A 144,179-nucleotide genomic window follows, 5' to 3' on the forward strand; every position below is an offset into this window, starting at 1 on the left:
TTCAGGTAGGCCTCAGTCATCAGTAGGCTGTGTGTTTGATGTTTCTGCTCACACCGACATGTTCAGGTAGGCCTCAGTCATCAGTAGGCTGTGTGTTTGATGTTTCTGCTCACACCGAGATGTTCAGGTAGGCCTCAGTCATCAGTAGGTTGTGTGTTTGATGTTTCTGCTCACACCTAGATGTTCAGGTAGGCGTAGGCCTCAGTCATCAGTAGGCTGTGTGTTTGATGTTTCTGCTCACACCGAGATGTTCAGGTAGGCCTCAGTCATTCATCAGTCACTGTGTTTATAAGTAAAAGGATCACCAATCTTCCCCTTTAAATGCTGACAATGTTTCTGTATCAGCTGTTTGAGAAGCTGTACTGCTGCTCAACGCAACAAGCAGTTACTCTGGTTTAATTGGGTTACACCTTGTTTACCCTAAATGATGCAGTTACTCTGGTTTAATTAGGTTACACCTTGTTTACCCCAAATGACACGCAGTTACTCTGGTTCAGAGCCATAGAAGAGTCGTGACATCTCCATTCACTCCAATGGACCAGTTTTTTACTCTCAAGAGTTCCAGGAAGTAAGGTCCTGGATTAAGCAGCACTGTCGAGTTGCAGCAAAATGGACAGTTTGTGTCGTACTTTGATTTTTGATTTTGATTTTTTAGAATCAAATTGTACGTTATCAGCTTTATTTTAGCATTCAAAAGTAGCGCGAGACCCCTTCCTGGCTGTTCATTGGCTAATGAGTCACGCATTTTGGTCCTCCGCTGACGCCACAATCTCTAAAATTGCTCTGCTGTGGTTTAATTTTTTTTTATTTACCCTAAATGAAATGTGGACACATAAATATTCCAATAAGGAGCATTCCTGGTTGTTGGCTGTTTCATAGACTAAATATTGTAAGTGGACCTTAATTAATTTCCTTTTGCAGGCGTTTGCTAATTCAATAGTTGACACAGAATAAACTGGGTCCAAAAACTGTTATCTCTCTCTCTCTCCCTCTGCCCCATCTCTCTCTCCCTCCCTCTGACCCCGTCTGTCTCTCCTTCTCTCCCTCTGCCCCGTCTCTCTCCATCTCCGTCTCTCTCTCCCTCCCCGTGCCCCTGTCTCTCTCTCCCTCTGCCGCTGTCTCTCTCTCCCTCTGCCCCTGTCTCTCTCTCCCTCTCTCTCTGCCCCATCTCTCCCTCTGCCCCTGTCTCTCTCTCTCTCTCTCCCATCTCTCTCTCTCCCTCTGCCCCTGTCTCTCTCTCCCTCTGCCCCTGTCTCTCTCTCCCTCTGCCCCCTGTCTCTCTCTCTCTCCCTCTGCCCCCTGTCTCTCTCCCTCTTTCTCTCCCTCTCTCTCTGCCCCGTCTCTCTCTCCTCCCTCTGCCCCTGTCTCTCTCTTCCTCTGCCTCTGTCTCTCTCTCCCTCTGCCCCCTGTCTCTCTCTCTCTCCCTCTGCCCCCTGTCTCTCTCCCTCTCTCTCTGCCCCGTCTCTCTCCCTCCCTCTGCCCCTGTCTCTCTCTCCCTCTGCCCCCTGTCTCTCCCTCCCTCTGCCCCCTGTCTCTCTCTCTCCCTCGATCTCTCTCCGCCCCCTCTCTCCGCCCCCTCTCTCTCCATCCCTCTGCCCCCTGTCTCTCTCTCTCCCTCTCTCTCTGCCCTGTCTCTCTCTCCCTCTGCCCCTGTCTCTCTCTCCCTCTGCCCCCTGTCTCTCCCTCCCTCTGCCCCCTGTCTCTCTCCCTCGCTCTCTGCCCTGTCTCTCTCTCTCTCTCCCTCTGCCCCTGTCTCTCTCTCCCTCTGCCCCCTGTCTCTCTCTCCCTCTGCCCCCTGTCTCTCTCTCTCTCCCTCTGCCCCCTGTCTCTCTCCGCCCCGTCTCTCTCTCTCCCTCCCTCTGCCCCTGTCTCTCTCTCCCTCTGCCCCCTGTCTCTCCCTCCCTCTGCCCCCTGTCTCTCTCTCTCCCTCGATCTCTCTCCGCCCCCTCTCTCTCCGCCCCCTCTCTCTCCATCCCTCTGCCCCCTGTCTCTCTCTCTCCCTCTCTCTCTCTGCCCTGTCTCTCTCTCTCTCTCCCTCTGCCCCTGTCTCTCTCTCCCTCTGCCCCCTGTCTCTCCCTCCCTCTGCCCCCTGTCTCTCTCTCTCTCTCTCTGCCCCGTCTCTCTCCCTCCCTTTGCCCCTGTCTCTCTCCCTCGATCTCTCTCTCCGCCCCCTGTCTCTCTCTCTCCACCCCCTCGCTCTCCATCCCTCTGCCCCCTGTCTCTCTCTCTCCCTCTCTCTCTCTCTGCCCCCTCTCTCTCTCCCTCCCTCTGCCCCCTGTCTCTCTCTCTCCCTCTCTCTCTCTCTGCCCCCTCTCTCTCTCCCTCCCTCTATAGGTCAGATTGTGGGATGTCGGGCAGACCAGTGGCAGTGTGACGATGGGAGCTGCGTCCCTGATGCCTGGAGATGTGATGGAGATGGAGACTGTCTGGATGGATCTGATGAGATGGACTGTCCCGGTGGGTTTCCCTGCTTTCCTGCTTCACAAAACATGCCGCACACTTAGTATTAATCAATGACGAAACCTTTTTCTATGCTGTCATCTTATTCTGCTTGCTGGGCCCCCTATGGTTAACAAGTGGTATATCGTTGGTATATTTGTTTTCGTTGAGTTTATTTTACAGCATTAGCATGTTGGTGCTTTTCTAGTGTTGTGCCAGCGCAATGAAAAAAACAATTCTTGATAGGATGCTTAAAAAGTCTCAATGACATGAGGAAGATTCTCACTAGGTGAGGACAGAAACAACCAGACTTAAATCAGATTGTATTCATCCAAACTAAACTGCCTCAGATGTGAACCATACACAAGAAATCTGATTCAACAGGATTTGTAAAAAATTATGTTTTCACATGTGAATAGAGAGGCAAAGTGAACGTCACTTCCTGCTTCAACACTGTACCAGAGATTTCCTTACGCAATTTATTTTCCCATAGATTTCGTAAATGCCTATAAAAATAGTTTTGGTCAAACCAAACGGGTCAGCTAAATTTACAATCGGGAGAGACCATAGAACATTTCACTCGCACCAAAAAACAAACACTGAAAAAATATTTTCTTTAAACCCGCATTTTCTTTAACATTTTCGTCCTAGTGGAATATGATGCGGTCTCTCCAGTTTCTAAATATATCTGAACCGTTTGGTTTGAACAAGTAAAACTATTTTTATAAGCATTTTACAAACTGTCTATGGGAAAATAAATGGCGGATGAAGAATCTGTGGTACAGTGCTGAAGCAGGAAGTGACGTTCACTTTGGCTCTCTATAGTCTCTGCATGTGAAAACGAGTCCACCTGTGAAGTGAAGTATAGCACATGGAGGCCTAATAATAAAAAGAAACCTGCATGTGTGATTCTTAATTTGACAACTGAAGTAACAGCGGATAGTAAACATGTAGAGCCACCCTAGGGTCAGTCTCATCATTGTCAATGCAGCCCCCTAGTGGCACAAATCCAAAGTTGCAGTGTGACAAACAAACGAATGGATGGACACTGATAACATAAATAACATGTCCTTTGACTATGTGCATTTTCTCATTTGACTAGTTTTTTTGTACTGTAAGAGGCTTTGTTTTTTGACAGATTGAATTTTTTGTTTGCAGACTTTCTTTTTACTTATCACCATTTTCTACTTTCTTTGTCTCTTTGTTTCTCTCTTGGTTCCCTCCAGCTCCCCGCGTCTCTCACGACTGCCCCCCCGGCCAGTTTCCCTGTGTGGACTCTGTCGGCTGTGTGAACGAGTCGGCCCGCTGTGACGGCCAGCGCCAGTGTCCCACCGGGTCGGACGAGGAGAACTGCGCCGCCGCCTCCTCCTCGGGCTGTCTGGACTCCGACTGGACCTGCCTGAACCGCCTCTGTATCCCCAGGGGGCTGCGCTGCGACGGACACGACCACTGCCTGGACGGCTCGGACGAGCAAGACTGTGGTGAGACGCCAAAGAGGCAGGGCAGGTCGAACCCGGGCGGCAGGTGAAGTGAAGCCTATGTGGAAGCGATAAATTCTGTAGTTCCTCGAATGGCCACTTAAGACTGGCTCCAAAAGTGAGTCGTTCCCCCTTTCACCCCCATGTTATAAATGCCCGTCTTTACAGCAGGATTCAACATGTTTACAGCCTCTTTCACAAGGTTTACGTCTATATAGCTGATTTCACCTTTCATGACAACTGTACAGGGGGTGAATATTGATATAACTCAACAGAACAGGCTAGGCTAACAGTGAACAGAATGTGAGTTTCGTGATCAGTATGTTTTTTACCAGGCTAGGCTAACAGTGAACAGAATGTGAGTTTCGTGATCAGTATGTTTTTTACCAGGCTAGGCTAACAGAGTGAACAGGATGTGAGGTCATGTGATCAGTATGTTTTTTACCAGGCTAGACTAACAGAGTGAACACAATGTGAGGTCATGTGATCAGTATGTTTTTTTACCAGGCTAGGCTAACCGAGTGAACAGAATGAGGTCATGTGATCAGTATGGTTTTTACCAGGCTAGACTAACAGAGTGAACAGAATGAGGTCATGTGATCAGTATGGTTTTTACCAGGCTAGGCTAACAGAGTGAACAGAATGAGGTCATGTGATCAGTATGGTTTTTACCAGGCTAGACTAACAGAGTGAACAGAATGAGGTCATGTGATCAGTATGGTTTTTACCAGGCTAGGCTAACAGAGTGAACAGAATGTGAGGTCATGTGATCAGTATGGTTTTTACCAGGCTAGACTAACAGAGTGAACAGAATGAGGTCATGTGATCAGTATGGTTTTTACCAGGCTAGACTAACAGAGTGAACAGAATGTGAGGTCATGTGATCAGTATGGTTTTTACCAGGCTAGACTAACAGAGTGAACAGGATGTGAGGTCATGTGATCAGTATGGTTTTTACCAGGCTAGGCTAACAGAGTGAACAGAATGAGGTCATGTGATCAGTATGTTTTTTACCAGGCTAGGCTAACAGAGTGAACAGAATGAGGTCATGTGATCAGTATGGTTTTTACCAGGCTAGGCTAACAGAGTGAACACAATGTGAGGTCATGTGATCAGTATGGTTTTTTTACCAGGCTAGACTAACAGAGTGAACACAATGTGAGGTCATGTGATCAGTATGGTTTTTTCCAGGCTAGACTAACAGAGTGAACAGAATGTGAGGTCATGTGATCAGTATGGTTTTTACCAGGCTAGACTAACAGAGTGAACAGAATGAGGTCATGTGATCAGTATGGTTTTTACCAGGCTAGGCTAACAGAGTGAACAGAATGAGGTCATGTGATCAGTATGGTTTTTACCAGGCTAGACTAACAGAGTGAACAGAATGTGAGGTCATGTGATCAGTATGGTTTTTACCAGGCTAGACTAACAGAGTGAACAGAATGAGGTCATGTGATCAGTATGGTTTTTACCAGGCTAGACTAACAGAGTGAACAGAATGAGGTCATGTGATCAGTATGGTTTTTACCAGGCTAGACTAACAGAGTGAACAGAATGTGAGGTCATGTGATCAGTATGGTTTTTACCAGGCTAGACTAACAGAGTGAACAGAATGAGGTCATGTGATCAGTATGGTTTTTACCAGGCTAGACTAACAGAGTGAACAGAATGAGGTCATGTGATCAGTATGGTTTTTACCAGGCTAGACTAACAGAGTGAACAGAATGTGAGGTCATGTGATCAGTATGGTTTTTACCAGGCTAGGCTAACAGAGTGAACAGAATGAGGTCATGTGATCAGTATGGTTTTTTACCAGGCTAGACTAACAGAGTCAACAGAATGAGGTCATGTGATCAGTATGGTTTTTACCAGGCTAGACTAACAGAGTGAACAGAATGAGGTCATGTGATCAGTATGGTTTTTACCAGGCTAGACTAACAGAGTGAACAGAATGTGAGGTCATGTGATCAGTATGGTTTTTACCAGGCTAGACTAACAGAGTGAACAGAATGAGGTCATGTGATCAGTATGGTTTTTACCAGGCTAGACTAACAGAGTGAACAGAATGAGGTCATGTGATCACTATGGTTTTTACCAGGCTAGACTAACAGAGTGAACAGAATGAGGTCATGTGATCAGTATGGTTTTTACCAGGCTAGACTAACAGAGTGAACAGAATGTGAGGTCATGTGATCAGTATGGTTTTTACCAGGCTAGACTAACAGAGTGAACAGAATGAGGTCATGTGATCAGTATGGTTTTTACCAGGCTAGACTAACGGAGTGAACAGAATGAGGTCATGTGATCAGTATGGTTTTTACCAGGCTAGACTAACAGAGTGAACAGAATGAGGTCATGTGATCAGTATGGTTTTTACCAGGCTAGGCTAACAGAGTGAACAGAATGTGAGGGCATGTGATCAGTATGGTTTTTACCAGGCTAGACTAACAGAGTCAACAGAATGAGGTCATGTGATCAGTATGGTTTTTACCAGGCTAGGCTAACAGAGTGAACAGAATGAGGTCATGTGATCAGTATGTTTTTTACCAGGCTAGGCTAACAGAGTGAACATAATGAGGTCATGTGATCAGTATGTTTTTTACCAGGCTAGGCTAACAGAGTGAACAGGATGTGAGGTCATGTGATCAGTATGGTTTTTACCAGGCTAGACTAACAGAGTGAACAGGATGTGAGGTCATGTGATCAGTATGGTTTTTACCAGGCTAGACTAACAGAGTGAACAGAATGAGGTCATGTGATCAGTATGGTTTTTACCAGGCTAGACTAACAGAGTGAACAGAATGTGAGGGCATGTGATCAGTATGGTTTTTACCAGGCTAGGCTAACAGAGTGAACAGAATGAGGTCATGTGATCAGTATGGTTTTTACCAGGCTAGACTAACTGAGTGAACAGAATGAGGTCATGTGATCAGTATGGTTTTTACCAGGCTAGACTAACAGAGTGAACAGAATGAGGTCATGTGATCAGTATGGTTTTTACCAGGCTAGACTAACAGAGTGAACAGAATGAGGTCATGTGATCAGTATGGTTTTTACCAGGCTAGGCTAACAGAGTGAACAGAATGAGGTCATGTGATCAGTATGGTTTTTACCAGGCTAGACTAACAGAGTGAACAGAATGAGGTCATGTGATCAGTATGGTTTTTACCAGGCTAGACTAACAGAGTGAACAGGATGTGAGGTCATGTGATCAGTATGGTTTTTACCAGGCTAGACTAACAGAGTGAACAGAATGAGGTCATGTGATCAGTATGGTTTTTACCAGGCTAGGCTAACAGAGTGAACAGAATCAGGTCATGTGATCAGTATGGTTTTTACCAGGCTAGACTAACAGAGTGAACAGAATGAGGTCATGTGATCAGTATGGTTTTTACCAGGCTAGGCTAACAGAGTGAACAGGATGTGAGGTCATGTGATCAGTATGGTTTTTACCAGGCTAGACTAACAGAGTGAACAGGATGTGAGGTCATGTGATCAGTATCGTTTTTACCAGGCTAGACTAACAGAGTGAACAGAATGAGGTCATGTGATCAGTATGGTTTTTACCAGGCTAGACTAACAGAGTGAACAGAATGAGGTCATGTGATCAGTATGTTTTTTACCAGGCTAGACTAACAGAGTGAACAGAATGTGAGGTCATGTGATCAGTATGGTTTTTACCAGGCTAGACTAACAGAGTGAACAGAATGAGGTCATGTGATCAGTATGGTTTTTTCCAGGCTAGACTAACGGAGTGAACAGGATGTGAGGTCATGTGATCAGTATGGTTTTTACCAGGCTAGACTAACAGAGTGAACAGAATGAGGTCATGTGATCAGTATGGTTTTTACCAGGCTAGACTAACAGAGTGAACAGAATGAGGTCATGTGATCAGTATGGTTTTTACCAGGCTAGACTAACAGAGTGAACAGAATGAGGTCATGTGATCAGTATGGTTTTTACCAGGCTAGACTAACAGAGTGAACAGAATGTGAGGTCATGTGATCAGTATGGTTTTTACCAGGCTAGGCTAACAGAGTGAACAGAATGAGGTCATGTGATCAGTATGGTTTTTACCAGGCTAGGCTAACAGAGTGAACAGGATGTGAGGTCATGTGATCAGTATGGTTTTTACCAGGCTAGGCTAACAGAGTGAACAGGATGTGAGGTCATGTGATCAGTATGGTTTTTTACCAGGCTAGGCTAAGGGCCTGTGTCCACCTAGCATCTTTTTCCGACGTTAAACGCTGGGAGTGCGCTGGGGAATGCTGATCCCAGCGCACAATATACAAGGAAGCAGTCTGCAAGTAACGTTAGTTCAGCTTGATAGCTGACAGCTAGCAAGCTAACAACACAGGTAGGCTACGCTATTAAAAGCAGTAAGCACAACACTCACCAGAAATATTAAGTGTCTAGCCGATCTGCTCCCACAATTGAGCCGTTCTGTCTCTGTTGCGATAGTTTTTCCATATGATTAGTTACCAGAAAAGGAGCAGCCGACACCAGCGTCTTTCTGAAAAGTTAAAATATTTTCAGCTGGAAGCGCTGGGAGCGCTGGGAGTCGGGCGCACAAAAACGCAGAAAAAAGACGCTGGGTGCTGTGCACTTTCTCTAGACGTCCGTGTGCGCTCGCATACGCTCTCCCTCCATTGGAAACAATTGAAAATAGACGCCGGAGCTGATGAAAAGACGCTAGGTGGACACAGGCCCTATCAGAGTGAACAGGATGTGAGGTCATGTGATCAGTATGTTTTTTTTTACCAGGCTAGACTAACGGTGCGAACAGAGAGAATGTGTGACTACATGCCTCCTGTTGCCCTTGGCTACGCTGTGTGTGTGTGTGTGTGTGTGTGTGTGGGTATAATAAACCTACTACTGATGCCACAGTGGCTCAGTGGTTCACGCTGTTGCCTCACAGCAAGCAGGTCCGGGGTTCGGACCCCGGTCCGTCCAAGGTCCTTCCTGTGTGGAGTTTGCATGTTCTCTCTGTGTTCGTGCGGGTTTCCTCCCACCGTCAAAGACATGATGTTAGCGTTAATACTCCTCTGTGTGTGTGAGACATGATGTTAGGGTTAATACTCCTCTGTGTGTGTGTGTGTGTGAGAGTGAGGCATTGGCAATTCTAACTGGAATTCCCAGGGACAGCAGTTGAAAATGAGCCATCTGGCTAACACTGGTGCATTTACAGTAATGTTCTTTAATGTGCATTGTTCCTTAAATAAGCAAATAAATAAAACTAAATTGAGTAATCAGTTATTTGTTATTATCTTGATAACAAATGGGATGACACATGGTAGGCAATAGGAGGCTCTAGGCAATAGGAGAAGTGATATCTGGGGAGTCTGAAATGTCCCTTGAGACAAAATTCGTGGATTGAGTGGAGACTAAGTCGAATCAAAGTTGTCAAATACTGACTCTGGACTTTTGCTAAAGTATGGTATGTTAGCTTTTCCATAGTCTCTGTCACGCTCTGTTCATTGGCTCCGACCATGTCAATCAGAGCGGCTTCTGCTCCCATGTGTGTCGCTGTAATGCTCCCGCCGAACGCTAACTAGCTAGCGTAGAAAGCTAACGGCAGAAACCTACAGGCTAACTCGTTGCTACGCGCTAGGGCTGGGTCGGTTTGAAAATTTTAAAACCGGTTCGATATTGCCGTCTAAACCGGATCGAACCGGTATACCGATTTTTTTTGTAATTATATATATTTTTTTTTTTTTTTTTTTCCCAAGCAGGGCTCCCGAGCGTGGCCCATAACTGTCTGTAGTGCAACTTCAGTCCACCTGATAGCGATAATACACCTCTAAGCTGGTATTGTCAACCAGCAATGATACTGAATAAAAAGAAGCAGGACACCTGTGTAACAAACACCCTGTATTTATTTCTCATAACTATTCAGCTCAACTTTTCTTCTAAACATCAAAATAATAAATGAAATAAGACTTCTGCCTATAGTGCAACTTGAGAAAAAGGCTAATAAAAACACAAGCAGTGCAATCAGAATGGATTGGCTTACAGCTGAGCTGCCTTATAAACTTCAAAACTCACAAATTCACACAATATAGGGCCTAGGCATGGGTCGGTTTGAACATTTTGAAACCGGTTCGATATTCCCCCAAAAAATTTATCAAAGCGGCTGCAGTTGGTGGCGATAATGCACCTCTAAGCTGGTATGCTGCCAACCAGCACGAACACTGAATACAAATAAGCAGAACCTTTTAACTGTAACAACACACTGTTTTTATTTCTCATAACTATTCAGCTTAACTTTTCTTCAAACATCAACATAATAAACAAAATAAGACTTTTGCCTACTAGTGCAACTTGAGAAGAGGCTAATACGAACAATAGTGCAATCAGAATGGACTGGCAAAAAAAAAAAAAAAAAATATTTTTAGGTTTTTTCGGTTTGCACGTGATCAAACCGGTTTGGGCTCGTATACCGAACCGAACCGGTAAAACCGGAAATCGACCCATGCCTACTACGCGCTGAAAATGGCAAGTTTTGAAGAAAATTTGGATTGTGCAATAAAGAAGGCCTGCTCGGCACAAGTTCCACCCCGAAACTATTTTCCAAGGGCACTAACGCTAAGCACCGGCCAAGACGAGGATGATTGGCTAACCCAAACAGAGCATTCTTTTCGCAATCCCACAATGGAAACCTGCGACGCCAGACTCTCTGACGGAAAGGAAGAGAGGCTGGCTAGCGAGACTAGCTTTTCCATGACACGCGTAAGGTAAGCGAGATGAAAGGAGTGGTCAAAGGGTGACGTACTGATCGTGTCCTCTGCAGGTCGGTGTGACGAGGCCGGCGTGCGCTGTCCTGAAGGGGCGTGTCTGTCTGCTGAGGAGAGGTGTGACGGCAAGCTGCACTGCTCGGACGGCAGCGACGAGCCCGTCACCTGCGGTAGGCAGCGCTCAGGAGACACGGCTTCCCAGATGACGATGTGATGGAGAATGTTGAACAGGGTTCCCCCACGGGTCCTTGAAATCCTTAAAGGGACACTCCGCCGATTTTCAACCAGCTTTGTATCATTAGAACATCAGTAGTACATCAGAAAACTGTAAACGGGTTTGAAGTCGTTCATTTAAGTTGACAGTTATTGAGAGTTGATTTGAGTAAAGTTGTGGACCAGTGATGTCATTTGTGCATGAATGACATTACTGGTCCACGACTTTACTCAAATCAACTCTCAATAACTGTCAACTTAAATTAATTACTTCAAACCTGTTTACAGTTTTCTGATGTACTACTGATGGTCTAATGATACAAAGCTGGTTGAAAATCGGCGGAGTGTCCCTTTAAGTTTGTGAATAAAAAAAAAAAAAATCCTTGAAAGTTTTTGAAAATGTACATGGGTCATTGAAATTGCTTCAATTTATATATTTTGTGCAAGAATACAAATTGAAGTTGTTTCGGTCCTCGTTAGAAAAATGATCAGTGTTGTAACGGTAATTAAGCTTGGCCCATGTCTCAAACTATGCCGTGTCGGATCCTTGGGTTTGAGGGAATTACGCCCGAAAAGTCCTCGGTGTGAAAAGTATAGCGCTTGTCTCAAAATGTTAACAAATGATCAAACAGACAGTGATGTTGTTAAAGTGCCACAAGTAAATGGAATCTTTGACAGACACAAGTTTCAAAATTAGCATGTGGTTTTAATCTCAAAACATTGGTCTTGAACATTTTATACAACATGAAGCGTATTGTATGCCGATTTCAGTAATAAGGTTGCTTTGTCTGCTTGCTGTGGCGCCCCCTGCAGGTCGCCGCTGCTCCAAGGCGAACGGCGGCTGCAGCCACGTGTGTGTGGACGAGCCCTGGGGCGCTCTGTGCGCCTGTCCCGCCGGATACAAGCTTTCTCCCAACGGCGCCATCTGTGAAGGTGTGTGGCAAAAACAAACTTAAAGTCCCTGGAAACCAGATTTTTTTTTTTATTATTTAGCATTTTGAGTTCATCACAGGAACCTATGTTAATAGACCCTTCTCACGGGGGCCATTTTGTGTCGAAAAGGCAGGGTAAACACAGGTGCAAGCAAAACACTAATGAGGGTTTCCAAATTCCAATCATGGAAGTTGGAAACCCTCATTAGTGTTGTGCTTGCACCTGTGTTTACCCTGCCTTTTCGACACAAAATGGCCCCCGTGAGAAGGGTCTATACAGCAGGCAAACTGTGCATTTTGCTTCAGACATTTGGGTGAACATCATGCCTTGCTTGTGAGCAATAAAACGGATGGATACATCTCAACTCTCCAGTCTCTGACCATTACAGTATTACAGACATTTCTACCACAGCTTGCAGAGCTAAACTCCAATCTCTCCTCTCCTCATCTCTATTCTATTTTCCTCTCCTCTCCTCATTTCCTCTCCTCTCATCATCTTTCTCCTCATCTCTCTTCTCCTCTCCTCATCTCTCCTCATCTCCTCTCCTCTCCTCATCTCTCCTCTCCCCATCTCTCTTCTCCTCATCTCTCCTCATCTCCTCTCCTCTCCTCATCTCTCCTCTCCTCATCTCTCTTCTCATCTCTCCTCTCCTCAATTCTCCTCATCTCCTCTCCTCATCTCTCTTCTCCTCATCTCTCCTCTCCTCATCTCTCCTCTCCTCATCTCCTCTCCTCTCCTCATCTTTCTCCTCTCATCTCCTCTCCTCCTCTCCTCTCCTCCCCCTCAGATGTGGATGAGTGTGCCCTGCAGTTTGCACCCTGTCCACACCACTGCACAAACACGGTCGGATCCTTCTATTGTCACTGCAGAGACGGCTTCACGCTGCTGGGAAGCACCACGTGTGTCGCTAGTACAGGTGACCAGCAAAACAAGTCTGTTTTATACATCCCTTTACACCAGGACAGGAAGGGGTGTGTGGCAAGTGTGACAAAGTTGGTGGAATGTTTCAGCGAATCGTCTTATCTGAATGCATAACTCTGTGCCCAGGTAAAAGTACCAAATTGCTGATGCTGCAGAAAGGCTCTATTGGACTGTTGAATGTGAAGTCTCAGCAGTTTGAGGTGATCCAGAGGCCTGGCTCTGACCCAGTGGCCTTGACCTTTGACCTTGCCCGAGGCTGGTACTACTGGGCCGACAGCCAGGGCAACATCTACCAGACTGATGGACGGGACGGCAGGACGCTCTATGCCGGTGGGTTGACAGAGAAACTTGACAAACAATTGTCTTGATCTTTTTGATACATTGTTGCCTGGCAAGTATTAATTTGTTAGTAAAAATGTGTCTATATACGTAGCTCTTTTACATAGCAGAAACGTGGCAGAAGAGAGAAACCGTAAACTCAAGTTAGAACAGACATTTTGCTTTTAAAAATTGACATCGAAACAAATAGAGGTTAGCCTATAAAAATGCTGAAAATACATGGAAAATGTGTCCAAAAGGAAATATTTTACACAATGGAATGGGCATACAAATCTGATTGCAATGAATTCTGCCTGAAATGGCATGAAATTGATTTGACTTGATTTGCGAGAGCACATTCAAAAGTGTAAACTACTGGAATATCAGAGCTTGGATTTTCTTATATCACTGGAATATCGGTCAAGGAGAGGCAGTTTTATTTGATCAGAGTTTGATTGGTCAGAATTTGTATTTATGCCTCATGAGGTCAGAAGATACTCTTGTTTCCGAGTCACTTAGGCCATGTTCACATTACAGGCAAATCCGATTTGCTGATAGTCATTAATGATCATCTTGATTGGTTTCCCAAATCTGATTTGGGACTGTGTCCGCACTGCCACAAATCTGATTCTCAAGTCGGATCTGTGTGTCCAGACCTAAACAGCCTATCTGCATGGGTTGCTATGGTAACGACGTGGGCGTCAGTAAATACGTAGTTGGTGACGTGGTTTTCCTGCGCTGAAGCATTTGATGACGAGTTGCGAGTGACGTTCAAATCAGATTTGGTTGATCTGCACGTTCGCACTGAAGTCACATCAGTCAAAAGCACATTTGAAGCAGATTGGAAACTACCTCCATATGTGGTTTGGGACAAGTGACACAAATCAGACTGAGCGTCCAGACTCATAAAACCAATCTGGATTAAGTCATTAATAGATCACTAAAGTTCACAAATAAGATTTGGCCTCCTACTCTGAACATGGCGACTACAGATATTATTGCATCTCTCTGCTTATTGTCTACATATTTTGGTATAAAGCAACATAGACCGCCTAAAGTTCACATTTGGGGATTTTTTGGGGGGGGGGCAGCTACAAATGTGCAAAGTTGCCTTGTGCTTTAATGTTCCATCTAAACAAGCTTGAATAGTTTGGAACATCGTGCTGATACCTGGCTCCAAATATGATGTCAATACGTAAACTAAGATTTGCATAAACTAAGATTTGCATGAGCTACTTCAAACTGTAAGGTTGGGAGGAAGTGCATTATCTAACCCCTTCCCTAATTTTCAACCAACAGGAGAGCCTGGGATCGGGGGCCTGGCTTGTGATTGGCTGAATGGGTACCTGTACTGGACCAACCAGAAGACGGCGGCGATCTATATGGGGGCGGCTGACGGGAGAGGATATACGTCTCTGCTGAGCAAGAACATCCAACCGTCTGAGCTGGTGCTTCTGCCACTGGAGAGGTACGGCGACTTTAGAGGCTGTCGCACAAAACATCCAATACAAAGCAATCTCATGTAAAGCAGTCTTGAGTGGGTTATATTAGTTATATTTATATTTTATTAGTTATATATATTAGTTATATTATTCTGCTTCAAGGATAATGTCTTTTTTCCTGTCCTTACAATGTCCTGGATTTTTGCCTGCTATTATCAAGCCGTTATGTGACATTCCAACCTCTAGAATAGACGCCATTCGCTTTATCCAAAATATATCAAAACCACATTTCTGAAACTTAAATCCATGGAGGTATGTGCCTCTACAGAAATTGCTAGCTGTCAAGGGAGCGAGGCGATCTGGAAAATGGATTCAAAATGGGTCATGACTAGAATTATCATTTTTTTAAATGGTGTAAAAAATAAATGAGTACATTCTATGGGACGTACTACACAATTTTGTTGTATGCACATACTACCTATTGCAGCAGCCATGTAGCAAAGGAAGGCCCATCCTAACTCTATAGTCTATGGCCTCCTCTCTCCCAGCTTGATGTTCTGGATCAACGTGGGCCCAGGGGACAGGGTGACTCTGGAGAAGTCCTGGATGGACGGCTCGGAAAGAAGCTCTCTTCTGGTCCTCACAGCTCAGTCTCCACATGGCCTCACTATGGATGTGGCTGCCAGGCGGCTGTACTGGGTCAGCCACTTCAAGAAGGTGGGACGATCAGGAGAAATATACTGTGTCGAGCATATCAAACACCTTGGAGTATAACAGTTAAATGCATTTGGAAAAGAAGGAAAGTGGATAGTGGTTCCTCTTTGTAGGTATAGATGTTGGATTATATTATAGCTGTTGGTAAGGTTTGGTCATGTTTACATAATCAAAATGGATAGTACAGATATTTACGCCCACCACCACTAACTCCTTGCCCTTACCTTCTACCACGCTATTTCAGTGTCAAACTATCAGCTGTTTCTAGCCGTGTCTCCTTCAAGTAACTATCAGCGGTTTCTAGCCGTGTCTCCTTCAAGTAACTATCAGCTGTTTCTAGCCATGTCTCCTTCAAGTAACTATCAGCTGTTTCTAGCCGTGTCTCCTTCAAGTAACTATCAGCTGTTTCTAGCTGTGTCTCCTTCAAGTAACTATCAGCTGTTTCTAGCCGTGTCTCCTTCAAGTAACTATCAGCTGTTTCTAGCCGTGCCTCCTTCAAGTAACTATCAGCTGTTTCTAGCCGTGTCTCCTTCAAGTAACTATCAGCTGTTTCTAGCCATGTTTCCTTCAAGTAACTATCAGCTCTTTCTAGCGGTCTCCTTCAAGTAACTATCAGCTGTTTCTAGTGGTCTCCTTCAAGTAACTATCAGCTGTTTCTAGCCGTGTCTCCTTCAAGTAACTATCAGCTGTTTCTAGCCGTGTCTCCTTCAAGTAACTATCAGCTGTTTCTAGCTGTGTCTCCAAGTAACTATCAGCGGTTTCTAGCCGTGTCTCCTTCAAGTAACTATCAGCGGTTTCTAGCCGTGTCTCCTTCAAGTAACTATCAGCTGTTTCTAGCCGTGTCTCCTTCAAGTAACTATCAGCTGTTTCTAGCCGTGTCTCCTTCAAGTAACTATCAGCTGTTTCTAGCCGTGTCTCCTTCAAGTAACTATCAGCTGTTTCTAGCCGTGTCTCCTTCAAGTAACTATCAGCTGTTTCTAGCCGTGTCTCCTTCAAGTAACTATCAGCTGTTTCTAGCCATGTCTCCTTCAAGTAACTATCAGCTGTTTCTAGCCGTGTCTCCTTCAAGTAACTATCAGCTGTTTCTAGCCGTGTCTCCTTCAAGTAACTATCAGCTGTTTCTAGCCGTGTCTCCTTCAAGTAACTATCAGCTGTTTCTAGCCGTGTCTCCTTCAAGTAACTATCAGCTGTTTCTAGCCGTGTCTCCTTCAAGTAACTATCAGCTGTTTCTAGCCATGTCTCCTTCAAGTAACTGTCAGCTGTTTCTAGCCGTGTCTCCTTCAAGTAACTATCGGCTGTTTCTTGCCGTGTCTCCTTCAAGTAACTATCAGCTGTTTCTAGCCGTGTCTCCTTCAAGTAACTATCAGCTGTTTCTAGCCATGTCTCCTTCAAGTAACTATCAGCTGTTTCTAGCCGTGTCTCCTTCAAGTAACTATCAGCTGTTTCTAGCCATGTCTCCTTCAAGTAACTATCAGCTGTTTCTAGCCATGTCTCCTTCAAGTAACTATCAGCTGTTTCTAGCCATGTCTCCTTCAAGTAACTATCAGCTGTTTCTAGCCATGTCTCCTTCAAGTAACTATCAGCTGTTTCTAGCCATGTCTCCTTCAAGTAACTATCAGCTGTTTCTAGCCGTGTCTCCTTCAAGTAACTATCAGCTGTTTCTAGCCGTGTCTCCTTCAAGTAACTATCAGCTGTTTCTAGCCATGTCTCCTTCAAGTAACTATCAGCTGTTTCTAGCCGTGTCTCCTTCAAGTAACTATCAGCTGTTTCTAGCCATGTCTCCTTCAAGTAACTATCAGCTGTTTCTAGCCGTGTCTCCTTCAAGTAACTATCAGCTGTTTCTAGCCGTGTCTCCTTCAAGTAACTATCAGCTGTTTCTAGCCGTGTCTCCTTCAAGTAACTATCAGCTGTTTCTAGCCGTGTCTCCTTCAAGTAACTATCAGCTGTTTCTAGCCGTGTCTCCTTCAAGTAACTATCAGCTGTTTCTAGCCGTGTCGCCTTCAAGTAACTATCAGCTGTTTCTAGCCGTGTCTCCTTCAAGTAACTATCACTGTTTCTAGCCGTGTCTCCTTCAAGTAACTATCAGCTGTTTCTAGCCGTGTCTCCTTCAAGTAACTATCAGCTGTTTCTAGCCGTCAAGTCAAGTCAAGTCAAGTCAAATTTTATTTATATAGCACCTTTCATACACAAAGGCAATTCAAGGTGCTTTACAAAAAAATAATCGAAAAAACAAGCAGCAAAGCAATGCACATATAAAAAACACATAAAAAACACAGCCAACAGTTTTAGTTAAAATATATACTCAAATTAACAAACATGAAACATTATTTCTGTTTTAAATAAGTTACAAGGCACTCTTCAGTATTATTATTACATGTACAGTCCATTTGTTGGAAATGTACAGGAATTTTTTTTTTTAAATTACAGGCCGAGAGAGGCAGTAGTTTAGTAGCAGTTAAAAGCAAGAGTAAACATAAAGGTCTTTAGCTTGGATTTAAAAATAGGCAGAGTAGGGGCAGATCTAATGTGTTCAGGGAGTTTGTTCCAGTTATGAGAGGCATAGTGGGAGAACGCGGCTTCACCATGTTTTGATTTGGTCCTTGGGACAATTAGTAGACCAGTGCCTGAAGATCTCAGGGATCTGGATGGTTCATAGTGTAGAAGCATTTCAGAGATGTAGTGTGGGCCTGACCCGTTGAGAGATTTGTAAACTATTAGCAGAATTTTAAAGTCTATTCTAAGATTTACTGGCAGCCAATGCAGGGATTTGAGAACTGGTGTAATGTGTTCAGCTTTCTTGGTTCTTGTTAGAACTCTAGCAGCCGCATTCTGAATGAGCTGAAGTTGTTTAACAGCTTTTTTGGGAAGACCATTGAAAAGACTGTTGCAGTAGTCTAGCCTGCTAGAAATGAAAGCATGAATTAGTTTTTCAAGATCTTGTTTGGACATATAGCCTCTAATCCTTGCTATATTTTTTAGATGATAGAAGGCAGATTTTCTTATAAGCTTGATGTGGGAGTTGAAATTTAGATCGGAGTCAATAATAATGCCAAGATTTTTTACCTGGGGGGGGCGCTCGTGAGCAGCAACATGTAGACACGTATGTGACTTGAGCTCTGCATGAAAAAGGACAATTTCGTTAAATTCCAGCCTCTAAACCAACTTCTCGACTGCCTAAATAACATCCTAGCCTATCGCGGCATAACGCAATCCATTTCTGGCTGTTTTATTAAACAACAACCAACGCAGGTGTCGATGGGAAGAAGGACGCGGCAGCAAGCTAACCTAGCCTCTGAACAAAAAGCGCCTGCAGGAAGCATGTCGGAGGAAGCCGTCGCTACCATAATGGAGGCTATCAAAGCCTCAGAACAACGGGTTACGACCAAAATAGAAAGCTCTGTTTCTGATCTATCGACGGACCTGCATGCGAAAATTGAGAGCCTCTCAGATGAGCTGCGAAAAGAAATAACCAAGGTCCGCTCTGAAGCGCAAGTGGCTCTGGTTAGCACAAACAAGGAAATCAAGCTACAAGCTACGTCGATACGGCACCTGGAGGAGGGTGCTAACCACTACTCTGACCGGATTATGGAGCTAGAAACCCAGGTGAAGTCGCTAACCTCCCAAACTGAGCAACTAGCAACCAAAGCAGACGATCTGGAGTCCAGGCAACGCAGAGACAACTGCCGGATAATCGGGGTGGAAGAATGCTTTGGAGATACTCGTATGGAGGTGCCGGTGGCTAAGCTACTTCAAGATGCGTTGGGCCTCGACTACGCTCCCACGCTGGACCGGGCCCACAGAAGCTTAATGCCCAAACCGAAAGAGGGGGACCCCCCGAGACCGGTCGTGGTTAAATTTCATTATTTCCAGGAGAAGATAGACGTTCTGAGGAAGGCATCAAACAAGCGCCCCATTCATCACAACAACAAACAGATCTTCATCTACCCGGATTTCACGATCGCAGTGAGGAAACGCCGAGCAGCCTTCAAGGAGGCACGGGAGTTGCTAAGCAGATGCCCAAACACCAGGTTCGGCCTCCTTTTTCCTGCTACACTGAAGATTACAGCCTCGAATGGAGACCAGAGATCATTCGACAATCCGGTGGAGGCAAGGGAATACATAGTAAGGCATTTACAAACGAGGGACCAAGGCTAACGCTAATGTTATTGCTAAGCAAAGGGCAGCACGCAGACCGACCCTAATTTCATTAGCCTACTAAAAACATAAGTCTAAGATTGTCATTGGCCACCACTATTCAATAAGGTGTTAAAATATATGGGACAGAGGTGTAACGTTAAACGGTCCGTGTCGCGGTTGTGTTTCTTGTTTTTGTTTTGTTCTATCTCCGTTGGCAACGGACATTACTGCCACAGTGGTCTACAAAGAGTTTACACTGACAAGAGGAGGCGATGCTTTCACTGACAAGAGGAGGCAGGCCGCCATCTTGGCCTGACGGAGCCTCCCTCTGATTGGCCTTTACCGGTTTGTCCCACTCAAGATAGCGGATGTCAAATAGCAATTGACTGTGCCTCAGATACTTTGGGACATGGCAACACGGACTTTTATTTTATTTTATTTCTCCCAATGCCATCACCAGTCCCGACTGCCAATAGTGGTAGGTGCAGAAGAGGAAGGAAAAAGAGAAGGAAGGAAAAACAAAAAACAAAGGAAAAATAATTAAAAAAAAAAAAAAAAAAAAAAAAAAAACCTTGTTGTGCCTTCTAAACTGATTCATAGGCCAGACTGTTTACTCTAAATGCCGTTCTTATTTTATTTTATTTTATTTTATGCGTTGTCCCCTGTTTGAATCGCTATCACAGCCTGAATGGTTATAGACGGCAATAATCACCAAATGAGTACATGTGGCAGTGGTCAAAACTCATTATATCAGGGAAGTTAAAATATGTTAGAGGATTATTTTCCTTCTACTGTTCGATTCATGCATAGCTCTTACAGGGTTTAGTCAGATACCAGGTGTTTCGTTTGATGGAAAGCTCATCTGGCGTTAGAGCAACTCTCAATTTGGGGCAGATAGCCTCTAGGGAAGGGAACCAAGAGCATTTGTTTTTCATTTTGTCTATTTGTGATGTATGTTTAAAAGATCCGAATATTTTGTCTATAGTAAGCAATGGCTGATTCATTCCCTTGCTGTTTTTGGTTAGGATGACGCCGCAAAGACAGATACCCAGAGCTACGGGCTCTGTAAGTTTTATCTCCTGGAATATTAGAGGTATGGGCAGTGCGGTTAAACGCAATAAAATATTCTGTCATTTAAAATCATTTAACCCAGACGTCATGTTCTTACAGGAGACACACTTAAAGACTAATCACCACACTAGGCTTAGAAACAACTGGATTGGACAGGTCTATCACTCTAATTTTAACCATAATTCCAGGGGTGTAGCAATCCTTTTCAAAAAGGGTGTCCAGTTTGATCTAACTAAATCGATTCAAGACCCTAATGGCCGTTACATTATACTAGTTGGCATAATATACAATACTCCTGTCATACTCATAAATATATATGGCCCAAATTGGGACGACCCGCAATTCTTCACTAAACTAATAACTTCTATTCCTGATGTTGATACTCACCAACTTATTGCTGCTGGAGACCTAAACTGTGTATTGAATGCACAACTAGACAGATCCAACCCCAAGCCAGGCAGTCAACTATCCAAGGCGGGAACAGTTGTCAACACGTTCATGCAGTCTTATGGTCTTACAGATCCGTGGAGGAGACTCAACTCCGCTACAAAACAATTTTCGTTTTTTTCACCAGTCCACAAAAGCTATTCTAGAATAGACTATTTCTTAATAAATGACAGTCTCTTTCCATCAGTCACCAATTCACAATACCATGGTATTGTTATTTCAGACCACGCCCCAGTGCAGCTGGACATACATTTTCCTGACAATGTACACTCTCGACGATCGTGGAGGCTTGACCCCTCGCTACTGCTGTGCGCCGAGTTCAAAGAATTTGTGGACAAGCAAATAGGGTTCTTTCTCGATACAAATGACAGCCCAGACATATCACGATGCACGTTGTGGGAGACATTGAAAGCCTACATCAGAGGACAAATAATTTCATACACAGCCTACAAAAATAAACAACGTAATAAGCGCCTGTTAGAAATTGAACAATCTATACTGGATCTAGATAAAAGATATGCGTCTTCCCCCTTATCAGAACTTCACAAAGAGCGTCTTCTTTTACAAGTAGAATTCAATACCCTTTCCACTCATCAGGCAGTGAAGAATATACTCAGAACGAAACACAGGTTCTACGAACATGGAGACAAAGCAGGCAGAATACTCACACACCAACTCAGACAAACATCCACCAACTCCCAAATTACAGAGATAAATACTGGTCCAGAGACAACCACATGCAACCCCCAACTTATTAACAATCAATTTAAGAAATACTATTCAAACTTATACCGCTCCGACGTAGGAACAAATAATGGTGCAATGCAATCATTCTTGGATGAACTAGATACTCCCACTCTTGACTCAGAAGTCCAGACATCTCTTGATGAGCCGCTTACCATCTGTGAGATACAAGCTGCGATTCAGTCCATGCAGACCGGAAAGGCCCCAGGACCTGATGGGTTCCCGGCTGAGTATTACAAGGCCTTCTCCCCCAAGCTCGTACCGATCCTCAAAGCCATGTATGATGAAACACTAGAAAAGGGTAATTTACCGCCAACCCTCACACAAGCGACCATATCAGTTTTGTTAAAGAAGGATAAAAACCCGCTTGACTGCTCATCTTACAGACCCATCAGTCTTCTATGTTGTGACTATAAGATATTGACCAAATCCCTTTCAAACCGTCTAAACGAGGTGATGCCTACAATTATACATCAAGACCAGACAGGCTTCATACCAGGACGACAGTCGTTCTTTAATGTGAGGCGGCTACTCAATATAATACACTCAGCCCACTCAGCACAGCTACCTGAGGTGGTCTTATCACTAGACGCCGAAAAGGCATTCGATAGGATAGAGTGGGAGTATCTACATGCAGTTTTAAAGAAATTTGGATTCGGGGAAACATTTTGTAAATGGATCAGTATTTTGTATGACAGCCCCAGCTCGTCTGTTAAGACAAATGGTGTAATTTCAGATTATTTCCCACTATGCAAAGGGACTCGTCAAGGTTGCGGTCTTTCGCCATTTCTATTCGATTTAGCCATAGAACCACTTGCTATTGCGATTAGAGAGGAGGAGAGAATTAGGGGCATCACAAGGGGGGGAGTAACTCACAAGGTTTCGTTATACGCGGATGACCTGCTCCTCTATGTAGCCGATCCAATACAGTCCATCCTGCACCTTTTACATCTAGTGCAGGAGTTTGGGAATTTCTCTGGTTACAAATTAAATTTAACTAAAAGCCTCCTTTTTCCTGTGAACAGTATCAGCAAAACACTAAAATATGACCAATTCCCCTTTAAAGTGGAACCTCAATCCTTTCAATACTTAGGGGTACAAATAACTGGCTCCTTTAAATCACTCACAGTGGCAAACTTTAATAAACTGTTAGACCGAACGAAGGCAGATCTAGAGCGGTGGTCAAGCCTCCCGATCTCATTAGCCGGACGTGTCAACACCATCAAAATGACAGTATTACCAAAATTCCTATATTTATTTCAAGTACTCCCTGTTTGGCTCCCTAAACAGTTTTTTATTAAGCTGGGAAGATGTATTAATACCTTTGTGTGGAACAAGTCAACCCCTCGAATGAAAAAGATCTATATGGAGAGACCTAAACCCGAAGGAGGGCTGGGCCTCCCAAATTTTTTAAATTATTATTGGGCAGCGAATATCTCTAAGTTACCTTTTTGGGTTTTGGCATTCATGGGTGAAAACGGGCCCTCCTGGGCACCAATGGAACTTGCCTCACATTCATCAATCTCACCGATGTCATTGTTATCTGCTCCACTATCAGCATGCACTAAGACTAACATTTTTTCCAACCCAGTAGTGTCGAATTCTATTAAAATCTGGATACAATTTCGCAGACATTTTAATCTTAACCAGATAAGTGGACTTTCTCCTGTGTCCCTGAACCATCTCTTTCTGCCCTCACAGATTGATTCAAGTTTTGCTGGTTGGCACAGACATGGGTTAGTTTTCTTTGAAGATCTATTCGACAGTGAATCGTTCTTGTCGTTTGAATATCTATGTAAAGATCACGATATACCAAAATCACACTTTTTCAGGTATCTCCAAGCTCGCAGCTTTGCGTCCAAACATTTCTCCAACTACCCTAAACCTCCAAGTAAGGATGTCACTCACCGATTGTTGAACTTGAATCCGTATGTGAGGGGCCTAATTTCCAGGGCGTATAACGTCATTCAGAATATAGATCCACCAACAACGACTAAACTAAGGCAGGCTTGGGAACATGACCTAGAAATGAAAATCTCGGAGGATGTCTGGGAAGACTGCATATCAACTATTCATACTTCTTCTATTTGTATTAGACATGGGTTAATTCAATTCAAGGTTTTCCACAGAATACACTATTCCAATGACAGACTTGCTAAAATATACCCATCTGTTAGTCCCACTTGTCCTAGATGCAGTAACCCAGTCTCCTTAGGTCACATGTTCTGGTCCTGTCCCTCGCTAATTAAGTTTTGGTCTGATGTGTTTGAATGCCTTTCTGTTCTATGCAATGCGTCTCTTGAACCCAACTCACTGACCGCCATTTTTGGTGTTATTCCATTGGAAACTTTTGTTACAAATTCAAAAAAGAAAGCGGTGGCATTCAGCAGCCTCATAGCACGCAGATTGATTCTAACAAATTGGAAATCCGACAAACACCCCCCTTTTAAGAGATGGATTCAGGAGGTGCTATCCTTGCTTCAACTTGAGGAAATACGACATACACTGAAGGGGTCGTATGGAAAATTTCTCAGAGTGTGGTCTCCTTTTATTGTGCATGTAAAAGAATTACTCTGACCTGTCACCTGAACATCTAGCCTATTGCTACCACAACCTATATCTGACACTGGATCTTTTTTGTTTTTGTTTTGTTTTGTTTGTTTTATATTTGTTTTTGCTTTGTTTCTGTTGGTATGTGCTCTTGGTCTAAGGGGAGGTAGGGAGGGGAAAGGGGTGGGTAATATGTGGGTCTATGTTTGTAAGAGTCTATGTGATTGTGGTTGTTTGTCTGAATAATTGCAAAACTGTAAATAAAGTTATAAAAAAAAAAAAAAAGATTTTTTACCTGGTCCTTTGGCTTCAGAGATAGGGATTCGAGGTGAGCAGTAACTTTGAGCCTATCTTCTTTTTTGCCGAAGACAATTATCTCTGTTTTGTCTTTATTAAGTTGGAGAAAATTCTGGCACATCCAATCATTAATTTGCGCAAGGCACTGACACAGTGACTCTATGGGGGCATAGTCATCCGATGAGAGGGCTATGTAGAGTTGGGTGTCATCTGCATAGCTATGATAAGCTATTTTGTTTTTTTGCATAATTAGGCCCAGAGAGAGCATATAAAGGTTAAACAGGACAGGACCTAAAATTGATCCTTGGGGTACCCCACATGTCATTTTGGTTTGGTCAGATGTGTAGTTGCCAATGGAGACAAAGTAGTTCCTGTCTTGCAGATAAGATCTGAACCACTCTAGGACCGTGCCGGAAAGCCCGACCCAGTTTTCCAGTCTGTCCAATAGAATTTCGTGGTCAACCGTATCAAAGGCAGCGCTGAGGTCTAGTAACACTAAGATTGAGATTTTACCTGAATCAGTGTTCATTCGGATGTCATTTATAACTCTGATAAGCGCAGTTTCGGTGCTATGATGGGGTCGGAAGCCTGATTGGAAAGGATCTAGGAGGTCATTGGAGGATAGAAAGGTATTGAGTTGTTGGTAGACAGTTTTTTCGAGTATTTTGCTAATAAAGGGAAGATTTGATATTGGTCTGTAATTGCTGATTATAGAGGGGTCGAGGCTACGCTTCTTTAGCAAGGGCTTAACAACTGCAGTTTTTAGAGATTTTGGGAAAATGCCTGTAAGAAGAGAGGTATTAATTATCTTCAGTATGTCGGTCGCCAGGCAACTGTAGACATTTTTTAGAAAGCTTGTTGGCAGGGTGTCTAGGCAACACGATGAGGATTTAAGGCCTCGTATCGTTTCTTCTAGTTTCTTGTGGTCAATGACATTGAACTGAGTCATGTTAATTAAGCACCTATTCTGTGGGTGCGGCGGAGCCACATTTGTTCTTGATGTGGAAATAGTTAGTCTGATATTTATAATTTTATCCCTAAAGAAGGTCGCAAATTCAGCCGTGTCTCCTTCAAGTAACTATCAGCTGTTTCTAGCCGTGTCTCCTTCAAGTAACTATCAGCTGTTTCTAGCCGTGTCTCCTTCAAGTAACTATCAGCTGTTTCTAGCCGTGTCTCCTTCAAGTAACTATCAGCTGTTTCTAGCCGCGTCTCCTTCAAGTAACTATCAGCGGTTTCTAGCCGTGTCTCCTTCAAGTAACTATCAGCGGTTTCTAGCCGTGTCTCCTTCAAGTAACTATCAGCTGTTTCTAGCCGTGTCTCCTTCAAGTAACTATCACTGTTTCTAGCCGTGTCTCCTTCAAGTAACTATCAGCTGTTTCTAGCCGTGTCTCCTTCAAGTAACTATCAGCTGTTTCTAGCCGTGTCTCCTTCAAGTAACTATCAGCTGTTTCTAGCCGTGTCTCATTCAAGTAACTATCAGCTGTTTCTAGCCGTGTCTCCTTCAAGTAACTATCAGCTGTTTCTAGCCGTGTCTCCTTCAAGTAACTATCAGCTGTTTCTAGCCGTGTCTCCTTCAAGTAACTATCGGCTGTTTCTTGCCGTGTCTCCTTCAAGTAACTATCGGCTGTTTCTAGCCGTGTCTCCTTCAAGTAACTATCAGCTGTTTCTAGCCGTGTCTCCTTCAAGTAACTATCAGCTGTTTCTAGCCGTGTCTCCTTCAAGTAACTATCAGCTGTTTCTAGCCGTGTCTCCTTCAAGTAACTATCAGCTGTTTCTAGCCATGTCTCCTTCAAGTAACTATCAGCTGTTTCTAGCCATGTCTCCTTCAAGTAACTATCAGCTGTTTCTAGCCATGTCTCCTTCAAGTAACTATCAGCTGTTTCTAGCCATGTCTCCTTCAAGTAACTATCAGCTGTTTCTAGCCGTGTCTCCTTCAAGTAACTATCAGCTGTTTCTAGCCGTGTCTCCTTCAAGTAACTATCAGCTGTTTCTAGCCGTGTCTCCTTCAAGTAACTATCAGCTGTTTCTAGCCGTGTCTCCTTCAAGTAACTATCAGCTGTTTCTAGCCATGTCTCCTTCAAGTAACTATCAGCTGTTTCTAGCCGTGTCTCCTTCAAGTAACTATCAGCTGTTTCTAGCCGTGTCTCCTTCAAGTAACTATCAGCTGTTTCTAGCCGTGTCTCCTTCAAGTAACTATCAGCTGTTTCTAGCCGTGTCTCCTTCAAGTAACTATCAGCTGTTTCTAGCCGTGTCTCCTTCAAGTAACTATCAGCTGTTTCTAGCCGTGTCTCCTTCAAGTAACTATCAGCTGTTTCTAGCCGTGTCTCCTTCAAGTAACTATCACTGTTTCTAGCCGTGTCTCCTTCAAGTAACTATCAGCTGTTTCTAGCCGTGTCTCCTTCAAGTAACTATCAGCTGTTTCTAGCCGTGTCTCCTTCAAGTAACCATCAGCTGTTTCTAGCCGTGTCTCCTTCAAGTAACTATCAGCTGTTTCTAGCCGTGTCTCCTTCAAGTAACTATCAGCTGTTTCTAGCCGTGTCTCCTTCAAGTAACTATCAGCTGTTTCTAGCCGCGTCTCCTTCAAGTAACTATCAGCGGTTTCTAGCCGTGTCTCCTTCAAGTAACTATCAGCGGTTTCTAGCCGTGTCTCCTTCAAGTAACTGTCAGCTGTTTCTAGCTGTGTCTCCTTCAAGTAACTGTCAGCTGTTTCTAGCGGTCTCCTTCAAGTAACTATCAGCTGTTTCTAGTGGTCTCCTTCAAGTAACTATCAGCTGTTTCTAGTGGTCTCCTTCAAGTAACTATCAGCTGTTTCTAGCCGTGTCTCCTTCAAGTAACTATCAGCTGTTTCTAGCTGTGTCTCCTTCAAGTAACTATCAGCTGTTTCTAGCCGTGTCTCCTTCAAGTAACTATCGGCTGTTTCTAGCCGTGTCTCCTTCAAGTAACTGTCAGCTGTTTCTAGCCGTGTCTCCTTCAAGTAACTATCAGCTGTTTCTAGCCGTGTCTCCTTCAAGTAACTATCGGCTGTTTCTTGCCGTGTCTCCTTCAAGTAACTATCAGCTGTTTCTAGCCGTGTCTCCTTCAAGTAACTATCAGCTGTTTCTAGCCGTGTCTCCTTCAAGTAACTATCAGCGGTTTCTAGCCGTGTCTCCTTCAAGTAATGCTTTCGTGCCAAGCATTTTAAAACACCACGCTCATTTCAGAAAATGTCAAGACGCCCGGATCCATTTTTGCTTTCTTGCACTAACAAAAATCTTTGTTCTTTGGCTCCGCCCACTGAAGTTTGACACAACCAATGAGATGATTCGGCCTCTAAAGCAACTCCTCCGCCTCCCGAGAAAAGTTTATACAACGAAAACTCCATATCTCTCTGTGCACGCTCATCCTTCTATCACCATTTGCGTTGACGCAGCATTATGGTAGGACGTGAACACACCGTGTCAGCAGCTAAAAGGCGGTTTTCAACGAGCATGATTCATGACATCACGAATCCTGGAGCCAATCACTGTCCAGTATTCAGCAGTTAAAGCCCCAACACATTCTCACTCTCAACTCATCATATACTGTCAGGAACCCTTCTTGCCGTCACGAGTTGGGAGTGAGAATGTGTTGAAAGCCAGTGTTGTATGCTGTGATTGGCTAGTTAGGGTCTAGATCACCCTGATTGGTTGCTTTGTATTTTTAAATGAGGGAGAAGGAGGGGAAGTCATCTTAACTCATTGAGTGCCAGCCACTTTTGGAAGACGGATGCTCCCAGTGCCAGCCCTTTCAGAGCGTTTTCAGTGATTTCTCGAGGCCCACAGAAGATTGTGTGATATTACTATGTAAACACCGAACACGCCCAAAGAACGATGAGACTCTATTGTATCATCAGCAAAAAAAAGTTTATTGATATCATTTTCCGTTCTTTAGTTATCAGCCGGAGAAGATAGGTTGTTTTCAGCAAAAACAGACGTTTCAAACTAGAAGCTGAGATAATCAGCCTTTTGTGAAATGAAGCATTTCAAGCACATCACTGACTCTGAAGCTAATATTTTCTGATGTAGTGACACCTCAAAAATAATTTCCTTCAATAAAACAGCGAAAACAAAGGAATTTTGTTTGGCAAAATAATATTTTTTAGCTGCAACCAGCAGCGCTGGCCCCTGCGTGCGCAGACCCTACACTTTCTTGCTGGTCTTGATTTACGTGGGCATCAGATATTCTAGCTTGCCAATCTGTCCATCGAGCCTGCTGTCTGGGTCTGTCTGGGTCGGTGTTGTATGCTACCCTGCGGGCCACACCCCCCTCAACTGCAAACCCCTCCTCCGTGGGTGTGGCTCTGGTGGCTCTCTGCTGCGTTTGCTCTGCACTGAAAACCCAGCTTTTTCACAGCGTTCCGTGTGTATTTGTCACCGGCTCCCAGCGCTTCCAGTTGAGAATAATAACAACTCCACAACTAATCATGTGGAGGGGCTATCGCAGCGGACACGGAGGGGCTCAATTGTGGGAGCAGATTGGCTGCTGCAGGCACAGCTAACGTTATGCTTCATGCATATCGATGCATACCGATGCGGTTTCCGTTTCATCACGGGGCTTCTTCTGCTGTTTTTCCTCACCTTTCTCTAATCTGGAGAGCACTGTCGCCACCTAATGGGTCCGTAAAATAGGTTATACACATTCAACATGCCCCAAATTTTTACAGATGTATCAGGCTACGATCCACGTCCCACCGTCAAAAAACGCAATTGACGACAATCGTCGTCATTGCCACTCTACGTTACTATTTGAATTGACGACGATTGTCGTCATTGGCACTCAATGAGTTAAGGATTTTAAGATAATTAAACTTTTTTTGTGGGGGAAACCATCAGAGACACATTATTATTCAAAGTAAAGTATTTTATATACATCTTGAAACATGACTTTAGGGGCTCTTTAAAGTGGTTGAACTTTGGAATAATCTGCCATTTCTTGTTGCCCTGCACACAATCCCCCATGTTATTCAGTCTGTAGAGACGGTGAAGGTGGATGGGAGTGGCCGGTACTCCTTCACGGGCCTGTTCAGCAGCAGGCCGCCACTGGGTCTGGCTGTGTTTGAAAGCTGGTTCTACTGGGTCGACGACGTGGGTCTGTGGCGCGCCCCCCAGGACCAACCCAACCACAGGAACCTGATGCAGAATGCTGCTTCGCCTCTACTGACGGTCCACCATGAGCTGCAGCAGCCTCCAGGTACTGGGACTTTTCCACAACTAGGCATGTTGCGTGCTACGTGCGCTCGATTACTAGGCTCGCCCGCTGTGCGGCCTCGCCCACAGCGCGGCTGCTGCATGGCCTCGCCTGCACTATTGGCGTGCATGAGCGGGAGGTTGGGGGGGTTGGGGGAGGGATGAGTGGATGGATACTTTATTGAAAGGGCCCCAAACCAAAGAATTTTCTCATCCTGTAGAGGTCAATGTGATCCTGCAGTTGAACTTAAATTATGAAACTAATCAAAATTGGAGTCGGTTGCAGCATGCAGTAACATAGTGTATCAGACCCAGAGAGAGACCTGCAGCATGCAGTAACATAGTGTATCAGACCCAGAGAGAGATCTGCAGCATGCAGTAACATAGTGTATCAGACCCAGAGAGAGACCTGCAGCATGCAGTAACGTAGTGTATCAGACCCAGAGAGAGATCTGCAGCATGCAGTAACATAGTGTATCAGACCCAGAGAGAGATCTGCAGCATGCAGTAACGTAGTGTATCAGACCCAGAGAGAGATCTGCAGCATGCAGTAACGTAGTGTATCAGACCCAGAGAGAGATCTGCAGCATGCAGTAACATAGTGTATCAGACCCAGAGAGAGATCTGCAGCATGCAGTAACGTAGTATATCAGACCACCATGTGACCTCTGCCTGCTATCTAAATGTGTTGTCATTATAACCCAGGTTCCTCTGTGTGTGTGTGTGAAGGCACCATGTGACCTCTGCCTGCTATCTAAATGTGTTGTCATTATAACCCAGGTTCCTCTGTGTGTGTGAAGGCACCATGTGACCTCTGCCTGCTATCTAAATGTGTTGTCATTATAACCCAGGTTCCTCTGTGTGTGTGAAGGCACCATGTGACCTCTGCCTGCTATCTAAATGTGTTGTCATTATAACCCAGGTTCCTCTGTGTGTGTGAAGGCACCATGTGACCTCTGCCTGCTATCTAAATGTGTTGTCATTATAACCCAGGTTCCTCTGCGTGTGTGAAGGCACCATGTGACCTCTGCCTGCTATCTAAATGTGTTGTCATTATAACCCAGGTTCCTCTGCGTGTGAAGGCACCATGTGACCTCTGCCTGCTATCTAAATGTGTTGTCATTATAACCCAGGTTCCTCTGCGTGTGTGAAGGCACCATGTGACCTCTGCCTGCTATCTAAATGTGTTGTCATTATAACCCAGGTTCCTCTGTGTGTGTGAAGGCACCATGTGACCTCTGCCTGCTATCTAAATGTGTTGTCATTATAACCCAGGTTCCTCTGCGTGTGTGAAGGCACCATGTGACCTCTGCCTGCTATCTAAATGTGTTGTCATTATAACCCAGGTTCCTCTGTGTGTGTGAAGGCACCATGTGACCTCTGCCTGCTATCTAAATGTGTTGTCATTATAACCCAGGTTCCTCTGTGTGTGTGAAGGCACCATGTGACCTCTGCCTGCTATCTAAATGTGTTGTCATTATAACCCAGGTTCCTCTGTGTGTGTGAAGGCACCATGTGACCTCTGCCTGCTATCTAAATGTGTTGTCATTATAACCCAGGTTCCTCTGCGTGTGTGAAGGCACCATGTGACCTCTGCCTGCTATCTAAATGTGTTGTCATTATAACCCAGGTTCCTCTGTGTGTGTGAAGGCACCATGTGACCTCTGCCTGCTATCTAAATGTGTTGTCATTATAACCCAGGTTCCTCTGTGTGTGTGAAGGCACCATGTGACCTCTGCCTGCTATCTAAATGTGTTGTCATTATAACCCAGGTTCCTCTGCGTGTGTGAAGGCACCATGTGACCTCTGCCTGCTATCTAAATGTGTTGTCATTATAACCCAGGTTCCTCTGTGTGTGTGTGTGTGTGTGTGAAGGCACCATGTGACCTCTGCCTGCTATCTAAATGTGTTGTCATTATAACCCAGGTTCCTCTGCGTGTGTGAAGGCACCATGTGACCTCTGCCTGCTATCTAAATGTGTTGTCATTATAACCCAGGTTCCTCTGTGTGTGTGTGTGTGTGTGAAGGCACCATGTGACCTCTGCCTGCTATCTAAATGTGTTGTCATTATAACCCAGGTTCCTCTGCGTGTGTGAAGGCACCATGTGACCTCTGCCTGCTATCTAAATGTGTTGTCATTATAACCCAGGTTCCTCTGCGTGTGTGAAGGCACCATGTGACCTCTGCCTGCTATCTAAATGTGTTGTCATTATAACCCAGGTTCCTCTGCGTGTGTGAAGGCACCATGTGACCTCTGCCTGCTATCTAAATGTGTTGTCATTATAACCCAGGTTCCTCTGTGTGTGTGAAGGCACCATGTGACCTCTGCCTGCTATCTAAATGTGTTGTCATTATAACCCAGGTTCCTCTGTGTGTGTGAAGGCACCATGTGACCTCTGCCTGCTATCTAAATGTGTTGTCATTATAACCCAGGTTCCTCTGTGTGTGTGAAGGCACCATGTGACCTCTGCCTGCTGAGCAAAAACAACCCTGCTGGATTCACGTGTGCCTGCCCCAACTCCAAAGTGCTCATGCCTGATCGGAGGTGTGAATGTAGGTTCATCACAATAATGATTTGACAAATCACACTTACATTATGCAGAGTATGATTTCCATAACTGCAGCCATGGCACATCATCTCCAGGGATACTGTTATGATGTCGGATATCTAGGGCTAACATGGTCAAAGTTCCAAAACTTGAGGGTTAACATGTCGAAATGCTGCCTGTAAGTCAAAAGCGCTCACAGAAGGTGGTTAATAACAGCTGAAGTGAGGGAGAAATTAGCTGTGCTGAAAAACAGCTAAAACTGAAATGAAAGAACTGTAATGTGTTAGAGGGTACACAAAGGAGAATACTGTCACAAAGGACTAAGAGATGATTTACCATCTAAGGAAACCAGAACATTTCACATTTGAGAAGCTGGAATCAGAGAATTATGGCTCAGAATGATGAATAGATGATCAAAATAGGCAATGAATGTAATATTTGGCAATGAATTGATGGATTGACTACTAATTGTTGCAGCTCTTTATCAGTTTTTATAAAATGTATTTTTATGCATTTTCAAAATACAAAATACGTATTTGTATCTCAAATACATTTTTCAGACCAGTATTTTGTATTTGTATTGTGATACATTTTTTGAGCAAGTATTTGTAATTTGTATCAAAATACTTTATGATGTATTTTCGCCCATCTCTGAACACATGTAACAAATCTTTTCTTTTTTTTTTTGGTCCCACAGATCCAAGGTTTATATACGCTACGAATACAAAGATCAACCTGCTGGAGTTTAACGGTGGAGAGCCCATCAAAACCCCAGTGTTCACCACTGATGAGCGCATCGTGACCTTTGACCTGGACTGGTACAGAGACTGGTTGTACTGGGCGAATGAAACGGGCCAGGTCCAACGCACCAGGCTGACCCAGGTCCAACGCACCAGGCTGACCCAGGCTAAGACGGAAATGGTCCCCACGCTATTTCCAGGTAAATGCTGTGTTTTCCCCTGGAGGGCAGATGGCAACAAACTGTCGGGAGCAATGATTAAAAACCCATTATATGGTTAACATGCATGGGTGGTTTATCTAATAGGCGGGTAAATGCACTTACAGATATAAAAATAGAACTGCAAATGGGTACTGTAGTATTCACCTTATTCTTTGCCCATACAAGGACGCTTCTGCATGACGTAATTTCGTAATCGTCTTTCCGGTTTTAAACACGGAAGTAGAGTACGCCTACCGCAGTCATTTAGACTTGCCAAAAAGCTGTTTTCAAGCTAAAAAAAACCCCAAACTGTTTTAAAGTTTTAATATTTGTCGGGTGAGAACGTAACACATGTGTGACCAGTTTATCAGAATAGCGCCTATTGGAAATCTTTAACGAGCAGCGAGGACCGGGAGCGCTGGCTGTGCTGCTGACACCGGTCGGACTAGCTATCTGTCAAACCCTACTGTAGGCTACTGACAGTGAGAAAACACTGTCGACGTGCTTTTGTAACTAACGTTAAATGCCGACCGGGTACAGCCATCGGCTCCTCGCAGCGGTAACGTTATGAACATGTCACTGAAGTTGGCCGCAGTGTAGCTTAATTCTGAATGTTGCCAAACTTCATTCATACTGACGTTTTATTTTGAAAATGGCCGCCAACTAGCGCTGAACCCGGAAGAACAAATGCGTTGCGTCGAACGCGGAAGAGAGAAAAAGTGGCCGTGGTGAATAAGGTGAATGGGAAGTCTCATTCCAAATGGTACAGTATATATCGGTTTACTTGCCTGTTGATTGGTGAAAGACCTTGCAAAACAGATAATACGTCCCATAAAATGACAATATTTTATAAGCAATTGGAGCTTTATTTGCTGCTATGAGCTTTGTTGGCAGCAAATATGTGTTGTGATTAAGATTGATCAGATTTTCTTCTTATTTATGAAATTAATAAGTTGGGTTACAATAAGTGGCAATCGCTAATACAATCCATTAAGAATAAAGCTATCCTATAGCTCTTGATATAGAATGGAATTTCACCACTCCTCATCCCGCTATGTAAATGACAACATATTTTCAGCCAATATGAAACTAAATGAACTGAAACCCGGAGTCAGGAAAGTAAGATCAATAAGTTGTATTCAAGCCATACATACTTTGGCAAACTTCATTGCCAACGGACTGGAATCTCAATGTACCATCATAAAGAATGAGTCTAAATATTCAGTGGCCATGTCACAATTTGACATGTACTTTATAGGCAGAGGAAGGCAGAGAGAAACAGAGAGGGGATGGGTGATGACTTTGAGTGCGTGCGTTGGAGCACATGCGTGGTGCAGTCAGACTGAGCAGGGCTGCCCGTGCTTATCAGCAAAGCATTCCTGTCTCAGGGTCACTGTCATGCTGTATTCTCTGAACAAAGGGGAGAAATCAAATCTGCTCCTTGATGCGTCTGCCTGTCCAAATATGCATTTATGACTGATAACGCATACCATTAATTATGCGTATGCAATTATAGCTTATTGATTATTTATTAAACTTCAATTTTCCACGTCGGCTCTATATGAAATCTTCGGCTTTGCAGAAATCTTCTCCAAATCTACCCCGCCGCATGCGCGCGCGCGCACACACACACACACACACACACACACACACACACACACACCTCAATTTATGCAGTGGTGTGAGTGGTTTCTGTCTTCTTCTACACATGAAAGTAACTGCCAGTTGAATTGCATCAGAGTAATTCAACAGTGCTTTAGGGTGCTTTCTCACTGGCGCCCCGGTACCGTTCCCGAGCACACTTGTCCCCAAATTGACCCCAGTTTCAGAACGTTTGAGTGTGAACGTTGCGTTCCGTTCCGCGCCCGGGCGCGCAATGGTCAACCGTGACAGGATCCACTTGAAAAGGTGGTCTGGGGAGCGCTTTGTCGTGTCCGGGCACGGAACACTTGCGAGTTTGAAAGCCAACCGTTCCGAACCACATGTGTGTAATGTGAAAGCTGACCAGCGGGGGAGAGGGGAGGGGGGGGCAATCGTTCCGGGGTGCGGAACGGAACGAAAGCAATCATTCCCAGTGAGAAAGCACCCTTACTGTATATGGCTGTCGGTCTCCTATGTAACACAACGCATTTCTTGGTTTTCTCTCGAGTCTGTTTGGTAAAGGTAGACCAGAGGAGCGGAAACCTCTATTGGCTGTCATGTGACCAAGCCTGCATCGGCGTCACCACGGGCGAGCGCGGTTACACGCGGCAGCTGTACCGTACGGGGAAGGAGATCCGAGACGTGTATCTGGACTGGCTGAGGGGCGCGCTGCTCTGGCTGGAGGAGGACAGGATCCTGGCCATGAGCCTGTCGGAGGGCGAGCCCAAGAAGCCCAGGGAGCTGCTGGACCTGGGCCACGGCGTCCCGGGCAACATCGCCCTCGACCTCCGCGCCAGTAGTCTGCTGTGGAACTCAGAGAGGGCAGGTCAGTACACGTTCAAGATATTTATTGTCACTCCAAAGTACGCACATGTGAAATTATTATGCCAATGGGCTCCATTACAGTACACGGTGCAAGTAAAATAGCAGTAGATGCATAATCAAGTAAACGGGTAAACAAGTAAATACGTGTAAGGTACGTAAATAAGGCAAGCGGCAGTGTAAAAGACTAGACTAGAGTAGAATAGAGATACAATAGAATAATAAAATAGCGGTTTGTCGGTAGAAGGTGCAGTCAGGGCAAGTTGTGCGGCAGTAATGTGCAAATACCAAGACAACAGAATGATTGCACTCATTCATTGTCTCTGTGTGTGTGTGTGTGTGTGTGTGTGTGTCTGTGTGTGTGTGTGTTATTTGTTGAGGAGTCTTGTAGTCTGACTGGCTTGAAGCAGCATGGTGGACTTAGCTCTCCCATTGGTGCCGACCATTTCAGTCGCTCCCTGCAAGCTCTGCAATTGGCTCCGCTCTGACTTCGGCTGCGGCCATATATGGATTTCCTTTCCACTCCCCTCCTCCCCCCCCGTGTTGAATCTGTGGATCTCAAATACCTTTGAAACACTATCAGCAGCGTTAGCTGCTAGCTCGTTGCTACATGCCGCTATCTCCCGCTGCAGGGAGAGGGTCTGGCAAGCGAGACTAGTCTTGTGGCCTGAGGAAAGAAGGTATTCCTCAGGTATTCCTTCAACTTAAATAAATTCAATCATCCCATACAATAATTTAAATTCAGTCGTCTGCTGGAACAAATCTCATCACTTCCTTAAAGGACAATTCTGTTTTTTTTTTTACAACCCTATTTCCAGCTTTAAATATGATTTGTAAGTCACCCTGATGAGTCCGGTTTCATTCCCTTGCACTGAATGATGATTTGTATTGAACTGCGACCAGAAAACGAGGAAAATGGGGCAACTGAAATGCTTCTATTTACATCTTGTCAATATCTTTTCTGATGCGCAGCAGCACATATCGTTATATCATAGATGCAATGACAGAAAATGAGCGATCTAGCATTATTTACCTTGGTTCACCCCTGGCTCTGCTGTCCATAAACTCGATCAGATATTATCAGCCGTGTTTAGCATGCTACAGTATTAGCTACAGATCGACTGCTCTGAGCTCTGAACTCTGCCCTGCCATTCCCACATCCGGGTCATGTCAACCTTTGACCTTCAATGGCCGTTTATTTATTTGAGCCGGTCTGGAATAATGTTACTGATTGTGAATGACTGTGACTTACAAATCATATTTAAAGCTGGAAATATGGTCCAGGTTGTAAAAAAAAACCTTCTCCTTTAAAACATATATAATGTATGTGTAGCTGACATATGTCAAACATGGCTGTAAAGCTAAGACTCATGTGGTTCTTGATGTGAGAGGTCAAGGGACCCAATTGAGTAGTCATACCCATTTACATTTGTCAAGAACTTTGCCGATTTTGCAGCTATGTTACACCCGCTTCCCAGTGAGCCAGCATAACATGGTTGGTACCTACGGATTCGTCTGGGTGTCTAGTATTTTTATATGCCACTGGTCATCAGAACCCAAAGTACAGACCTGAGTTTTGTCTCGCTGCTCTACAGGCCTGACAACCATGAGTTTGCGGCAGGAGAGAAGCCACCTGGCTGGAAGAAGGTGGAACATTTCAGGATCGGTCGTAGCCGCCTTTGAGCCATTCCTCTTGTCCCTTTCTGATGATGTCATGACCCTGTGGGACCGGCGTGACGGGAGCCCCATCCAAGACGTGGCTGTGGGGAGTAACGTGTTCGGTGTGATGGCTGCACTCAAGGACATCAAACCAGGTCAGGCCAAGATCATCCGTTATAAATCAAATTTGCCGCTTTCAATATGTTTCACTTGTTCTATGCCAATATGAATTCTTTCAAGAGAAAATGAAGAAAATCTTGATACAAGAATCTTTCTCCAACACATTGTCACTTTTACCAAGTGAATGTCCTGTAACAAAGTACATTATTATGAAAAAAGTTAAAAAAAATTTTTTTTTTTGAAAACGTCAAATTATCTGCCAGTGCGGTCAAATTAATTTGGAGACGAGATAAAATAACTTAGCAAGTCAGTCAGTTTTTGCAGTGCAAATGGCAAAGCTTTCATGAACTGGATATAGGCTCAAGGTTGTTGAGTCAGCAAAGTGTACATATTTATATATGATGATGATGATGAAGAAAAGAGCGTAGATCTTGACTTCAATGCTTCCCATAGTGGTCAACACGGTGCAGTCAGTGTGCAGCAAGCCGTGGCTGCTGTGCCCTCGCTCGGTGGTCTGCATCGCCCAGGCTCAGCTGTGTGACGGCAAGGAGGACTGTCCCGATGGAAGTGATGAGGCCAGCTGTGTTACCACATGCCCTTACAAAGGTAACTGTGATGAGGACCGCAGTGTTACCACATGTCCTTACAAAGGTAACTGTGATGAGGACCGCTGTATTACCACATGTCCTTACAAAGGTAACTGTGATGAGGACCGCTGTGTTACCACATGTCCTTACAAAGGTAACTGTGATGAGGACCGCTGTGTTACCACATGTCCTTACAAAGGTAACTGTGATGAGGCCCGCTGTGTTACCACATGTCCTTACAAAGGTAACTGTGATGAGGACCGCTGTGTTACCACATGCCCTTACAAAGGTAACTGTGATGAGGACCGCTGTGTTACCACATGTCCTTACAAAGGTAACTGCTTCAGCCTCACATGCAGACAGTGGCTGGCTCATTGTCAAGTTTTCCCCCTGAAGACTAGGTCAATTGTTTTGAGAGCCAGCATTTTTTTTCTTTCCCTGTGGCTAAACATAGCCAGTATTTAGTCTGTGCGGTTATAACTTTATATTTTATTTATTTATTTTATATAATTATATGAGATAATCATGATCAAAAAGCGAGTGGTTTAATTTTCCATTTCCCTTCCACAGACTAGCAGAATAGACCCTTTTTCTCAGGGGCCATTTTGTGTTGAAAAGGCAGAATAAACACGGGTTCGAGCAAAACACTAATGAGGGTTTCCAAATTCCAATCATGGAAGTTTGAAACCCTCATTAGTGTTTGCTGTGTTTACCCTGCCTTTTCGACGCAAAATGCCCCCCGTGAGAAGGGTCTATACCCGTGGCATTTCACAGCATCGCACGTTCGGCCATTAATCTGCGCAGCCATCACAAGTTCGGCCATTTAATCGGCCCTAATTGCCTAATTAACAAAAAGAGGTTAGGGTTAGGGTTAGGTCACCCGCAGGGGTGATCGACGGGCTTATCTAATAGTGCCCCAAATCACACCCTCTTCTGGGTTCCCCATGGGGCCTAGGGGAGTGAAATTCCCCATTGATTTTTCCATTGATGTTTCATTAAATCCCTATAATAGTTTTACTTGGACAAACCAAGCGATTCAGCTATATTCACATCACGTAGACGTCGACCATCAAACATTTCATTTTTCACTCTTTTTGGTCAGAGTGAAATGTCTATGGCAGGCGTGCCCAATAGGAAGATCGAGATCTACCGGTAGATCTCGGGCCATCAATAAGTAGCTCGCCAAAGAAATCCATAATGTGTTATTATTTTTGTTTTTTCATACATAAACTAATAAGTCATGTATAGCTAATTCGGTATCTACCGTATTTAAAATTATAACCTTCAATAAAAAATGTAAAATAATATAATACTGTTAAAACATGCTAAATATGTACTTGGGGGGACAATGGGAAAAGAAGTAACTCGCAACTGGTTTTATTTTTTGTAAGTACCAAGGTTTGGGCACCCAAATGTGACTCTGAATATAGCTGCATCGCTTGGTTTGTCCAAGTAGAACTCTTTTTATAAGGAGAATCAATAGAGAATTCACTTCCTCTATGGAGAAATGAATGGGTAATTCACTTCCTCTATGGAGAAATGAATGTTTAATTCACTTCCTCTATGGAGAAATGAATGTTTAATTCACTTCCTCTATGGAGAAATGAATGTTTAATTCACTTCCTCTATGGAGAAATGAATGGGTAATTCACTTCCTCTATGGAGAAATGAATGTTTAATTCACTTCCTCTATGGAGAAATGAATGGGTAATTCACTTCCTCTATGGAGAAATGAATGAGTAATTCACTTCCTCTATGGAGAAATGAATGTTTAATTCACTTCCTCTATGGAGAAATGAATGGGTAATTCACTTCCTCTATGGAGAAATGAATGTTTAATTCACTTCCTCTATGGAGAAATGAATGGGTAATTCACTTCCTCTATGGAGAAATGAATGGGTAATTCACTTCCTCTATGGAGAAATGAATGGGTAATTCACTTCCTACGGTCCCATTGGCAACCTTGCGCAGGACTTGCATACTCTGTTTTTATCTCCTGTCTCTTGACTCTACTAGGAGATTTCAAGTGTAAGGACCGTCGGAGCTGTGTGTCCAGGAGTGCGGTGTGCGACGGTCGTTCTCACTGCCTGGACGGCTCAGACGAGGTGGACTGTCCCAGCGTAGCGCCCCCTGCAGCCCGGGCCACTCCTCCTGCGGCCCGGCCAGACGCCCTGAGGTGCCGCAAGGGCTCCAAGCTGTGTGACGACGGCACAGAGTGCGTTTTATACTCTCACGTGTGTGACGGAGAGACGGACTGCCGGGACGGCTCAGACGAACAGGGATGTGGTGAGTTATACACTGACTGGACATACCGCTGTCACTGGTATCAAACACTAATCATTTCAATTATGGCCAATTAACTGTTTTATTACAGGCATGATTATCCTGTAATTAAGTGAGTACTAAGTACTAACTATTGTGCCTGAATTCAAAGCAAACTAAACCCGACTAACCCCCGTTAAGTCACCAAATACACATTCCAACAGTGCCAAAATGATGCATTCGTATGTACATGTAACTCGTACATTCACCACCTTATGAAATAAGTCAAGTTTATTTGTATAGCCCTAATTCACAAGCATGTCTCAGAGGGCTTCACAGAGAATATGTCTAGCTAATTCTAGCTGACACAACAATAGCAAATTACAGAATAAAGATAACACTTTGAACAATTGATAGAGAAATATAGAAAATATAGAAATATAGGAGAGAGCAGAGGAGAGAGCAGGAGAAGGGAGGAGAGCAGGGGGAATGTGTGAGTGATGGGGTGGGGAGGGAATGGGAGTATAGGAGGTGGGGAAGGAGCAGGGGAAGGGGGAAAGAGGAGAGGGGGGGAGGGAGAGCGGGGGGATGTGGGGGAGAAGAGAGCAGGGAGAGGGAGGAGGTGGGCAGAGAATGGGAAATGGGGAGGAGAGGTGGGGAAAGTAGCAGGGGAAGGGGGAAAGAAAGAGAAGGGGTGCCATGCTTTAAAATGGAATGGATGCCATGCTTTAGAAAAGTGGAGGGGGGGGGGGGGTTCGGGAACGGGAGGAGGTGGGGAGGGAGAGCAGGGGGAGTATGAGAGACTATATGGAGAGAACAGGGAAAGGAAGGCTAGCTGACACAACAGTAACAAATTACAGTAGTAATAATAACACATCGAACAATCATATCAATCAAATAATCAAATAATAATGTAAAAATATGAGGCATTGTAATTTTCAACGCAAAATACAAAACCTCCAGTTTTGTCGAGAAAGTAGTTCCCGCTATGTTATTTATTTCCTTCATTTTGCATTATTATTTCATAATGTGGTGAACGCACGGTGTCACATGTACATAGGTCTTTTGGCGCTGTTGGAATGTGTATTTGATGACTTAACGGAGGCAGGCTAGCCATTCCCACTTATTATCGGGAATATGACAAATAGGCGACTCTCCCAAAATGTTGGCGTGACCAATGGGCAAATTGGCCGGATTTGTCTGTGGCATTTCTGTAGCCACCAGAGGAGCGAGCAGATAAATTGAGCGGTTACTAAAGCTGGTGGGACGCACCGCCAATACGTACATCTTGACCTCTTAAAAAAAGGCTTTTAAAAACACGGATTGTTCCTGTTTTAATTCATCAATGTCTTAACTTTTATAAGGACTGACAAAATCCCTAAATCTAACGTGCTATTCCTTTGCCGCTGATGAAATCATCACCGATGACATCACAATTGCTCGAGTGACATCACTGATGAGTGATGACTATGACCTGAAGTTTATTGACTATTTCTAAAGTTCATAAAGTCCAGTAACATTTCTTCAACCCAACATAGTCACTTACTCCCCCTATACATTAGTGATTCTCAACCTTTTTCATACTAAGGAGGACGCCTGTTCAGTCCACATTATGGCAACCCCCATTCGAGTATTTTGTCTCTCAGACCCCAAATATCAGAATATTTTTGTTAGATCTGATAACAGTCTCACAGACAATTGTAAAATAGCAACGTTTTGGACCAACGTTGCCGTTACAATTTCGCCTCAAATTGTGAAATGGTAACGTTCTGAGATTTTAGGTTTAGAGTTAGGGTAGGGGGAGGGGTTAGAAACGGAAAATTTACGGAAACCACGCCCACCCCTGTATAAACGTACGTTACCATTTTACAATTTCGGAGCCGAAATTGTAACATGGCAACGTTGGTCCAAAAACGTTGCTATTTTACAATTTCTTTGGAGTTCGGGTTGGAATTCCATGACTATCTGTATTGTAAGGTAGATAGATAACAGTGAACTATGATCAAAATAGCATTGTGGATGAAATAAAAGTGAAGTTTAACAATTGCACAATTTGCTGGGGACTCCCGGGAACCCCCTCAAGGACACCTGCCGGTCCTTGGACCCCACGTTGAGAGTGAATGCTATAAACTACGCACAATGATATTTGTAATGGGACTTTGTTTTCAAATGGATATCCAATTTTTTTACTGAAATTCTTCCATTGAACTCAGCCTTTTGATTAATATCTTTAATTTCTAGATGCCCCAGAACAAAGCGTTTCTCCAGCAGCACCAGGTGTCCGTGTATCACACCAAGCACCAACCAAACCACCTGCCCCGAGCCAGCCGGCCTGCCGCAGCCCGTCTGTGCTGTGTCCTCGTTCCTCTGTCCACCTCTGCCTTTCCCCAAAGCAGCTTTGTGACGGGCGGAAAGACTGTCCTGATGGCTTTGATGAAGACAACTGTGTGAAGAAATGTCCCTCCAGAAGTAAGTCACAAGTGTTACTTTCTAACTCTGGTCATGAAACTGCGTACATTTGCTGAAGTACCTGTGACGGCACGTAAATACATTTTGAGGTACTGAAAAATGTACTTGGAAGTATATCCATTCTGAGAGTCTTTTCTAGTTTTCCTCCTCTACCTTTCAGAGGGAGATCTTGTTCTCTTTCTCATTCTCTTTTCTCATTACTATGTTTTTCTGCTGGCTGGAGTTACTAGTTACTTTGCAGAATAAGGTTTTACATGGAAAACACTCATAACATATGTTGCATTGTTAAAACTCTCCAACACTATATGGAACAGTTAGACAACAACATTAAAATACTTCTGCCAGGTTCAGCTGCAATAATTTAACTCAGAATGACGACCTTTACTCACACTAGGAATCTTGCATGCTACACACGCTCGATTCCTAGTGGAGACTCTGGAGATGATGCGTCATGGCTGCAGTTATGGAAATCGCCCACTCTGCGGGCTCCCAAAGTCGTGACTGACAGGCAGACAGACACCGCTCACCCACCTACTGTAGGCGCCGTCGTGCAACCATTGGCTCATACTACACAGTTGCTCGAGTGACATCGGTGATGACATCACAACTGCCTGTGACATTACAGTTGGCAAATCAGTTCTCGAGGAGGGAAACAGTGGATGGAAACAGTGGATGGATAAATCCAGAAGGAGCCGGTAATGCAACATAAAGGATGCCAACTGCCATAAAACCCCACAGGAGGGTGGTTTGCTCGAGGGACATCACTGATGAAAACACAGTTGCTTGAGTGACATCACTGATGACATCACATCCATCGCAAATCGTGACTGACACCACCACAGACACCACCACAGAGCCCACTTAGCCAAACGCGCTCAATTCAAAGGGTGGAGATGGAGACTCTGGAGATGATGTGACATGGCTATAGTTATGGAAATCACCCACTCCGCGGCTCCCAAAATCGTGACTGACAGACCCCGCCCACCCACCTAGGTGCCATCGTGCAACTGTGCGCCATACTTGAGTGATATCACTGATGACATCACAACCTCCTGAGTGACATCACAGTTGGGCAATCACAGTTGCTCGAGTGACATCACTGACAACATCACAGTTGCGCAAGTGACATCACTGATGACATCACTTTCGTCAAGAGTGGAGACGAGGGAACCAGACTATCTGCTTCCGCCCCTGGGCTGAAATCTCTATTAACGGAGGACCCTCACGAAGGTGAAGGCACGTTGCTCAGGAGGGATGAGGAGCAGAGGAACATGAGACGAGGCGCAGCAGCCGAGATTGAGGAGGTGTGAGAAACACTGGAAACTTGAAAGAAGAAGAGCCAAGTCTAGAGTGAGACCATCCTACTGTGAGAGGTAGCATTGTGCCGTAAGGCATCCAGTCTCCCGGAAACCCATTAGAAGATCACTTCCATCACAAATCTTGACTGACACCATCACAGACACCACTTAACCAATACACGCCCGCTCCATTTCTAGGGTGGCGACTCTGAAGGTCCACCCACTTAGCCAATTTTAACTAAGAACCAAAATTGTGACTGACACACATACAGACACCGCCCACCCACCTAGGCGCCATCGTGCACATCACTGATGACATCACTGAGGATGTCACAATTGCTCAAGTGCCATCACTGATGACATCGTAATTCACTGATCTATGCCATCACAATCGTGACTGACACCGCCACAGACACCACCACAAGTAGACCCCACTTAGCCTTTTTTGCAATTCCTAGTGCAGAGACTGGAGATGATGTGCCATGGCTACAGTTATGGAAATCGCCATAACGGGCTCCCAAAATCGTGACAGACGGCGCCCACCCACCCTGGGTTGCTTCTTCTGTAGTGTTTTATGGCAGTTATCCATCCACTGTTTCTCTACATTCTGTCCCCTTCTCTTGTTCCCCTCATTCGTTGGTCTATCTCCCGTGCGCCATCTGCTCATACTACATCAGTTGCTCCAGTGACATCACTGATGACATCACAGTTGCTCCAGTGACATCACAGTGATGTCATCCATCACTTCCATCACAAATCGTGACTGACACCATTAAAAGTACTTGTCCATTATGATATTGATACTTTTAATTCTGAGTACATTTCCCACATGTTTATGGCTGACGAGGAAAATGTCCTGACCAAATGTTATATTTCCCCATCTCAAATAGATTTTATTATTCACAACCGATTCTTTGACTCCTTTGACAATTCTGAACTCTAATCTTGGAAACTGACCTAGAATAAAGCCAAATGCCTCTTCTTTGCCCGCCTGAAAGTTTTGCCTATTTTCCCAACGTTCCATCCCAGCCGACTTCCGCTGTAAGGATCGTCGGAGCTGTGTGTCCAGGAGTTTGGTGTGCGACGGTCGCGCTCACTGCCTGGACGGCTCAGACGAGGTGGACTGTCCCACCGTAGCGCCCCCTGCTGCCCGGGCAGGCGCCCTGAGGTGCCGCAAGGGCTCCAAGCTGTGTGACGACGCCACGGAGTGTGTTTTATACTCTCACGTGTGTGACGGAGAGACGGACTGCCAGGACGGATCAGATGAACAGGGATGTGGTGAGTCTTCATGGATACGTTTTCCATCAATAAATATCCCCTTTCTGTCGGGAAGCAGCATGCTTTATGAAATGTAGTCAAACCTTTAAGAAACTCTGTCACTGATGTGATAGAGACTACCAGTCGTCTGACTATGGTTTTATTTGTTTATATATATTTATGTTTATATATGTTATACCAATGTAGGCTATGGCAATTCATTTGATGACACTTATTGATGTTTAGAAATGCTGTAGCAGTTGAAAGCCCTTTTTTGTAGTTTTACTATTTGGCGAAACTGTTTCTACTTGTACTCTTGACTTTGCTGACCTTTCTGCAGTGTTTATAAGTGGTGCGCTGGGGGGAAAATTGCTCAAAAATGATGTCTCGACTTGTTTCAGCGAGAGAAGCAGCTAGCAAGCGAAACACGTTTTCCACCCTAAACGTACTTCACAATAAAAGCATCCCGTTAGTTTCTGAGCGGAAAACTTTGAATTTGAAGGAGCTGTGCAGGAAATGGACTTAAAAAAAGTATGGGGTATCGCAGAGCTGCCATTCTCTCCCTATTAGAAGTCACTGTAGCGTTATTTCGAAACCCACTTAGGTTACGCCAAAACCACGCCCTGTGCCCGCCTACGCAGCAGTCAAGCGCCGGGATTGGCCAGGAGCAAGTGTTTTGTCTTCTTTTGACAGCTCAAATCTCCCACACCACAAACACTGCACGGCACGCAGCCCATGAACCAACTGAATTGCTCTTGATAGCGGACATTGAAATTAATTATGGTCACATAGCTTCCTTAGTGTATTAACGCTAATGAAAACGTAACACACAAGCTTTTAACACATTTCCCACACCACAAACACTGAGCCCAGCCCAGCGATTTTAATTAACCAAATGCTCTTGATAGTGGACATTGAAAATAAATAACTGGAATATATTAACGCTAATGAAAACGTAACACAAGCTTTTAACACACAATCGATGTTTAAACATATAGGGTTAGGGTTGAAGCTAAAGCTTCAATAACAGAGCTCAGCTGACAGTTTAACCTGCAAATGAAAAATATAAAAAATACAATAGGCTACAGCACATAGGCCTAGCTTCCCCCCCCCCAGTCCAGCCGTTTGTTCCAGGCCAGTGAAGTCCCAACAATCTACAAAAACATGCAATAATATAAAATCATAGATAAAAAGTTGAATCATACACAATCAATAAAACCAAACGTGAAGGGTTAGCCTTCCCAATGGCCAAGGGCAGCATCTGTTATTGTGGCCTCATAATAAGCACTGAGGCGGGTGGTCAGAAAGTCAAATAACCGCGGTACATTGTATGCTTTGGTGCGATGTAGGATTTTGTCTTTCAATATCCTCATTGCAGCCTCGCTTGGTGTTGTTGCTTCTCACAGGAATGGTGTCCCTGTAACAGAGAGCCCAACATGAGCATGAGCGCCTGGCCAATCCTGGCGCTTGACTGCTGCATAGGCGGGCACAGGGCGTGGTTTTAGCATAACCTAAGTGGGTTTCGAAATAACGTGTCACTGTACCATCAACATGATTAAAAAGCTGTTATATTAAGGTACTGTAAAGAAGTGACTTAATGGCGTTTTAAAAGTTCCTCATCGGCTCTTTTCATTTCCAGACGGCCCAGAAACCTCCACCCAAACCACTCCTGCAGTAACTGTCCGCCCTCGTCCCGTGGCACCCGTGACTCGTCCCGTGGCACCCGTGACTCGTCCCGTGGCACCCGTGACTCCGCCTCACGACAAGCCGTCCTGCAGCAGCCCTTCACTTCCCTGTCCTGCTTCTTCTCTCTGCATCTCCCAAACACAACTCTGTGATGGAAGGAGAGACTGTCCTGATGGCTCCGATGAGAAGAACTGTGTGAAGAGATGTCCCTCCAGGGGTAAGTGCTCCAATGGTGGTTGGGTTCTGAAGACGCTGGGAAACCTCTTGTTCTGCGTGGGATCACCACTATGGTTCGTTTGCTTTGGTCTGAACCATAGCTGAAAATGTTGGCTTTGTTGTATTGAGGTTGTTTACGTTCACACTGGGCCTTTACGAAGAATGCAAAATACGGACTCGTGTTATTTGGGAGAACGTTCTTCCTGGTCCTTCTTGGCAGAATGAGCTCGCGAGGTCACGAGCTCACAGAACACTGTGAGGTCACGAGCTCACAGAACACTGTGAGGTCACGAGCTCACAGAACACTGTGAGGTCACGAGCTCACAGAACACTGTGAGGTCACGAGCACACAGAACACTGTGAGGTCACGAGCACACAGAACACTGTGAGGTCACGAGCTCACAGAACACTGTTAGGTCACACAGAACACTGTGAGGTCACGAGCTCACAGAACACTGTTAGGTCACACAGAACACTGTGAGGTCACGAGCACACAGAACACTGTGAGGTCACGAGCTCACAGAACACTGAGGTCACGAGCTCACAGAACACTGTTAGGTCACACAGAACACTGTGAGGTCACGAGCTCACAGAACACTGTGAGGTCACACAGAACACTGTGAGGTCACGAGCTCACAGAACACTGTGAGGTCACACAGAACACTGTGAGGTCACGAGCTCACAGAACACTGTGAGGTCACGAGCTCACAGAACACTGTGAGGTCACGAGCTCACAGAACACTGTGAGGTCACACAGAACACTGTGAGGTCACGAGCTCACAGAACACTGTGAGGTCACGAGCTCACAGAACACTGTGAGGTCACGAGCACACAGAACACTGTGAGGTCACACAGAACACTGTGGTCACGAGCTCACAGAACACTGTTACGAGCACACAGAACACTGAGGTCACGAGCTCACAGAACACTGTTACGAGCTCACAGAACACTGAGGTCACGAGCTCACAGAACACTGAGGTCACGAGCTCACAGAACACTGTTACGAGCACACAGAACACTGAGGTCACGAGCTCACAGAACACTGTTACGAGCACACAGAACACTGTTACGAGCACACAGAACACTGTGAGGTCACGAGCACACAGAACACTGTTACGAGCACACAGAACACTGTTACGAGCACACAGAACACTGTGAGGTCACGAGCACACAGAACACTGTTACGAGCACACAGAACACTGTTACGAGCACACAGAACACTGTGAGGTCACGAGCACACAGAACACTGTTACGAGCACACAGAACACTGTTACGAGCACACAGAACACTGTGAGGTCACGAGCTCACAGAACACTGTGAGGTCACGAGCTCACAGAACACTGTGAGGTCACGAGCTCACAGAACACTGTGAGGTCACGAGCTCACAGAACACTGTGAGGTCACGAGCTCACAGAACACTGTGAGGTCACGAGCTCACAGAACACTGTTGGCAGTTTTGAAACGCTGCGTTCTTGCTGGTATTACGCAATAGCACAGTGTAGTCTACCTGGAGTACTGCAAAATAAAAGTCACAACTGTTGTTAGTGCACAACTGTGCACTATCAATGTGATGTCTATAATATCCATAATACAATTTAGTAAGTTTGCTGAGTCTGCGATTTTGGTCCCACATTGTGAGATTTGTGTAATGGAACTTTTTTCTCTATTAGGCATCTCGCGCGCGCTCGATTCCTTGGCTCGGCCGCTGCGCGGCCTCGCCCCTCCTGCAGCTCACATTCGCAGCTCTGCCACACAGCTCTGCTGCTGTGTGGCCTTGCCTGCCCTATTGGCGCGCGCACAATGACCCCCTCTCTCTCCCACAGTCTCTCTCTCTCTCCCGCAGTCTCTCTCCCTCTCTCCCACAGTCTCTCTCCCTCTCTCTCTCCCACAGTCTCTCTCCCTCTCTCTCTTCCCCCTCTCCCTCTCCATCAGTCTCTCTCCCTCTCTCTAGCCTCAGACTGATGACATCTTCATATGGCATAACAGGATTACCACTGTTTATGGTGCCCCAGCACCACCTTGTGCTGAAATACTGTCATGAGATCCCTGAAGTAAAGTCCAGCTGAAATGAAAAATAACTTTTTTTCTCTTTTATATCACATCACTGGTTATACAGTGAACCTATTTAACAATGTATGCACAAAAAAAAATCACAAATCAAATTTCTTTATTTAAAAAAAAGAATCGCGACAAAAGTTAAAGGTCCCAATTCGTGCAGCTGTAACCTCTTAAAAACGTGTGTCTCTGGTCCATAAAATATGATTCTGGATTAATCTGTCGAAAATATAGCAAACCCGTTTGTTGTGACGGAGTTCTCACTTCCTCATCTGCTCGCTTCCCAAGAACGGCCTGTTTCTATAATATATTCAGAACTAACAGTTCCCATTGGCCGCTGAGGGAGAGCCCGCCCCAGGCTCCCAGCGGCCAATCAGATTAGCGTCTGTGGACCAGCACGCTAGGTTGCGAGTTATCGTTAACTAAACGGTACTACGCTAAAGAGGACATCTCAAAATGCCTAGACTTACCAAATGCACCTCTGCAGTTGCTGGATCACGTACAGTTGGCGTCGCTCCAGCTAGAAGTGTTAATTTTGTGGCTATAGACTAAATGGTGCAGGTAGCTTGTGTGAGAGAGACCCGCGCAGTATGCAGGAGGAAGCTAGTGACGTCCCGATTCCCCCAGATTCCCCTCTGGGCAAACGAAGCGTTTGGGGGTGTGGCTTGGAGGAGACTGCAGGGGGACGCTGGATAGGGACAAATCCAACTGTGGCAGTTCTGAGCGTGTGACCACTCATTACAGGGAGGGCTGACAGCAGTATATATGCATTTACAAGTAAAAACAGCTTTTGCACGGAATGGGACCTTTAATTCCTCAAGAGTTCATAACGGTCATCTACAGTTTGCTGACATCAGGTAGTACTATGAAATTCCTACCCCATTTCAACCAATCATATCACGACATGACAGCTGTCAATCAATCTTCCTGTCTTGGAGAAAATTCTGAGCAGGCAAGATGGCCGCCTAGTGCGTACCTCGACAGACTTTTCTAGCCCATAAATATTCATATATTTGGCCAATAAGTATGTAACATACTAAATAAAATGAAGGGTAATGTCTTTATTTAATGTGGAATGCAAATGTCATGTAACTGGCTCGTTACACTCGCATGCCAGTAATATCGTTATTTATCGCTGCTCTTAACCCGGCCCGTCAGATATTTCAAGGCGGGCAGCAGCACTCTGCCTCCACACGGAGGCAGCCAGCTACCCGGTTCTCTGTGGATCCCACCCGTTTGGGGGCAGAACACGCTGAATCCCACTCGATTTGGGGGCAGAACACTCCACACAAGCACCAGGATTGGCCAACATCAATACTGCAGTCCCCAGAACGGTCAAATCAAATCATCCAGACCAGGCCCGTATCTAGACTGCCACACTAGGGTGGGCTGGTAGGGGGCAACTTTGGCGGTAGGTTGCCAGAGGTTGTGGGTTCGGGGATGGGGATTAAATTGCATTATATTCAGTGGCGCTGGAAGTACTTTTAGGTAGGAATGGACTCTCGGTGCTGCCTGCAAGGGCAGCGCCGAAGAAAATTTGACATTTTTTGGACTTTCATCCAAGAATATTTAATTTTAAATTAACATTAGGATTATACTGTTGTGATGTCATGATTCAGTATCTTCTCCTTTTCTCACTCACTTTCATGTAAGCACCTGCTCTCCCTTTATGCTGCCTACACACTAGAGGATTTTCAAATCTTAACCGATTTTAAAAACATGAGAGACCACAGACATAAGGACAATTTCATCAGATTTTAACATTAAAATCGCCTGAAAGCACACACTAGACTATTCGGCCAGACTGCGAGACCACACACCAGCCGTTTGAAGTACAGACTCACAGCGATTCCAGCAACTAGACTGTCGGCTGTTTATATCCCACAAAACCGCAATTTTTTCACACAGACAACAGCAGATGGCTCTCCAAACATGCACCGAGCGGCGGGTCCACTACAAGCAGGCGGACACCCTCGCAAAATGAGCTAAAACAACGGCCTGTCTGAGAGCTCATATTACAGCATATCCACTCCCTTGAAGCAAACAAACCGCTCGGCACATGTTTGGAGAGCCATCCGCCGCTGTCCACCCTGTTTTAAGCTGTGAGGATGCTGGGGACAGTGGGGAGAGAGGAGCTACATAGCACTGCTGTTGCCACAACTCGTAGCGCTGCATTAACATCCGGGTATGACTAACCTCGCGTCACCAGGCTCTTCTCGGCGAGAAAGAGCCTGGCTCCCGCCCACAATTGATTTTGTCACCCTACTGGTTCCCACCTAGAGCCCGCCCTAGACCGGATGGCAGCGTTTCTAGCTCGTCAACTTTCACGTTAACTTGACAATTTGACCCAAGTATCAGAATCCTCTTTCACCGTTTTGACCGGTGTGTCAGGCGGTGGTGGCGGATATGCCATATTGCATAAACGTTTTGTTTTATGTAACGCTAGCTTTGTTTTGATCAGACTCTAGTTTAGGTAACATCACCGCGTCAAGCTAACGGCAACAAAGACGTTGTTAGGCGCATTGCCATCCGGTGTTAATTCTGGGTCCGGGGTTTACGCCCCCATGACAAAAAGCGGGGTGGAAGGTGCCCAGACTAGGGTATGACCGTCGACGCGTCCCGGTCTGCTCGCTCTCATTGGCTATTGCGGGTTCCGTCGGGAGACAGCCATCGTAAATATCAAACATGTTTGATATGCCCGATTCGAGATCGGGCCGGCTCCGATTCAATCAATAATTTATTGACACCAGACACTTGACAATTATTTTGACAAAAAATCGGTTGAGACTAGCCTCGAATCGGGTCACGCCCCCCCGAGGGGAATCGGGCATTAAATCGGGCCTTTTATCCTCTAGTGTGTGGGAGGCATTAGTCGTTTTACACTACAACAGACAGCAACACAGGCATAAACACTGAACCAAATTGTTCCAGTAGGAGTCACCATTCTGTTTTGGGTCACCAAACTGTAAGTAGGAACTTTCACTCAGGTGACAGGCCAATGTTTACATTATTATTGTCAAAACTATTAGCAAACTGTACAAACTAACTATTTACAAAACTATTGCTATATTTCCAAGACGTTTAGTCTTATTCAAACTCAAACTGAAAAGTGACAAAGAAAACTACTTTGAAAGCAGATTGACTTACCCTAAAAATAAATAAAAATACTTCATCCAGTTTAAAATAATCAACTCCATAATATTTATTTTCATTGGATGAGCTTATTTCTCAAATCAAATTAAAGCTATAACTACTGTTAGGTGCCCTAAACTAACTAACCCAGTGGTCTCCAACTTTCGGGTCGCGACCCTAAGTGCGGTCGCCTGGAATTCAAAAAGGGAGATTTTTTTTTTTTTTTTTTTTTTTTTGGGTGGGCAAGATTAATTTTTGGGTGGGCATAGCCCACCCCTGCCCCCCCCTAGAATCGGCCCTGATCCAGACGCTATGTCCTGCCTCTCTACCCTGTTTCAGTCAGGTTTCAGTCAGAAATGTTTGTTGGATAAGTCACACAGACCCTCTGAGAGCCATTTCAGATGGTCTTTTAAAGGTATACTATGTAACTATTTAATTAAAAAACAAAAAACTAATATTTTTGTTATCCTTATTGAAAGGTTTCCCCTCAAAAACATCAATTCTGATGCACACAATACTGTGGCAGTGTGTTTATGTAGAGACAGACACATAGACAAAACATAATAAAAAAGAGGAAAAACTCCAAATAATGTATGCGTGTGACCAAGCACCAACACTACCATCTCTCTAACAAGATTTGTAAATCTACAGCAAACAAAACAAATCTCTCACGATGACTTTTGACATTATTTTTCGTTCCCTTCATAGCTGACTTCCGCTGTAAGGACCGTCAGAGCTGTGTGTCCAGGAGTTTGGTGTGTGACGGTCGTGCTCACTGCCTGGACGGCTCGGACGAGGTGGACTGTCCCACCGTAGCGCCCCCTGCTGCCCGGGCAGGCGCCCTGAGGTGCCGCAAGGGCTCCAAGCTGTGTGACGACGCCACAGAGTGCGTTTTATACTCTCACGTGTGTGACGGAGAGACGGACTGCCGGGACGGATCAGATGAACAGGGATGTGGTGAGTGTGTGTGTGTGTGTGTGTGTATATAAGGGGTGTCATGATACCCTCAGTTCACGATATTGGGTTCACGATAACGATACAATACGATATTTATTGATTTTTTACAAAACTTGACTGGAAAAATAGTCTTATTTGAAATACACAAAATGCAAAACAAATGCTGTTGTTGGAAATTGTTATTATAATAACTAGAAAACAACATGGAAGATAAGGCTTATCTTGCAATATAATGTGTCACACACTGTCACAAACTAAACGTTTGTTGCATGGTAAAATAAACTATACAATCTATATCTTAAATAACTTATGCAGGCAACGAGCTGTGTGTTGTGTAGGCTAGTACTATCTTCACATTTAATTGTCATCCATGAATTCTCTGACTGCACTGCATGTTGAGCGTTGCGCAGCGTTAATTGACGATTGAAAACGTATCAAGTTAACGTTACTCGTACAATTGGACATGGTAATCGTAACGTACAGAAATTGTTTCACAAGGGGAGTACAGAGCTGCATCGCCTAATGACAGATAGCCTATTATGCGCACATTAGACTCATTCAGAGCGAGATTAATTTGTAGGCTATGCTATTAACTGCTTACCCGACATGTTGTGCCCGTGGAAACAATGGCACAAACTAGTTCATTTCAGACTACTGGGTCTAGGGTAGGTCTAGTCTTTAGAGATGAGGGGAGACATCTCGCCTGCCACTTGGACCGGCGGGGTCTCCCTGTCAGAGTGTCCGTCCGTGCCTCTGCCAGTGCAGACATACACAGCCAGTGCGCTGCTGTCATCCACTCAAACACGCGGTCCGCATGGGGCTAACCGCACGGGGAAACGTGAATAAGTGTTGAGCAAACTTCGCCAGCCGGGGAATGCATTAGTCTATAAATAGCGCATTTAATCTTGCCGGTTATTTAATGAGCGTGGGTTTAGTCCCCATTTCAAGCAAAGCAATGAAAAAGATAGAGAGAGAATACAGATCAGTGCAGCATGTTCAGAGGTTCTTTTTCTCATAGTTTTTCATCTCCACAACACATATCGTCACGTTTTGATATTGCGAAATTTCGTGAGACTTTGATATCGTGTTTTTTTTTTTTTTTTTCCAAAACTTTATTCGGGACACAGCTCAGGGGGGTCCATAGTACAACAGACATCATACAAAATATAAATAAAGATATAGAGAGAGAGATTATAAAAAAACACAGGTATTACAAGTATTGCACCAAGGTCATTTTACATACAGGCTAGAGCGCCAGTGGTTCCACAGTCTGGATGAGAACCTGACAGAGCTCATAACAGGATTCGTTAGTACTGAAATAATACTGTTTTCTGAGACTGACAATCTGCATTCAGCTCCTATCCTGATAAGCCTAATGACACTGGGGTAAAAAGTTCTTAAAGTCAAACTCTGTATGTGGTTGCCATATTTTGGGGATGTCTAAGAATCTGCCTTTGCTCTTGTAGTAAATGTTATCCAACGTATGGTAGCTTGAGAGTTCATTCCAACAGTGAACTCCAGCTGGGGGATTGGATGCTTTCCAATTTAAAGCTATGCATTTCCTAGCTGCCAACAGGGCAAGATCTATGTATTTACTTTGAATGCGTTGTTTTTGTTTGGTTGTTTGTCCAATAGTCTTGTTTGTTCTTGGATTATTGTGTATCGTATGCAGTTTTCTTGTTTTGTTGTGTTTTGATGTTCTTTGTGGGGGGTATGGGATATGGGATATGATAGTCCATGTAAATACCTCATGTTCTTTCTTAAAGATTAAAAAAAAAAATAATAATAATAATAATTAACGACTAGTCGACTAAGCACAGTGTTGACTAGTGGTTTTACTAGTCGACTAGTCTGTGAATGCCCTAATATATATACCGTATATATATATATTAGGCTAGGGATGTCACGATATTTCGTCCGATATATAAAATCTCAAAATGCCTCCTACAGGTAAGTTTTCATCAAATGGGACAACACAACCAGAAATATGCCCTTTTTGTGTCAGGAAGCAGCAGGAAACGCTGTCAATAGCCTAGCACTGATGAGATAGAGGCTATTAGTCGTCTGACAATGGTTTTATTTGTTTACGGTAATTATACCAAGGTACAGTATGTGATATATTTAGAAATGCTGCATGTAGCAGCTATTTGAGGAAACTGCGCCCCCTTACTGTAAATGCTTCCCTGTTTATACGTTCAGATATCAGCCATATTTTACTGTTTCTACTTGTACTCTCTACTTTGCTTACCTTTCTGCAGTGTTTATAACTGGTCTGCTGGGGAGGGGGGGGGGGCGTAGCTCCAAATATCCCCAAATGATGTCTGACTGGAGCTAATCACACCGCTAATCAAGCTAGCAAGCGAAACACATTTCACATCCTAAACGTACTTCACAATAAAAGCATCCTGTTAGTTTTTCAGCAGAACACTTATAATTTGAAGTTAGCTGTGCAGGAAATGGACTTAACATTTCCAGGAAACTTGACGGTGTCAAGCCGCCGGGACCAAAAATCCACAGTGCAGGAACAGGCCTTCAGAGGGCAGTATGGGGTAGCACAGAGCTGCCATTCTCTCCCTATGAGAAGTCACTGTACCATCAACATGATTAAAAAGCTGTTATATTAAGGTACTGTAAAGAAGTGACTTAATGGGGTTTTAAAAGTTCCTCGTCGGTTCTTTTCATTTCCAGACGGCCCAGAAACCTCCACCGAAACCACTCCTGCAGTAACTGTCCGCCCTCGTCCCGTGGCACCCGTGACTCGTCCCGTGGCACCCGTGACTCCGCCTCACAACAAGCCGTCCTGCAGCAGCCCTTCACTTCCCTGTCCTGCTTCTTCTCTCTGCATCTCCCAAACACAACTCTGTGATGGAAGGAGAGACTGTCCTGATGGCTCCGATGAGAAGAACTGTGTGAAGAGATGTCCCTCCAGGGGTAAGTGCTCCAATGGTGGTTGGGTTCTGAAGACGCTGGGAAACCTCTTGTTCTGGGTGGGATCACCACTATGGTTCGTTTGCTTTGGTCTGAACCATAGCTGAAAATGTTGGCTTTGTTGTATTGGGGTTGTTTACGTTCACACTGGGCCTTTCTCAATATCAAGAATGTAAAGAACTGACTTGTATTCTTGAGTACGTTCTTGCTAGTTGTTTTTGGAAGAACGAACTCAAATGAATGAGCACACAGAACACTGTTGACCGTTTTTGAAACGCTGCGTTCTTGCTGGTATTGTGCATAACACAAAAATCAAGACAGGCTCCCAAAAAGCCCAGAACAAACGGATGAGGGTCATCCTTGGCCTCAGTCCAAGAACACACCCACACCCACCCCACTTTAAAGAGTTAGATTGACTCCCAGTGGAAAGCAGAGTCCAACAGTTGAAGCTTATCATGGTTTATAAAATATTACATGACCTTTGTCCCAACTACTTCAACAAGTACTTCCAGTACGTTCGAGACATTCAGAGCCGGGACACAAGAGCCAGTGTAACAGATTTGAAACTGCCCCACCTGAAGAGCAAAGTAGGAAGAAGTACGTTCCTCTATACGGGGGGAGAGGAGTGGAACAAAATCCCTAAAGAAATTAGGTTTGCCAATTCTCTGTGGGTTTAAAAACCTTCTGAAGAAATTCTTGAGCAAACTAGTGTAAAACGTGAGTCTCCTGGTGTTATGGCATGTTGGTTTTTATCTCGTGTTCCTCTTATCCTTTAATTGTTCTGTAGTGTTTACCTGATGTTACGATGTTATTGTGTGTCACGTTTGTGTGTCAAGACCAGGGACCAAGATGGAAACAAGTGTTTGCAATTTTCATGTCATTCCTTGGATGTTTGTTCCTATTTCAATTATTAAATTATGGGAGCTTAACCGGTGTGCGGACATTCATTCTCTCCTACTGAATATCACGCCTTTTGCCCTGCACCTGGATGAAGGTGGGATGTGCACAGGCCTACTTTTGAAACGTATTCCTTGGATGTTTGTCATGCATTATCCAGAATAAAATCATTCATTCATTCAGCACCGAGTAGCCTACCTGCAGTACTCCAAAATAAAATTCACACTTCATCATGTCCCACAACTGTTCACGAACAATGTGTCTATTTATTATAATAAATATAAAGTTGACCTAAAGCAGCACCTAACCTGAATAATACTGGAAATAAACCAGAATAAATGTAATACATTAGATACAAGTGTCATACCCAAGTGTTGGGTAGTCTCATTTAGCTGTTTGCTAGCTAGCAGCCCTTTTAACGGCACGTAAAAGCTTCAAAACTCATAAAAGTGGTCCTCATGTGTGAAGAACAATGCGTTTGAATAAGCTTGCGTTAACCACAGACCTCATTTGAAGCATTGCGCCAAAAACCCATTCAAAAATCCCATAGGCAGAAACAGTGAAGAACCCGGAATTGTTAGCATCGATGTTTTCCGGACTCATTCCTGCGGCTCTCTATACTATACTCATAGAATAGTATAGAATTAAAATAGATTCAAGATTCAAGATTCAAGATTTTTATTGTCACTCCATGGTACAAGTACCACGTGTGAAATTCTTGTGCAGTGGACTCCGTTTACGACATAGTACAAATAGGCAACAAGCAATAAGTACCGGTAATAGGCAATAAGAAATAGGCACCACCTTGTTGATACTATGCTTGATACTATTCTATAGAATAGTATAGAATTAATAACATAGTAGTGTTAGGTATGAAACCTGAATAACAGTTTATGGTGCCCCAGCACTAGCCTGGATAAACCCAGTCTCCACGTGACCTCTATGTGCTATCAGTCACGAAGCTCACAGCGTCCATGTATTAAGTCCTCATCTTTATCATTCTCCCCACCGATCTGCAACGCCTTGATTCCCACATTAGAAGCCTTGTGTATCTGGTCCTCCATTAGCGCATTTAGCGGTGAGACAACAATGACAATAGGGTTAGCACTCTCTGATTGGCAGATCACGGCAGGAGCTGATGTCACGCCGTCACTCATTGGCTGAGATTCTGCGATTGCATTCGCCTCGTGCGTGAAATCGCTCTGAATAGACCAGCCTCCAGACGAAACCTACGCTACAGGCATAGCCTCTGACGTCACGTTGAAGGCTGGGTTTACCCAGGCTACCCCAGCACCACCTTGTTGATACTATGCTTGATACTATTCTATAGAATAGTATAGAATTAATAACATAGTTAGTTTGATGATTTAATTGACAAATTAAATGACTCTACTCATTGCTGTTGCATGTATCTGCAAATGTTTTGGTGACCTTTCATCCTGCAGGTTAGAGAGTTAATGGATTTGCATTATAGCAGTGTGGAAAGTTTTGCTCCCAAACCTATTCTTTGATTGCATGATTTAAAACAAAAGTAACTTCTGAACTGAACTCGAAGAGGAAAAACTCCAAATAATGTATGTGTGTGTGAACAAGCACCAACACATACCATCTCTTTAACACGATTTGTAAATCTACAGCAAACCAAACAAATCTCTCACGATGACTTTGGACATTATTTTTCGTTCCCTTCATAGCTGACTTCCGCTGTAAGGACCGTCAGAGCTGTGTCTCCAGGAGTTTGGTGTGCGACGGTCGCGCTCACTGCCTGGACGGCTCAGACGAGGTGGACTGTCCCACCGTAGCGCCCCCTGCTGCCCGGCCAGGCGCCCTGAGGTGCCGCAAGGGCTCCAAGCTGTGTGACGACGCCACGGAGTGCGTTTTATACTCTCACGTGTGTGACGGAGAGACGGACTGCCGGGATGGATCGGACGAACAGGGATGCCAGAAAACCTGCAAACAAGGTGGTTCCATCTGTAAAATCCTGACCTTATGGTCCTCATGAACCACAAACCTGCTTTTAACCAAGAAATCTAAACAATCTAGTGTCGTTCCCACCCAGTATATAAGCGTTGTTGTTTTGTATTTTACTCCTATGCCGTACTGTATGTTCCACACTGCAAAACAATTCCATCTTAACAAGTCATTACATTACATATGAGGTTTTACACTATCCTTCTTCAATTTTATTGATTATTATTCCATGTTTCCAGTGCTGCTGTGTCTTTCAGGAATGTTCCAGGGACAAATGTCAATATATTAAACAATGCAGGAAAGACAAATAACTTCAAAAGCATCAAGGAATTTGAAATTCAAGAAAATGATCAAAACAAAATATCCGGAAACGAGGAAATTACCTCACTTGTTTTAAGGGAAATAAGGAATTTAAGAATATATTAAATCACTTGTCAAGTTTAATGTAAACTATTAGATCTACTGTTCAAAATCCAATTTCTATCACATTTCATACAAAGTGCTGACACACACATGATTAGAATATTCCAGGGTAAATAAAAATGTGCATTAATGGGGGATAACAATGGTATATATTTTTTGAGAGAAAAAAAAGGAAAATAATTATATATATATATATATATATATAGATAGATAGATAGAAATAATATTCCAGGGTCATCAAAGAAAATGAAGGGACACAAGAATTAGTGTAGAAAGAGTTTAAAGGTATACATATATTGCATATATGTGTGGTCAAGCGCAAACAACTTATTCAACACTGACGCTGTCTCAAAATGCTCTAGTGAAGTAATATTTTGGAAATCTGAATGAACAACTCAGCAGTATAGCCAAAGAGTATAGAAGCCAAGAGATGACCCTCTACAGCACTGCGCCATTTTCCCATGAAAACACCACCTTGTGTGAATGATAAACGACACAGAACCATGACCGAAACACACCATGACCGGGAAGAACACAGGCCATTTCAGGAGTTACTTCTGTATGGCAGTTCGTATAGGCGGGGCGTTTTACTGGCGTCATTACGCTAAGTCTCCTTCAGGCCAAAATGGCTCGTTTGCTGTGTGCAGTTGCAATGGAACGTCCTGTTAGCCTTCAGTTCTTAGCAATGTAAGTTCTTTGGTATGCTGTACAAGTGTTAGTGTCATTGTAACTCCGCACCGCAGATGAGTTCCAGTGCTCCCACGGAAACAAGTGCATCCCTCAGGCCGAGGTGTGCGACGGGAGGGCCCACTGCTCGGACCGCTCCGATGAGCTGGACTGCTGGGAGCCCACCAAGAGCTGCCAGCTCCGCTGTGACGCCAACAAGCTGTGTGTCCCACACAGCTTCCTGTGTGACGGCCAGAGAGACTGTCAGGACGGGGCCGACGAACAGGGCTGTGGTGCGTCTTCTTCACCTCCACTTTCACACTATTCATCCAAAAGGGACGGCATCATGTGGCCACAAAATGTCTACCACTGCTAGAAACAACCACATCGTTAACATGTTGTCCCCCAACGGTCATTTAAAGACACCCTTGGGTCAGTCCCGTTCACTGACGATGCTGCCCCCTAAGCCGTTTTCCCACATGCGCTTTGTACCGCTAAATGACCGGAACGTGGTCTAATGCCTGCATGTGGGAAAGTCGTCGTGCCGGTGTAAGCGCGACCCCGTCATCGCGGAGATTTCACCAGTTTGGAGCCAGTCAGAAGAGCGGTATGTGCGATAACAGGCGCAAGTGTAGAACGGGTCCAGTCATTTGCCGGCATGGGCGAGGTGTACACACGTTGCTTAATGTTCCAGCGGGCATAATCTAATCATTCGCGCACATTAAAGCAAACTGGCGAAATGATCTTGTGATCTCTCCTCTCTGCTGCCTGCTCGCTCTCTGGCCACAGTCAGTCCTCCTCCTTCAGTCAGCAGCCCGACAGGGACACAGACGAAGCAAATGCACGAAGCGAAATGTGGAAGTATTTTGCTTACGTTGCCGACAGCGAAGGCAAGCCCGGACACATCAAACGAAGCCAGTCTGTAAAAAGTGCTTCAACGCAACGCAGGTGAACGGATAAACAAGCAAACTTATTTCACCATCAAGAGTTTTGCCGACACGTCACTCCCCACCCGCTCTGCAGTGCCGCCCCGCCCCCCAACATACAGGCAATTTAGCTGCTAGATTCCCATATGCGAGAGCCGAAGTGTGAAGGGAAATGTCCGATATTGACTTACAGGTAATTTTCCGGTACGCATGTGGGAAAACGGCTCTAGTGGCACAAAGTCAATGTTACAGTGTGAGTAAATGAACAAAGGTGCCAGATGGACACTGAGCCATAGTCCCCCCCCCCCCTGTTGGTGGGGGACAATATGTGAAATAAAATGGATAAAAAGTTCCTATGGTCATGAAAATCCTGGAAAACAGAATTTGAAAAATGTTTTCCAGGATTAGAAGTTTTTGGAAAATTGTGAAAGATCATTTAAAGTCCCTGGAAACCAAAATCCACAAAAACGTTCTAACTATGTTATTTAGGGTCTTATGTTAGTAATTGTCTGCCTCCGAAATTATTATACATTACTTTCAACCCAAAGCCTTAAAATCGACACTTTTCTACAAGATTCTACAAGATACTTCCTCATTGAAGAGAGCAGTGCGTGAGGTGCTAAAATGCAGGAGCTTATGACGTCATAAGCTCTATATAACCTTTGTACACGTGCGCAATCTGCCCCTCCTTTTGTCCGTTCTTTGCCCCCAGTGACAGCACTCCCTCAGTGTCCGTCTGCCTCCCACTCTGTGCCGAGCGCTATGCTGCTCTCTCTCTCTCTCTCTCTCTCGTGTGAGAGAGAGCACAGAGAGAGACACACAGCCTGGTGGTGACGCGAGGTTACTCACACATACACACACACACACGCTGTGCAGTCGCAGCAAGAGTCCCTCTCCGAGCAACGAACACACACACACACACACACACACGCACGGTGTGTGTGTCGATCTCTCTTTCTCTCTTTCTCCGTTTCCCTCCCCCCCTCTGTCTCGCGCTCTCTCTCTCTCGGAGGCTGCTGCAGATGGGACACGCCCACACATTCCGCGGGAGAAAATACACTCTAAAAAATAATCGATTCTCATTACTTTTGCCAGACTGTCAAACCTAAATTTATATACTTTGCGACGTTCATCATTGTTCAAATTTGGCTGGTGGCTTATTAACATAGGCTCCTGTGATGTGATGAACTCAAAATGCTAAATAATAATAAAATATTTCTTTAAACTTTTTTCTTTTTCATTATTACTTGGTGGTGTTGTATTTTTGTTCCTCAAAGATTGGCTAGCTGATATGTCTACCAGAGTCCTGCACGGGTAAAGAATTTCAAACCCGTGTCCGGCCCGTTACCCATGTGATTATCCATAAATCAAAACCGGCCCCGCCCAGACGGGTTAATATAAGACCTGCGCCCCGACCCGACACAGTCGTTCACTTTGAACCAAACCAAACTGCCACCGTTTCACACAGGAGGTGAATAGCAGTCTGTTAGCACTTAGCAGCAGCTAACATTAGCTCAGTAACCAGCTGGTCAGCACTTCTATCAGTGTTGTGCAACAAGCAGTCTTAACAAATATTTCCAATACATGTCCGGTATAATCCATACTGGCTTTATGATCGCTGTTCCGCTGACAAAAATACACTTTTACAACAGCCAACTAACGTTAAATTCTCCACCGGGACTTTCGCCATGTTGTCATGGAAACCAGACATCGTCTCGTTGACTCCGCGGCTGAGTTTTGAATGTCGGTTATGTAGAGAAACAAAGCGTAAAACTATATGACGGGGGAAAGCAGCCTACTCCAATCTCCCCTCTCTGCCTTTCCTAACCAGACTGACTTCCGCCAACAACACACAAACACTGCCCACGGCATGCACCGGATTACCGTAAGTGACTGTGAATTCAGTCTGAGCGCAACACAAAAACATACATTGCTCTACGTTGCTCTCAAGCACTGCCTGCCCGCGTTTAGTGGAAATGACCAAAACCGAGTTCTAAGCCTACCGCAAAATAATCTACATTCCTACACACATGGGAAAATGCACCATCCTTGTCATTGTAGGCTACTTTGCAGCTTAAATCTGGATTCAATTGAGCAGTGTTTGGTAAACTCATGCCAGTGCGCGCTGAATATTGGAAATGGTTTGATCCGTCTTAACACCTTTTTCTGTTCTCAGATCCCGTTACTGCTGCCACCACTGAGCCTCCTGTCGTCCCAGCGGTCGCCTCACCTGCGCCCCCTGTGGCCACTGCCCCGCCAGCCTGCGTCACTCCTTCAGTTCTCTGTCCAGGTTCATCGCTGTGCCTCTCTCAGAGGCAGCTGTGCGATGGACGGCCGGACTGTCCTGATGGATTTGATGAAGACGGCTGCATTTTCCAGTGTAAAAACCCCGGTAAGTTCAAAGGTCCAGACGCACACACACACACGCGCACACAAACACACACACACACACACACACACACACACACACACACACACACACACAGCGGATGGGCAGAGACAATTGTGTGGAACTCAATAGAGCGCCGCAGGAATGAGTCCTAAACACTGTTGGGCAAGTTACTTTCAAAATGTAATATACTACATATTACTAGTTACTTTTATTTGAAAGTAATAACTTACTTTACAATATTACTGTGTGTAGAGTAACTCATTACTTATTACACTACTTTTGCATTACTTTCACCAAAATAACTGCAATAGCAGAATGACATCACTGCACCGGAACCGTCCCGAAAAAGTCAGTGAAGTCGGTGTAAACCGTCCAAAATTCTAAATGGTATCCTTTTCCTTTGTTGTTGTCATCTATAGTGGTTATTTGCATAAGAACACACAATTGGATTAGGAAATATTTGTATCTATATTTAAATGTGTTTTGATTAAAAACACAACTCAATTTGTAAGTAACTGGTATAATATCACTGAAATCCTATTCGTAATAAGTTATATTACTCAGTCACTGCTAAAAGTAATATATTACATGTAATATATTACTTTTGTAATGCGTTACAACACTGGTCCTAAAACCCGGAAGTTGGCATCACCCGGTTCCTGCTTGTCTGGAAGTCGATGGGATGTTTGTTGTATGGGGATTTGGGATAGATGCCTGAAATAAGGTGTGTGGTTAACAGAAGTTTATGAAACGTATGATTTTTAAGCTTTTTCTGGAAATCGCAATTTTTGGCGATCGCAATTACGCTTCAAAAATCGTGCAAGTGGTGTTAATTTGGGAAGATTATCCCACTAAACACAATGCATTTTTTTAACCGCCATCCGAAAACGGATCAATACTATACAGGTCAAACGGCAAAAGGCTATTGACTGTTCCGAAAAAAAAGCGCAGGAAATCGAACTTGTTCCGAAAACGTTGACGAACGAAAGTTTCGGAGTCCTGTGTGTAAATTTGAGTGACACAACATGAGGTTGTATTTATTTTAAACCCTGCGGCAACTTTGGGTTAAAAATATGGACTTGATGTGCAAAAGCCTTAACTTCTGAGTTGGCCTTGAAAAAGATCTTATCCCTGCGGTAGTCTATAGGCCACTATTGTAATTCACATGTGGAATCAGGTTAGATACATATCTCCACCAATAGAGAGCCGCAGGGATGACGTATTTTTGTAGTCAGAACGCGGAAGTCCCGGACTTCCTGGTTCTTCACTGTTTCTGTCTATGGGATTTTTGAATGGGTTTTTGCCGCGATGCTTCAAATACGGTCTCATGGGCAACGCAAGATTAATCAAACGCGAATCAGAGTTCAGTCGGATAATCTTCACACATGAGGACCACTTTTCATGAGTTTTGTAGCGTAAATGCGAGCCCTAGAAGTAAAAAACTCGAGCTAAGCTAATCCAGAACTACACACTGTCGCATAGGCTTCCACGTCACGTCAGCACTCAACCTGGACTGTTGTTGGATGTGTGCACTGATTACCCCGGGCTGAACGGGGCTGGACCAGGTGAGGGAAAGAGAATTTCCGTGTTCGTCCTTTGAAGTGGTGACGTTATTGACGTATATATCTCCATCGACTCAACAGTGTAGTCTCATATAGCCGTTTGCTAGCTAGCCGCCCTTTTAACGGCACGTAAAAGCTTCAAAACTCATAAAAGTGGTCCTCGTGTGTGAAGATGATATTACTAAACACTGGTTCGCGTTTGATTAAGCCAGCGTTGCCCAGAGAGATTATTGGAAGCATCGCGCCAAAAACCCATTCAAAACTCCCATAGGCGAAAACAGTGAAGAACCAGGACTGTTAGCGTCGGTGATTTCCGGACTTGTTCCTGCGGCTCTCAATGCTACTCTGCCGTCACTTTCCTGGTTCTCATATCGTCTCCCTCCTTACCTCCACCTCAGCGGACTTTTTGTGCAGCGACAGGAGGAGGTGTGTCCCCAGGGTGCAGGTGTGCGACGGCCGCGCCCACTGTCCCGACGCCTCAGATGAGAGGTGTAGTATATCCACCCATCTTGCTGCTTCCGGTAAGACATTCACACACAGACTGTCCGTTACTGATTTCAGCTCTGTGGCTGCTGTATGAATGAATGAATGAATGACTGAATGACTTTATTTGACAATATATAAATAACATGTCTGTAGTGATATTCCTTTTCATTTAGAAACTGTCATTGGGTCAAATAAATCTGGGGTTTGTGGAAATTAAATCAAGGTCAAGGTCCTCACACCCCCCCCCCCCCACGCTTTTTTTCATTCAAAGAAAAAAAATCCCCGACCCCATCTTCCTGACCAGCTCTCATAGTCTTAAGTAGAGCCTGACCGATATATCGGTCCACCGATGGTATCTAACGATATATCGGTATCGGCCGATATGTTGGACCGATATTGGCAATATATATATATATATTTTTTTTTTACTTATAGACAGCATGTTGTGTATATTTGATCTTTTTTCTCAACTCAAGTTATATTTTATATTTATTCTATTTGTGTTTTTGTATTTCTAGTTATTTATAATTATTCACTTCCCAGTTAAGTTTACGGTTTCATTGCATTGATGACATTTTGGACAATAAAGTTTATTGAGAAGCTGTAAAATATCCTGCCTACATTACATATCTCAAGTCATGTCAAGTCATATCTTTGTCAAGTGTTTGATATTTGATATATTATATGTAAGAATATCGGCCGATATATCGATATCGGAATTTGTTTACTCCCTAATATCGGCATCGGCCTCAAAAATCCAGTATCGGTCCGGCTCTAGTCTTAACCCATTGATACCGGATGCAGCATTTGTGTGTGTATCCCTTTAAGACCGCGAACCGCGTCATACGCTCGGTTCGGTTGTATCTTATAGGGGTGTCACGGTACACAAAAGTCACGGTTCGGTACGTACCTCGGTTTTGGGGTCACGGTTCGGTACGAATACGGCACGGTACGAAAATGGGGAAAAAAAGCAACGAATCCCAAATTCTGTTTTTTTCCCTTTGAATATGTCTGAATTCTGCTTTTTACGCTATTTTTACCATCAGAAATAGTGTCTAATATGTGGGAATGAATAAATGTCCACTATTTAATAAGATCTAGGCAATCCACGCAAAAAGGTTTTACTCTAGAGCAGTGATTTTCAAAGTGTGGGGTGCGCCTCCCTCTCAGATGTCTGTATTCCAGCTGTTTGACAGGGCAAAGGCATTTCCCCCCACTTTAAATCTTTATTGTACACAAGTTTGTAAACAGAGCGCATGTGTGGAGTAGCCTAATACTCCCACCAACCCCTCCCCCTGTTGTATTTGTTTTATGTAGCATTTGCGTTTGATGTAAGCACTAATTTGGAATCCTATCTAAAAGCGGCCACTAGGCGGCAGTGTTTCTTTAGTCAACGTCAAAATACCTACATGTTCAGAAGAAGAATAAAACGGCAGAAGAAGAAAAACTTCTTTACCCCTGTTGAAAGATACCCCCACTGTCTGACAGACAACGGGGTGGGTTTCACTTTCCCAGTAAGTACGGGAAAGAACCCTGTCAGCGCCTTAACGTTATTGGATGTGAGTTTTGTTTAGCATAATATGATTACGTTCGGTCATCTAATGGATTATTGGAACATGACAAGGAGTCATCGCCTCTTCCTCACCGCAGCTTGCCTGTCTGCATCCGCAGATGTCTGCTTGACCGCATCACTCATCCCACGCGATGTATGTTGCTTGTTTACAAGTTAACAGCCTTGTCAGTGTTATGTAACGTTTAGCCGCAACGCGCAACTATAAAGGACTTTGTCGCGGCTACGTAACGTTACATTGGCAAGCTTACCTCGTTGGCTTGATGTTGACAGAATTTGCAAAACAGCTTATCGCCACAAAACGTCCCATTCTGTGAACGCGGATTTCTATGGCCCTTGTGTTGTTTTGGTGTGTCTTCTTCTGTGGCGTTTAATTCAATTCAATTCAATGCCGTTCAAACAGCGTTTAGGTGCTTCTGGATTTGACGTATTCGTTGTGTCGTTTCATGTACCGTGAAACGAGGTACCGTGAGGGTCGTACCGTAAATTCACGGGACGAATACATGTACCGTGACACCCCTATCGTAAAGGGATACACACACAAATGAGGGATATACACGCAAATGCTGCATCAGGTATCAATGGTTGCAGTCACATGACGTAATGAACAGAATCATTGTCTCCTGCCAAGCCTCCATCAGTCACATGACGTAATGAACAGAATCATTGTCTCCTGCCTAGCCTCCATCAGTCCGCGCTTCAGGTCCTCTCCTCTGAGGTGCCGTAAGGGCTCGAAGCCGTGTGACGACGGCCTGGAGTGTGTTCAACACTCCCACGTGTGTGACGGGGAGAAGGACTGCCAGGACGCCTCCGACGAGCAGGGATGTGCTGTCCAGTGCAAAACAGGTCTGTTTCATACACTGTTTCATACACGTCAAATGTTGATTCCTCTCCCATTTTCTCCCCAATTGTACTGTTCTGGTCGTTGCTCCACCCCCTCTGCCGATCTGCGGAGAGCCGTAGACCAGCACATGCTTCCCCCGATACATGTGCAGTCCCCAGCCACTTCTATTCACCTGACAGCGAGGGGGTTCATCGTCGGGACGGAGGATCAGGATATTGCTCCCAGTGCGCCCCCCCCATCCCCCGACCGGAGCAGGTGCCCCCCCGACTGCCCAGAGGAGGTGCTAGTGCAGCGACCAGGACTCATACCCCGTCCGGTTTGCTACGTTTGGGGCGACAGAACGAACATGCCCCGCAGTCCTTCTGTTTATCACAAACAAACCAGAAACACAAACCCACAGAGGCCATTCAGAACAGACCATGCAAAAGCTTTATCAACTGCATATAGGCTGAATCACTGTTATATCAGTGGTTCTCAGCGTGCAGGTCCGGGGGTTCTTGAGGGGGTTCCAGGGGGTCCCCAGCAAATTGCTGATTTGTTAACCTTCAGCATTATTTAATTTACAAGAAGTTAACATAGTTAGATGATGTAGAAGGATGGCTGTTCTGATCATAGTTTCTCTGTTATCCCTCTACCTGCAATACAGTCAGTCATGGAATTCTCGACAAACTCATATTGACAAAATCAAATCTGACGACACAATATTTTCAGATTTGGGTCTGAGAGACAAAATCTCATCAAATGTGGGTCTGTGGTCCTAATGTGTACTAAAGTAGGGCCCTTGTGGGGCACGGTGGCACAGTGGTAGCGCTGTCGCCTCACAGCTAGAAGGTCCTGGGTTCGATTCCCACCTGGGACGCTGTGAGCGTTGAAGGAGTGTGTGCCCGTCCGCATGTCCTCGAGTGCCCACCGCCCGGGTGGGCTCGTCAAAAGGGCCTTTCTGTTTGGAGTTTGCATGTTCTCCCCTTGCCCCCTGGGGGTTTCCTTCATATAGGAACCCCTCACCAAAACATGCAATATCCTGGTCGCTGAAGTGGTGCCTCCTCTGGTTGTTCGGGGCGCCTGTTCGGAGGGAGGGGAACTCGTTGGAATAGCATGATCCTCCCACGTGCTATGTCCTACCGGTGAAGCTTCCCCTGTCAGGTGAAAAGAAGCGGCTGGCTACTGCCCATGTCTCGGAGGAAGCATGGAGCCAGTTTCGGCTCTCCCCAGATCGGCAGAGGGTGGAGCAGCAACCAGGATAAATCAATTTAATTAGCACTAATGGTGGATAAAAATGGGATTAAAATGTATAAAATAAACACGTAGGGCCCTTGATATGAACAGGGTTGAGTCACTGGGCTATATCAATCAAAGAGAGAAGAAAAAGCAGACGAGTATTGATATGAAGATATTGCAGATCATCACTCTTAAGGTTTGCTTGTCCCTCTCCCAGCTGAGTTCCAGTGTGCTCACGGTGCGCGGTGCATCCCAGCGGAGCAGGTGTGCGACGGGCGGTACGACTGCCAGGACCGCTCTGACGAGGCGGACTGCTCCAGGCTGAGCGAGGGCTGCCAGCACCGCTGTGACAACAACACGCGCTGCATCCCACACACCTTCCTGTGTGACGGAGAGAAGGACTGCGCCGACGGTTCGGACGAGGGCAAGTGTGGTAGGTGATTTCCAATATGGACATTTGTGTAACGAAGGTGAGGTGGTCTGTCCTGATCCGGAAATTGGGTCTTTTGCACTTGGCACTAGGGATGGGGCTCGAGACCCGGTTCCATAACGGAACCATCTGCTTGAGATACTAACTGAATTGTAGGCGACAAAACTTTCCAAAATGGACCAAAATGTGTTTTGCAATGAAAACTTGACGCCCATCTCCTTCCGTCCAGGTCTGGTGGCCTGTGGGATCAGCGAGTACCGCTGTGCCAGTGGTCAGTGCGTGTCGGAGGCGCTGCGCTGTGACGGCTACGCGGACTGCCACGACCACTCGGACGAGGCGGACTGCACCAAGCCCCCGCGCTGCCCAGTGCCACAGCTCCGCTGCCCGCACAGCCACGAGTGCCTGCAGAGAGAGTGGCTCTGTGACGGAGAGGACGACTGCACCGACGGCTCCGACGAAACGGTGAGGAGTAGGGGTGTCACAGAACGCACTGCAGCTTACATGCAAAGGAATAGAGAGCCCCAGGAACGAGTCCGGAAAACATCGATGCTAACACTTCCTTGGTTCTTCACTGTTTTCGCCAATGGGATTTTTGAATGGGTTTTTGGCGCGATGTTTCTAATAAGGTCTCTGGGCAACACAAGCTTAATCAAATGCAAACCAGTTCAGTTCAGTAGGATAATCCTCACACTTGAGGACCACTTTTATGAGTTTTTAAGCTTTTGCTTAAGCTGAACACTGGTTCGCGTTTGATTAAGCTTGCGTTGCCCAGAGACCTTATTTGAAGCATCGCGGCAAAAACCCATTGACTGACTACAAAAATACGTCATCCCTGGGGCTCTCTATATAGAACTTCCGTGGGATTGACTCTTGAATTTTTGCAGCCAGCTTCAAGTGGCCATTTGAGAAACTGCCGTTTTTGTTGCACTTCCTCGTTTGCTTCATTCTTCAAGCCCTGCAGGTTGGCGTTTGTGGGGAAGGGTGGACACTATCGGAAGGAATGTTGTTTGGGTGCAGGAGAAAGAGCTGAACGTTTGGTCTCATTGTTTTGTGCCCAGAACTGTGCTGTGCCCCCGGTGAAGTGCAGGGAGTACCAGTGGCAGTGCGGCGACAGCGACCAGTGCGTCCCGCTGTCCTGGAAGTGTGACGGGAAGAAGGACTGTCACAACGGCGTCGACGAGGACAGATGTGCATAATTATGACCTTTATTTATTCTCAAAACTCAAGTGTCAACTCTGCTCCAGTTGCAGTCTATTTAAAGCCCCATTCAGCAACTTTTCCAAGTTTTGCGATTGGAGAAACGGCGCCCTCTGGGTGCAATAGTATCGATATCGCCGTTCAAAGTCAACAAAACACAGCGGCAGAAAGCTCGATGTACATGTTGTGACATCGGGTACTCGCCACGTGATGAAATAATAATCCATAGTTACGTGAATCCGTAGCTACGTCATTTTTCGTAGCAAATCCGCACCGAGTTACTTCCTTGTTTTCATGAACACAACGCTCCCGCTGTACAGCGCATGCGCGCATCTTGCCTCCGGGACGCAGGCACCAAACTGCTTAGTCCCAGGAGAGGCCTTTGGAGGGCGGTGTGGGACCAATAGAGGTGACATTCTCCCTGTTACAAGTCACTCTACCATCTTCAATGACTGAAAAGCTGTTATATTAAGGTGAAATAGTGACTGATTGGAGCTTTAAAGTAATTTAAATAGACCACCCACAGACTATTTTTTGCACATCCTTACTCCAATGCAGTAAAACATGCTTTGTTACGCACAGAGGACACTGAATCTGTCCCATCTCTTTTCACAGGCAACCAACCAAAATGTCCCCCGCAGCGCTACCAGTGTGCTAGCGGTGAGTGCTTGGACCCGGCCCTGGTGTGTAACCGCATCACCAACTGTGCCGACAGTTCTGACGAGGGCCCGGGATGCGTTCAGCGCAACTGCTCCAGTCCCTCGCCTCCTCCATGTGACCACCGCTGTGTCACCACCCCACAGGGAGCGGTCAGTCTGCTTCACTACTGATGGCTCTAACGGAGTTCTGCAGAGACCATGTTTTTTTTTTTTGCAAATCTTTTTTTTTTATGAATTAATTAATTTATTTGGTAATAAAATAACACAACAGTACATATAGTAATGAAAGAACAGACAATTATATCAATCACCGAGGATAAAAACACAAAAAAGTACGAGGGCTTATTTACATTGTGGTCCTCACATAAAACATATAGTAAGACGAGGCATAAAAAACATAAAACACTTAAAACAATTTAAAAGAAACATAAAACAGAGGAGAGCGGTTACATTAAAGGAATTCAAGATAAAATAAATAGCAGCAGATCAAGCAAATGGCAGCAGGGCAATGTATCACTTATAAAAAGAAATAAAAAGGCTATAAAATAAATGTAAAGTGCATTGCCATGAAGCCAGTAATTTAAAGTGCATTTCTATGGAGCCAGTATTTTAAGGCTCTTTTAAAACTGGTCACAGTAGTACTTGCTTTTATGTCCCTTGGTAGATTGTTCCAGTGAACTGCTGCGCTGTACCTGAAGCTATTTTTCCCCATCAGACATTTTAAATCGACAGGGTATAAAATCTGTCGACCTACCTCGAGTAGCGTGCTGATGTGTTTCTCGTACAAGTAAGAAGTAGTTTAGTAGGTACTTCGGGACCTCATGTAAAGTGATTTTAAAAGTGAGCAGCATTTTAGTATATAAAGTGCGCTTTTCGACCGATAACCATCGGAGACTTTCAAAGTGCTTGGTGTCAAGGAGAGTACGGGGGTGCAACTTAAGTATAACTCTGATTAATTTGTTTTGGGCTGTCTGCAACCTGCCCTTTAATCATTGTTAGTCCGGTGTACCATGAGGTGGCAGCATAGTCAAAGTGACTTTGCACTAGTGCCCCGGCAAGAGTATGTAATATGAGTGTCTAGGAAAACCGCTTTTCTAGCTAAGAATTTTATTCGTTGGTGAATTTTTGTTAGAGCAGTCAATGCCATTTTTTCACCCGACAAGCAGTTATCCAAGACGCATCCAAGATATTTGATGTTGACAGTGCCCTTTATTGGTTTTGCAGTTAAGAACAGAGACAAAACAAATAACAGCTCAGGTCCATATTTTAAGGCATAACCATTCAGTTCTATAAACATACAAACACACCATATTTATAATATTTAGATTTAGATTATTATTTTATTTTTTTTATCCAAAATGGATATGGGTCCTAGAGATGCACTAGAAGTTTAGCATCTCTATGACTAACGAGAAGGCAGGGCTTAAACCCAATGGCCACCAGATGTGGTACGGCTCCGGTAAAACTGCCGGAACAGACTCTCACCCGTGTTAATAGATGGGCAATACATGCAGTATGAAAAAAACTATGCATCTGTTTAGGTGCGTATTACAACCCCCGAGGTCCAAAATCCAAGGTGGTTTTGCAGTCTTCATAAGATTTTTTTTTTTAAGGTTTAAAAAATCCAAAATGGCAGAACCATATGTGTACCAATTAGGGGTGTCACGATATTTCGTCGCACGATATATCGCGATATCGAAACGTCACGATATGCGTATCGTCAGAAAGAAATTATATCGTAAAAAAAAAAAAAAAATGTTGCTCCTGAATAATAATAGAACAAATTTAGCAGAATCAACACGCATGAGTGAGGGGGTAGACTACTACTGGCATGGCAAAACAGCTCAAGGGGTACATAAGATTAAAGCCTTGGCTTCAGCCTATTCCTTTTTTCGGTCATTGACTGTATAAATTGTATTTGTGTGAAATGGTCTGTACAGGTATGATGATGTTCTCTTGCTGTATATTCACACAAATTGTTACATTTGTTTGTGGTTCATTATAACCTATGACCGAAAATAAACCATTCATTCATTCATTCAAGATTACATACGTTTAGGGACCATTGAGCATGAGTTATTTAAGAAATAGATTGTATACTTTATTTTTCTTTCACCATGCAACAAACATTTAGTTTGTGACAGTGTGACACATTCTATTGCAAGAGAAGCATTATCTTCCCTGTTGTTTTCTAGTTATTATAATAACAATTTCCCAAAACAGCATTTGTTTTGTATTTTGTGTATTTCAAATGAAAGACTATTTTTCCAGTATTTTCCCAGGGCTCCCTTGAAAAGAGGTTTCGATTTCAACGGGACTCACATGGTTTAATAAATCATAAATAAATACATAAAAATGATTTACTTTTGTTAAAAAAAAATATTGTTAAAATATCGTATCGTTATCGTGAACCCAATATCGTGTATCGTATCGTGAAATTAGTGTATCGTGACACCCCTAGTACCAATACGTTTCACATCTCTATGACGAACAAGAGTGCTGCGCCTTGGACTTTGGGACCCTATTACAGCGCCGCTTATGGGCAGATGACATTTAGACTTTTAATTCCATATGAATGCACAGAATGTGGTCATTGGTTTTGTAAATGCCTCTGTCCCCCTCCATTGTGGCAGAGGTGTTACTGTGTCTTTTCCCTCCATTGTGGCAGAGGTGTTACTGTGTCTTTCCCCCTCCATTGTGGCATAGGTGTTACTGTGTCTTTTCCCCTCCATTGTGGCAGAGGTGTTACTGTGTCTTTTCCCCTCCATTGTGGCAGAGGTGTTACTGTGTCTTTTCCCCTCCATTGTGGCAGAGGTGTTACTGTGTCTTTTCCCCTCCATTGTGGCAGAGGTGTTACTGTGTCTTTTCCCCTCCATTGTGGCAGAGGTGTTACTGTGTCTTTCCCCCTCCATTGTGGCAGAGGTGTTACTGTGTCTTTCCCCCTCCATTGTGGCAGAGGTGTTACTGTGTCTTTTCCCCTCCATTGTGGCAGAGGTGTTACTGTGTCTTTTCCCCTCCATTGTGGCAGAGGTGTTACTGTGTCTTTTCCCTCCATTGTGGTAGAGGTGTTACTGTCTTTTTCCCTCCATTGTGGCAGAGGTGTTACTGTGTCTTTTCCCCTCCATTGTGGCAGAGGTGTTACTGTGTCTTTTCCCTCCATTGTGGCAGAGGTGTTACTGTGTCTTTTCCCCTCCATTGTGGCAGAGGTGTTACTGTGTCTTTTTCCCTCCATTGTGGCAGAGGTGTTACTGTGTCTTTTTCCCTCCATTGTGGCAGAGGTGTTACTGTGTCTTTTCCCCTCCATTGTGGCAGAGGTGTTACTGTGTCTTTTCCCCTCCATTGTGGCAGAGGTGTTACTGTGTCTTTTCCCCTCCATTGTGGCAGAGGTGTTACTGTGTCTTTTCCCCTCCATTGTGGCAGAGGTGTTACTGTGTCTTTCCCCCTCCATTGTGGCAGAGGTGTTACTGTGCCGCAGGCTTCAGGCTCCGGTCCAGCGGTCTGTCCTGCGTGGACATCGACGAGTGCAGCGCAGCGCCGCACGCCGTGTGCAAACACACGTGCCTGAACACACCTGGCTCCTACGTGTGTCACTGCCACCCAGGCTACTACCTGGAGCCTGACAACACAAGCTGTAAGACCAAAGGTAGGAAGGACTTCAGCAGCCTGCAGAAGCTGATGTAACCACTCTTACGCGGCATGGGGTCAGCACCTTGGAGTCCAGTAGTTACGATAAGTTTGTGTTTCGGTAATAAACTTGCAGGTAATGAACACCTGTTCTCTGAAGCTGCTGTTTTTTAATTGGTTCATGCCTGTCACAGAGACGTGGAAACTAGATCAAAAATATACAGGGGTATGGTGGCACAGTGGTAAGCGCTGTCGCCTCACAGCTAGAAGGTCCTGGGTTCGATTCCCACCTGGGACGCTGTGAGCGCTGAAGGAGTGCGTGCCCGTCCGCATGTCCTCGAGTGCCCACCGCCCGGGTGGGCTCGTCAAAAGGGCCTTTCTGTTTGGAGTTTGCATGTTCTCCCCGTGCCCCCTGGGGGTTTCCTTCATATAGGAACCCCTCACCAAAACATGCGATATCCTGGTCGCTAATGTGGTTCCTCCTCTGGTCGTTCGGGGCGCCTGTTCGGAGGGAGGGGAACTTGTTGGAATAGCGTGATCCTCCCACGTGCTATGTCCTACCGGTGAAGCTTCCCCGGTCAGGTGAAAAGAAGCGGCTGGCTACTGCCCATGTCTCGGAGGAAGCATGGAACAACATGCAGCATTACGTATATGCCGACTGGAAAAAGGAAATGCAGGAAACGCGCCTCCTTCCCAGAGCATTTTGCGAGCCGTTTCCAGCTTTACTTTACTCGCCAATTCGAAGTTTTCTCGTCCAAAATAATCCAGCCACGTAACGCAACTATCCAACACCGCCTCGCACGTACAGCACAAGGACCGCGCGATGCAATCCAGCTCAATCACATGGGGGAGGCTGTTGCCAAAGAACTTTGATTGCAAAGAACTGTATAGAACCTCTATAGAAGATATAGTGTGTCTTTGTTTTTTGGTATGTTAGTGCCTCTAGAAAAGATCATGTGAGGAAAATGCTTCAAATGGAAATGTGTCCCTGTCTAGACGAGCCGTTGCTGCTGGCGTCGGTGCAGTCGGAGCTATTGCTGCTGGGGCTCCACAGCTCCACCCTGCGCCTCCTCTCCTCTGCCAGTCGGCCGGTGTTCTCCCTGGACTACCACTGGGCTCATCACAGGGTCTACTGGCTCAGCCCCGACTACCAGAGCATCCGCTGGGCCGACACCAACAACTCCAACAACAAAGGGACACTTATCAAAGGTATGGGGGGCCTGAATCCCGCGTTGAGTATGCTTCAGGTGTCGGATGTATAGATGACCTTTTTTTGATCTTGATGTGCGTGTACACTCCTATAGAGACACTGCATGAAATAGGCCACGCCCATCACGGGGGAAAGCTCTCCGTTCACTCCCACACACCAGCGTCATATTCCTTGAATTAAACATAGCTAAAAGCTGTTGTGTGGTGGGCTGTGCAGACAACAAATGTAAAAAAATCACCACTTACATTCTTTTTGTACTCTCGAGAATTGGCGAGAAGAAAAATGTAGCTGTCAATGAATTAAGTTGGAGTGTTCCTCTTCCGTATATATGATCTTTGTGTGCAACAACCGACCATAGGAGAACGCCAGGATTGGACGGGAGTTTGTGTTTCCCCCCGTTTTGGCCGTTGTTTCTGAATGATTACGCGCTCCGCAGTGTCTCTACGGCTGTTAATTCAGACATACTGTCCAACAAAACTGATTGGATGGTGGATGTAGGCAGGACAAACCTACTTATGACGAGCATTGGAGAGCGACTAAAGCTACCAACATGGCAGCCGGCAAAGGAACTGGATGATGGCAAACCAGATTTAGTGATTCATTAAAAAGCTTAAAATAGAATCAGTTAATTAAAACGGGAACAATCGGTGTTATTTAAATGGTCCAAAATGAACGCCACCATGATTGTTGTCGTTCTGAAGCATTTAGAGATTGCGCCGATCCTCTTTGCTGCTGTGATTGGTCAAAGATTTTGGAAATGATAACTAACAGCAAAAAAAAAGAGAAAAAAGGGGTGAGAAATTACGTCACTAAATCAGTGGTAGATAGACTTGACCAGACCACTGTGAATCACCATGTAAAAAAAAAAAGCTAACGACTGATTCATGAGGGCTCGACACGAGGCAGCAATAATTCATAGTGTGATGAAAATAAAATCAATTAAATTAACGTTGAATTGTTTTTCTTAAAATGATGATCTTGAAGATTTCAATTTCGTTCTCTTTGGGGACACCTATGGCAATGAGTGGTAATTGCAGGTAGCATCCAAACAGTGTTGGTTGCTGTCGGGCGGAAACCTCGTATCTCCAAAACAGCAACTTTTCAGTAAATTAATTCTTAACACATTCACTGCCAGCCATTTTTTTTTTACTGTAGGTAGCTTCTGCCAAGCCGTTTTTTGAGGATTCTGGCTCATTTTACAAGAGCCGAGGATAATTTTCTGCTTGGACTTTGTGAACACGAAGTTCACAAAAGTGCTAATAGAATGTGTGCTTTCTCTGTCTAAAAGAGTTAGTTTGTAGAGTTAGTAGTTATGTAGATATTAGCCGTTGAGTACAGCATGGTTTCAGCGTGTGAGACAGGAAGCTGAGATAATCGCAGTTTTGTGAAATTCAATCAAACAGGCAGAACAGTCACTTTAACCATTTATTTTTGGCATCAGTGAGAGATCAGACATCTGAACAATATAGTTCTGAACACCCTCTCCTTTAAACTCCTCCCTCTGTGGGCGTGTCTGGTGGCGTTTGTCACAAGCCAGTTTCTCCTGCCTGTCTGAGCAGTGAGCAGCCTCCCTCTCTGGCGGCCCCTCGTCGGCGAGTGTGGACTGTGGATGGGACTCAATCGTTTCTTGGATTTTCGGTTGAGAGCTTTGATGAAGCTTTGTGCGATTCTAGGCTTTATGCTGCCCACCCAGTCTATTTTTGGAACCCCACACCGTTGTGCGCCGGTGTGCAGCAGCGTGAAAGCGTTTTCGCCTACAGTATTAGAATGAGGCTCGTTCGTTTCTGGGTTTTCGGAATGCGTGCGATTCTGGCCTTTCTGCGGGTGTTTCAAAGTGTGTTTCACCCATAATCTGTTATGCAAATTTGCAATCCCCCACGCCAGCACCGCTCTCCGCTCTCTGTGTGCTGCTGCTGGCGCGGCCGCTCTCAGGCGAGTCTGGTGACTGATGACTGTAAAATCGCCAAGCCATTTCCTTGAGAATGGCTTGCTCCCGCGGCTGTTTTTGGTTGGCTTTCTCTCTGTCGGGAGAGCACTGTCGCCACTTAGTTGGTCGGTAAAATAGATTATACACATTCAATACTTCCAATATTTTTATAGGAGACGTGGGGGACATTGATCCACGTAGCACCGTCAAAAAAAAAAAAAAAAAAATTTTGACGAGTCAACTCGTCGTTGGCAGTGAACGGTTGGATTGTGTTTGACGAGTCAACTCGTCATTGGCAGTGAACATGTTAAAATACTGAACACCACGTCGTCAAAGTTGGCATGTGCAGCGGCTCCTCTAGCAGCCACCTCGAGCCTCCTGGAGCACACAGGCGTGTGCAGCGGCTCCTCTAGCAGCCACCTCGAGCCTCCTGGAGCACACAGGCGTGTGCAGCGGCTCCTCTAGCAGCCACCTCGAGCCTCCTGGAGCACACAGGCGTATGCAGCGGCTCCTCTAGCAGCCACCTCGAGCCTCCTGGAGCACACAGGCGTGTGCAGCGGCTCCTCTAGCAGCCACCTCGAGCCTCCTGGAGCACACAGGCGTGTGCAGCGGCTCCTCTAGCAGCCACCTCGAGCCTCCTGGAGCACACAGGCGTGTGCAGCGGCTCCTCTAGCAGCCACCTCGAGCCTCCTGGAGCACACAGGCGTGTGCAGCGGCTCCTCTAGCAGCCACCTCGAGCCGGCTCCCAGGCAGAGTTAGAGGCACCGTCTCGGGGGAACACAGCCTCTCGGTAACGTTAACATTAGTCTAATCAGAAACCACTTTGATCTGCATAGTTTAAATGAGTTTGCAGGCTAGGGATAATTCAAAAACATTTAAACATTTTATTGATCTATTTACATCAGAAATAAACAAGCCAGAAACAAACAAAAGGGGTCAGCCCGTGTCTGTTTGCCAGGTATAATACTCCTGCCTGGGGCGCTTGAGACGGAGGTAGGGGTGGAGCTTCGTGGTTTGAGCGACAGTTACGAGAGTTACGAGACTTACTCACAAGATAATTTTAATGCTTTTCCACTTGTTAAATTGTGTAAAACCCACAGATAGACGTGAAGGCTGACCAATGCCATTGATTTATGACAAAAAAATTTAAACAATGGACATACTCATTAACATTAGCCCGACAGCGACGATATTCTAAGGGGTTGAGAACCACTGCTCTAGCCAAAAGTGTTTTTAAAATAAGTGGCTAACAGGCCATGATTTTGTAGAGTAGGGGTTCCCAAACTTAAGAATGCCGCCGCCCACTTTGAAATCTGAAAATCTTTTCCGGCCGGTCCCCACCAAATCCTTTCATCACAACTCTGATCAACACACAAGACTAAAATGATGCGTTTCCCGACATGTTTTTATATTATATATTTTTTATTTCATTAACAGAGCATGTGAACTTCGGCATAAGGGAAATTAATAATCCATCCACATACAAAAACATTTCGACAAAATACCCAAAAGCAGATTGCCAACTTTTTCTACCCCCTTAGCCTACTCATCAGAAGTATTTGCATTCATAACACATTTGTTGAGACAAAATGTGAAATCAATCCACAAGCTAATAATGCTAGGCTTTGAAAAATGCTACATTATCTGTAAAGGGGAGACTCGTGGGTACATTCAGATACATTGAGCTGAGAGGTCAAGGGACCCCTTTGAAATAGTTTTCCCTCGCTAACATTTAACCTACGTTTGGAGCGTTATCTAGCCCCCTTACCGACACGCTAGCATATTATGCTTGCTAGCAATGGATGCCTTAGGTCTAGGGGTGGGACAAAATATTGATACTCACGGTATCGCGATATTTCCACTTGCGATACGTTATCGATACACTGGCACCAAGTATCGATATGTTTATTTAAAAAAGAAGAGAAAAAGAAATTAAATAAACATGCTAAAATATTATGCAGTGTGTGGTAGTTGAAACATAGTTTCAAGTTGACGTTTATTTATGTTTGTAGTTGAAACAAAAACATAAATACTGTAGGCTACATGAAGAAATGTTTGATCATTAATATCTACTTTTAGAAATGTTATAGGTAGGTACCGTAGGTTATATAGGTTTTCTTGTTTTAATAATAATAAAAAGACTTGATGTGTAACTTTTCCTCCGTGCTATCGAAAATGGTATGAGTGAGTGAGTGAACTCTGAGAGAGTTCATGTCAATTCTGCTAATAAATACATAATACCTGCTTCTTGCCTTTTAGGGGTATTTTTTTCTCTTCAGTTACACAGATATCGTGATGTATCGTAGGTTAAATTTCTTCCAATATATCGATTATCGCAGAATCGCTGTATCGTGATAATATCGTTATCGAGGGCCAAGTATCGTGACCATATCGTATTGTGAGTTACTCCACGATTCCCACCCCTAGGTCTTCTAGTTTCTTCAGGAGCTGTAGCTTTGAAAATGACCCTTCTACAGCCATTTGATTGCCTGCGGAAATCGAGTGTTGGCAGACTGCTCGCGGACCACCTGCAGTACCTCCACGGCCCACTAGTGGACCGCTGCCCACAGTTTGGGAATCGCTGTCGTAGAAAATAATAAAGGAAATGGTGGAGTATCGTATGCTTTTTAGCTAGCCTGCATAACTCAGATGTTAAAAGGGTGCGAGCAATTGAGATTAATGAACATATTGTTTTTCCAGGTGTGAAGTCGGACTTCATCGCGGTGGACTGGGTGGGTCAGAACCTGTACTGGGTGGATGGGCTGGTGGGTCAGATCCTGGCGGTGCGGCTCGGCGACACCACAGTCAGACCTCAGGACTACACCGTGGTCCTGGGTGAAGACCTGGAGCAGCCCAGCTCCCTGGTCCTGCTGCCACACAGAGGGTGAGATCACCAAACCTCTTCAAGTTTAGCCCTGAATTGTTCATTTCTCTGTTATATAACATTATCCATAAAAAAACGTGACTTTAAAAATCTAAGGGGTAGTATCATGACATGGGATTTGAAGAGATTTATTCTAGAGCCTGACCGATATTGGCCCATCACACACACATATCTATATATCTATATATATAGATATATAGATATATAAAAATTATATATATACAATTTTTCAGGCCTGGAGGGATTTCGAACCCTCCCCCCGACCGCAACGGTGAGGGCCCTCGCTGGCAACGCTAAACACATGTTCACATCTGTTTGCAATGGCATCTCAAGTATCATCATACTATTATGGGATGCGATGTGAACAGTTGTATTAGGGGATGTGCGTTTCCTAGGCAACGACACACGTTGACACGTTTTGGAACAGCACGCTGGCACGATGCTCCTAAAAGCAAAATGCACATTATTTTGAATGATTTTGCATCTTCTATTACTGTTAACACTGCCAACACCAGTATTGTTTTATTGTAATAAGAAAAACAAAAAACAAATCTGGCCTGGCGGGGGCGTTGTTGCCTGTAGAAGGGTAGGGGAAACGCTGCCTTGTGTGCATGGTTTACAGCCAGGGTTGTTAATGAGTTTTAAGGGAACATTCCTATCTCTACTGTTAGAAAGTCAACATGTAAGCGGGTTTCAATGGGCTCTCTAACATTAATAAGCCTTAACTCATTTTAATTAATTGAGTTGGATAACATTATTTACGTTTTTATTTTTCTAGCCACAAGCAATACATTAAGAATAGCTTATCCCCCCCCCCCCAGCAAGTTTAATCATGCTGGTTTTAAATCCTCAAATAAATGTAGTTTACTCAGTACATGCTTATTTTAAATACTTTCCTCATTACATGGATTGCCTGAGTTGATGTAGCGGCGCTCCTTTCGTCCGCTCAGCCTGATGTTGTGGTCCGCTCAGCCTGATGTTGTGGTCCTGATGTTGTGGTCCTGATGTTGTGGTCCGCTCAGCCTGATGTTGTGGTCCGCTCAGCCTGATGTTGTGGTCCTGATGTTGTGGTCCGCTCAGCCTGATGTTGTGCTCCTGATGTTGTGCTCCTGATCTTGTGGTCCGCTCAGCCTGATGTTGTGCTTCTGATGTTGTGGTCCGCTCAGCCTGATGTTGTGCTCCTGATGTTGTGGTCCGCTCAGCCTGATGTTGTGGTCCGAGATCGGTAGCGCCCCTCAGATCGAGCGCTCCGGGATGGACGGCTCCAAGAGGAAGGTGGTGGTGAGCCGCGGCCTGAGCTGGCCGGTGGGTTTGGCCTTCGACCTCCTGGACGACAGGGTCTACTGGGCCGACGAGAAGATGCGCTGCATCGGATCAGCCTCTCTGGACGGAGACGACGTCAAGGTGAGCGCCGCAGATACTGAGCAGAACACCAGCGGAGGAAACGGCCTAATAAAACGCCTCAATTCCCAAGGATTTGTCAGTTTCATCTGGCATCTGGGGGCTAAGTTATGTGTGAAACGCCGGTGTAGCTTCAGTCATTTGCCTGTGATTTCATCAGGATGAAGACTGGACAACTGAAAGGTCTTTATATCTCAGATATTCCAAAATTGACATTGATAAACATGTGATGACATTACTGCCAGGGTCGGGACATTCATGAATTGAACTGTGAATGATCAATTTCATTTTAATTAATTGTGAAAGTCTACCAGCTGTAAGGAAACGATGTGAATTAAATTGGAATGACAGAAAACAGAATTGAATTCCATTTAAGAGTTTAACTCGACTCGCTAACAGTTATAAATCAAACGACATGAATCCAATAAAAGACAGTTCAACAAATCAAACACATTCAATCATAATGCATGGATTATGACCACATGTTCTGCATTACACTAGGTGTCATCTCAGTTATGGGGTGGGGGGAAATGTGGAATTTCACAGAATCTCCTTGAATTAAATTAACCTTCCAGATTTTATCGTATTATTAAAGGAACACTCTGCCCATTTTCAACCTCATTTATGTAGTATGCGGAGCGCAGCGATTCAACGTAATATTTGAGTCTGGGGAGAGACTAGCCTAACCCTAACCCCTGGCCTTCATCAAATTCCAGTTCGGTTGAATAGTGCACCTCTCACCAGCTCCTCCTTTATAAGCGGTGAACGTTGACCATGGCACCCCTCTCACCAGATCCTCCAGTTATAAGCGGTGAACGTTGACCACGGCACCTCTCTCACCAGATCCTCCAGTTATAAGCGGTGAACGTTGACCATGGCACCTCTCTCACCAGATCCTCCAGTTATAAGCGGTGAACGTTGACCATGGCACCTCTCTCACCAGATCCTCCAGTTATAAGCGGTGAACGTTGACCATGGCACCTCTCTCACCAGATCCTCCAGTTATAAGCGGTGAACGTTGACCATGGCACCTCTCACCAGATCCTCCTTTATAAGCGGTGAACGTTGACCATGGCACCTCTCACCAGATCCTCCAGTTATAAGCGTGAACGTTGACCATGGCACCTCTCTCACCAGATCCTCCTTTATAAGCGGTGAACGTTGACCATGGCACCTCTCTCACCAGATCCCCCAGTTATAAGCGGTGAACGTTGACCATGGCACCTCTCTCACCAGATCCTCCTTTATAAGCGGTTAACGTTGACCATGGCACCTCTCTCACCAGATCCTCCTTTATAAGCGGTGAACGTTGACCATGGCACCTCTCTCACCAGATCCTCCAGTTATAAGCGGTGAACGTTGACCATGGCACCTCTCACCAGATCCTCCTTTATAAGCGGTTAACGTTGACCATGGCACCTCTCTCACCAGATCCTCCTTTATAAGCGGTGAACGTTGACCATGGCACCTCTCACCAGATCCTCCAGTTATAAGCGGTGAACGTTGACCATGGCACCTCTCTCACCAGATCCTCCAGTTAGCAGAAAGCCCGAGTCCTTTCTCTGTGGCCGTGTTCAACGATCGCGTCGTCTGGTCCGACACCAAGAGGAGAACCATCCGCTCGGCCGACAAGAACACAGGCAAGGACCAGAAGGTTCTGCTGAAAAGACCCGGACAGCCGTTTGGACTGAAGGTGAGTCTCCGGCCTTCTTGAATTCTTCTAGCATTAATTGTTTTATGGAACTTTGTAGTCTGCATCTGATTATGTCAATTTGCTTGTTGTTGGAGAACAACCGTGAATGTCTGAGGAGTTGAAACTTTTCAGGAATTCAGAACAACCTTCATATCAGGTTTATTATACACTTTAACATCATGGGTTTTGAATGGATTTCATGGGCCTTAAGATACTATAATGGAAATTACTTTATACATGAAAGACCGTGCTGTGGTGGACACTATCTAGGGGAAATAATTCACCCCGGAACTGTGGGCGGGGTTGGTGGTGTTTCCGGCCGCTGGCCGGCTATATTTTGGAGTTAACACAGGAAATGAAACAGACATATGAAATGCTACAAGCTAAATACCTGTACCGATTTGCTTTGGTGATTAAAGTGAAGTAAATCAGGATCCTGCCTCTGTCCTCCCTCCTCCGGGCACTACAGTGCAAACTTAAAAAGTGACATGTAAGTCGGAGTCACAAAGTTTTCATGTAGCAGCCGGAATCAATATGTGGCTTATTTTATGTTCATGTTGTTTACTATAAATATGAGCTGCTGTTGTATGAGATGTTCACTTCAGCCTCGTGGTAATTACAAGTAGAGTGTGGTGAATTTTATCCAGCCTCTGATTCATGTCACAAATGATGTTGACGTCACAAATGATGGAAGTGTGTCAACACAGGTGACAGACATGGCAGCAAATCCACTGATGTGGTCGAAGTCCATACAAATTAAAGTGATCCGCTATATTCACACTAATCCAATCCAAGTCTACGTCAAAGAATGAACAATACTCTGCAGTTTTACAGTTGATTTTAAAGTCAAAATTCAAATTATTTTGGATGTGGGACTCCCAATGAGTTAAAGACCCCATGAAATGGCATTTTTACTTCATGTACATTCAAACTCTTATCTAACTCTGACTGTAAATTCATGTAAATCCACTGCCTATTTAACGTCTATTTAACTCAGTCTGTAAATCCAACGTAAATTCATATTTATCATCCACAGAACACTTCACCACTCATGTACATATTGTATATATTGACTCGATTTGATTTGGTTGCACTTGCAACCTTGCGATTGCCCTTAGTTATCTTCCTACTTCTTATCTCTGTATAGTGATGTGACCGCTACGCTGCATACAGACACTAAGACAAATTCCTCGTATGTAACTTGCATACTGTGGCAATAAAAGTGATTCTGATTCTGATACTTACTTGATTTGATGCATTCCCAGGGGAACAGGATGTTGGTGGCGGGACATATTGCAGCGAGGGATCAATCAAAAGTTTAAAACAATGAAATATGAGTCGGTTTGAGAGGTAATTGTATTTGATCAGAGGGGCGGGACTGTTCAAAAATCAGGTTTTATTTGTTAGAAATGGGGAGGGGCGCAATTAATCGATGATCGATAATTGATCGTTAAGAATCATGTTGATCCGGAATTTTGACTTTTAAGAGGTGCTGAAAGAATGGATTTCACTGCGTGGCAGCAACCAGGCGAGGGCGCAATCTTTTTAGGAGACGGAAGATTTAAAATGTTAGGGTAGTCCTACAACCTAGGTTTTACGAGTGAGAACGAGGATTCTCACACATGCTGAAGCCTGCCCTAGCAGCGCTGAACTGGATGCATCTCGTATATTAAATGACCGAAATGGTGATATTATACCGCTGGTTAAGCATGACGGCACCATGAAATATACTGTTTTCCAGGAAGTAAAAGCAAGGGAAGTTAATTTCATGAGGACTTTTAAACATGCGAGCGCAAATTGAAGTTAGAAAAAGCCATTCAGTTCTTCTGCAGCCTTACCCAATCAGCTTTGTGATTCCCGACAGGATGGGAGACTCAGTTGACCCATTGATACCTGATGCAGCATTTGTGTGCGTATCCCTTTAAGACCGCGAACCGTGTCTTAAAGGTCCCATTCCGTGCAAAAGCTGTTTTTACTTGTAAATGCATATATACTGCTGTCATCCCTCCCTGTAATGAGTGGTCACAAGCTCAGAACTGGCAGTTAGATTTGTCCCTATCCAGCTTCCCCCTGCAGTCTCCTTCAAGCCACGCCCCTTACACTCTGTTCCCCCAGACGGGTTAATGTGATGTCACGCGGGTCCTTAAGCATACTGCGCGCGGTCTCTCTCACACAAGCTACCTGCACCATTTTGTCTATAGCCACAAAATTAACACTTCTAGCTGGAGCGACGCCAACTGTACATGATCCAGCAACTGCGGAGGTGCATTCGGTAAGTCTAGGGATTTTGAGATGTCCTCTTTAGCGTAGCAACCGTTAAGTTAGCGATAGCTCGTTGCTAACGTTAGTTGTGGACACAACCTAGCGTGCTGGTCCACAGACGCTAATCTGAACTGTTAGTTCTGAATATATTATAGAAACAGACCATTCTTGGGACGCAACGAGATGAGGAAGTGACAACTCCGTCAGAACAAACGGGGTTGCTATATTTTCGACAAATTAATCCAGAATCACGTTTTATGGACCAGCGACACACGTTTTTAAGAGGTTACAGCTGCACGAATTGGGACCTTTTAAAGGGATACACACACAAATGAGGGATATACACGCAAATGCTGCATCAGGTTATCAATGGGTTAAGAGCCTCGAAATGTCAACTCGGTCCGCTTTTCCCCTCTCCAGCTGATGCACCCCCTCTCCCAGCCGGCCGTCTCCAGCCCCTGTGAGCGGCTGCACTGCTCCCACTTCTGCCTCCTGGCCCCGGTGTCCAGGGCCCGCTCCGGGGTCCCGGAGAGCAAGGGGCCCACGGCGGTGTGCCGCTGCCCAGCGGGGCTGCTGCTGTCTGCGGACAAGCACACCTGCTCTCTGCCTGTGGACTCTGCTTTCATCCTGCTGCTGTCTCACACCGCCGTCACACAGGTGAAGCCTGCAGGTCACGATCACACGGCGTTTTGAGCGGGCGTCTCAAAACACATACAGGGGGAGGGATCATAGAGTCACGCCCTCTTCCGGGTTCTGCACGTAACACAAGGGATTTCATCTGCCTGAATGTTTCCATTGGCGTTTTGAAAAATCCTTATAGAAAGAGTGAAGGAGAGTGATTCAGCTATATTCCAAATCACAAGAGATCATAGAACATTTCGCTTTGACCAAAACCAGCAATCAAACAAACAGATAGATAGATATTTTATTCAAGTGTCATGCACACAGGGTGTCCAGCCTGCATGGGCTTATAAGACACTAAAAACAACAATCTTGCATGGTGTGTAAACAATTCAACAAAAACATACAGTATGTATGCATATATATACATATACACACAGTATGTATGCCATATACATACTAGCATATACAGGTGCAGCTCAATGAATTAGAATATTGTGGAAAAGTTACTTGTTCCCCATAATTCCTTTCAAAAAGTGAAACTTTCATAGATTATAGATTCATTACACACTAAGTAAATTATTTCAAGAATTCATTTGTTTAACTTTGCATAAGTTTGGCTTCCAGCTCATAAAACCCCCCAAGACAGTATTTCAACAAATTAAATATCACACACAAAAAACTATTTTCAAAATAGAAATGTCGATCTTCTGAAAAGTTATGTTCATGCCTGCACTCAATACTTGGGCGGGAATAATTTTGCTTTAATTACTGCCTAAAGAAATAACTTGTCCATGTTATTTCCACGATATTCTAATTTTATGAGCTGCACCTGTATACATTATGCACTAACATACACATTATAGAACTCAAATCAAATGTACAGCATATTTTTTCTCTTTTCCCAGGCTTTAGAAATAAAATTGGCTGTATGGGATGCTCCTTTTCTAAAACATAATTCAGGTTTTTTGTAATCATCCAAATAAAAGAAATAAATAACAAGCTTATTTTCTCAAAACGTGTATATCTAAATTCATCATACAGAGGACAGAAGAACATAAAATTATTCTCATTTTCAATCTGTTCTAAATCACAGAACAGGCAAAGTCTCTGTTCCTCAGGTACACCGCTAAACCTACCTGTCTCTATGGCAAGAGGCAAGGTACCTGAGTGTAGCTGGGCACAGAGAGATCTTTGTGATTTTTTTATTATAAGACAATACGTTCTTAATTTAGGCGTATTCCATATTTCTATAGTCCATTTTCCTTTATGTAATTGGAAGAAAACTTTTTTAATTTCTTGAATATTGCAAGAGATGACACTGTCTCTCCCTCTGGCTCCCTGCAGATCCACCTGCACACCATGCGAGACGGCGTGGGGCTGAAGCGGTTTCCGAGCGGCCGGGTGTTGGCGTTGCCCGGGGTGACGGAGGCGTCGGCCATCGACGCAGACATCCAGGAGCTTGCCCTGTACGTGGCCGACGCACCACAGGGCTCTGTGGACCTGCTCAAACTCAGCAGCTCCAGGTCCAGACCGGGACTGACCCCTGCTGGACAAATCCTCAAGCTAACGGTAGGCACGCAGGCACGCACACACACACACACCCCAAAGGGCGACTATGGATTGGTCTCGCTCTTTCCATCCGTTGGTCCGTTCGTTCAGTCTGTGGGTCACATTGTAACTTTCTCCCCACAAGGGGAGGCGGCATTGATAATGAATGGGGACTCATCACTGTAATGTTGACTCTGTGCCGCTAGGGGGCAGCTGGATGCAATACACAACACACTAGCGTTGGCGTACTCGAGACCGGTCTCAACACCACATTTTGATGGTGTCGTCTCGGACTCGCCCTCCATCGGTCTTGGTCTCGTCTCGGGCAAGCCGGACTCAGGATTTGATTTGGTAAATGGTAAATGGCCTGCATTTATATAGCGCTTTTATCCAAAGCGCTTTACAATCAGTAGATAGTCTACATTCACCCATTCATAGGGTGCCTACACACCATCGGGAGCAAGGAGGGTTAAGTGTCTTGCCCAAGGACACAACGACAGCAGCTGGGAGGGAGCGGGCATCGAACCGCCAACCCTTGCGTCATTGGCCGACCCGCTCTACCTCCTGAGCTAAAGCCAGCCGAGACTCCTGAGCAAAAGACCAGCCGAGACTCGTCTAGTGACATCATTACTTCCCTTTTTTTTTACTGTGATTGGGTGTAAAAATCCCTCGTTCAATCGCAAACCAATAACCTTGTAGTTTGAAAGTTTTTTGTTTTTTTTACACTTTAATTTTCATTGAGTTTCATTTTCCGAACAAGTATACAAAAATGGACAAGACTTGTACATAAAAGACATACATAATTATATGAAAAAGAAAAAGAAAAAAATTACTGTTTGGGGGCTACGTTCATGTTTTCCTTTTCATCCAGTGAGTCCATCAATCGTCTTGTCTGTTATATCAGTTATCTTCGTCCCTGTTTTGGGATTTGAATATTGTCCATTTCTCCCATTTTTCTTCCAGCTGTTGTTCTTGTAGTCTTAGTCGATATGTCAGTTTCTCCATGCTATAGATTTCTTCTATTATATCTCTCCATTGCCCCTGAGTAGGAGGTTCTACTTTTCCCCACTTCCTTGTGACAGCTTTTTTACCAGCTATTAACAATATTTTGATCAGATATCTATCTCGTAATTGTACATTTTCTTCAGTGAAGTTACACAGGTAAAGTAGCATGTAACTCAAAGGAATATCATATCCTAGTATCTCCTGAACAACCTTATGAATCTCAGTCCAAAACAAGGTTAACTTGTGACAATTCCAAAATATATGTGCGTGATTTGCATCTGATGTTCCACATTCTCTCCAACATGGTACATTTATATTTGAATATTTACTCTTAACCTTGGGCGTGATAAAAAAACAAATCAAGTTTTTCCAAGAGAATTCTCTCCATACCCGTGAACTGGTGGATGTTTGGTGTATTGTCCACATGTTTTGCCAATCATCTTCAGAGATTTTTATATTGAGCTCTGACTCCCATTTTTCTTTGATATATGCAGTTGATTTCTTATCTGTCTTCAATGCTTGGTATAATGCAGATATAATTCTGATGTTATTGTTATTGTATGAATTAATTATAGTTTGAAAGGTTTTAACGCTGTAGCCACTCCCCTCACGTTCATGTACAAAGGAAGACAACACAGGTCAACAAGGTGGCTGGAAAGTGTGGCATGCGCTATGTGCAGTCGTCAGTAGAGTGCACTGCACACAGCGCATGCCCCACATGGCAAACGAGGAAGTAACTTCGGTTCTACTCCTGTTAGTTTGTTTACTCTTTGTTTAGGTCTCGGTGTGTGTATGTACTATGAAAATGATAATTTAACCTAACTTTGGATTATTCTTTCATCATGTGGTGAGTACAGGAGTCACACCATGTACATGGGAGTGTTTTTAGCGCTGTTGGAATGTGCATTTTGGTCGACTGAACGGGAGTAGGCCAAAATCCAATAGACTGACATTGTAGCACTAAGCTATTAGCAGTGAGGGCTCTACACAGTTTGTACTGCACGCAGATGGAAAATAAAGCCATGTACGTTCTAGTTTTAATATAGACAATATGGCAAATGGCCTAAAAATGGCCAAAAAGTTGGCCTATCACTTTAAACTAATTTTCCTGCCCCAATACAAGATATTAATTTGTGTTAAAGAAATTAGCTGGTTTTGCCAGGTTTTTGTTCTTTGTCTTGAGTACTAATAAATTACTTGACTGATTAAATGTATTTGTTAATCAAATAACAACAATAATAAAAAAAAAGTAAATACATTAAATAAAAAGTACATGAATATGATTAAACCAGGGTTGGGGTTAAAACCTTCAAGGATAACACAATTAAAGCTCATTGTGAGAGCTAATTTCCACTGTGTTGCGTTGGACAGCGCTCTAACGCCGGGCTGACCTGGTCTCTCTCTCTCCCTCTGCAGGGTGACTCTGTCTCGGCGATGGCGGTGGACTGGGTGACCTCTAACCTCTACTGGAGCCACAGCAGGCGGGCCGACCTGCACGTGACGTCACCGCGTGGCAGCCACACCGCCTCGCTGCTGCACGGGGCGCTGCAGGTGACGCGGGGGGCGCTGGCAGCTCTGATGCTCTGCTCTGTTCTTCTCTGCTCAGCTCCTCAACACCTTCTCTCCTGTCTTCTTCTTTACTTATACCTTTGTCTAGGGTGGCACAAATTAATGGTATTAAAATCGAATATCAATCATGATCCAGATTTTGGCTTCCCCCAATCATGAAAACAAGAAAATCGAGATTAAACCTTTTCGGTCTGTTTAGCAATGTTGCTCTGATTTTGTCTGGTGTTGTAAAGCCAGCGCACCCCTTTGCCTCGCTGTGGTGTGCTCCACCCATCCTCCAAATCCCAAACTGTGGTGCGCGTAGTTTCAGCTCAAGTCGAAAACGGAGAAACCGGCGCGTATTAACCTTGGTAAAATGACCGTTCAAAGAAATCCAGTTATTTATTTAAAGTTCAATAAATGCATGCTGTTCCCAAAGTCAAATAATGTTAAATAATCGTGATCTCAATCCTGATCAAAATAATTGAGGTTATAATTTTGACCATAATTGTCAATATATAGTTGGATCGGTCCCGTAGAGGGTGGCTGGACGCAGTACACACCACACCTATAGTATTCCTACAGTAATCCTATCATATTCCTAGAGTACTCATATTAGTAGTATATAATATTCATATAGAGGCTTGAACTGCGTCTGTGGTGCACAATAGTGAGTGATGCTGCCCGTGTGCCGCCAGGGGGCAGCATTGACGCTGAACGGGACTGACCCAAGGGTGGAACTACATCACATGTTTACTAGGTGCTTGTTTTGACCTTTCTTTCCTCTGCTCACAACTCAAGCTGGGGGGCAGATGACACGTTTTCCATGCCTGGATTTGGCAGCAATTTGAGATTGCTGGAAGTCTGCGGTAGTCCAGGGTGTGTAGGGTATAAAGTCCAGGGTGTGTAGGGTATAAAGTAGTCCAGGGTGTGTAGGGTATAAAGTCAGGGTGTGTAGGGTATAAAGTCCAGGGTGTGTAGGGTATAAAGTCCAGGGTGTGTAGGGTATAAAGTCCAGGGTGTGTAGGGTATAAAGTCCAGGGTGTGTAGGGTATAAAGTCCAGGGTGTGTAGGGTATAAAGTCCAGGGTGTGTAGGGTATAAAGTCCAGGGTGTGTAGGGTATAAAGTCCAGGGTGTGTAGGGTATAAAGTCCAGGGTGTGTAGGGTATAAAGTCCAGGGTGTGTAGGGTATAAAGTCCAGGGTGTGTAGGGTATAAAGTCCAGGGTGTGTAGGGTATAAAGTCCAGGGTGTGTAGGGTATAAAGTCCAGGGTGTGTAGGGTATAAAGTCCAGGGTGTGTAGGGTATAAAGTCCAGGGTGTGTAGGGTATAAAGTCCAGGGTGTGTAGGGTATAAAGAGTGCGGTAGTCCAGGGTGTGTAGGGTATAAAGAGTCTGCGGTAGTCCAGGGTGTGTAGAGTATAAAGTCAGGGTGTGTAGGGTATAAAGTCAGGGTGTGTAGGGTATAAAGAGTCTGCGGTAGTCCAGGGTGTGTAGGGTATAAAGTCAGGGTGTGTAGGGTATAAAGTCAGGGTGTGTAGGGTATAAAGTCAGGGTGTGTAGGGTATAAAGTCAGGGTGTGTAGGGTATAAAGTCAGGGTGTGTAGGGTATAAAGAGTCTGCGGTAGTCCAGGGTGTGTAGGGTATAAAGTCAGGGTGTGTAGGGTATAAAGTCAGGGTGTGTAGGGTATAAAGTCAGGGTGTGTAGGGTATAAAGTCCAGGGTGTGTAGGGTATAAAGTCAGGGTGTGTAGGGTATAAAGTCCAGGGTGTGTAGGGTATAAAGTCCAGGGTGTGTAGGGTATAAAGTCAGGGTGTGTAGGGTATAAAGTCACGGTGTGTAGGGTATAAAGTCAGGGTGTGTAGGGTATAAAGAGTCTGCGGTAGTCCAGGGTGTGTAGGGTATAAAGTCAGGGTGTGTGGGGTATAAAGTCAGGGTGTGTAGGGTATAAAGTCAGGGTGTGTAGGGTATAAAGTCCAGGGTGTGTAGGGTATAAAGTCAGGGTGTGTAGGGTATAAAGTCCAGGGTGTGTAGGGTATAAAGTCAGGGTGTGTAGGGTATAAAGTCAGGGTGTGTAGGGTATAAAGTCAGGGTGTGTAGGGTATAAAGAGTCTGCGGTAGTCCAGGGTGTGTAGGGTATAAAGTCAGGGTGTGTAGGGTATAAAGTCAGGGTGTGTAGGGTATAAAGAGTCTGCGGTAGTCCAGGGTGTGTAGGGTATAAAGTCCAGGGTGTGTAGGGTATAAAGTCAGGGTGTGTAGGGTATAAAGTCAGGGTGTGTAGGGTATAAAGTCAGGGTGTGTAGGGTATAAAGTCAGGGTGTGTAGGGTATAAAGTCAGGGTGTGTAGGGTATAAAGTCCAGGGTGTGTAGGGTATAAAGTCAGGGTGTGTAGGGTATAAAGTCAGGGTGTGTAGGGTATAAAGTCAGGGTGTGTAGGGTGTGTAGGGTATAAAGTCAGGGTGTGTAGGGTATAAAGTCAGGGTGTGTAGGGTATAAAGTCAGGGTGTGTAGGGTATAAAGTCAGGGTGTGTAGGGTATAAAGTCCAGGGTGTGTAGGGTATAAAGTCAGGGTGTGTAGGGTATAAAGTCCAGGGTGTGTAGGGTATAAAGTCCAGGGTGTGTAGGGTATAAAGTCCAGGGTGTGTAGGGTATAAAGTCCAGGGTGTGTAGGGTATAAAGTCCAGGGTGTGTAGGGTATAAAGTCAGGGTGTGTAGGGTATAAAGTCAGGGTGTGTAGGGTATAAAGTCAGGGTGTGTAGGGTATAAAGTCAGGGTGTGTAGGGTATAAAGAGTCTGCGGTAGTCCAGGGTGTGTAGGGTATAAAGTCAGGGTGTGTAGGGTATAAAGTCAGGGTGTGTAGGGTATAAAGTCAGGGTGTGTAGGGTATAAAGAGTCTGCGGTAGTCCAGGGTGTGTAGGGTATAAAGTCCAGGGTGTGTAGGGTATAAAGTCAGGGTGTGTAGGGTATAAAGTCAGGGTGTGTAGGGTATAAAGAGTCTGCGGTAGTCCAGGGTGTGTAGGGTATAAAGAGTCTGCGGTAGTCCAGGGTGTGTAGGGTATAAAGAGTCTGCGGTAGTCCAGGGTGTGTAGGGTATAAAGAGTCTGCGGTAGTCCAGGGTGTGTAGGGTATAAAGAGTCTGCGGTAGTCCAGGGTGTGTAGGGTATAAAGTCAGGGTGTGTAGGGTATAAAGAGTCTGCGGTAGTCCAGGGTGTGTAGGGTATAAAGTCCAGTGTGTGTAGGGTATAAAGAGTCTGCGGTAGTCCAGGGTGTGTAGGGTATAAAGTCAGGGTGTGTAGGGTATAAAGAGTCTGCGGTAGTCCAGGGTGTGTAGGGTATAAAGTCCAGGGTGTGTAGGGTATAAAGTCAGGGTGTGTAGGGTATAAAGAGTCTGCGGTAGTCCAGGGTGTGTAGGGTATAAAGTCCAGGGTGTGTAGGGTATAAAGTCAGGGTGTGTAGGGTATAAAGAGTCTGCGGTAGTCCAGGGTGTGTAGGGTATAAAGTCCAGGGTGTGTAGGGTATAAAGAGTCTGCGGTAGTCCAGGGTGTGTAGGGTATAAAGTCAGGGTGTGTAGGGTATAAAGAGTCTGCGGTAGTCCAGGGTGTGTAGGGTATAAAGAGTCTGCGGTAGTCCAGGGTGTGTAGGGTATAAAGTCAGGGTGTGTAGGGTATAAAGAGTCTGCGGTAGTCCAGGGTGTGTAGGGTATAAAGAGTCTGCGGTAGTCCAGGGTGTGTAGGGTATAAAGAGTCTGCGGTAGTCCAGGGTGTGTAGGGTATAAAGTCAGGGTGTGTAGGGTATAAAGAGTCTGCGGTAGTCCAGGGTGTGTAGGGTATAAAGTCAGGGTGTGTAGGGTATAAAGAGTCTGCGGTAGTCCAGGGTGTGTAGGGTATAAAGAGTCTGCGGTAGTCCAGGGTGTGTAGGGTATAAAGTCAGGGTGTGTAGGGTATAAAGAGTCTGCGGTAGTCCAGGGTGTGTAGGGTATAAAGTAGTCCAGGGTGTGTAGGGTATAAAGAGTCTGCGGTAGTCCAGGGTGTGTAGGGTATAAAGTAGTCCAGGGTGTGTAGGGTATAAAGTCACATCTGTAATTGGCGTTTGTGTGCGGGACTCAAATCTCTCTCCTGTGATCCCATTCAGTAGCATCACGATTAAATGACACGTTTTATTTTTTAATCTCTCTCCTGTGATGTCATTCAGTAGCATCACGATTAAATGACACGTTTTATTTTTTAATCTCTCTCCTGTGATGTCATTCAGTAGCATCACGATTAAATGACACGTTTTATTTTTTAATCTCTCTCCTGTGATGTCATTCAGTAGCATCACGATTAAATGACACACATTTTATTTTTATCTGGGCTAGTCTTTGCTAGTCCTGTACTGTGCACTCTTAGCTATACTGTCTCTGTCTTCAATATGCCCCCAGCTTCACGCTGACTCAGTTGCAGTTTGCATTTACTTCTCCCCGATATGAAAATACCATTGTACCATTATCTTGACCAAAATTAGCTTGATACAATATTATCTTTAATGATTCATTTCAAAACTTGAAAAACCAGTACTGTAATATACTTAAATTACTTAAAAACTGATCCATCATATCAATCACGACATTTGCCTTGAAATGATAAAATGCTGGTTTAACTTCTATAAACTGTAAGGTTAGCTTGAAACGACACAAGTAAAAGTCTGTGGAATCTTACCGCCTCCTCCCTTGTCGTTTCAGGGCACGACGTCCATCGCGCTGCACCCCCCCTCAGGGCGCCTCTGTTACACGTCAATGGGCTCAGTGGGCGGGGGGAACCAGCCCCAAGTGGACTGTGCCTACATGGACGGCCGTAACTGGGCGGTGCTATGGAAGAAATCGAGCATACCCACAGCGCTGGTCTTTTCCAATACTGGGACCGTCATCTACTGGGCTGACAGAGGTGAGGCATTCAACCTGTGTGTGTGTGTGTGTGTGTGTGTGTGTGTGTGTGTGGGCTGCGCGATTATAGCAAAAATCCTAATCACGATTATTTTTTAATGATATTGAGATCATGATTATTTAACTAATGTATTACTCATTGACTTTGGCAACATCATGCATTTATTCAACTTGAAAAAAAAAAAATTTGATACTGGATTTCTATGTAAATTTAAATATATTGAACTGAAACGGAGAAATAAATGAAGGTAAGTAAAAATATATATTAATACATATGCTTAATAATATATATATTAATCTTGATTATCTTGTTTTCATACTTGTGGGAAGCCAAAATTGTAATTGAGATAAAAATCTGTGTGTGTGTTTGTTCCCTAGGTGAAGGAGTGATCAACTCTATTGGCCTGGATGGGTCTGGATATAGACAGTATAAAACGGGTACAGGCCTGCTGGCCTCCTTCACACACGTCGAGGACATGCTTCTCTGGATCACGCTGGAGAAAGGTAAGGGCGGGCTTACCAGCAGGGGGCGCTGTGACTCTTTCAAATGAAGCGATGCCTCACCCAAAAATCACACCCAGGTGTTGAAGTAAGCGGTGCAGGTTTGCACAGGTCGGATCCTTCTCCCCCACCCCCTCGTTATTGCATCCACGCGTCATATAAATAAATTACTCTTCACTAGAAATGAGTTTCTTCAACAAATATAAATAGTGAAGTTATAATGGCTTTAATTTATATAGCACACTTTAAAATGTAAAACAAATCTCAAGGTGCTTTACAGTAGCTAAAATAGTAAAATAAATAAATAAAAATAAAAATAAATAAAAAAATAAAATAAAATAAAAACAGCTAAAAGCTCTGAGCTAATAAAAAGCAGAGCGGAACAGGTGGGTTTTAAGGCTCGTTTTAAAAACAGCGAGGGATTTAGAGGCCCGAACAGTTCCTGGGAGTTGGTTCCACAGGCGTGGCCCCAGGGTGGAGAAGGCTCGGTCACCCATCGTTGCCAGCTTGGTGCGGGGGACAACAAGTAGGTTGAGGGTGTCGGATCTGAGTGACCGGGAGGGGGGCTTGGGGGGGAGGAGTTCTTGAAGGTAGGTGGGACCAGTGTGGTTTACTGCCTTGTAGACCAGGAGGAGGAGTTTGAAGGTGATGCGTTGATTGATGGGGAGCCAGTGAAGTGAGTGGAGGACAGGGGTGATGTGTTCTGACTTCCGGGTTCTGGTAAGAACCCGGGCGGCACAGTTCTGGACATATTGCAGTCTCTGGGTGGATTTGGTGGGGAGGCCTGCAAGCAGGGAGTTGCAGTAATCGATACGGGAGGAGATGAATGCGTGGACCAGTTTTTCTGCGGCGGCTTGGGGTAGGAGGGGTCTGAGCTTTGAGATGTTCCGGAGATGGTAGAATGAGGTTTGGCAGATGGATTTGATGTGGGTGTCAAATGACAGTGTTTGGTCAAGTTTGACACCCAGGCTGGTGACCAGTGAGGAGAGGGGGATGGAGTGTCCATCGATGGTGATGTGGATGATGCCGGCCTGTTTTATTTGGTGAGGTGTACCGATGAGGATGGCTTCAGTTTTACTCCCGTTGAGCTGAAGGGAGCTGTTGCTCATCCAGTGGCGGATGTCATTGAGGCATTTGGTGGCCCGGGCTTGAGTCAGATGGATGTCTGGGGAGGTTTGAAAATAGATTTGAGTGTCATCGGCGTAGCAGTGGAAATTGATGTTGTGGCTCTTCAGTATCTTCCCCAGGGGGAGCATGTACACCAGGAAGAGCAGGGGACCCAGGACTGATCCCTGTGGGACACCAGAGGTGACACTCCTGATGCTGGAGATGAAGCTGCGCAGCGCGACATACTCCAGTCTTCCTGAGAGAAAGGAGAGGAAGACGTCGAGGGCAGTGCCTGTGACTCCCACCTCCCTGAGACGCTGAGACAGGATGACATGGTCCACCGTATCAAACGCGGCGCTCAAGTCCAGGAGGATCAGCAGGCTGGGGGAGCCGGAGTCTGCCGCCATGAGCAGGTCATTCACGACTCTCACCAGGGCTGTCTCAGTGCTGTGTGATGGTCTGAAGCCGGACTGGAAGGTCTCATAGAGCTGATGGGATTGGAGGTGGTCATGCAGCTGGACGGCAACAACCTTTTCCAGAACCTTAGCAAGGAAAGGCAGGTTGGAAATTGGTCTATAGTTAGAGAGCACCTCTGGGTCGAGGTTGTGTTTTTTAAGCACGGGTCTGATGGCTGCTAGCTTGAGGGAAGGGGGGACTTGGCCAGTGGCCAGGGACCTGTTTATTATGTAGGTCATGGTGGGAATGATGGCTGGGAGGCACAGTTTTAAAAGTGGAGTGGGGATAGGATCCAGGGAGCTGGTGGAAGAGTTCATTTTGAGAATGGTGGCCGATAGCTCATCACTCGTCACCTCTGCAAAGGAATCCAGTGTTTGACCGTTATAGGGGGGGGCGGGGGGAGGGGCAGGGTGAGTGGGGGTGATGTTGTCCCTGATTCCTTCGATCTTCGTTTTGAAGAAGTCCATGAATCGGTTGCAGTCATCGACAGATGGGTCAGCCGCAGAGGAGGCCCTGGGCTTAAGCATCCGATTGATGGTGGAGAACAGGTGCTTGGGGTTGGTATGGCCAGAGTCAATGACGGTGGTGTAATATGACATCCTGGCAGCCCTCAATGCGGCGGCGTAGGCTTTCTGGTGTTCTCTCAGGGATAGTTGGTGGACGGTCAGACCGGTTTGTCTGAAACGGCGTTCAATTTTCCGCCCCTCTGATTTCTGGGCTCTCAATTCCTCAGTGTACCAGGGGGCGGAGCGACGAAACGACACTGTCCGGGTTTTCAGAGGGGCAAACCTGTCTAAACCATCGTGCAGAGTACAGTTGTAGTGGTGTACTTGCTCTTCCAATGAGAGGGCAGGGTCAGGCTCAGACAGGATGGAGGAGAGGGCAGATGAGAGCAGGTCATGGTCGATATCCTTGGTCCTGCGGAAAGTGATGGGGCGTTTGGTGCTGGAGGTAGGTGGTGTTATCAGGACCTCCAGTAGCACCAGACGATGGTCAGATATGCCAGGCTCGATGACCTGGGTGCTGCTGACTGTGACATCATCACCAGTGATGGCAAGATCAAGGGTATGGCCATGCTTATGGGTTGGTCCCTGGACATGCTGTGTGAGAGGGAGGCAGTCCAGGAGGTTGATGAAGTCATTGGCCAGTGAGCAGTTGGGGGCATCAATGTGAATATTAAAATCACCAAGTGCCACCAGCCTGTTGAAAGTGGGGCAGAGGGACGTGAGGAGCTCGGAAAAGTCAGATATAAAAGTTGACTGGGCTTTAGGTGGCCTGTAGATGGAGACCAGGAGCAGGGGTTCAGGCAATGAGCATCTTGCATAGTTGATCCTATGTACAGTATGAATGTATTACCTTTCCATCAAATATAAGATGGTTTTGATTTGTTCAACACTTTTTTTGGTCGCTGCATAATTCCATTGGTGTTATTTCATACTTTTTAATATTCTAAAACATGAAAAGTGGTAATAAAAATACTGACAAATGGTGTGTCCAAACTTAGTGTATGTTTGGCAGTGTGTTTCTCATATCACTCCTCATTGAGGGAAAGAGCTTTGCCTTCCTATCCGCTGTGTTTCTCCCCTTCAGGCAGCAGATGGCGTCACAGACTGAAGTAATAATACTATAGTCTATTTAGCCTTATTATTAGTTGCAATGTGTCTGCAGTGTCAGGCAGCCAACTTTGATTTGATTCATGTTCAATGCTGCTCCTGCCTTATTAAGATGAAAGGATTTACAAATGAATATGTCATTAAGCCTGGGAAGTTTCCACCTCCCAACACTTTGATATCCAGGGTGACTAGTGAACTTGATATACTGTGTTAATGTCCAATGACTTTTATCATCTCGTTTCCAGAAGTGATCGGCTTATTTCATTATATTTTTTGTCACATTATCCCACTGCACTTGCAGATAATCCTGATACAAGCCAGAATGACTTGTTTCATGAAACCTAAAAATGTAAACATGAAACTTCAAGCTCTTTTTCCGACTCTTGAAACGAGCGATGTTCTCCTGGGGGAAAGTCACATTTGTTGAAACTGGTCCAATGATCTGCCTGTGCAGCAGTAGTGAACCTGATCTGCCTGTGCAGCAGTAGTGAACCGTATCATCTGCCTGTGCAGCAGTAGTGAACCGTGGCCCACTGAGCTGCACCGCACTCCCAACACTCACAATTCTGATCTGTTCATTTAACCCAGGTTTATTTGTTGAGATGTCGACTGTCGAATATATGAATAAAGGACAATTACACAACAGATTAACTTAAAGGAAAAAATATAAAAAATAATATGTAGTATGTATCACGGTTCCCCTCTGCAGTGCATGCTAAAATAGGCTTGGTAAGTTGGGAGACGAGACGAAACAACTGAGTAGGTCTTATCAGTTTTTGCCGTGTTGCAGACATAGCCTACTTCTTGCTATAAACCTTTTCTCTGTTCTTTTTCCTGTTCCCCTCTCGTCTGCAGATGTCACCAGACTGTGGTTCAGCGACGGCCTCCAGCCAAAACAGCTGTGGTTTGAGGCCAAAACCAGCATAGTGGCCATCAAGGGCTACAGCAAGGACAGCCAGAGCGGTAGGGATCTGTTTGTATATGTGAACACGAAGAAGAGTCTATTAATATTGATTCGTAATTTAACCTAGTATTACGTCTTAAAGGTCCCCTTTATTCAGTTTTTATTTTCAAATAATACCCTGGCTCAGGATAAGAATGCTCTTTCGTGATGATGTGCAAATGTACTTTCAAGTTTAAATTGGTAAAACCGAATAATGACCGTACTGGTCCCCGATTGGCCGACAGCAGTGGGCTCCTCAAATGACATAAACTTGCAGAGTGTACACTTTTCAGTTAAAATGCTGCAAACTGGATTTCAGTCATTCTTTACTCGGGGAGCCAATCAAGAGTTACCGTGTGTGCGTCTTTTTTTTTATGCAATAACTTTACCATTCAAACGATCAAAATGTTTCATTAAACACCTTTGATCATGTACAGTATGTATAAATATTAGAATTGATCCAGTATGGGATCTTAAAAAAGAAAAGGAAAAAAAACAACATGCAGATCACACCTCACGTCTCTTCAGTGCCATACTAGTCAGTAGGGGTGCTCCGATCCGGCTAAGCCACGATCCGATTCCTGGGGTCACGATCCGATTCCAGAATCGATTCTCGATTCCAGCGATTCTCGATTCCAGAATCGAGAATCGATTCTCAATTATGTAGTTTTATATTGCAATAACACACAAAGGTAATATAAGACAAAAAATCAAGGTCAAGGTAAACTTTATTATCCCATAGGGAAATTCAGGTGGTCAAAGGTGCAAGCATGAAAACATATAGAAACATAATAATAAACCATAAATCACATGAGGACATCGAAGGTGCAAAAATAAAGCATATAAAAGCATAAAAACAATAAATCACAAGACCTAAAAATTTCAGTTTTGTGCACTACATGTCTCCATGTACACACACACACACACACACACACACACACAAGATAAAACATGAGGCTACAGTGCACTGTGCATACAGGTAGTTATCATCGCCCTAACATACTAAAAAGGAGGGAAAAGAAGCAAAAAACAGGCTATTAAGTTTTGCGTTTACTTTTTGTGCTGTCTTGTTCATTCAGCATTCTGATTGCAGATGGAATAAAGGACTTGCTGAACCTTGTGGTTCTAATTTTCCTTTGCAGCATCCTTCCTTTGCCCCGATGGCTGAGTTGGAACTTGCTGTGTAAGGGGTGAGCAGGGTCATGGATGATGCGCTCGGCCTTGCCCAGAATGAGATCTTTGCACAGCTGGGCAGCAGACGTCTGATCACATCCGATGACCCTGCTTGCCAGCTTAATCATGCGCTGCAGCTTAGCTTGATCTTGGTTGCGCATGTTCCCAAACACACAGATCAGGCCAAAGGACAGGATGCTCTCAAGGATGGCCTTATAAAACAGTTGCAGGATGTAACGGTCAACATTAAACAGTTTCAGTTTTCGTAAGAAAAACAATCGCTGATGCAGCTTTTTGACCTTGGCAGTAGCACATTCATTGAACTTCAGCTGGTCATCGATTTCTATCCCTAGATATTTATAGGTCCTAACTCTTTCAATCGGTGCCTCGTTAACAAGGGTGGGTGGAACTTCTCCTCCACTCCGCCTGAAGTCTATGACCATTTCCTTTGTTTTGGTCACATTGACCTGAAGGAAGTTGTCAGAGCACCATTTGCTGAAGTGCTCCACCTCTTCTTCAAAGCTACTCAGGGAGGCATCGTCAGATTTGAGGAACCCCACCAGGGCTGTGTCGTCTGCATACTTAAAGTAAGTGTGAGTGGAGCCTAAAGCTCGACACTCATTGGTGTACAATATGTACAGTATGGAAGACAAAACACAGCCCTGGGGGGCTCCTGTGTTTGATTCATTTTAGAAGAGAAACCGCTACGTTAAAACGGACCTGCTGAGAGCAGTTCAAAAGAAAGTCATTAATCCAAATAATAAGCCTAGGATTCACATTATAATCCATCAGCTTGCTCACCAGCAGGTGAGGTTGAATGGTGTTGAACGCACTGCTGAAATCAATGAACACTATTTTCACAAAACTGTGAGGTTGTTTTAAGTGTTCATATATGCTGTTGGTCATTGTCAGCAGTGCATCATCCACCCCCCGCTCTGGCCGGTACGCAAACTGGTAGGGATCTAAGGATGTTGAGACTTCATTGAGGAGATGTTTCAGGACAATTTTTTCGAGACATTTCATGGGAACAGAGGTTAATGCAACCGGCCGCAGGTCATTCATCTCTTTAGGCCTGTTGTTCTTCGGCACAGGTATTATTAAAGAGCGTTTCCACTGGTCTGGGATTACCCCTGTATCCAGGGAGCGCTGAAACAGCTTTTGAAAAGGAAAAGCAAGTGAGTCAGCACATGATCTCAGGACCTTGCAGCTAATGCCATCTGGACCCTGAGATTTGTTGATGTTAACACGCAAAAACTGCCTTTTGACCTCGTCCAGAGTAATTGTGATTTCATTAGCTGGAAGACCTGTGAGTTTATCAGCTGCTCTTATCAAAGTGAAGCCCTCCAGCTCGGCAGCCGAATCGTGGTCGTTCTCTGTGAGCCAGGTCTCCGACAGACAGATCAGGCATGATTGACGGTAATCAGAGAGGTATTGCACGCAGGCTCGGAGTTCATCAGCTTTGTTGCGTATGCTCTGGACATTGCCGAGCATAATAGATGGTAAAGGTTGCCTAAAAGGCTTCTTCTTAAACCGAGTCCGGGCACCCCCTTTTTTGCCCCGCTTCCTTGTTCTGGTGGTTACCGTGTCGATATTGCGACGTGGAGGTGGTATTATGGCTGTAAATCCATCCTGGAGGACAGCAGGTGTGGCTGCATGCCTGAGATTAATCAGCGCCTCCTGGGTGTAGGTAATCCTGAGCGGTGGCCCATTAGAAAGACCAGTAGCCTGCATTGAGTAGTCCATCAAATTAACGATTAAAAGCAAAAGGAGAGCTGCTGTGGTTCCCCTCATCTTGTCCACAAAGTAATACTTAAGACTGTGTCTACAAAAAAAATTAAAAAAACGATCTCAGAAGACAAACTTTCAGACAAACAAATACAAATGCAAGCGGACAAACGCACCAGACCGTGTCGCCGCAATGAGCATGCGCCACACACCATGACAAATGTATTAATGCTGAACTTCAAATTCAACTTCTGAAGTATTACAGTCAGGGCCTAAATTCATTTTGCAAACTAGGGGGGAATTCCCCCCTTATGTTCTTCAGATAAGATGGATTTATAGGCTGGGGGGGATCTGTAGACTTTGAGAAGGATTTATAGATTTTGGGGGGAATACATTAACCAGAGTTCTTAAGTGCAAGAGGTGGTGGCACCGTGGCAGTACAGTACACAAATTACATGAACATTTGGACACTTATTCAGCCGGTATCTTGCATGTTGCGTTCAGGTGCACTGTAAAAAAAAATTTTTTTTTTTTTTACGATTTTAAGAATCGATTCTTGGGAGTTTGGAATCGATCCAGGAATCGTGGCATTAAGAATCGCGATCCTTTCAGAATCGATTTTTTTGGAGCACCCCTACTAGTCGGGGCTCCACAGGGTCTTCTTTCCCCGCTGATTCTGTTAAGCCCGTTTGTTCTTTCCCCGCTGATTCTGCCAAGCCCGTTCGTTCTTTCCCCGCTGATTCTGCCAAGCCCGTTCGTTCCAAAAATTGGAGTCAAGTTGGAATCTCAGAAGTGGAGTGATCTCCTTTGCATATCGTGCAGCCCGGTATCTTAACATGTTGTAATTACTTTGTGGACTTACCAGCCACGATGAGGATCATTTACTTTACTACTGTAGCAGTTGGCTGCTACAGACAATTTCCTATCCGCTTTGACAGAGAAGCATCATGTGGAAGTGCTGCATTAAAAAAAAATAATAATAATTGGCCGGGATGATCAAAGTTTATGATCTTTAATGCTAGCCAACAACAGTCCATCCATGCAGCACCCTGCCAGCTTAATGTCAGCATGTGAAAGCCATGTTAGTCTCGGAATTAAAAAATATCTACCTATATATTGTCATATTAGTCACTTTAGGGGGGTGGCCATCTGGCCTTTGGCATAATATTTTTTTTTCAGGGCACAAGGCTATTGCTCTATTGACATAAAGAGCGATTTTTCTGAAATGTGTGTTAAAATGAGCCAATGACATCCTTTGCGTAGGGCAGGCAGGCTACATTAAACCGAGACCACTGACGCTTTTAAAGCTACTGACGGTAGCGGGGCACTGCCAAGGTGGCCGTAGGGACGTCAGGGCATCACGGCCAGAGGGAGGGGCCGTGGAGGCCATGGTCTCCCATGCCTCATGCCTTGTACTTTCCTTTCCCACTCACAAGGCGGAGTGACCACCAGAGATAGCATGTACAATTATATCTCAGGTGGCCAAGAAAAGGCTATAGAGAGCCAAAGTGAACGTCATTTCCTGCTTCAGCATGGCACCAGAGATTTTCAGCCGCCATTTATTTTCCCATTCGTAAAATGCGTATAAAAATAGTTTTACTAGGTCAAACAATTCAGCTATATTTACAATCGGGAGAGACCATACAGTAGAACATTTCACTCGGACCAAAACTGGAAAAAAATATTTTCTTTAAATCCGCAATCTTTACGTTTTGCTCCGAGTGTTGTGCGGTCTCTCCTGTTTCTAAATACAGCTGAACCGTTTGGTCTGAACAAGTAAAACTATTTTTATAAGCATTTTTACAAAATGTCTATGGGAAAATAAATGGCGGATGAAAATCTGTGCTACCATGCTGAGGCAGGAGGTGACGTTCACTTCGGCTCTCTATTGACTCGGGCTCAGTTTGAGCTGAATAGACACTGAGCCATGTGATACCTGCAGAGAGACCAGACACAGAGCCATGTGATACCTGCAGAGAGACCAGGCTTGGCAAGCTGAGAGACGCCAGTCTGAAGCTCCGCCCACCACCATGAATGGAACTCTCACATACATAGGCATTCATTCTCTCCCTCCACTCCCTCTGGCTTTCTCTCTCACTCTCGAGGGACAATCCCAATACCCCCCTTGCCTCTACCACCTGTTACCATGTAGTACCACCTGTTACCACCAGCCTCTACCACCTGCCTCTACCACCTGGCTCTACCACCTGGCTCTACCACCTGCCTCTACCACCTGGCTCTACCACCTGGCTCTACCACCTGCCTCTACCACCTGCCTCTACCACCTGGTTCTACCACCTGGCTCTAACCCTCTACCACCTGGCTCTAACCCCTTGTTTAGCGCCTTGCCTCTACCACCTGGCTCTACCACCTGCCTCTACCACCTGGCTCTACCACCTGCCTCTACCACCTGGTTCTACCACCTGGCTCTAACCCTCTACCACCTGGCTCTACCACCTGGCTCTAACCCCTCGTTTAGCGCCTTGCCTCTACCACCTGGCTCTAACCCCTCATTTAGCGCGTTCACATGTGTGAGGGTGTGCTCATTCTTGTCTGCATCAGGGCTATTGGGGGCAAGTGGGAGAGCTGTCTGGCCCTCCAAACAGATTTTTCAGGCGCAAACTCCAAAGCGAGGGAGGGCTAGCAGGAAATCGTTAATAATCAATAAAAAATTACCAACAAATGTGAATATCGAAGTTTAATGTAGATGCAAAGGACTGTGGAATTTGTTTGTCAAAGCATTTCAGAAAAAAAAAAAAAAAATCGCTATTCGCGCCGGGGACATCCAGGCAATCTCCCCTGGATCTCTGCGACTGTCCGCCCGTGGGGAGCGGCCTGCAGCATAGCGATTTTTGCAAATATAGCGATCTTTGAAATGTGTTTCAAAAATCTCATTTCACAATCTTTTGCATCTACATTAAATGAGGATATTCACATTATTTTTGTAAGTTTTGATTGGTTATTTCTGACGATAGTTAACATTTACATGCAGGCATCCATTTCCCAGCTGGGAACACGCTAGACGTGGAAACGTCTGAGCCGACCAGCCAGTCCTTGCCAGCCCCGGGAAGATAGCGAGGTCCGTGCAATGCGTTTAACGCCGTTATTGAAACGTGACCAACAAATTTGTGCGGTAAAACAAATGATTTCTGGACACCGGACCTAACGGACCTAACGGACCTAACGGACCTAACGGACCTAACGGACCTAACGGACCTAACGGACCTAACGGACCTAACGGACCTAACGGACCTAACGGACCTAACGGACCTAACGGACCTAACGGGATGTTTACATCTCCTGATTATAATGCAACCCAATCGCCAGAATAAAACGTTGGCATTTTACATGTCTGAAAACTAGGACATGTACAATATCAATGTAAATTTGAATATCATAACTTATAGTAGTCTACTAAAATGTTATGTTTTCCAGGAGCAAACCATGCAACTAATAAAATAGCATGTTTAATCAAACTTTTTTGTACGACAGTTGTCTCTTGGATTTAAATATTAAGTTAATATGTCACAGGAATTTAAGTACCGTAAATTCCGGACCATAAGGCGCACCGGTATATAAGCCGCAGCAGCAAAATTGACTGTTTTTTACATATATAAGCCGCACCGGACTATAAGCCGCGGGCGTTTTGATGTTTAATTACCATATGTAAGGGTTCGTACACAGAGGGGATTGTCGGGAAAGAGATGGCTGTTTGGGGAAGCTCCCATTTATTAACATTTCAACAAAACAAAACAAAAGTCAGGTCACTAATCCCCAGACAAAATCACACAACAATAGGCTATATGTGCAGCAAACGGCTGTAACCAGAGAAGTCAAGTCACTAATCCTCGTCTTCCTCTTCTTCCTGCGTACTGAAACCACCAAAGTCCTCATCTTCAGTGTCGGAAACGAACAGGTTCAGGGTGGCTTCGTCAACCACTCTCCTCTCTCCTTCATTGTCACTCAAAACCAACGAACTTCGTCACTGTCGGCATCGAACAGCCTCTGAAGCCTCTGACGGCCCTCAGCGCCAGCTGTGGCGGCGTCATCCTCTTCATCCCGCAGCAGTCCAGCCTTTTGGAACCCGTTGGTGATTGTGGATGTTTTCACACTCCTATAATATTCCGTGATCTTCCTTTGTGTGAATTCGCCGAAGTTTGTGATTTTCTCCTGGTAGTCGGGAGGGAGTTGTTCAGTAGTTCTCGCCCGGACGGACAGTCCCTTTCGTCTCATGAATCGGAAGCACCAAGATGGGCCACCTATGAAATTTTCAATTTTCATTTCGGTGGCGACTGTTTTGGCCTTCAGTCGGATCTGCACCGTGGAAACGCCTCGGCCGTCTGCTCTCTGGGTCAACACCCAATCTTCAAGGGAATCTTCAAGTTCGGGCCATCTGCTTTTATGACCTCTGGGACTTTTTGGTCTTCTTGCACTGAGACAGTTCCTCCTGCTGCACCTTCCAACGCCTCACCATTGACTCGTCGATGCCCAGGTTACGCGCTGCTGCTCTATTTCCCTCTTTTAATGCGAGATTGACTGCTTTCAACTTGAAAGCTGCGTCGTGTGAATTTCTGTGTACCTTCCCCATGGTAAGTGAGAGAGAGTTGCTTCTACTGCTCGTCTTGTTGTGATTCCGGGCTGCTGATGAACTTTGAACCGGTAGGAGTAACCGGTTGATTTCCGCCAATGATGTCAAGTCTTTCATACACAAAGGCAATTCAAGGTGCTTTACAAAAAAATAATCGAAAAAACAAGCAGCAAAGCAATGCACATAAAATGTGCTGATGAAGCTGTGTAACCTGTAAAATCCATCGATTTTGGAGGTCACCGAGTGGCCGTTTGCTTAGCGTAATTACCATATGTAAGGGTTCACGCACAGAGGGGATTGTTGGCTGTTTGAGGAAGCTCCCATTTACCGTATTACCGTAACATTTCAACAAAACAACATAACACAACACCACCTTTGTTTATTTTTACAGTGCACACAGTGTCCGCGGTGTGGTGAAAAGAGGGCAAGAGAGGAAATTAAAACAGAAGTGGATTTATAGTTAGAAAGAGTGCTAAAAAAGAGAGATTTTATTGGTATTTTTTTTTTTTTTTCTGAAAAAATCCATAGATAAGCCGCACCGTTATATAAGCCGCAGGGCCAAAAAATGGGGAAAAAGCCGCGGCTTATAGTCCGGAATTTACGGTATTTAATTTGTGGAAATATGATGACAAAATAGTGTATCTAGGAGAATCTGTAGACTTTGCTCAATCTGTTTGAAGCAGCGATAGCTATATTATCCCAGTTTGGCAAAATGACATAACGAGGGGTGTCCCATTTCCGAGGTAATTGCTACACTGCTACACTGTTACACTGCTACACTGTTACTGCTACACTGCTACACTGCTACACTGCTACACTGCTACACTGCTACACTGCTACACTGTTACACTGCTACACTGTTACACTGCTACACTGCTACACTGCTACACTGTTACACTGCTACACTGCTACACTGCTATCTCCAAACCCACCACCAACGGGACGGCCACGCTCCAGTCCTGCAATGTCCTCTCATACACAGCGAGAGGGAGAAAGAGAAGGCAGTTAGTTCTTGGGGGGAAAACTCAAGGGTAACAGGCCCAACAGCAGGGCTAAAACACAACTGAATGAACAAAATACAAAGAAATAAACAGAACAAAACAGCAGTGGTTAGTGTCTATAAGGAAACAGATTACATTCATCACCAACTGCGAAGCATCAAATGACATTGAAAGGCCACATAGTATGTTTTACCTCTGTCTGATAATTGCACAATACCCGTGTGGGCAGCTCTCGACCCGGACTTGGAAGGCGGGGTCGCTATCAGCGGGGCCTAGGCAGATGGAACAACAGGTTACACAGGGCAACATTTATTAAACTGCTGCACCAGAAATCAAACCTACCAAGAAGCACGGAGCCTAACCATATGTCTGGTCACACCGGGGGTGGGGGGGGGGCAGCATAAGCACAAAACAAAATGTACACCTACCCGCAATGCAGCTAACCGTCGCGAAGGGGAGCCCAAAAGGAAATACGCAGCCTGCTAAGGCGGCTTTAGAGCAAGCAACCAATTGGAAACCAGGAAGTGGGTGGTGCCAAGGCCAGACTACTCCTGTACGGCAGCCCAAGAGGGACGGTCTGCCGGCTACACATAGTTTCCAATACCGAGCCCTTCTAAACATACCAGAGGCTGTCTTTTCTGTCTTTTCCACTGAAAATGGCCATTGTTCTTCCGCTTCCCAGCGGGGGAAACGCCGCCGTCTCTGCTGTGTCTATGGGTGGAAACCTGTATTACACATCCGGAAGAACAGAAAATACAGGCTCTAAGCACGTTTACAAGGGCTCTGTATTGGAAACTATGCAATATTTCGGAACACCGATTATCATATGCGTCAAATAACAACCTTGTGCTGAAAGGAAACGCTATTTAAGATGTGAGGCCATTAAGCGGGTGCTATGCTACTTCCAGACTCAGAATGACGAATGACGGCTGAGTCTCGCGTCGAGGCCAGAGTTGTCTCTTACCTGTGATGCAGCAGCTTCCAATGGTGACAAAAGCCAGTTCCAACCTCCCTCTGGTCTTATTGGCCCCCGGGGGCAGAATGAACTCATCTGTGTCCTGGAACACACCATACAAGACGGTTATAACAGAGAAAATGCATCAAAGAAAAAAACATTCAGGGTCTTCAGTGTCGCCTTGAATCAGCCATGGCTTACCTGTACCAGGTATCTTACCTGTACCAGGTATCGAGGGTCGACGTTGAGGTAAGTGAAAGAGGGCTCATTCCAGTCACTGCAATATTACAACACAAAATGTCAGCCAACCTGTCAAACCAGGGTTAGAAAGACCAGTCCTAAAACTCCCACCACTGATGACATCACTGATGATGTCAGTCATGCAACTGTGATGTCATCAGTCAGTGACATCAGTGATGTCACTCAAGCAATTGTGATGTCACCAGTGATGTAAAACTGTATGACATCAGTGAGTTATGACCTCATCAGTGATGTCATAGCAGCATGAGCTCGCAGGCACCATTGAAGACCAGCAGAAGCGGATCATCAGCGTTAACTACTGTCCTTAACACTGCAGCAATGTCTTCATTACAGACCAGCAGTCAAGCCAGAGCGACAACAGGGGCGGTCAGCGGTCCGTTGAGTATGGACTCTTACACTGGGATCGTGGCCACCGGCAGGCTGGTGTTGGACAACACTGTAACCAGTGACGAGGATGTAGTGTTCCTGACCTGTGAGCGCGCAGACCCAGCTGCTGTTATTGACCTGACGAATGATGACTCCAGTGACGAGGATGTAGTGTTCCTGACCTGTGAGCGCGCAGACCCAGCTGCTGTTATTGACCTGACGAATGATGACTCCAGTGACGAGGATGTAGTGTTCCTGACCTGTGAGCGCGCAGGGCCAGCTGCTGTTGTTAACGACGACTCCGTGATGGTCGTGGATGAAGTTAACAGTCCTCCTTCTGGTCCTCAGAGCAGAGAGAGTCATCTTGTTGTGAGTAGTGATGAAAAGGAAGAGTTCCACACACCAGGGGTGGTCAGATGTCCGGTGTGTATGGACTCTTACAATGAGATCGTGGCCGCCGGCAGGCTGGTGGTTTCTACTAAATGTGGGCACGTCTTCTGCAACCAGTGTATCAGAGACTCTGTGGAATTATCGTTCGCCTGTCCGATCTGCTGCAAAACGCTCATGTCCTGGCAGTACTACCCCCTGTACATCTGATCTGCTGCAAAACGCTCATGTCCTGGCAGTACTACCCCCTGTACATCTGATCTGCTGCAAAACGCTCATGTCCTGGCAGTACTACCCCCTGTACATCTGATCTGCTGCAAAACGCTCATGTCCTGGCAGTACTACCCCCTGTACATCTGATCTGCTGCAAAACGCTCATGTCCTGGCAGTACTACCCCCTGTACATCTGATCTGCTGCAAAACGCTCATGTCCTGGCAGTACTACCCCCTGTACATCTGATCTGCTGCAAAACGCTCATGTCCTGGCAGTACTACCCCCTGTACATCTGATCTGCTGCAAAACGCTCATGTCCTGGCAGTACTACCCCCTGTACATCTGATCTGCTGCAAAACGCTCATGTCCTGGCAGTACTACCCCCTGTACATCTGATCTGCTGCAAAACGCTCATGTCCTGGCAGTACTACCCCCTGTACATCTGATCTGCTGCAAAACGCTCATGTCCTGGCAGTACTACCCCCTGTACATCTGAGCTCACTCCTCTGGACTCATTTTAAAAGGTTCAAGCGGGGACGGCAAGGAACGGCCAGAGAAGAAGTAGCATAAGGATGTATTGTGCTGTCAAAATGTTGTAGCGTTTCTGCTGTGTGAAAATAATAATAAAAAAACATCTGATCCAGTTCAGTGTAATATTACAAGACAGTTAATGTATTTACTTCTACAAAGCTGTATTTATTGGACTAGGCTCGCCCTGCAGCTCGCCGAGCTGGCCCGCTGCACGGCCTCGCCCGCAGCTCGGCTGCTGTGTGGCCTCGTCTGCACTATTGCCATGCGCAGCGCACAATAGACCCTTCTCACGGGGGCCATTTTGTGTCGAGAAGCCAGGGTAAACACAGGTGCAAGCAAAACACTAATGAGGGTTTCCAAATCCCAATCATGGAAGTTGGAAACCCTCAGTGTTTTGCTTGCACCTGTGTTTACCCTGGCTTCTCGACACAAAATGGCCCCCGTGAGAAGGGTCTATTGCTCAACTTTGCATCAATGATGATCTCACTCACTGATGACCAGACATTGCAACATCATCAGTGACATCTTGCTCATGATCGCGGACCAAAATCACAGACAGAGCCCACTTACCATCAGTAATGACATCACAATTGCTCGAGTGACATCACTGATGATGTCATAGACATTGTGACATCAGTGAGTGACATCACATGTCGTAGACTAGACATTTTGACGTCATCAGTGACATCACAATTGCTCGAGCAAAAACCACATTTGCCGAGTGACATCACTGATGATATCATAGATGATGCCCCAGTGTAACCAAAAAACGACCAAAATCGAAGAACCCACTTACTCTCTTTTATGAGGATTTCTCTATAATATACTTTCCTTTCTAGAGAAGAAATACAAAACTTTAACTCACGTTCTGTGGGAACATTTATTTTACAGGAGATACATACAGGAGATAAAACATTTCAGTGCAAAGTCTGTGGTAAATGTTTTGGTCTAAAAGGACACTTGAAAAGACACATGATAGTCCACACAGGGGAGACAGAGTTTATTTGTTCAGTCTGTGGTAAATGTTTTGGTCTAAAAGGACACTTGAAAAGACACATGATACTCCACACAGGGGAGACGGAGTTTATTTGTTCAGTCTGTGGTAAATGTTTTGCTCAAAAAGCAGCATTGGAAACATGCACAATAATCCACACAGGAGATACATTTCAGTGCTTAGTCTGGTAAATGTTTTGGTAAGAAAGGACACTTGAACAGACACATGATAATCCACACAGGAGTGTAAACATAATTGTTATCTGAGGGGGATTTGGTGTATATATACTGTATACCAGGATAGGAAATTAGTGGGGGCTTGGGACAACTTGCCCATAAAAAAATCTAAAATTGGCCTTGGTATTGGGATGGTGGGGGTTTTAAATACCCCTGTATAAAGAGTTAACTTCTTGTATTTTGATGTTAGGGGCAAAGCGTGTGTGATTTTGTTCTATATTGTAAAGTGCGACTTCACAACTGACCAGTTAGGCATCCATACCTGCACAACTCCTGTCCTCTCATCTACTACTGTAGCATTATTGATCTCAATGACACATATTGCAAGCTAGCTGCCAGCTAGTTCAATAGCTCACTAGTTTTCAATACACAAACCACCCGCTGAGTCAGGACTAGAAACTGATGGAAAATGAAATCGAAAGTGGCTGATCCTCTCCCGGTCTGCACAGAGCCTAATGAAGCTGTCAAAAAAGAGTCTATTGTGGGTTGAAGGATGGACTGGATAGCAACATGTACCTATATGTAGGCCTACTATCAGTCTACATGTTATTTAGAAAGTTTGGTAACACTTTATAATAACGTTCAGTCATAAGTCATTTATAAGCCTTTAGTTAATGATGAAATAACCATTTACAAAACATGAATATACATTTATAGATGATTAATAAATGTTATGTTAACATATACACACGTGTTGTCTGCTACACTGCTACACTGCTACACTGCGGACACATGTATGCAAAGCTGTCATTTCAAAGACACATTGGACAACTAACATAAGTGCGTACATTCAGCACATTATAAAGACCAAATGCGTGGAGAACTCTTTCTTTAGAGCCACCATTTGATTGTCCCCATGCACTTTATTTACATTGAAAGAACTCCCATCATACTACAAACTGAATTCACCTTTTTTTTTTACCGGTTTCTTTCAGGAACCAATAGCTGCTCAGACAACAACGGGGATTGCCTCCATCTGTGCCTGGCCTATCCCGGGGGTCGGACCTGTAAATGTGGGCGGGACTTCCGACCTGTCAACACCACGTCCTGTGCGCCCCTCCCTCGCTGCCCGGCGGGCCACAGGTCGTGTCTGGACGGCAGCGCCTGTGTCGGCAGCGCCAAGTTCTGTGACGGCCGGCCCGACTGCCTGGACCGCTCGGACGAACTGGACTGTGAGTAGAACCTCAACGGGAATGAAAGTCCCCATGGAAATGACTCTCATCACGTTTCCTGGTGAGCTCATGCTGCATTAGTAGGTTTAATTAAGAACTCGACAAATACAACGATCCCGTCCCATCAAATAGAAACTGCCCTTCCTCTCCCCGACTCATAATGTGACTGCTGCTGTCGTTTTGACCCACAAGTAGGCCCATGTCATTTTTCAGTGTTGTACAGATTCTGAAATGGCAGACTGTAAGCTTTCAAATGATGTGTCGCACGTTGTAATCTGAGAAAAAAAAGACAGAGAGATGCTTATTTGAATGTTCACACTCTGGAAAGCAGAAGCTGAGAAATCGGCCCTCAAAGGTGGAGAAGTTTTTCACACCTGAGGCAGCCAGGTAAGGGCGAGTGAACAATAGCTCCTCATTGACATGAACCGTTAAGCTGTCAGGCTCTGTCAGTCCACTGAGAATGACAGATGGGAGAGTGCACCACAACCCAGTGACAAAACCCCCCACTTCTCCTAAGTTAGGGGTTCTCAAAGTGGGGGTCCAGGGGTTATTCCATGGGTTTACACTGTAAAAAATGACAAGCTGTCCAGTGATTATCAACCCTCCACAGATCTTGCTTAAAATACTAAATCTATTCTAATTAGAGTTAAAGGTACCCGCCTTTTTTCTTCTTTACTGTGAAATTGAATTGCACATTGATATATATATATATATATCGCTGCATTTCAAATGGCAATATTAAGCAGCAGCACCTGTTTTTTCCTTTTACGAAGCTTAGTCTGTATACCGTTACAATTGCAATATTAAACTAATCACATGATTATTTATCAATAGCACAGAGTCGCTAACATGGCGTTTCCCTCCAGGTGCGTACACAAACTCGGTCTCGTTCGGCGCCAGATCCAAAGATGGCCGACCTGCACAGACTTCGTCCTCTTCCCCTCCCCTGCCTGCCAAAGAGGGTTCTGGTGGGTCGGTGCAGAAAGGTTCTGCGTCATGTGACGAGCGGTACTGCAGCGGTCAGGGCAGCTGCGTCACAGAGGGCGGAGTCAGACGCTGCCAGTGTGGCAGCGGCTTCCGGGGAGAGTTCTGTCAGGAGGCGGAGCCTGGGAGGAGCCGTGTGCCCCTGGTGCTCGGACTCCTCTGCCTCGTCGGCGCGCTCGTGGCTGCTGCACTCGTGCTCATCAAGAGGTACGCTACACATGGGGGACCGTTACCTCCACCAAGGAGGTTCTGTTTTCGCTCTGTTAGCAGGTTTATGGAAAAGCTACTGGGCCGATTTTCATGAAACTTGGTGGAACGGTGTTGCGTGGGTCAAAGGAAGAACCCGTTACATTTTGGAGCAGATCTGATTCGGGTCAAGGAAGGGGGCGGGGCTAGGATAGGAAGGTCGTAGATAGTCGGGGTTCGAGGGGTGGGTAGTCTGAGTTCAGCGTTTGAATTTGAGAGAGATTTTCTTTTTTAGAATAGGCATGGGTCATTGAAAGAGTTTGAATTCATATATTTTGTGCAAGAATAGAAATGGATTTTCTTTTTTGTGTGTAACGGCACCGTTAAGTGTTCACACATCCAAGCCTCTCTGTCTTTGTGAGCTTCTGTAAAGCCTCATTATGAAAAACGATGCCATGTCGGCTCCTTGAATCTGAGCGAATTGGGCCTTTAAAATCATTTAGAAGTCTTCGAATCTGATCTTTAGGAAGATTTGGGAACCCTGCCTTGGCAGGACCTCCTATACTTAGAAAATGAATACCTTGGTATTCCTTGGTAATAATACCTTGGTAATACCAGGGACTGACCTGGGTCATTTTTATTTCAGGAATTTTATCAAAACCCAGAACGATCATGTCGCTGATTTTCTCCAGTTAAAAAAAGAAAATCCCATGTGAAATTCCGTGCTGTATTTGGTGGTATTGGCCGTTCACACGCCAAAGCAACGCTCAACCTGAGCTCAACCTACGCTGAACCCACAAGTTTCACTTAGGCGTCCTTGTTAACAGGCGAGGCCGTTCACATCAGCCGCGCGCGCGTCACGCTGAAGCCACGCTCACGCCATCGTTCAGGATTCAGTCCTATTTTCCAAGCGTGAAGCTTGAAGCTGCCGTGCATGAAGTGAATGGAGGTGGCCGGTGGAGCAGCTTCGAGCCCGGCGCTGATGAAAGGAGAGTGTCTGGTGTGAACGGTTAGGCTGAGGAAAGGAGAGTGTCTGGTGTGAACGGTTAGGCTGAGGAAAGGAGTGTCTGGTGTGAACGGTTAGGCTGAGGAAAGGAGAGTGTCTGGTGCGTGAACGGTTAGGCCTGAGCTCACGTTCAGCGTGAGGCAAGCGTCAGTTCTGCCTATGGTGTGAACAAAGGCTTAAAGTGGTGCTGAACTTTGGGTATAGTTTTTAACAAGTGTAAGAGATTTGATGTCTGGACGTTACGTCGTCTACGATTGGCCAGTTATCCCACATAGCACAATAGCACAAAAATACACCAGAGTACTAGATGAACTCAGAAATGCAGTGCACATGGCCAATCGCTGAAGTGTTTCAGGGTGGAGTTGATTTCACCGAGTGGCACCTGATCAACCAGAGGCAAAACTATTCTTTAGCTGCGGTTTGCTCAAATCCCAAGTCAGTCTCAAGTCACAGTCTCGAGTCATAAAAAGGTAATGAGAGGTAGTATGAAAGGTAATGTTCCCTGTTTGAACGTTCTCTTCTTGTCTAAACAGGAGAGCATGGGCGCTGATCAGAAGGCGAGGTGTGGAGAAAGAGACTCTGATGGGCAACATGAGCCTGCCTGGACTGGACGACTCGGACACTGAGGTGAGGCTCACCCACAGAGGGTGTGTTAGTGGGACTGGATGACTCTGAGGTGAGGCTCACCCACAGAGGGTGTGTGAGTGGGACTGGATGACTCTGAGGTGAGGCTCACCCACAGAGGGTGTGTGAGTGGGACTGGATGACTCTGAGGTGAGACTCACCCACAGAGGGTGTGTTAGTGGGACTGGATGACTCTGAGGTGAGGCTCACCCACAGAGGGTGTGTGTTAGTGGGACTGGATGACTGAGGTGAGGCTCACCCACAGAGGGTGTGAGTTAGTGGGACTGGATGACTCTGAGGTGAGGCTCACCCACAGAGGGTGTGTGTTAGTGGGACTGGATGACTCTGAGGTGAGACTCACCCACAGAGGGTGTGTGTTAGTGGGACTGGATGACTCTGAGGTGAGGCTCACCCACAGAGGGTGTGTTAGTGGGACTGGATGACTCTGAGGTGAGGCTCACCCACAGAGGGTGTGTTAGTGGGACTGGATGACTCTGAGGTGAGACTCACCCACAGAGGGTGTGTGTTAGTGGGACTGGATGACTCTGAGGTGAGGCTCACCCACAGAGGGTGTGTGTTAGTGGGACTGGATGACTCTGAGGTGAGGCTCACCCACAGAGGGTGTGTTAGTGGGACTGGATGACTCTGAGGTGAGGCTCACCCACAGAGGGTGTGTTAGTGGGACTGGATGACTCTGAGGTGAGGCTCACCCACAGAGGGTGAGTTAGTGGGACTGGATGACTCTGAGGTGAGGCTCACCCACAGAGGGTGTGTGTGAGTGGGACTGGATGACTCTGAGGTGAGGCTCACCCACAGAGGGTGTGTGTGAGTGGGACTGGATGACTCTGAGGTGAGGCTCACCCACAGAGGGTGTGTTAGTGGGACTGGATGACTCTGAGGTGAGGCTCACCCACAGAGGGTGTGTGTGAGTGGGACTGGACGACTCGGACTCTGAGGTGATGTCATAATGATGTCATTTGGAGCAGTTTTGACATGGTGTCACTGTTATTGTTACTATCACTAGCATTATTGCTCTTTCTACCTTAAGGGATACACCAAAGATTTTCTAGATTTGCATATTTGCCATATTGCCGATAGTAAAAGTAGAATGTATACGCCTTTATCTTCACTGTGCGCGCAGTACAAACTGCGGTACAGCCCTCACTGCTACTTAGCTTAGCACTACAATGGCAGTATATGGTACAGCTCCTTACCCACGTTCAGTCGCCCAAAATACACATTCCAACAGCGCCAGAAACACTCACCACGCGATTAAATACTAATCCAAAGTTACACAAAACGGTCATTTTTGAAGTAAATCCATAGCGAGACGTAACAAAGAGGGTTCCCTCTGCAACCAAACTTGCTACACATGCGCTCGTTGCGCAGTACAGCGCATGCGCCTCAGGCAAACAAGGAAGTCACTTTAGTCTGTGAGCCAACAAAGCAGGCGATTTCCATAACTGCACCCATCGCACATCATCTCCAGTCTCTCCAGACTAGTATAAATAAACACAACAAAAGACTTAATGGGAAAAAGGAAATGAAATGCATTACTGGCTACTGGTAACTGTAATGTAATTACCACCATTTTTGAAATTGTTATTCCAATCCTTACACTGTACTGGAAAAGGTGATCGCATTACTGTAACATGTTACCACCTAACACTCTCTCTGATGTTTCAGACATTTATTTTGTATGTTGTCTTTTCTCTTCTCCTCCAGGAGCTGGAGTCTCCAGCAGACTCATGTTGTCTGTTCTCTTCTCCTCCAGGAGCTGGAGTCTCCAGCAGACTCATGTTGTCTGTTCTCTTCTCCTCCAGGAGCTGGAGTCTCCAGCAGACTCATGTTGTCTGTTCTCTTCTCCTCCACGAGCTGGAGTCTCCAGCAGACTCATGTTGTCTGTTCTCTCCTCCTCCAGGAGCTGGAGTCTCCAGCAGACTCATGTTGTCTGTTCTCTCCTCCTCCAGGAGCTGGAGTCTCCAGCAGACTCATGTTGTCTGTTCTCTCCTCCTCCAGGAGCTGGAGTCTCCAGCAGACTCATGTTGTCTGTTCTCTCCTCCTCCAGGAGCTGGAGTCTCCAGCAGACTCATGTTGTCTGTTCTCTCCTCCTCCAGGAGCTGGAGTCTCCAGCAGACTCATGTTGTCTGTTCTCTCCTCCTCCAGGAGCTGGAGTCTCCAGCAGACTCATGTTGTCCTTTCTCTTCTCCTCCAGGAGCTGGAGTCTCCAGCAGACTCGGCGAATCCCCCGATGGCATTAAAGTCACTACAGCTCAAATAGACTGTGCCGCCTTCAGATCGACTCTACTGCCATGAAATTCAACCGCCAATAGACCCGTCTGGCTCTGCTGACCAAGTCAACTATTTGATCAAGAACATCAATCTGTGAGATAGACCCTTGTGCATATGTCATGAAATATGTTCTTCTGTCCTCCAATGCATTTGAGGCCATGCATTTCAATGTACAAAAGAATCAAATAAACAGCTTTGTACTATATCAGTCCATTTGTTGATCAGTGTCAGGTGAACGCTTCCTCGCCATATTTCACTTCCTTTGTTCCATACAGGAAGTATGTTGAGTTTCAAATATCCCTTTGTTCTCATACTTCCACCACCCATCCATGAGCCAGAGCTGCAGAGCTACTCTCAGAAACACACACACACACACACACTTCGACACACAAGTATAATTGACCCTAATCGAAGCCAGTGGTTCTCAATGTGGGGTCCAGGGACCACCTGGGGTCCTTGAGGGAGTTCCAGATGAATTGTTAGACGTCACCATTATTTCATTTACAAGAAGTGAACATAATTAGTTAACTTTAACACACCTTTGCTCTCTGTGAAGGTAGAATGGTCCTCCTTAAGCTTGCGCAGGTTGAGTCACTGGTTCCTCTTCATTTACGAGGCCATTCTGGGACAGCTCCCACCATATATATGCTCGCTAATCACCCTGCAGGAAAACCACACTTATCAGTTACGTTCTCAAAATACAGTCCTGCTGACCGTACCAAAGGCTCGGACTGAGTTTGGCAAAAAGGCCTTCCATTTGTCCGAGCTTCAAGAAACACTGAATCTACAGGAGCTTGTCTCAGACAGTTTTAAAGTGATGTTAAAAGTCATGGAGGCAAACGAAATGCAGGTCTAAGTGTCATGATTAGATTAGATTGAATCATGCCTATCAATGTGATATGTGTTGTACTTTTTTCTTTTCTTTTATTCTTTGGTTAGTTCAGTTGCTTATATGCAAATGTTGTGGTGTTATGTATGTCTGTAACCCTGTGCTGCCTCTTGGCCAGGTCTCTCTTGCAAAAGAGGTTTTTAATCTCAATGAGACTAACCTGGTCAAATAAAAGTAAAAATAAAAAATTAGAGAATGTAGATTAGAAGAATGACTGTTGATCATAGTTTCTCCGTTATCTCTCTTCCTACAATACAGTCATTGAGTTCTGGACAAAATCCTATCTGACAATAACTGGAGGTGCACTCCAGTCTGCTATGATATGCACATTGTGTGAGTCGGAAGCCTAAGCCTGAGCCACCAACCTCCACCCAGCCACTCTCCCTACCCACCCCTCGAACCACGACTCTCTTCAACCTTCCTATCCCGAGCTACGGCCCCTTTTCCCTAGCTCCGCCCCCCTACCTTGACCCAAATCGGATCCACACCGAAATTCTATGGGTTCTGCCTTGGCCCATGCTACAGCGTTCCACAAAGTTTGATGAAAATCGGCCCAGTCGTTTTTTCCGTAATCCTGCTAACAGACAAACAAACCTTGGCGTAGGTAAAAAAAAAAATAGTTTGCATCCGAGAGACAAAATCTTTACAAATGTGGTCTGTGGACTACAGGGCTGTGTAGATGGTCCCGACATCTCCATTCACTCCAATGGACCAGTTTTTTACTCAACCTGGAAGTAAGGTCCTGGATTGAGCAGCACTGTCGAGTTGCAGCGAAATAAGACGGTTTGTGTTGTACTCTGAAAGGGTTTTTCCCCCTTGAAACAAATTGTACATGATCAGCTTTATTTTAGCATGCAAAAGTAGCGCAAGACCCATTCCTGGCTGTTCGTTGGCTAATGAGTCTCGCATTTTGGTCCTCCGCTGACGCCACTCTCTCTCTAGAGGACACTAGTGGACTATAAATTCTCCTTGAATGAAAATGTTGAGAAAGCCATTCACATCGACTGCTGACCGCTCTCAGCTGGCCACTTGTCTCATCAGACTCCTCCCCCCCCCCGCTGACCGCTCTGAGCTGGCCACTTGTCTCATCAGACTCCTCCCCCCCCCTGCTGACCGCTCTCAGCTGGCCACTTGTCTCATCAGACTCCTCCCCCCCCCTGCTGACCGCTCTCAGCTGGCCACTTGTCTCATCAGACTCCTCCCCCCCCCCCCCCTGCTGACCGCTCTCAGCTGGCCACTTGTCTCATCAGACTTCCCCCCCCCCCCTGCTGACTGCTCTCAGCTGACCACTTGTCTCATCAGACTCCCCCCCCCCTCCCCCCGCTGACCGCTCTGAGCTGGCCACTTGTCTCATCAGACTCCTCCCCCCCCCCCCCGCTGACCGCTCTCAGCTGGCCACTTGTCTCATCAGACTCCTCCCCCCCCCCCCCCCCCCGCTGACCGCTCAGCTGGCCACTTGTCTCATCAGACTCCCCCCCCCCCCTGCTGACTGCTCTCAGCTGGCCACTTGTCTCATCAGACTCCTCCCCCCCCCCGCTGACCGCTCTGAGCTGGCCACTTGTCTCATCAGACTCCTCCCCCCCCCTGCTGACCGCTCTCAGCTGGCCACTTGTCTCATCAGACTCCTCCCCCCCCCCCCTGCTGACCGCTCTCAGCTGGCCACTTGTCTCATCAGACTTCCCCCCCCCCCTGCTGACTGCTCTCAGCTGGCCACTTGTCTCATCAGACTCCTCCCCCCCCCCCTGCTGACTGCTCTCAGCTGGCCACTTGTCTCATCAGACTCCTCCCCCCCCCCCCTGCTGACCGCTCTCAGCTGGCCACTTGTCTCATCAGACTCCTCCCCCCCCCCCCTGCTGACTGCTCTCAGCTGACCACTTGTCTCATCAGACTCCCCCCCCCTCCCCCCGCTGACCGCTCTGAGCTGGCCACTTGTCTCATCAGACTCCTCCCCCCCCCCCCGCTGACCGCTCTCAGCTGGCCACTTGTCTCATCAGACTCCTCCCCCCCCTGCTGACCACTCTCAGCTGCCCACTTGTCTCATCAGACTCCTCCCCCCCCTGCTAACCACTCTCAGCTGGCCACTTGTCTCATCAGACTCCTCCCCCCCAGCTGACCGCTCTCAGCTGGCTACTTGTCTCATCAGACTCCTCCCCCCCGCTGACCGCTCTCAGCTGGCCACTTGTCTCATCAGACTCCTCCCCCCCCCAGCTGACCGCTCTGAGCTGGCCACTTGTCTCATCAGACTCCTCCCCCCCCAGCTGACCGCTCTCAGCTGGCCAGTTGTCTCATCAGACTCCTCCCCCCCCGCTGACCGCTCTCAGCTGGCCACTTGTCTCATCAGACTCCTCCCCCCCCCCCGCTGACCGCTCTCAGCTGGCCACTTGTCTCATCAGACTCCTCCCCCCCCAACCCCTCCCAGGACCAGCACACATTCTGAAGCGCTTTGAACTCTAAGGACTCTCAATACCTTTTCTTCTATATGTTTTAGGATCTTTATTGTTTGAGTTGAACTGGTCCCTCTTGACTTCATTTCTTTTGGAGAAGGCAGCTACGTTATACTGGCAACCTCCCTGTGTGTTACATGGACAGCCACCCATCTGACAGAATTAAATTTCTTTTTTTGGTGAACTATTCCTTAAAGTATAAGTTTAAAGTATCCTTTAAGGGTTTAAAGTATCCTTTAAACCCATCTTTAGTGTGATGTTTGGCAGCTTTGTGGGGAAAGGCAGTGATTTCACTCATTCAAAGTAGGACAAAGAAAGAGGGTAACATGTCTGTTATGAGGCCTGGTAAACAAGTTCCTGGAATGTTTTCTTGTGAACTTTCAGTCGATGTGGTTCAGATCTGGTCTTGTCTGGTCTTGCAGTCTGCCCCCCTCCCTCCTGCCCCCGCTCACCTGCCGAACCTATTACAATGACTGGGATCAGCCCGAGGGAGGGCTGTGTGTGTGTGAGAGAGAGAGGGGTGTGTGTTTGTTTGTGAGAGAGAGAGGGGTGGGTGTGTGTTTGTGAGAGAGAGAGGGGTGGGGGTGTTCTGAAAGGTTTGGACCAGGTCGCTGGTCAGGTGATGAACTTCTTGCATGTGTTTAGTGCGAGGAAAACCCTTGGTGAGCACAGGGATAACATGCAAACTCCACACAGAAAAGCCCCTTTTCATAAGATAGCCCAGCTGGGCACCAGGCACCGAAAGCATGTGGAGAATCCCCAGTGACAACAGTGACCCGAGGCGGGAATCCAACCCAGAACCTTCATGCTGTGAGGTGAGCTCAGGTGACACTGCTACCTGTGCCACCTATTTTGAAAAAAAAAATGTTTGCATTATTTTTGTCTTGGTAGAAAGGATGTCACAGCCTTGTGAGTGCGAGTTGGGTTGTTTGCTAGTCAGATTGGTGGAAGACTAGACTCTAATCTTAGACATTGCCACTGCGTACGCTCTTATTTTGAAATGTAGAGTTGCCACATCACAGTCAATCTGTGTGTGTGTGTGTGTGACTAATCCCAGGTAAACAAGACAAAGGGGTGTGTGTGTGTGTGTGTGTGTGTGTGTGTGTGTGTAAAAAGCAGGCAGGTGGGGCTCGTTTTCCTTCCTCTTCCCTCTCTTTTGTTACAGATTCCTTGACTGAAAGGGGAACTCAACTCTTTTCCACACACACTCCGGCACGGGACGGTCCTGGAACGAAAAGACTCAAGAGGAGCAGCTTCTAGCCGGACGGGTCAAGCCTTTTCGAGAGGCCGGGGGTTTGCTTCTGCCGCTCTGGTAAGTAAGATGTTTTTGGGGATAATAATATGTTGGTATGTTCTGCGGCTGGATGTAGGCTACAGGTATGTATAGGCACCGCCCTGAAGCCATTGTTCAGCAGCATTCTGTTGCGTTAAGAGGAAACCTGAATGACCAGACTTTTTGAGAATACCTTCACGGTCATCTGCCACGTTGTAGACGCTCAGAATAATGCCAGGTTTTGTCATTTGCGCCATTTGTGGCCGTTGTTTGTCTTTTTTAAATCCCACCAATGGCGTTCCTCACAGCGATATAGTGTATATCCCATGTAAGAGGCTGTGATTGTGGGTTGTAGTATTTTTTTTAAACGTTGGTAATAGGTTTGTAATGTGCTCTTGTGCTCAGGCTTGTGTTGAATATCTGTGAAAGACGTCGTAGGCTAATGCATGTTTCATGGGTGAGATGTGATGCGAGTGACTTGGCACAAAACCAAACTGAATGCCTCGAGTGATACTACAAGTAAACCTGCACTGCTTTAGCCATGTCCTGCTCTATTTGTCTCTTTTTCTTCTCAATCTGCCCCAAAGTCTGTCTACTGTACATCTACTGTAGCACAATGTGTCTACTGTACATCTACTGTAGCACAATGCTGGTGTCTACTGTACATCTACTGTAGCACAATGTGTCTACTGTACATCTGCTGTAGCACAATGCTGGTGTCTACTGTACATCTACTGTATCACAATGCTGGTGTCTACTGTACATCTACTGTATCACAATGCTGGTGTCTACTGTACATCTACTGTATCACAATGCTGGTGTCTACTGTACATCTACTGTAGCACACTGCTGGTGTCTACTGTACATCTACTGTAGCACACTGCTGGTGTCTACTGTACATCTACTGTAACACAATGCTGGTGTCTACTGTACATCTACTGTAGCACACTGCTGGTGTCTACTGTACATCTACTGTAACACAATGCTGGTGTCTACTGTACATCTACTGTAGCACAATGCTGGTGTCTACTGTACATCTACTGTAGCACACTGCTGGTGTCTACTGTACATCTACTGTAACACAATGCTGGTGTCTACTGTACATCTACTGTATCACAATGCTGGTGTCTACTGTACATCTACTGTATCACAATGCTGGTGTCTACTGTACATCTACTGTAGCACAATGCTGGTGTCTACTGTACATCTACTGTAGCACAATGCTGGTGTCTACTGTACATCTACTGTAGCACAATGCTGGTGTCTACTGTACATCTACTGTAGCACAATGCTGGTGTCTACTGTACATCTACTGTAACACAATGCTGGTGTCTACTGTACATCTACTGTATCACAATGCTGGTGTCTACTGTACATCTACTGTAACACAATGCTGGTGTCTACTGTACATCTACTGTAGCACAATGCTGGTGTCTACTGTACATATACTGTAGCACAATGCTGGTGTCTACTGTACATCTACTGTAACACAATGCTGGTGTCTACTGTACATCTACTGTAGCACAATGTGTCTACTGTACATCTACTGTAGCACAATGCTGGTGTCTACTGTACATCTACTGTAGCACAATGCTGGTGTCTACTGTACATCTACTGTAGCACAATGCTGGTGTCTACTGTACATCTACTGTATCACAATGCTGTGAAGATGTACTTTTATGGGGGGAAATGAAAAGGCCGGTTTGCTACAGTATTGCCAAACGAGGATCAAAAAGTATCAGGTGCTCTTGGAAAACGGGGGGAAAAACTGAATGGTAAACAAAGGGACAATCCAGGCACTCCACATATGAGTGTATATAACACTGAGGAAGGAACTATTTTAAAAAGCATTTATTGTAGTGTCTAGATCATTAAAAAAGACAACATGTTTCGACCACTTCTTCAGGGCTTTCAACACAACAACCTGTGCGTGAGTCGCGTGACCTCACCTCCACTATCTAATAGCAACAGCTAATTGTCCTTCTTTTGTTGGTAGCATTGTTTTGAATGTTCTGTCTTTTGGCTCAGGTTGAGTTATAGCTGTGTGCTTTTCAGGTGTGGACTTTTAACATCCTTTTATTCTGTCATTAGGACCAGGCTGATGTTTGCTTAGGTAGATGAAGTGGTGAAGAGTTGAAAACCTACTTTTGCTGAAGGTCAACTTGACTCGTGACTTTATAATCCAGTGGTTCTCAAAGTGGGGTCCGGGGACCCCCAGGGATCCTTGAGGGGGTCCGGTGGTCCCCAGCAAAAAGGGGAATGATTTTACAATAATTCCTCATAAGTAACACAATGACATGGTCATGGGTTTCAGACACTTTATTTAATAAAGCGAAAGCAAATTCTATCAGATGGGGCACCCTGGGACAGAATCGTATCAGATGGGGGGTCCGTGGTCTAATTTGTGTCAGTTTAGGGGTCTTTGATGTGAACAAGTTTGAGAACCACTGTTCTAATCCCTCGTTAACTGATTACCTTGACTCAGGTTACTGTAACTGAGTAGCGTTGTTGTGTGTTCTTGTAACTGAGTAGCGTCGTTGTGTGTTCTTGTAACTGAGTAGCATTGTTGTGTGTTCTTGTAACTGAGTAGCGTCGTTGTGTGTTCTTGTAACTGAGTAGCATCGTTGTGTGTTCTTGTAACTGAGTAGCGTTGTTGTGTGTTCTTGTAACTGAGTAGCGTTGTTGTGTGGTCTTGTAACTGAGTAGCATTGTTGTGTGTTCTTGTAACTTAGTAGCGTCGTCGTGTGTTCTTGTAACTGAGTAGCGTCGTTGTGTGTTCTTGTAACTGAGTAGCATTGTTGTGTGTTCTTGTAACTGAGTAGCGTTGTTGTGTGTTCTTGTAACTGAGTAGCATTGTTGTGTGTTCTTGTAACTGAGTAGCGTCGTCGTGTGTTCTTGTAACTGAGTAGTGTTGTTGTGTGTTCTTGTAACTGAGTAGCGTTGTTGTGTGTTCTTGTAACTGAGTAGCGTCGTTGTGTGTTCTTGTAACTGAGTAGCGTTGTTGTGTGTTCTTGTAACTTGAGTAGCGTCGTTGTGTGTTCTTGTAACTGAGTAGCACCATTGTGTGTTCTTGTAACTGAGTAGCGTTGTTGTGTGTTCTTGTAACTTAGTAGCGTCGTCGTGTGTTCTTGTAACTGAGTAGCGTTGTTGTGTGGTCTTGTAACTGAGTAGCATTGTTGTGTGTTCTTGTAACTGAGTAGCGTTGTTGTGTGTTCTTGTAACTGAGTAGCATTGTTGTGTGTTCTTGTAACTGAGTAGCGTTGTTGTTGTGTGTTCTTGTAACTTAGTAGCGTCGTCGTGTGTTCTTGTAACTGAGTAGCGTTGTTGTGTGTTCTTGTAACTGAGTAGCGTCGTTGTGTGTTCTTGTAACTGTGTAGCATCGTTGTGTGTTCTTGTAACTGAGTAGCGTCGTTGTGTGTTCTTGTAACTGAGTAGCGTTGTTGTGTGTTCTTGTAACTGAGTAGCGTTGTTGTGTGTTCTTGGAACTGGTTACATGCTGCCACTCCGACGTGCTGCCACCCCGACATTCTGCCACTCCGAAATATCGGCACTCAGAAAGGGGGTCTATATTCCCCGTTTTTCACTAACCTCTCCCAGCCCCCACGCCAAACCTAACCTCCCCCCATGCCTAAACCTAACCTCCCCCAGACCCTAACCCAAAACCTAACCTCTCCCACCCCCACGCCTAAACCTAAGGTCGGCATTGCGGCTTCTAAGGTGAACGACCGCCAGTCCGGATAATGGAAGTTAACGTTCGGAGTGGCAGGGCTTCGGAAAGGCAGAGGAACCCCCTTGGAACTTAGTAGCGTTGTTGTGTGTTCTTGTAACCGGGTAGTGCTGTTGTGTGTTCTTGTAACTGAGTAGCGTTGTTGTGTGTTCTTGTAACTGAGTAGTGTTGTTGTGTGTTCTTGTAACTGAGTAGCGTTGTTGTGTGTTCTTGTAACTGAGTAGCGTTGTTGTGTGTTCTTGTAACTGAGTAGCGTTGTTGTGTGTTCTTGTAACTTGAGTAGCGTCGTTGTGTGTTCTTGTAACTGAGTAGCACCATTGTGTGTTCTTGTAACTGAGTAGCGTTGTTGTGTGTTCTTGTAACTGAGTAGCGTTGTTGTGTGTTCTTGTAACTGAGTAGCGTCGTTGTGTTTTCTTGTAACTTGAGTAGCGTCGTTGTGTGTTCTTGTAACTGAGTAGCACCATTGTGTGTTCTTGTAACTGAGTAGTGTTGTTGTGTGTTCTTGTAACTGAGTAGTGTTGTTGTGTGTTCTTGTAACTGAGTAGCGTTGTTGTGTGTTCTTGTAACTGAGTAGCGTTGTTGTGTGTTCTTGTAACTTAGTAGCGTCATGTGTTCTTGTAACTTAGTAGCGTTGTTGTGTGTTCTTGTAACTGAGTAGCGTTGTTGTGTGTTCTTGTAACTTAGTAGCGTCATGTGTTCTTGTAACTTAGTAGCGTTGTTGTGTGTTCTTGTAACTGAGTAGCGTTGTTGTGTGTTCTTGTAACTTAGTAGCGTTGTTGTGTGTTCTTGTAACTGAGTAGCGTTGTTGTGTGTTCTTGTAACTGAGTAGCGTCGTTGTGTGTTCTTGTAACTGAGTAGCATTGTTGTGTGTTCTTGTAACTGAGTAGCGTCGTTGTGTGTTCTTGTAACTTAGTAGCGTCGTCGTGTGTTCTTGTAACTGAGTAGCGTCGTTGTGTGTTCTTGTAACTGAGTAGCGTCATTGTGTGTTCTTGTAACTGAGTAGCGTTGTTGTGTGTTCTTGTAACTGAGTAGCGTTGTTGTGTGTTCTTGGAACTGGTTACATGCTGCCACTCCGACGTGCTGCCACTCCGACATTCTGCCACTCCGAAATATCGGCACTCAGAAAGGGGGTCTATATTCCCCGTTCTTCACTAACCTCTCCCAGCCCCCACGCCAAACCTAACCTCCCCCCATGCCTAAACCTAACCTCCCCCAGACCCTAACCCAAAACCTAACCTCTCCCACCCCCACGCCTAAACCTAAGGTCAGCATTGCGGCTTCTAAGGTGAACGACCGCCAGTCCGGATAATGGAAGTTAACGTTCGGAGTGGCAGGGCTTCGGAAAGGCAGAGGAACCCCCTTGGAACTTAGTAGCGTTGTTGTGTGTTCTTGTAACCGGGTAGTGCTGTTGTGTGTTCTTGTAACTGAGTAGCGTTGTTGTGTGTTCTTGTAACTGAGTAGCGTTGTTGTGTGTTCTTGTAACTTAGTAGCGTCATGTGTTCTTGTAACTGAGTAGCGTTGTTGTGTGTTCTTGTAACTGAGTAGCGTTGTTGTGTGTTCTTGTAACTTAGTAGCGTCATGTGTTCTTGTAACTGAGTAGCGTTGTTGTGTGTTCTTGTAACTGAGTAGCGTTGTTGTGTGTTCTTGTAACTGAGTAGCGTTGTTGTGTGTTCTTGTAACTTAGTAGCGTTGTTGTGTGTTCTTGTAACTGAGTAGCGTTGTTGTGTGTTCTTGTAACTGAGTAGCGTCGTTGTGTGTTCTTGTAACTGAGTAGCGTCGTTGTGTGTTCTTGTAACTGAGTAGCGTTGTTGTGTGTTTTTGTAACTGAGTAGCATCGTTGTGTGTTCTTGTAACTGAGTAGCATCATTGTGTGTTCTTGTAACTGAGTAGCATTGTTGTGTGTTCTTGTAACTGAGTAGCGTTGTTGTGTGTTCTTGTAACTGAGTAGCGTCGTTGTGTGTTCTTGTAACTGAGTAGCGTCGTTGTGTGTTCTTGTAACTGAGTAGCGTTGTTGTGTGTTCTTGTAACTGAGTAGCGTTGTTGTGTGTTCTTGTAACTGAGTAGCGTTGTTGTGTGTTCTTGTAACTGAGTAGCGTTGTTGTGTGGTCTTGTAACTGAGTAGCGTTGTTGTGTGTTCTTGTAACTGAGTAGCGTCGTTGTGTGTTCTTGTAACTGAGTAGCGTCGTTGTGTGTTCTTGTAACTGAGTAGCGTTGTTGTGTGGTCTTGGATCAACGTAAACTGACAAACTGTGGATCCATCCAGTGAGAGGAATCTTTACTTTCTTTCTGCATTTTATTTTCTAATTTATAATGTTTAAGTAAAGTGATCCTTTATTGTCCCCGTGGCCAAATTCATCCTCTGCATTTGACCCATCCTCTAGTAGGAACCTTCCTAGAACTGGAACCATCCTCTACTAGGAACCTTCCTAGAACTAGGAGCCACAGGGCAGCACCCGGCGACCAACTCCAGTTCTTTTGCCAGTGCCTTGGTCAGGGGCAGGAGTATTAACCCTAACATACATGTCTTTGATGATGGGAGGAAACCCGCACGAACACAGGGAGAACATGCAAACTCCACACAGAAAAGACCTGGGATGGACCGGGGTTCGAACCTGGGGCCACCTTGCTGTGCAGTGCTAAGTAACCACTGAGCCAGCAGTTTTGTTTCCAGTGAAAATAATCTAGTGTGAACTCTGTCATCTCTCCTGTTAGTTCATCACATTGAAAAGATCACAGCTGACAATGTTCTCTGTTCTAAAGAGGAACTCAGGAACGTTTACTCTCGAGGACATTTGAAATCAGACACTTTTTTTAACTCAGTAGATTTTCACAAAGTACTTTTACTTCTACTTCTGTAAATCATCAGCAACTTAACAGTAGTCCTTCTTCTTGAGTAGAATGTTCTTTCCACCCGGCCCTAGCCTGATATCACACTGATTTGTCAACTCAGTCTGATATTGGCTCCACTCTCGATTTCTATGACAGGGGATTTCATTTTCCCTAGCAAATCACAGAGACCAACAATGAATCTGCCTGAATATAATCCAATCAGGAGAACATCTCCCCTTTGAATAAATGTCTTCAAAGCAGAGTGCTGTTTGGATTTCAAAGTCATTGTTCTTATTAGGTCCAGCGCACTTGACAAAGGCATTAGTCCACTCTGACAAGAGTTTTTTTTTTAATGTAGAAAATCACTGTTGCATGTCGCAATGCCAGAGGTCTCCTTGCCAGAGAGAGAAGCTGAAAACATCTGAAACTCTTATTACTAATACTCATGTTCGTGCGTCACAAAGATTTGTGCGATGATGAAACCAGGGGTGTAGTGCTATTTATTAACGTGCCAGAGCGCACCTACAAAGCACAACTCTACCCAAGCCAACAAAGGGTCATGTGATCCCTCAGGTCGTCCCCCTGTGTCACTTTCAGCTTTGTCTCGCTTGCCAGACTCTCTCCCTGCAGCAGGAGAAAAGTTGGTTCTCAGCGGAACCAAAAAATAGTTGTTTTTTCCTTGGGAACCGTGAGATCATCAGTGGGCGTGTCTCATTCTAGGCTGTGAAAACGAGCAGGAAGGAGAAGAAGGCAGTGACAACATGGAGAAAGATAATTTGCAGTGGTCTGCTGAGGAAACCAAATGTTTAGTGGCGATTTGGGCATCTACCGAATCTCAAGAAAAGCTAGAAAGCAGTACAAGAAAGAGCAAGTCGTATGCCGAACTTGCGGAAGAGATGGCCAAGGCTGGGTTCACTCGAACGCCAGACGAAATAATTAATAAACTTAATAAACTGAAGGACTACCGAATAATGTCCTCCCACTTTGGTTCCGCTTAAACTGGTGTGAACACGGCGGGCTGGTTCGCCAGAAAGCTCCAAGGTTCTGAGACTCCAGAACGGAGCCGGAGCCAGAACCAGAACCGTGTCTGTCTGAAAGCGGTATGAGAGAGCTAAGTCCACCAGACTGCTTCAACCCAGTCAGACTACTTTGCAGCTGCTGATCAAGTCGTCCTGCTCATTTCTATTGAATGATTTCAAAGTAAAATAGAGTACGGCAGGGATGACTTCTTTTTAGGCCTTTTTACCTCTGACTTTCCCTGTGCTGCAGGTTCATAGGGGGAAAAGGCAATGGGAAGGAGGTCTATGGTTAACAACAAAAGTTTATGAAACAACAAAGTTTACGTTCAGCAAGATCATCTTCACAAATGAGGACCACTTTTATAACTTTTGAAGCATTTTCAGAAAATCGCGTAAAAAGAAAAAGTCATAAAATCGTCCACATTTTGTGAAGATTATTACTTCAAAGAAAAGTAGCTCACAACAGGCCCGGCTCCAGGATGAAGTGACTGAGGGGGCAGTTACAAATATGAGTGTGCAAATCTTTTTATAATATAAAAATGTTTTACTATAGGCACTTGTGACATGTGACATAGAAGCCATTCTCATTCAGAAATATTAATATATTAAGTTGAGAGGTCAAGGGACCCCTTTGAAAATGGTCATGCCCGTTTTTCCCTCACCACATTTTTTGCCTAAGTTGCAGCATTATTTAGCCCGCTTCCCGACATGGTCTTCTAGTTTCATATAGCAGTAGTCTAGGCACGCTTTACAGCGCTTTTGGCCATGGGGGCGTAAACCAAGGAAACAGGAAACAACACCGGAAAAAAGTGCGCAAAAAAAGTCTTTGTTGCCGTTAGCTTGACGCGGCGAGGTTACGTTAGCTAGAGCCTGATAAAAAGAACAACACAAGTTGTATAGTAGCGTTGGCACATTTCTCTAGTAGTCACTGCCAAGGAAGGTTTCTGGAGAGCCAAAGACAATGGAGTACTCGCCATGTGAAATCTTATGATCAATGTCCATGTCTTTCCCAGCACAGGCAGCAGAGATGCCTTTGGATTTCAACTGTTGTACTTGATCCTCCATTATCGATAACAGCGGACAGACAACTTTAACTATTCCATCAACTGGCCATTTGTTTGAAAAGTAAAGCTTCGGTATTGGCTTAAAATATGTGATATTGTGAATCCGCCATGTTTCTACAAGAACTTCTTAAAAAAGTTTGTTCGGTACGTCCCTCTTTTTTGTTGTTTTCCGTTTTATTTTCTTATTCGTTGTGTCTGATTCTCAAATGAACGAGCTGTTTCCGCTGCTTGTTTCCTGTCTAGGGCGGGCTCTAGGCCGGAAACAAAAACCTCTTGTAAACGGGGGCCAGGCTCTTTGTCGCCGAGAAGAGCCTGGTGACGTGAGGTTATGATAGCAGTATCTTCACTCTAACTTTAAAAACGAGTCCGCTACAGCCTCGGAGAGACGGTGTTGTCGGCATCCGTGAGTAGAAGAGGATGTATGGGACCCTTAGCTTAGGGCCCAAGGCAGTTGTCAAATAGTCATCATCTACTCGCCCTCAGCTGGCCAGTTGAAACACTGTGGAGGAAACACTTTTAAATGGATTAATATGGAATGGAAGTGCCTCCTGTGATGTCAGCGCCAGCAGCATGTCCAGCTGCAAGTGATGTCACAAGAGGAGAACGCCCATTTAGAATGGCACCTTTTTCTCCATTCTGCCCTGGGGCCCTGTTTTTTTTTTTGTATTTTCGTACTAATGAGCCCAAAATGTAAATTCATTAAAAAAAGAAAATACACGCTCTTTAAAGATATTGAGTATCTGCACAAAATGTCAACCTAACCACGTCTTCTATCACTCTTCAGTCAACCGTTTGTAATGTGTCACTCTGTTTTGTGTCCTTCATCCCCTCCATGACTTCCCCCAAACTCTCCAGTCTTCCCTCCAATCCATCCATCCATCATCCATCCCCCTCTCCTCGACCATGTCCACGCCCGTCCCTCCTCCCCGGCCGCGAGGCATCGACTTCAGCCTGCCGACGTGCGGGGAGACGCGGTGTAGCGGGCGGGGCACCTGCACGGTCCCCCCCGGCGGGGGCTCTGAACTGGTGTGTGACTGCGTGCTGGGCTACCAGGGAGACTCCTGCCAGGACACGGTGAACGAGGCGCTCAGCCTGCCGCTCACCCTGGGCGTGCTGTTCGCCATCGTCGGGCTGGTGCTGCTGGCCTTCATCGTCGCCAAGATCAGGCAGAGGCAGAAGAAGAAGCGCAGGTACCCAAACTTCTCAACCCCAATCGCTATACAGTCCAATGTAGCCATTGTACAATGTACAATATTGTATCGTAGAGATGAGAGGAAAGACGAGATTAGATCAGATTAGACAAAACAAAAATGAAGTAATGCATGTTCTGTCTTTGTTCAACAGGAAAGAAATGGCCGCTAAACATGGATACAATGTGGCTGTTTGAGGAGGATGAATCTCCATTATATTTAAGGTGGGAATAAGACAAACTAAAACACTATAGATGCATAGGCAGATTATGACATGATGGGCCCCTGGGCCTGGATGCATAAAGGGCCCACCCTCACAGCGCACATGGATTAAGGCCAGAATAACATACATTCACCTGCATCAACAGGATTTACAGCAGCACAACAACAAGAAATACTATTGATCTGTATCTCAATACAGGCTCCAAAATTAACCGTTTTGTCCACAAGCCAAATGGCTACTCAATGTTAAAATTTTACCACCCACTCAATAGATTACCATTGTTTTTTGTTGTTGTTTTTTTGCTGGTGAGTGAATCAAGTAAATTAAAGCCAAAAGCACAATAACCCTCCAATTGACCATAAACATATGGAACATTTTGTCAAAAATAAAGGGTTGTTTATGGTCCCAGGCCCGGGCAAATACGCGTTGGCCCTGTGAAGAGGTTATGGGCCCCTGGGTCTGGGCCCGGTAGGCCCGTTCGGTAATACATCCCTGTGTCTTATCTGTATAAAATATCTGTAAAATATAGAGGATCCAGTCTGTAAAAGTGTTATTTGGCACACACACACAACAAAGATCTACAGTATGTGATATGTTCTTATGTTATACGAGGGATCAGCCGAGCAGCATTTTGGTAAACAAACCGCGTCACTGGGTGGCAACGGCAATGGAAACCTATGGAGCCCAAGTGGCGCGAGGCTTGAATGTCTGACTCTACTAGCCAGTTAACTCTGTTTACATTTTAAAAACTGCGACAGTTCACACAACTTTAACGCGACATGCATATATTATACATCAAACTCTTGAGCTACAGTACTTCTGCTCTCACTCAGAATGTCAAAAATATAAGCGATGTCATGTATGTTTGTTTGACACAACTCATACATACATACATTAACTGCCGCGGGGTTCCGCATTTCTGCGTGTCAAGCGACGTCATGCTGATTCGTCCTATATCTATTTTTTATTATGTTATATGTGATATGTACAGTATGTAAATATTTACCATCTTTTCTTAATTTTGTACTACAAGATATTGTACGAGTAGATGTCACTTCTAACAGTTGATATTTTATTTTCAAACCAACTTAAGTTCTGCATGAGCATCCACTGATACCGGACATTTGAAGGAAAAATCCACCATAAGACATTTGACCTGTTAATAAAAACAGCTGCTGGTGATGACGTTCTTTGCATTCCTCGCTCCATTCAGTAGTTTGTTGTATAGCCTACTTCTCTTATTGGTAGATAACCGGCCAATCGTAGACGAGGTGACATCACCTCCAGATGTTTGCAGCAGCTCCAGTGGAGTTTTGATATGAGAAGATGTTTCAGGATGTCAAACATCTTTGGTAAACATCAGCTTTTGGTGTCAGTCCCTCACAATCAAAGAGCAAGGGCTTCAACAATCGTACAGAGAGAAGTAACATCGTGGACAGAGATGGGCGAAAATACATCAAAAAGTATTTTGATACAAATTACAAATACGGTACTTGCTCAAAACATGTATCACAATACAAATACAAAATACTGGTCTGAAAAATGTATTTGAAATACAAATACGTATTTTGTATTTTGAAAATACATGAAAATACATTTTATAAAAACGGATAAAGAACTGCAACAATTAGTCAATTCATCGATTCATTGCCAAATATTACATAACTTTCCTATTTTGATTATCTATTAATCATTTTGAGCCATTTCTTTAAGGAAAAATGTCCTAATTCTCTGATTCCAGCTTCTCAAATGAGAAATGTTCTGGTTTATTTAGATGGTAAATCATCTCTTTTGTCCTCTGTGGCAGTATTCTCCTTTGTGTACCATCTAACTCACTACAGTTCTTCCATTTCAGTTGTTTTTCAGCACATATTATTTCTCCTTCACTTCAGCTGATAATTGCCTTCTGTGAGGGCTTTTGAGTTACAGGTAGCATCTCTACATGTTACAGTAACCTCACGTTTTGGAGCTTTGACCATGTTTAGTCATAGATATGAGATCTGTTATGAAAGTTATGTTATGATAGTAGGTCCCCTATGAACAACTTCACATCCACCATGTCAGTAAATTGTCACATAATATAGTCTTTATTTAACATGCTGCACACATAGAAATACAGCAACATTATTTATTCCACCACAAAAGGTTACTTTTCAGGAACATGTAACCATGGTGCCGCAGTATGGCATTCATGGTGAGGGGAACTTAATCCTGTGGCTAATGTATGGAAACAGGGAGGTTGTCAGCTTTGTGACAGTATATTTATTTATCCATTTTGTATAGCTGAGTTGGGCACAGAGGTGTTTTTTTAATATTAGTTGTGTCTCTCTAATATGATGGTTTGGATGCAGTAAACAGTTTAATTTGCAGATAGGGCAGTTTGTCTTAGCATGCAATAGGCTTATCTAACGATCACATTTATTACTTTATATCTGGGGGAATTTCCACAAACACGAGGCTTCAGTACTAGTCAGACTTCCTGTTCTGTTTGAGTTAGACTTCCTGTCCATTTCAACAGTGTATAAATGGTTACAGACCAGTCGCTCAAACACCTTCATGACAGTTGAATCAACAGGCTTGTAATCATTCAGGCATCAGGCTGTAGCATTAGACTTCTACTCTATCAGCCTGGTGTAATGTGGTACTGTGTCGGGTTCATCACAGCTTTAATCAGAGGGTCAGGGGGACTCATGGTTCTGCACCCCGCTAAAGCTCAGAACCAAACATCCTTTTGTTATTGTTGTTTTGCTTTGTTTTGTTTTGTTGAATTAGCGTTAGTTGTGTCTCTCTAATATGAGACACTGGTTTGCAGTAAACAGTTTAATTTGCAGATAGGGCAGTGTTTGCGTTAGCATGCAATATCTGATCATCACATTTAGTACTTTATCTCTGGGGGAATTTCCGCCAACATGACGCTTCAGTACTCGGTTCCCACCCTACTCTTCCTCTGATTTGTGGTTGAGATTGATCTGAGGGTAAGCCAATCAGAGGCGGAGTAGAAGTGACATCTCACATTATGTCTTTTTTATTCCACAGTTTAAACCTGTGTCAATGTTTAAAATGTGTCCATTTGAGAAGAAAATGAAATAAAAATGTATTTTATTTGTTTAAAATACACAAAATACAAGATCTGAAAGTATTTTGATACAAATTACATCTTATTTTTCTCGGTCCAGCCAAATACAAATTACAAAATACACAAATGTATTTGAAATACGTATTTGAAATACATGTATTTAAAATACTGCCCATCTCTGATCGTGGAAGAGGAGAGAGAGCAGTTTCTCCACTGACAGCAGGAGAGAGACCAGAACGCACAGTTATCCATAACAAAATTACAGCTTAAAAAATGTAAGTTTACTATCACAGGTTTATAAGGGATTTATTCACAGTGACACTAGTACTAAGGGATGCAGGGTTATTGCGTGGATATGAATGGATATATCTCCCTGAAATGTTTCATTAAATTAGAAAGTAAGGAGTCAAGATTAAGGAGCGATAGAGATCGCCTCCATCAATAACTTCCAGCTTAAGGGGATTTTGCATGATTTTGCATGAATTAAGGTTCGTAGAGCCCCAAGAAGGAATGGAAACTTAGTAAAGGGATGACTGGTTTTAGATGGCAAAAAAAAAGCCTCATACTTGATGGTATTCAAACTTTTGACAGAAGCACACATGGAGTAAAAATAAATTTTTAAGGCTGTAATTTAAATACATTTTAAGAAGCCTGTAATTTATGAAGCATGTGATGTGTAATTTCCTCTTTTTATTCAATTATCATCTTTGTAACATAACCCCCCCCCCCCCTTCTCTCGCTGTCTGTCTGTCTGTCTCTCTCTCTCTCACATATCCAGGTCAACCGTGGCAGTGCGTTATGAACCCTTCCAGCCAGCGCACAGCGGATAGTAATGTAGATCCACCCTTGGGTCAGTCCTTTTCATTGTCAATGCTGCCCCCTAGCGGCACAAAGTCAACGTTGCGGTGTGACGAACGTACGGACAGACAGACCAGACGGAGACCGGTCCATGGTGGTCTGTCCCTGCTGTGGTCTGCACAGATCCAACACGCCCCTCTCTCTGCCTCACAGCATCACAGCCAGCAGCAAAACACCACCTCAGGAGAAGTCAAGGAATGAACACAGACTCTGAAATGCTGATTTGCATGTGGACATACAGATGTTGAAAATGACTTTCCTCCACCACACATTGGATTCTGTGACTAAAACACACACATTTTAGTAGTTACATTTAGCCAACCAAAACAATCTGCTTAGCGTTGAGTTTAAGCATTTCACCAGTATGGACGTTTTAGGCATGTGTTTTTATGTGAAGCACAATGAATTTGCCTTGTGCATGAAACGTGCTATAAAGTTTTCCTTTGCCTTTAAAAAGTAAAAACAATTTGGTGAAGGTTAAGTTTAAGCAAGTAAAGCAACAGTAAGGTGATTTCACACAAAAAATACAGCCTAAAATGAGCTTGATGAGTCTGGATACAAGATAAAATAACTTATAGAATCAGAAAAACTGTATTGATCCCCGAGGGGAAATTGGGACATGCTACAGTTGCTCGTCCTCAGGCATGAAAAAAAAATCAAAATAAGCATCAAACATAAGAGACATAGGACTGTTCCATATGAAATAGAAGGTACGTAGCCTATGTACAGTAAAGTGTCCATCAGTCTCCATCAGTCATTCTCAAGTACCATTTAGTAAAGTGAAATATCTGAGGTACCTACCATCCTTATATACCACAGAGGGAGTATAGTGATAGTAGTAATGATAATAATAATTTACATGCATCAACGATGCATCGATGCTCGGTTACATTATCAACGTTACTATGTGATGAATACAGATTTGGGTAATGTACCCAGCCTGCCTGTAGCTTCCAAACCATGATGCCAGGCTAATTTGAATTCTCAGTCTAGCTAAAGGCAAAGAAAGTGCAGTGCAAAATGTTTTCCTTCTGTATATGGAGGGTGGTAGGAGGTGAAATGCTGCCCCCTATTAAGTTTAGTTTTAGTTTAGTTTATTAGCACAAGGAGATGATATACGTCAGAAGTATAACAAGCAAAACGGGGAAAAGTTGTTCTTTGATGCATCACTGACTAAATTACTGTGCCTTTTTTTTTACCCACTGTATGAATAACCACGAGCATATGCAAGAAGCTTAAGCTATTCTTTGAGGTTTTCTTTTTATCTTTCTTATTGTCTTATTACTTTGATAACTTGGATAACACTGTAAAAAAGTAGTAGGCTAATTAGTCCCTTATTGGGTCAATTTTCTCAAATGAAGTAAAAAGTCGGCCAGTGAGGTTTGATCATTTGACTTGTTTCCAATAAATCGACTTGTTTGTAGACTCGAGAGTCGTGGCAGAAAGAGCAGTGATCCTTATTCTCAGTCCCATTTACAGAAAACTACTGACACAAGTGAAGATGCATGCTGGGAACTCCTGACACAAGTGAAGGTGCATGCTGGGAACTCCTGACACAAGTGAAGATGCATGCTGGGAACTCCTGACACAAGTGAAGGTGCATGCTGGGAACTCCTGACAAGTGAAGATGCATGCTGCGACACGGTGGGCTGATCTCTCCTCACTGCATGGTTCTCTGATCCCCCTCCCCCAGTGCCAGTGTGACATAAGCCGTTTTCACACATTATATATCCGCTTTATACTGGGAAATGACCAGAAAGCGGTGTAATGCCTTCATGTGTGAAAGTTGTTTTCCGGTATAAACGCGCCCCCGTCATCGCGGACATTTGACCACTTCTAACCTTGTGTTAAGAGCGGTATGTCTGCTTCATGTGTGGGCGTGCCGATTTCCCCCCTTCCCCTCTCTGCTCGCTCTCTGGCCAGTCCTTCAGTCCTCCGCAGCAGCCCGACACACACGCTTGTAGAGAAAGCAGATGCACGAAGCGAAATGTGGAAGTATTTTGCTTACGTTGCCGACAGCGAAGGCAAGCCCCTGGACACATCAAACTAAGCCAGTCTGTAAAAAGTGCTTCAACACGACGCAGGTGAACGGATAAACATCGAACCAGGCTATTTCTCTCCGACAGGGATCCCAACTTCTTCAGAGATTTCAGTGCAAAGACTGGTTAGCAAATGTGAAGGATACAACATACATGCCCTCTTAAGTCAAACGAGTGTGGTTTATTGTGTGACAAGCAAACTTATTTCACCATCGGAGTTTTCCTGCCCCCCAAAATACAGCTTCTTTCACGGCTATTTTTACACATGTGATCCCTCAGGTGTGAAGGGAAATTCCGGGAAATAGCCGTTATTGATTTACAGGCAATGTTCCTGTAGGCATGTGTGTAGGCTGCATGTTACCCAGCTGTGATTTGTCCGATCGATGAAGAGATTTTGACGTGTGTGTGTGTGTGTGTGTGTCTCACACACAGACTCCTGTCTTTATGAGGATAAGGAATGTAAGCTATGCTATGTGTGTAATGTGCACGTGATTGGTTGTGAGTGTGTGAACAGTGTGACACTGTTCTCACACTGATGAGTCACGACGACAAGGAAGGGAAGAGATTGATGGACGGACACGCCTCTATAGATTTTTGGACAAACAGTCAACCGCCAAGTCTCATCATCAGTCGCCAAACCACCACTTCCCTGTTCGTTTCCAGTGCTGCCAACTCGCAAACCACCACTTCCCTGTTCGTTTCCAGTGCTGCCAACTCACAAACCACCACTTCCCTGTTGGTTTCCAGTGCTGCCAACTCACCAAAGGTTGCTATCTGGGTCCACTCTGTGACCAGCAACAGATTGCTTTAAGCTGGAGGCCCGATGGCTGTGCCAGCAGTGCACCCTGCATGGTAGCTTGCCGCCATCGGTGTGTGTGTGTGAGAATGTAGGCATGGTGTAAAGCACTTTGGATCAAATCACTATATAAATGCAGGCCTTCTACCATTCCTGAGATATCCTGAGGTCTCTCTGAAAGCTGAGGGGTACAGAGTCTATATGACACAGAGGTTTATTAACTTATGGTGGGTTTAATATCCTGAGATCTCTCTGAAAGCTGAGGGGTACAGAGTCTATATGACACAGAGGTTTATTACCTTATGGTGGGTTTAATATCCTGAGATCTCTCTGAAAGCTGAGGGGTACAGAGTCTATATGACAGGTTTATTACCTTATGGTGGGTTTAATATCCTGAGATCTCTCTGAAAGCTGAGGGGTACAGAGTCTATATGACAGGTTTATTACCTTATGGTGGGTTTAATATCCTGAGGTCTCTCTGAAAGCTGAGGGGTACAGAGTCTATATGACACAGAGGTTTATTACCTTATGGTGGGTTTAATATCCTGAGATCTCTCTGAAAGCTGAGGCGTACACTACAGTCTTTACGATGCACTTTCAAGTCTTTTTTCTGAGAGTGGAAACCTGAGCCCGCCAGTCTCAGATCTGGTTTGGCTTCATTTTCACATTCCTTTGTAGTCGTAAATGTTCAGCAAAATGCAAATCAAGATGTACGACAAAATAGTCTTATTAGACTTCACTAGTAGTTATATATATATATATATAATAATATAATAGTGCTTATTTTTAGTTGCTTATCCTAACTAATCTGATTGTTAATGGTCACATTTACTAGTAACTACTTAATTAGCTGAGAGTAAAGATTTCCTTATTTTATTTCTGACTCCGTCATTTGACTCATGTAGGTGCTGAACAGCAAGAACGAGTTTCACAAATGTATCTGAGAATAAATTGATTTATCAGTGAACACATAAATACTATATACTTTCTGTTATGCACATACACTATTATGTCATGTTTGTTCTTACATAAAATGCAACAAAAGCCAAACCGGCTATTGTTTTAATATTTCACAATGCCTCTGTGACTGTGTATATTATACATATCACAGATTTGTGTCAATCAAATCAAATCAAATCAAGTGCTAAAGTTGTTTTACTTGTGGTCAATGTGATTGAGTGCTTCCATGTTAGCATTAGATTTCTCATGAAATATGAAGCAAGGAAATGTACCTGTTCAGCATTCCCTGTGTTAAAACCACAGCTTGTTCAGGTGATGAGTCTGTAATCTATTGTTAATAGATTGATTAAATGTTCTTTAACATTTGATCTGTTTGCTGTCATTTCAATCTGGGAACCCAAAGTCTATCAGGATAATGACATCGCTACAGTATAATCCTAATGTTAATTTAAAATTAGATATTCCTCTAAATATGGCTAAAAATCATCCAAACGGGGGGGTAAAACGGAAAAAAAAATTAACGGGTGCCGGCAAGACTCCCTAAAAAAAAAAATATATATATATATATATATATATATATATATATATATATATATATATATATATATATAAAAAAAAGACCTTTGTCCCCCTAATTGCAAACTCGTTCCGGCGCCACTGGACAGACGGCCGATATGTCCAGGTTTCCACTGTAGAGCGGATGCCCCGCCCCTTCCGTCATTGTTTCATGTTTCATATGCAGCTATTTATTATTATTATTATTAGCCGAAATGTCCTCTGGACCTACAGTACCATCGATCAGCTCCAACTCCATGCTCATGTCACTAGGGTACCGCAGGGATGATGTCATTTTGTAGGCTTTGTCCAGAAATTGCCGCCATTTGGTTCTTCAGTGGAGAAGTCTATGGGGTTTTAGAATAGGGATTTCACTAAAATTCATAAAATGAGGTCTGTGGTTAACAAAAGTTTATGGGAACACTACGAATTTGGATTCAGCATGAAACTCTTCACAAACGTGAATAACTTTTATGCCTTTTGAAGCGTTTTATAAAAATCCCATAAAAAAAAAATGCATTCACGTTCCAAAAGTCACAAAGGTTATTCACGTTTGTGAAGATTATCATGCGGAACTCAAATTTGTGTTCCCATAAACTTTTGTTAACCACAGACCTTATTTTATGCATTTAAGCGAAACCCCCATGTTAAATCCCATAGACTTTTCCTCTCAAGAACCCCGGAAGTATTAATACTTCGGGACTCATTCATCCTCTAACCACAGAAGTGCAAGTCTTGACGTAGACATCCACTATACAGTGGAAACCCTGAAATATCAGCCGTCTGTCCCAGAGTCGTAAGTGGCTGACAGACTCTGCGTGCCCAGATTGCTGTAGCTAATACTTGAGTGAGAAGGTTTTTATTGTGTAACACCGAAATCCGGCCATAAGAATTTCAGTGTTCCACTTGTTTGTTCTGAAATGAGAAAACATGATTTTCCAGTCTCCTCCACCAGAGCAACAGATCACAGACTCACTGATTTTGACGTTTTGAGGAAGATGCACAATTCAAGACACGACCAGAGTCACACAGAACTTTAAGTCAGTGGTTCTCAAAGTGGGGTCTGGGAACCCCCACGCATCCTTGAGGGGGGTTCCAGGGGGTCCCCAGCAAAAAGGGGAATAAATTATTTTCACTTGAATTCCATAAGAAACACAATGACACTTCCTACACTTTCTGTAATAAAACATCTGAAAGCAAAAGATCGTAGCAGGTGGGGGGGGGGCTGACACCAAATCTTATCAAACGGGGGTCTAATGTGTCAGTTTAGGGGTCCTTGATGTGGAACAACTTTGGGAACCACTGCTTTAAGTTACCAAACCAGCTGGAGATGCATAACTGTATCCCTGTAAAAAAAAGAAATGGCGCTGGTAACACATTCATGACATGGGAGTGCCATCCAGCCGAGATTGCTATTTCTATCCATGTGGATTCCTACATGTATCTGAACGCCCAGCCGCTGAATCAACTAATCAACTCCTACTTGACTCATCGGCCTGGCGTTCAGTGTCTTGCTCAACGACACTTCAGCAGGACATAATGACTGTTGAACCTCGCCTGTGGAAATTTCACGAAATGAGCAGGGGGCTTCAACTGCAAATACCACCGTTGGTCGTTTGAGACCACCTTTTCAAGTGGCCCCGGTATGGTACATAGAGCCCTGTCCCACAGCCCTCATGACACAGCGTATAGGCTACTCCTCCCAGACCCAGACAGACTCAGTCTGTCAGGCCTGGATTAAGCCTGGACTTACAGACTTTTAAAGGGTTTTACTGTTCATATCATCACTGGAGTGTTTCCACAAGCCACCGTGCC

General features: G+C 44.9%; 2 protein-coding genes and 1 long non-coding RNA gene across 3 annotated transcripts; 2 read left to right on the forward strand and 1 right to left on the reverse strand.

The window, feature by feature from the left end:
* Positions 1-66,993: 66,993 nt before the first annotated feature.
* On the forward strand, positions 66,994-119,522 carry LOC310778936 (low-density lipoprotein receptor-related protein 6-like). Its single transcript, XM_083639410.1, has 21 exons — positions 66,994-67,249; positions 67,795-67,959; positions 69,393-69,608; positions 69,835-70,067; positions 70,664-70,793; positions 71,418-71,611; positions 74,918-75,104; positions 76,082-76,294; positions 80,923-81,106; positions 82,309-82,510; positions 84,036-84,200; positions 86,883-87,119; positions 88,431-88,655; positions 91,056-91,190; positions 95,907-96,108; positions 96,486-96,611; positions 100,640-100,747; positions 114,094-114,330; positions 115,197-115,521; positions 117,040-117,133; positions 119,346-119,522. Exons 10-21 carry the CDS (start codon positions 82,313-82,315, stop codon positions 119,409-119,411), a joined length of 2,118 nt encoding a protein of 705 aa, XP_083495536.1. The 5' UTR covers positions 66,994-67,249; positions 67,795-67,959; positions 69,393-69,608; positions 69,835-70,067; positions 70,664-70,793; positions 71,418-71,611; positions 74,918-75,104; positions 76,082-76,294; positions 80,923-81,106; positions 82,309-82,312; the 3' UTR covers positions 119,412-119,522.
* A 3,865-nt stretch (positions 119,523-123,387) lies between these two features.
* Positions 123,388-139,439, forward strand: LOC310778586 (uncharacterized protein). Its single transcript, XM_083639061.1, has 5 exons — positions 123,388-123,570; positions 123,921-124,067; positions 133,523-133,857; positions 134,012-134,081; positions 137,935-139,439. The coding sequence occupies exons 3-4, from the start codon at positions 133,571-133,573 to the stop codon at positions 134,052-134,054; spliced, it is 330 nt and encodes a 109-aa protein (XP_083495187.1). The 5' UTR covers positions 123,388-123,570; positions 123,921-124,067; positions 133,523-133,570; the 3' UTR covers positions 134,055-134,081; positions 137,935-139,439.
* LOC310778587 lies at positions 139,134-142,086 on the reverse strand. The gene is made up of 2 exons (XR_014552779.1): positions 139,656-142,086; positions 139,134-139,625 (listed from the first exon to the last, which is right to left on the reverse strand). It is a non-coding gene; the product is annotated as an uncharacterized lncRNA (long non-coding RNA).
* Positions 142,087-144,179: the final 2,093 nt, after the last annotated feature.

This window comes from Poromitra crassiceps (assembly GCF_964638095.1).
Source record: "Poromitra crassiceps genome assembly, chromosome: 6".
Classification (NCBI taxonomy): domain Eukaryota; kingdom Metazoa; phylum Chordata; class Actinopteri; order Beryciformes; family Melamphaidae; genus Poromitra; species Poromitra crassiceps.

Bases quoted from the DNA above. Each gene is read 5' to 3' on its own strand.
- LOC310778936 (XM_083639410.1), top strand. From the start codon at position 82,313: ATGTTGTGGTCCGAGATCGGTAGCGCCCCTCAGATCGAGCGCTCCGGG. The intron at 82,511-84,035 runs GTGAGCGCCGCA...CTCTCTCACCAG, and splicing joins TGGACGGAGACGACGTCAAG to ATCCTCCAGTTAGCAGAAAG. The intron at 117,134-119,345 runs GTGAGGCTCACC...CTTCTCCTCCAG, and splicing joins TGGACGACTCGGACACTGAG to GAGCTGGAGTCTCCAGCAGA.
- LOC310778586 (XM_083639061.1), top strand. From the start codon at position 133,571: ATGTCCACGCCCGTCCCTCCTCCCCGGCCGCGAGGCATCGACTTCAGC. The intron at 133,858-134,011 runs GTACCCAAACTT...TTTGTTCAACAG, and splicing joins AGGCAGAAGAAGAAGCGCAG to GAAAGAAATGGCCGCTAAAC.